The 144179-nt window shown below is 41.3% G+C and overlaps 1 long non-coding RNA gene, 2 other non-coding genes and 1 pseudogene across 3 annotated transcripts in view; 3 read left to right on the plus strand and 1 right to left on the minus strand.

The window, feature by feature from the left end:
• The first annotated feature begins 72117 nt into the window (after positions 1-72117).
• Positions 72118-108459, plus strand: LOC125097305 (myomegalin-like; annotated as a pseudogene).
• Positions 108460-114799: 6340 nt separating this feature from the next.
• Positions 114800-114963, plus strand: LOC125099334 (U1 spliceosomal RNA). The gene has a single exon (XR_007127112.1). It is a non-coding gene; the product is annotated as a U1 spliceosomal RNA (small nuclear RNA).
• A 16268-nt stretch (positions 114964-131231) lies between these two features.
• On the minus strand, positions 131232-131446 carry LOC125099377 (small nucleolar RNA U3). Its single transcript, XR_007127140.1, has one exon. It is a non-coding gene; the product is annotated as a small nucleolar RNA U3 (small nucleolar RNA).
• A 10251-nt stretch (positions 131447-141697) lies between these two features.
• The window catches only part of LOC125096883 (uncharacterized), a 28996-nt gene continuing 26514 nt past the window's right edge, over positions 141698-144179 (plus strand). Inside the window, exon 1 of the long non-coding RNA XR_007126423.1 lies at positions 141698-141836. This is a non-coding gene — a long non-coding RNA (uncharacterized LOC125096883). The remainder of the gene's footprint in view (positions 141837-144179) is intronic.

Here is a 144179-nt window from a genome sequence, read left to right on the forward strand (position 1 = left end):
TTCAGCTCAGTCATGATACCATGGGTCTCCCTGCTCCATGAGGAGACTTCTTCTCCCTGACTCTCTGCTTGCTGCTCTGCCTGCTTGTATTCTCTCCCTGTGTGTCAAATAAATACATAAAATCTTAAGAAAAAATAAATAGACCTTTGGTGTTACAGTATGAGTATGAGGAGAAGGGAAGCATTCTATACTCCTATGATTAAACCTCATGATATTTTAGTGAGTCTTTAGTTAATGGATGTCTCTTGTGAACTGAACTTCAGAAGCATTTCTCAGTTTTGTTTTGTTTGCTTTTTTCCTTTCCTTTAGGTGGTACAGGATGGCTAGAATGGTCTATACTTGGCTATTTCCCTTCTTTCCCATAGAAAATTAGACTGGTTGGACTTGGCTATTTTTCTTTCAGCAGGTGAGCTGGATCTCCTAACACCCCAGCAGATTAGACTGTGGTTAAATAGTTTCCCTTGAGGGCAGGCTTTGTTGAGGGAAAAGCAGGTTGCTCTGGTTAGTTCTATTTCTTTTTAATTTATTTAAGCTTTCTATCATTGTTTTTATTACTGTGGAAAATTTCAAACATTCACTAAAGTAGAAGAAATAGTATAATAAATTCCAAAATACCGAGCATTTCATCCTGAATATTTATCTACATTTACCAACTTCAAATTTTCCCCGGCCCTGCCCAAAACACAGGTGGGGGAGGTTTTTTCCATTACTTATTGAGGAAACCTGGTCAAGCTCCTGGAGGAGTATCTGGTGAGGGGCATTTTAGGTCTTTTCTCCTGAGGAGTTTTTTTTTTTTTTTAATCATTTTTTAAATTTATTTTCAGCATAATAGTATTCATTGTTTTTGTACCACACCCAGTGCTCCATGCAGTCCATGCCCTCCCTAATACCCACCACCTGGTTCCCCCAACCTCTCACCCCCCCCACCTCTTCAAACCCTTCAGATTGTTTTTCAGAGTCCATAGTCTCTCATGGTTCACCTCCCCTTCCAATTTCCCCCAACTGCCTTCTCCTAACTCCCCATGTCCTCCATGCTATTTGTTATGCTCCACAAATAAGTGAAACCATATGATTATTGACTCTCTCTGCTTGACTTATTTCACTCAGCATAATCTCTTCCAGTCCCGTCCATGTTGCTACAAAGGTTGGGTATTCATCCTTTCTGACGGAGGCATAATACTCCATAGTGTATATGGACCACATCTTCCTTATCCATTCGTCCGTTGAAGGGCACCTTGGTTCTTTCCACAGTTTGGCGACCGTGGCCATTGCTGCTATAAACATTGGGATACAGATGGCCCTTCTTTTCACTACACCTGTATCCTTGGAGTAAATACCCAGTAGTGCAATTGCAGGGTCATAGAGAAGCGCTATTTTTAATTTCTTGAGGAATCTCCATACTGTTCTCCAAAGAGGCTGCACCAACTTGCATTCCCACCAACAGTGGAAGAGGGTTCCCCTTTCTCCACATCCCCTCCAACACATGTTTCCTGTCTTGCTAATTTGGGCCATTCTAAGTGGTGTAAGGTGAATCTCAATGTGGTTTTAATTTGAATCTCCCTGATGGCTAGTGATGATGAACATTTTTTCATATGTCTGATAGCCATTTGTATGTCTTCATTGGAGAAGTGTCTGTTCATATCTTCTGCCCATTTTTTGATAGGATTATCTGTTTTGTGTGTGTTGAGTTTGAGGAGTTCTTTATAGATCCTGGATATCAATCTTTTGTCTGTACTGTCATTTGCAAATATCTTCTCCCATTCCGTGGGTTGCCTCTTTGTTTTCTTGACTGTTTCCTTTGCTGTGCAGAAGCTTTTGATTTTGATGAAGTCCCAAAAGTTTATTTTGGCTTTTGCTTCCTTTGCCTTTGGAGACATATCTTGAAAGAAGTTGCTGTGGCTGATATCGAAGAGATTACTGCCTATGTTCTCCTCTAGGATTCTGATGGATTCCTGTCTCATGTTGAGGGTTGTGTTGAGCTTGTAGGAAGGGAGTGACTACACTTTGGGGTTTCCTACCCTAGTTCTCCTTCAATGGTGATTTCTGCTAGAGTCTGTACTGCGGTAAGTCGTAACTCCCGTGTCTTCCTATGTTTGTCTCTCCAGTGTTGGAGGCAGTTGATTTTTTGCTCTGTGTCCTGTCTTCTCTTAGAGAGCCCTGAAGAGTTACTGCTTTTTCAGTCTAGTTAGTGTTTTCATTTGCTATAACTTAGCAAGAAATGCCATGTGGAACTGGGACTGGAAATTAGGTTTTTTTTAACTTAATAAGTTACATTTTAGAAAATATGAAGCAGAAACTGTGAATTTGATATATATCATTTTCCCCCACATAGAGTTTCCTTTAGTTTCCCATGTTAGTAATTTACTGCATTAGTGTGATATCTTTGTTAAAACTGAATCTTTATTGACGGATATGCTATCATTTCCTGAGGTACATAGTTTACGTTAGAGTTCACTCTTTGTGTTGTATATTCTGGAAGTTTTGAAAAATGCATAGCATCATGTATATAGTTCATTACAATGTGCTACAGAATATTTCACTGCCCTGTAATTTCCTGTGTTCTACTTATCTTTCACTCTTATCTCTAATCCCCAGCAACCACTTATCATTTTACTATCTCCATGTATTTGTCTTTTCAGAATGTCATTTAGTTGGAAGGATACTGTATGTAGTCTTTGTGGACAGTCTTCTCCATAGTAAATATTGAGGGTTTCTCCCTGTTTTTTCAAAACTTGATAGTTTGTTTCTTTTTATTGCTGAATAATTTTCTGTTCTTAGGATGTACCAATTTATCTGTTCACCTATTTTATGACATTTTCATTGTTTCCCATATTTTACAATAATGAAGGAAGTGATAGAAACTTTATGTGCAGCTTTTGTGTGAGCATAAGTTTTCAATTCATGTGAGTAAATATTTAGAAGAGTAACTGTTGGATCATGGGATAAGACTGTGACAAAAAAAAAAAAAATTCCAAACTATTCTACATGTAAGCGGTCAGACCATTCTCTTTCGTGCAAGCAATGAATGAGGATTTCTGTTGGTCCACATTCTCATCAGTATTTCGGTCTTGTCAGTGTTTTGGGTTTTAATCATTCTAGATGTGCATTGGTATCTTGTTCTTTTAATTTGCAATTCCCTAATGCCCTAAGACACTGAGTAGCTTCTTCTGGGCTTGCATTTGCCCTTTATTTTTTCTTCTCATCTTGTGTACCTTTTATGTACTTTTTTTTCTTACTATGTTAGTAAGGACTTCCAACACAATGCTTAGTAAGGGTAGTGAAAGGAGATAGCCTTGTCTTGTTGATTATCTTAGGGGCAAAGTATCTGGTTTCTCACCACTAAATAGGACATTAGTTTTAATTTAGATCAACTTGATTACTTTTCCCTCTATGTCTAGTTGGTAGTTTTGTTTTTTTAATCATTATTGGTATTGCATTTTTCAAGTAATTATTCTGTATCAATGCAATTTTTCATGTCTAACATGTTGTGATGGATTATAATAATTAATTTTAAAATGTTAATACAGCCTTATATATCTGGAATCCATTCCACTTGTTCAAGGTGTATAGTTGTTTTCATACAGGGTTGATTTTTATTCACTAATTACTTGTAGGTTTTATATCTGTTTTCGTGAAACATCTTGGTTTGTAATTTATTTATTTATTTATGTTTTTCATGTTGCCATCCAGTTTTGTTATTGGAGTAATACTGATCTTACAGAATGACTTAGGAGGAGTTTGCTTTTTATTTTGGGGGTAGATTGTAGAGAACTGGTATCATTATTGAAATGCTTCTGTCAGAATTCACTAGTGAAACGACCTGCAACAGGTAATTTCATTTAGGAAGGTTGTCAGTCACTGAAGTGGTGGTTTTAATAGAGGTGTATTCAGATTATACATCTTCTTGTGGTAGTTTCTTTAGATGATGACTTTGAGGGAATGTTCTATTTCAACAAGTTATCAAATTTGTGGGCATCGAGTTGTTAATAATATTTATTTACCAATTTTGCAATGTTTGTTCATGGGATCAGTAGTGATGGACACTTTCAAACTTCTGATATTTGTAATCTTTGTCTTCTCTTGTAATTTTTTTCCTTTGGTAACCTGACTAGAGGCTTATAAATTTTACTGTTAAGGAAAACAGAAAAAGTAGTGGTCCATAATTTGTTTTGGCAAAGTTAAAATGTGTAACCTTGGTTAAAGCAGGAGGTAGAAAATACACCTAGTGAAGTTGCTTTGGGAGAACAAGTTTGAGACAGAATGTTAATACTGTAAGTGAGAGGTTACTAATTTCATCTTATTAATGACTATAAAAAGTTGAATTCAAACAGGAGTGTAACTGTTGGCAATCAGGGACTCACTGAAAGAAACAGATTTTTCTAGAATAATCAGCATGAAATTTGGGACTGATTCTTTATAAAATTGTAACAGATTAGTTTGAGCAGGGCAATGAATAACATTTTGCTACTTACAGTGCTTTCTTGGGCAAAGAGAACATAAAAGGAAGCATGTTTTAAAATTCATTCCTAATATACATGCCTTAATTTTGTTCTTAGGGAATATTGTCATATGGACATCCTATTTTGTATTTCCTATAAACCGGTCAAATTAACAGAGCCTAGAAAAACTGAACCAACTATCTGAGCTACAACCATCCAGCTAACTTCACATAAAATGAAATAAAAATAAATGTTATTTTTATAATTCATGGAGAATGTGGTTGTTATCTATAGCAGAAAAATGTTGTGTAGTACAGGATGAGGGACAAAGAACCACTGAAACTATTATTTGTCTTCAGAAATTCTAACCTTTCCAATATTTTATGTATACTCTGCATTTTTTTGTCATTAAAAATACTATCACACTGGGCACAGCTGATCTTCATAATGTTGTGAGTTAGACCAAATTTCTTGACTCAAAATTTTAGAGTCTAGAAAACTTATAGAGGTAATTTTCTAGCTCCTAGGAAAGTTGAGGAAAGACCTAGGTCTTTTGATAATACAACTAGGATTTTCAATTACACTAACTTTTTTAAGATGTGTTATGAATTAATACGTAATTTTACCTGGTTTATACACATATTAGTCACTTAAATAGCAATACAAGAAATAAAAACGTTCTTCAAAGAAACACTGTTATTATTAACTTCTTCATTGGTTTGAGAAGACCATAAATCATTCAGTAACCAGACTATGGTCATAAAAAGCACAGAGATCACCTTGATTTTTAGAAAATATCACTGCATCTGGCTTCCTGATCTGTGTCATAAATGGCATTTAAGATAAAAAGGAAATACTAGTGTTTTCTTCTGCTCTGCACCACACATTCTGACATTTGATTTTATTTTCATTTGTTTCACCTCCAAGATTTACATATACTCTGATGTCCTTATATAGTTTAAGATCTTTTAGAAGACAAAAACTTTTTTTTTCTTTTAACACATTCACCATGACTTTAAGAACGAATGGTAGATGTGTAAAATTTTTAATTCATCAGGCGACCAAATAAATGTAACTTTCACTTTTCTTACCAAAATTTGTGTTTAATTTTTTTTAAATGGGACTAGTATATGCAGAGCCTAAACTTAAATTGTATCTATTTCTATGCATGAAAATTTTGCTTCTAATTAAGGAGTCCTAATTGAATACCCCTTCTTGTGTTCTATATTGACTTTCTTGGAGACTATCAATTACTATAATACGTATATATCTATCAGACAAAAACAAAAACACAGTTCTGAGGTCAAAATTCTTACATTATAAAATGATTTTAGTAAAAAGTGGGTATGTGGATAGTTGGTATTATTAATAAAAACTTTTAAAGGAAATTTATAAAATTCATTAATTCTCCAGAAAGGAAATACTTTCCCTCTGTTTTATATTCATGAAATTTAATTTCATGGTCATCAAAAGTTCAAACCTATTGGTGAAAAAATGTCTTCAACCTAATTAATGTCAAATTTTGGAAATGTAAAGTCTATGCTTTGAATACTGATATTTCTGGTAAAGAATAGTAAAAGTAAGACTTGGTAGAATTTAAGAGGCAATGTACTACCTTTTATTTATTTATTTTTTTTTTTTAAGATTTTATTTATTTATTTGACAGAGAGAAATCACAAGTAAGCAGAGAGGCAGGCAGAGAGAGAGGAGGAAGCAGGCTCCCTGCTGAGCAGAAAGCCCGATGTGGGGCTCGAACCCAGGACCTGGGATCATGACCTGAGCCGAAGGCAGCGGCTTAACCCACTGAGCCACCCAGGCGCCCCAACAATGTACTACCTTTTAGTTACAAAGAATATTGATCCATACTTGGAACTTTTATGTAAGTCTTCAGTGCTGCACCATTGCTACTTAAATCCATTTACAAGTTACTATAGCATTGCTCCATTCTAAGAAGAGGTAATTTGTCCCTGTTCCCTATAATCCAAAATGTAATAGTTCACCTGAAGATTGTTGAGAAATCCGAGGGTTGACTCCATGCAATCTCAAAATGATTTCGCTTTCAACAGCAGATGGACACATCTATATAGATATGCAAGTCAATTTTTCCCCAAATTTTTCTTCAGAATGCACAATGGATTTATGTGTATATAAATGGTTGTCCCATGAAAGTTTAACCTTATGTTTTAACTACTTAAATATTCCATAGTGCTGAACAAATTGTTTTTGTTTTGTTTTTGTTTTCTGTAATTGGCTACTACAGTGTTTTTCAGAGTTTTTTTTTTTTAACACTATCATGTCCAAATCCTCCTTGTGTATTGTCTTTTCTACTTGGTCCATGTTTTTACCTTTGATCCTACGAGTCGTGTTCTGCTCTCTCTAGGATTTAGGAATGCCTGCTTTATCCTTAAAATCCAACTTAATTAAATTCAAAACTCCTGTATTGAGTTAGGAGCTGTGTTCAGCTCTGAGGCCAAGTCAGAGAACAGTACTCTATGAATCTCCCTTGGACGTGGACAACAGAATAGGAAAGGAGGCAGGGAAACAAATACTTATGATAAGTTAGAGATGTAAGAGTTAGGAAAATATTTGCTTTATGTGATGAAAGGATGACAGTGCTACTACTCTAGGGAAGAAAGCTTTCAAGTTAATGTGCTACCAATAACCATCTTATTGTCTTATATAAAGCCATACTCTATAAATCTATATAATATCCCCGAACTTCATTTCATTAGGAGTTAATTACAGTTATTACAGCTTGAAATATATAATTTAATTTCTTAAAGGATTCCTAAGCATACAACATACTTTAATAAATGATTCAAAAACTACTTTTATGGTCCTCTTTGAAGCCAAGACTGTAAAATCACCTCTCTGCAGTGACTCTGAAAGTTCTGAGAAAGCATTACAGATGACTTAGAAACCCCACATATGTCCCATAGTTTCCTGATAGTAGAGATCACACTGAAAATGGATATCAGCTGCTTTACATTTTAATTTTGGAAAACCCCAGATAATATTGATACTGACAAGAGCTGGAGATATGTGTGTGTGTGTGTATGTATTTATCTATATATATGGAAAACATGAGAGTGAGAGCCTTAAATGATTATTCCTTATGTGGTTTATTGTGGTGGATGATTTTTGGTCTTCATAATATCTTATTTTCAAAATACCATTCTGGTTCTTATTTTCTTAGCTTTAAAATATTATTCTGAGGTACAATTTGACTTTAGGACTATTGACTTACTGACCTAGCTCTATGGTCTTGGATACACTGTTTTGAATTTCCCTGGTAAGACTGAAACATGTCTTGTTCCTCGTCATGTGTCAGGTGGTCTGTATGTCAGCATTAATTAGGGTATCAACCATAGCTTTTGGCTTCACTTTTGTTTTGGAGATTTGATTTAGGAGGTTGAGAAAATTTACTAGTATTCTTAATTTACTGAGCAATTTTATCATGAATGTATGTTGCATTTTCTCAAGTGCATTCACCACATCTTTTGCAGTTAGCATATAATATTTCTCCTTCAATTTTAATGGAATAAATTAAATATGTAGAAGTTTTTTTTTTTATGTTGACAACTTTGACTCTGGGATTATTTTGTTCAGCTAGCTTCTTTAAGATTTTTTGTTAATTAAGTCATCTCAATACCCAATATGGGGTTTGAACTCATGTCAGGAGTCACAGGCTCCACCCACTGAGCCAGCTCAGTGTCCCTCCACCAATGTGGAAGTTTATATCCTGGGATTGGACCCCTTTTTCTTTTTTCTTTATTGCATTTAATGCTATAAATCTAAGCTCTGAATAGCTTATGAGACAACTTTTAATAAGCTGTGTTTTCCTCAATTATTTTTTGAGGTTTTTTGTTATTTTCAGACCCATGATCCATTAGAAATAGATCGTATAATCTTCAAGCATGTGGAGATTTTCTATATGTATGCTACTCAGTGACTTAGAATTGGATACTACTGTAGTACAGAACAAATTCTCTACAAATTCTCTTCTAACAAAATGTGACCTGTTTTGTGGCTCATCATATGGCTTTTATCACTGAGTATTTCCAGAACGTTTGAGAGAAATGTGTATTTTACCAATATTCAGTGTGATGTTATATAATATCAGTTTAGTCAAAATAGGACCTCTCTTCCAATCTGCTATATATTGACTGACTTCCTTTGCCTAATTAAAGACTGGAGGAAGGATATTAATGAGGCCAACTACTGAATTATGAAGAGGTTTTTTAGTTTAGTTTTGTTTTTTTGAAATTGTTGTATTTACCATATATGTATTCTTCCAGGCATTGTTATCTATTCAGAATTAGTTTTCTATATGGCCTCTTTTCTCTTCAGTCTAAAGAAATTCTTTTAACTGACTTGATTTAGCAGGTCTGCTGGAGATAAATTCTTCCACATTTTCTCTGAAATGTATGTATTCTTTGATCTTTACCTACTATTTACAGTTCTCTTGAAAGCCCAAAAAATAAATATGCCTAATGTGATTTTTTTATCATAACATTTCCATTCAGTGCTTTTGAAAATTTCCATCTCTTTATTGAAAAGCATTATTTATTCCCTCATGATACTTACTTCTCTAAATTATTTAACATGTTAATTGTAATTACCTCAATCCATTTCTGATAATTCCAAAATCTGGATATTTCTGGGTCTGATATCATTTTTATGATAGTAATATGTTTTTACATTTCTTAATATTTCATTCAATGTGAGGGACTTTGTGTATAAAAAAACTGATAAAAATTGTTTCCCATAAAAATGAGACTGTTTCATCTGCCACATTACTACTCTGGGATTGAAGAATAGAGTGCCTGATGCCTTGTGTAAGTTTCAGCCACCTGTTAACTTTCTCCTGCTCCTATACATACGTCCTTACTCTACCAGGCCCCTTGCTGTCCCTTGACAACAAGTGACCCTTATTCTCATGCCTCAACTCCAGGGAGAGAAAGTCATTCACCATGTTTAAATTTCAGCTGCTTTCCTCTTAACAGAATTTAGGGAGGTTTTTTCCTCCTCTCACTTCTCTGTAAAAGGTTAAATCCACCATGGATCTCTCTAGCAGGGGACTTGTTACTTTTCTGTATTCACAGGGTTCATATTCCCATGTCTATATTCTAATGGCATAAAATAACTATGACTTTGAGTATTATTTGTCTTGAAATAATTATTCGGTCTCAAGTGGCATTCTTTAGTGATCCTTTACTAGCCTGGTACTATTTTAAAAATGGCACGTGGAGATTGGGTCTTAAATTAGATGTACTTGAAACTACTGTGAAAATGTGTATCAGTACTTGTGCTTAAATACCCACTGTGGGTATTTTACTCACCCCTAACTGTGTCCCCAAAACTTGTAGTTTGCTTGAGCAAACTGTTGGGAATAGAAAAAGGAAAAGACAATGTAACATGTATTCTGAGAAATACAGGTTTATGTTTTCTAAGGAATCAGGCCATAACGCTTCCCAACTGAGTCTAATAGATGCTGAAAAAAGTAGAGTTGATAACTTTGGGGCCACTCCATATAAACATTCATTCCGGCTATTAGAGTAAAAATGAGAATGAGCCATCTTATAGGAGGTCATTGAGTGGACAATTCTTATATCTTGCCAAATATATATTAATCAAAACACTCTGATTATATACTACACAAATCAAAAAAGATGATAATCACCAAAAAGTAACAACAAACATAAAAGACATTGGGGTGTATCTGCTTGACCAGTAAAAAGACCTGTCAATCTGAAAAGAGGGAACCAGGCCATACTTTAGAAAAGATAGTTGATTAATAATCAGAAGAAAACTTATTTTGGTGAAATCCCATTGTTTTATTTTAACTTTTGTTTCCCTTGCTCAGGAGACATATCTACAAAGAAGTTGCTATAGCCGACATCAGAGTTTACTTCCTGAGTTCTCCTATCATACTTCCATATTTTCCTATGGTTTTATGTCTCACATTTAGGTATTCAACCCATTTTGAATTAATTTTGGTGTATGGTATAAGAAAATGGTCCACTTTCATTCTTTTGCCTGTTGTTATCAAGTACTTTGTCAAATAAATCCTTCTGCACAGTGAAGGAAAAAACACACTAAAGGCAAATTACAGAATAGGATAAGATATTTTCAAGTGACAAATTTGATAAAGGGTTGGTATCCAAAATGTATAAAGAACTTAAACTCAAACCCCCAAAATGAATAATCGAATTTAAAAATGGGCAGAAGTTATGAATAACCCTTCTTCCAAAGACATACAAATGGTCAACAGGCACATGAAAAGATATTCAACATCACTGATGATTAGAGATATACAAAACTATAGTCAGCTCTCAAGACAAATGTGTCAGAATGACTAACCTCAAGAACAGATGAAATAACAGGTGTTGGCAAGGATGTGGAGAAAGGGAACCAATCTTGCATTGCTGGTGGGAGTGTAAAATGGTGAAGCCATTCTGGAAAAAAACATGGAGTTTGGACAAAAAGTTAAATTAAAACTACCATACAATTCAGCAATTTTACTACTAAGTACCCAAAGAATCCAAAAATACCAATTCAAAGGGATACATGGAGCATTATCTACAATAGCCAAATTACACCAAATTACAGAAACAGTCCAACCATCTGTCAACTGACGAATGGATGAAGGGGTGGAGCGTGTGTGTGTGTGTGTGTGTGTGTGTGTGTGTGTAATTTCATTATTTTTATGGCTGAGTAATATACAGTGGGATATTATTCAGCCATTAAAAAAATACTTGCCATTTGCAGTGACATGGATGGAGCTAGAATAAATAATGCTAAATGAAATAAGCCAGTCAGAGTAAGACAAATAGCATATGATTTCAGTCATGTGTAGAATTTAAAAATCAAGAGAGTTCAAGAAAAGGAGAGAGAGAAAGACCAAGAGACAGACTCTTAACTATAGTGAAAAATGGATGGTTATGAGTGGGGATGGGTGAAATAGGTTACGAGGATTAAGGAGGGCACTTGACGTGATGAGCACAGGGTATCTTAACAGAAGTGTTGAATCACTATATTGTATACCTGCAACTAATATTACACTGTATGTTAACTAGCCAGAATTTAAATAAAAACCTAAATTCATTTTAAATTACTTTTTTAAGTTCATAGTAGAACACAAATTCATGTAATTAAAATGTCTACACTGCCTAGGGCCATCTATACTTTTAATGCCATTCCAATAAAAATTCCACCGGTAATCTTCAAAGAGCTGGAGCAAATAATCCAAAAATTTGTATGGAACCAGAAGAGACCCCAAATCGCTAAGGAAATGTTGAAAAACAAAAATAAAACTGGGGCATCACGTTACCTGATTTCAAGCCTTACTACAAAGCTGTGATCACCAAGACAGCATGGTACTGGCATAAAAACAGACACATAGACCAGTGGAACAGAGTAGAGAGCCCAGATATGGACCCTCAACTCTATGGTCAATTAATCTTCGACAAAACAGGAAAAAATATACAGTGGAAAAAAGACAGTCTCTTCAATAAATGGTGCTGGGAAAACTGGGCAGCTATATGTAGAAGAATGAAACTCGACCATTCTCTCACACTATACACAAAGATAAACTCAAAATGGATAAAAGACCTCAACGTGAGACAGGAATCCATCAGAATCCTAGAGGAGAAGATCGGCAGTAATCTCTTCCATATCAGCCACAGCAACTTCTTTTAAGATATGTCTCCAAAGGCAAAGGAAGCAAAAGCCAAAATAAACTTTTGGGACTTCATCAAAATCAAAAGCTTCTGCACAGCAAAGGAAACAGTCAAGAAAACAAAGAGGCAACCCACGGAATGGGAGAAGATATTTGCAAATGACAGTACAGACAAAAGATTGATATCCAGGATCTATAAAGAACTCCTCAAACTCAACACACACAAAACAGATAATCATATCAAAAAATGGGCAGAAGATATGAACAGACACTTCTCCAATGAAGACATACAAATGGCTATCAGACACATGAAAAAATGTTCATCATCACTAGCCATCAGGGAGATTCAAATTAAAACCACATTGAGATATCACCTTACACCACTTAGAATGGCCAAAATTAGCAAGACAGGAAACATGTGTTGGAGGGGATGTGGAGAAAGGGGAACCCTCTTCCACTGTTGGTGGGAATGCAAGTTGGTGCAGCCACTTTGGAAAACAGTGTGGAGATTCCTCAAGAAATTAAAAATAGAACTTCCCTATGACCCTGCCATTGCACTACTGGGTATTTACCCCAAAGATACAGATGTAGTGAAAAGAAGGGCCATCTGTACCCCAATGTTTATAGCAGCAATGGCCATGGTCGCCAAACTGTGGAAAGAACCAAGGTGCCCTTCAACGGATGAATGGATAAGGAAGATGTGGTCCATACACACTATGGAGTATTATGCCTCCGTCCGAAAGGATGAATACCCAACTTTTGTAGCAACATGGATGGGACCGGAAGAGATTATGCTGCGTGAAATAAGTCAAGCAGAGAGAGTCAATAATCATATGGTTTCACTTATTTGTGGAGCATAACAAATAGCATGGAAGACATGGGGAGTTAGGAGAAGGCAGTTGGGGGAAATTGGAAGGGGAGGTGAACCATAAGAAACTATGGACTCTGAAAAACAATCTGAAGGGTTTGAAGAGGTGGGGAGGTGGGAGGTTGGGGGAACCAGGTGGTGGGTATTAGAGAGGGCATGGACTGCATGGAGCACGGGGTGTGGTGCAAAAACAATGAATACTGTTATGCTGAAAATAAATAAAAAATGATTAAAAAAATTAAAAAAACTCATAAGGGAAGAAAAGAATGTAAGAAAAAAGGAAGTGAGTGAATAATGCAGAATTCAAATTATTTAGCAATAAAATGATGTATTACATTGATATTGTAAATGAGGCAGAAATTGGGCTTTAAAAAAATCAAAAAGACACTCACCATTGAAAATAGTGAGGAAGAAAAACTTGGTTGTCAAGGTGGTCATATTTCCAGAATAAGGTTTTTCAACGATAGATGATAGAACAATTCAAACAGACAAATGTAAGCCATAATTCTGAGATGGATGTAATGTTTTAAGACCGTTTTTGATTTTTTGTAATAATAATCTTACTATATTTTACAAGATTTTAACAACTACAGAAAGAATAAAGTTTTTATCATGCAGAAATCATCATGGTTTTCAAGTACAAAATTTTATAAAATTGTCACCATATCAAATTTATATTTTCAAATAGAAATTACTCTAATTTTAAATCAGCATAATAAAGACTAATGTGTTCACTATTCAGAACCTAAAACAATAGCTTTGAAATAGTAGTTGTTACTAAAATTTATAAACAAATAGTTTTTGTTTAGAGGACTATCATTTCTAAAAGCAAAAAAGGAAAACACATCTGTAATCACACTGCAGCTACACTGTTAATTTTTTATCTAAAGCTTCCTAGACTTTTATCATAAATGTGTATGTATATTTAGAATCCTACTATATCTGCACTAAAATGCATATTTAATAGGATTTGAATATACTTCTCATTCCTTCCTAGCACAATATTTCAGAGATTCTCAAAGCCCAAGCTGGGTTGAAAGAGGGGATGTTTAGCTCCAAACTCTGCTGGAGTCCAAGTATTTGAGGAGCTAAACAAAAACCATTGACGGGGCTTCCCCATCTTCCTCTGATCTTGCGCACTCTTGAAAATGAAATCTGTTGTTTCACTAATATCAAATCTTTTTCCCCCTAAGGGCAAACATGAATATGGGTGTCCTCCAGCAACTCTGAGTTACATATAAAAATGTTTGTTTTCTAGTTCCAGCAGAGAGCGAGGTGAGAAAAGCAGCGCGCCCATGGATCCCAGAGACCTCCAGGCCCTGCAGCGTGAGGCCAGCGGGTGAAAGTCGGGGCCTGGGGACAGGTCGTGGGTTGTGACCTGCAGAGACCCAGCGCCCTCGCCGTGGCCGCCCACCGGCCAGGCCCAGACTGAAGCAGCTGTGAGCTTCTCTGCACCCCGACCCCACCTTGGCACGGATGGCGGTGGCCTCTAGGGGGCCCAGACCTCGCCTGCTGCCTACGCCTCCGGCGCAACTCTGCAGGGCCTCCGCAAATCCCCTGCCCAAGACCCCGTGCGTGCGGCGCCTTTGGACGTCGGGTGTAGAGGAGCAAGAAGAATGGCGGCCACGCGAATGCCGCCCACTGGGCCATCAAGGGTCTGAGAAGGTGGGTCTGTGGGGACGCTAGCTCTGCCACCTTTGGGCCTTGCAGCCCCATAGTTCCGACCCTGGGAAGACCGCTCCGTCCCCACTAGACAAAACCTCACCTTCCATGGAGAACGGTGGACAGAGGCCCTATCGGGCCCAGAAGGACGGGTGGAATGGTTAACGGGCCACAGGCAGTTGGTCTTCATCCCACCAAACATTGATATTGGAAGATCGACATGGGAGAATTACCTACAGCATTTGGCCAATGGGAAGACCACCCTTCGGGAAGATTTACTGGCCGTTTTTAGAAGGCTTGTGTACATAATATGAAAAAGCTGCTCTCAGCTCCCCACCGCCCAACCTTTCAAAGGAAAACTTTTGCCACATCTAGGCCTTCTAGATGTAAAGAGGTTGCCGACATATGATAAAGCAGAGTTAGAAAAATCACACGTCTTGTAAATGCTTATTTTTTTTAAATCATAGAAAAGAACTGTCTTTTGAAAATGACTTTGAAATGGAATTGCTAGACCACCTCTTGAAGGGACATCAGGAGCGACACACATCCACATTTGTTTAGTGGTTAAGAGGACATGAGGTAGACAACCTTGAGGAGGAAGAAAAGAAGGTTCTGTGCCAGACTGCTCATATTTAGAAGATATTTTCATATTACAACCATTGTTTTGTGTCTGCATTTTATACCTCAACTATTGTATATATAGATGACAATGCTAAGTACATTTTTGAAATATCTACTCTTTCCAGATACTCTGAAGTGCCTGATAGGTGTTGAAAATAGAGGTAGTAAAAAGACATTCTAATAAATATCTTTTTGTTAACATTCATATGGAATGCTCTTTAATTTGGGGGGAATGGCCAAAACACCTCTTTGAATAGTACACATTGTGTTTGTGCACTGGTTCAAAGGAGGAGGGAGGAGAGCTCTGCCAGTGTGTTTATAGTGAGGGAAGATTAACCATTGTCCTTTATGTTCCAGCATTTTGGTTTACTTATGTTCCAGCATTTTGGTTTACTTTACTTATATATAGTGTATATACTAGACAAATGAGTCCTAATTTTCATCATCTAGTCTTTCTAGATCTTAAAGAGGTTGGCAGTGTACGACAAATTAGTAAAATTAGTACATGCTGTATGCATTTCATTGAAATTCAAAGGAAAGCATTTCTTCTATAAATGACTTGGCTATGAATTTGTTTAACCACCTTTAAACATTACAATTGCCTGTACTTGTCTACTGGATTTGTGGTGGAGAGAAGAAAGCGAGGGAGAGAATAATTTAGTCCAAAATAATAGTCATATTTAGAAGATACCCCCGATTATATCCATTGTTAGGTGTGTGCAAATTTATTTAACAGTGCTGTTGTGTACATAGTGGACAAGTACCTATATGAAATATCTAGTCTTTCTAGTTATTTAGAAATAATTGATGGGGGCGCCTGGGTGGCTCAGTGGGTTAAGCCACTGCCTTCGGCTCGGGTCATGGTCTTGGGGTCCTGGGATTGAGCCCCGCATCGGGCTCTCTGCTCGGCAGGGAGCCTGCTTCCTCCTCTCTCTCTGCCTGCCTCTCTGCCTGCTTGTGATCTCTCTCTGTCAAATAAATAAATAAAATCTTTAAAAAAAAAAAAAGAAATACTTGATGTATTTAAAAGTAGGGTAATGCTTCCTATAAATAGCTTTTAAAAACTGATGGGAAATATATCTTTGGAAGTGGAATTTCTAAACCACCTCTCTAAACAGTATACTTGTTCCTTGGTTTGAGGGAAGTGGGAGGGAAGAAATTGCATAAGATGCTTGGCTAGTGTGTATTAGGAAATTTCAGCTTATCCATTGCCCTATATGTCATGTGCATTTAACTTGGCTGTACAATTTCGATATATTCTAGACAAGTAGGTCCTAATTTTATAATATCTAGTCTCTAGATATGAAAGAGGTAGCCAATGTATGACAAAAGTAGAGTTAGTAAACTAACACATTTTGCACGCTTTGTTTTCAAATTCATTGAAAGGCTGCCTTCTGAAAAGGACTTGAAGAGATGACATTGTAATCACATCTAAGTGGCATGTGCCTATTTGCACTCACCCGCTGGGTTGGCAGTAGAGAGAAGTTGAGAAATGAAGTGTTCTAGAATAGAATGTTCCCATGCAGAAGGTTTGCTTTCTATTTAGCCCATCTGGTGTCATAAGAAAACTCACTTTTGGGTCTTCTGGATGGCTCAGTGGGTTAAGCCTCTGCCTTCGGCTCAGGTCATGATCTTAGGGTCCTGAGATTGAGCCCCGCATCAAACTCGGTGCTCAGCAGAGCGTCTGCTAACATTATTAATTTCATAATTAAAATTTCAAGAACAGATATGTATACAGTATATTGATTTGTTTTTTCATATTTAATATACAACAATGGGTATATACATGGCACAAAATAGTGAGGGATCATAATTGAAAGCCGGAGTCCTAGCCCAGTCCCATACTACTTCACACAAATCTGTTACCTCCTTATCACTGAGTAACATGATCTGTGTTCTTTATTTATCTTTAGAAATTTTCTCATGACTTACAGCTAGGATGGCTAAGAGTGCAGATCAAATTCACCATCCTGTCACTACTCGTATCATTTAAAATTTTTTACTTCTGGTATATTTAAAAGATATGTTGCAACTTCTATTTTTTTTCCTAACTGGTTAACATGCTGCCTCTTGATTTGCCTCTCAGATGAAGACAATTCCTCCATCTACAATTCTTTCTCCTTCCCATTAATCCTTTTCTGGCAGTTATAATCTTTATTTTCATGTTGCCTAGGTTGACTAAAATTTACGCTGCTGAATATTGACATTTCCAGCCAAGATGAAAAACAATAAATGTTAAAATTCTATGACTTAGAACCATGGTACTTTCATAGGCAGCAGTGTCCTGATCTGTGGGTCAGTGTCCTAGCTCTGAGCTACTCAAGAATGGAACTCACATGTTCTTGAAGTGGGTTATCTCTTCTTACTCATCATCAAGGTCTCAAAGGTGTGATTTGTTACAGTTAGTTTATATTCAAATCAGGTTTGTATTTTTCCAGATTTTCTATTTCACCTTTATGCTGTCCTTATTGACTGAAGTAAAGAGGCTTTCTTTAGCGTGAACTATTTGTTCCATACATACTTTTTGGTATCTAATTGGTTCCTTTTCTTCAAGACTATTTTTCCTTTAGATGTCACACAACTTATGTTCTTATTTTTAATGTTGTATTTCAGGGTCTCCTTAGTGCACATACCAAGTTACCATTTCCATTTTGCTGGAACTCTAGTTGAACTTCACTGTCGTGGGTGTAGCCTTCCTTTATTTTACCTTTCATTTATATTGTTCTTATTAATATGTTCAGACAACATACTTAAAAAGAAACGAGTATGAGGAGTTCTTTATAGATCCTGGATATCAACCTTTTGTCTGTACCGTCATTTGCAAATATCTTCTCCCATTCTGTGGGTTGCCTCTTTGTTTTCTTGACTGTTTCCTTTGCTGTGCAGAAGCTTTTGATCTTGCTGAAGTCCCAAAAGTTCATTTTCTTTTTTTTTTTTTAAGATTTTATTTATTTGACAGAAAGAAATCACAAGTAGGCAGAGAGGCAGACAGAGAGAGAGGAGGAAGCAGGCTCCCTGCTGAGCAGAAAGCCCGATGTGGGGCTCGAACCCAGGACCTGGGATCATGACCTGAGCTGAAGGCAGCGGCTTAACCCACTGAGCCACCCAGGTGCTCCCCAAAAAGTTCATTTTCACTTTTGTTTCCTTTGCCTTTGGAGACCTATCTTAAAAGAAGTTGCTGTGGCTGATATCGAAGAGGTTACTCCCTATATTCTCCTCTAGGATTCTGATGGATTCCTGTCTCATGTTCAGGTCTATTATTCATTTTGAGTTTATTTTTGTGTATGATGTAAGAGAATGGTTGAGTTTCATTCTTCTACATATAGCTACCCAGTTTTCCTAGCACCATTTATTGAATTGACTGTCTTTTTTCACTGTATATTTTTTTCCTGTTTTGTCGAAGATTATTTGCCCATAGAGTTGAGGGCCCATATCTGGGCTCTCTACTCTGTTCCACTGGTCTATGTGTCTGTTTTTATGCCAGTACCATGCTGTCTTGGTGATCACAGCTTTGTAGTAAAGCTTGAAATCAGGTAACGTGATGCCCCAGTTTTATTTTTGTTTTTCAACATTTCCTTAGCGATTTGGGGTCTTTTCTGATTCCATACAAATTTTTGGATTATTTGCTCTAGCTCTTTGAAAAATACCGGTGGAATTTTGATCGGAATGGCATTAAAAGTATAGATTGCTCTAGGCAGTATAGACATTCTAACAATGTTTATTCTTCCGATCCATGAGCATGGAATGGACTTCCATCTTTTTGTGTCTTCTTCAATTTCTTTCATGAGTGTTCTGTAGTTCCTCGAGGACAGATCCTTTACCTCTTTGGCTAGGTTTATTCCCAGGTATCTTATGGTTCTTGGTACTATAGTAAATGGAATCGATTCTCTAATTTCCCTTTCTGTATTTTCATTGTTAGTGAATAAAAAAGCCACTGATACACTGATAGTCTCTGGACTCTGAAAAACAATCTGAAGTGTTCGAAGAGGTTGGGGGGGTGGGAGGTCGGGGGAACCAAGTGGTGGGTATTAGAGAGGGCATGGATTGCATGGAGCACTGGGTGTGGTACAAATACAATGAATACTGTTATGCTGAAAATAAATTTAAAAAAATGATATATATATATCATTTTTTATAATATATATATATATATATATATATATATATATATATATATATATATATGTCAGACGCTTACCAATGGAGCCACCCAGGCATCCCTCTTTGGTGTATTTGTTTTAAAAAAATTAAAAATTATTTGCTCTCCCTTGCACACCAAAAAAGAGAGCAAGGACCAGCCAGCCCTTTTAAAAAACATTTCTGTAAGTGTGGGAAGACAGCTTAACCATCAATTTATTGGATAACTTTACATAAGTCATGTGCCTTTTTTGTATCTATTTTCCCTTTCTTTCTAATGGAAATGATAACATATGTCTTACCCACTGCACAATGTTAATGTTAGGTAACCTTTGTTAAGAGGCTCTGATTAATATAAAGTATTATGAAAAAAAAAAGAAAGCCACTGATATCTGTACATTGACTTTGTATCCTGCCACATTGCTGAATTGTTGTATGAGTTCTAGTAGCTTGGGAGTGGAGTCTTTTGGGTTTTCCATATAAAGAATCATGTCATCTGCGAAGAGAGAGAGTTTGACTTCTTCATGGTCAATTTGGATACCTTTTGTTTCTCTTTGTTGTCTGATTGCTGTTGCTAGGACTTCTAATACTATGTTGAACAAGAGTGGTGAGAGTGGGCATCCTTGTCGTGTTCCTGATCTCAACGGGAAGGCTGCAAGCTTTTTCTCATTGAGGATGATATTTGCTGTGGGTCTTTCATAGATAGATTTGATGAAGTTCAGGAATGTTCACTCTATCCCTATAATTTGAAACGTTTTAATCAGGAATGGATGCTGGATTTTGTCAAATGCTTTTTCTGCATCAATTGAGAGGACCATGTGGTTCTTCTGTCTTTTCTTATTAATTAGTTCTATCACATTGATTGATTTGCGAATGTTGAAACATCCTTGTAGCCCAAGAATGGATCCCACCTGGTCATGTTGATAATCTTTTTAATGTGCTGTTGGATCCTGTTTGCTAGGATCTTAGCATCCATATTCATCAGTGATATTGGTCTGAAATTCTCCTTTCTGGTAGTGTCTTTGCCTGGTTTGGGGATCAGGGTAATGCCGGCTTCATAGAAAGAGACTGGAAATTTTCTTTCCAGTTCAATTTTTGGAAGCAGATTCAGGAGAATAGGTGTTATTTGTCCTTTGAAAGTTTGGTAGAATTCCCCAGGGAATCCATCAGGTCCTGGGCTCTTGTTTTTTGGGAGGTTTTTGATCACGGCTTCAATCTCCTTACTAGATATCGGTCTATTCATGTTGTCAATTTCTTCCTGGTTCAATTTTGGGAGTTTATGGTTTTCGAGGAATGCATCCATTCCATCTAGGTTGCTTAGCTTATTGGCATATAACTGTTGATAAACTTCTGATGGTTGTTTCTATTTCCTTGGTGTTAGTTGTGATCTCTCCCTTTTCATTCAGAATTTTATGAATTTGGGCTTTCTCCCTTTCCTTTGGATTAGTGTGGCCAATGGTTTATCCATCTTATTGATTCTTTAAAAAAACCAGCTTCTAGTTTCATTGATACATCCTACTGTATATCTGGTTTCTACCTCATTGATCTCAGCTCTAATCTTGATTATTTCCCTTCTTATGTGTGGAGTTGGTTTGATTTGTTGCTGATTCTCCAGTTCTTGAAGGTGTAGAGACAGCTGCTGTGTTCTGGATTTTTTTATTTTTTTGAGGGAGGCTTGGATGGCTATGTCTTTCCCCCTTAGGACCACCTTTGCTGTATCCCATAGGTTTTGGACCGCAGTGTCTTCATTCTCATTGGTTTCCATGAATTGTTTCAGTTCTTCTTTGATCTCCTGGTTGATCCAAGCATTCTTAAGCAAGGTGGCCTTTAGCTTCCAGGTGTTTGACTTCCTTTGGATCTTTTCCTTGTGATTGAACTCCAGTTTGATCTGAGAATGTGCAGGGAATAATCTCAGTCTTGTGGTATCGGTTGAGTCCTGATTTGTGACCCAGTATCTAGTCTATTCTTGAGAAGGGTCCATGTGCACTTGAGAAGAATGTGTATTCTGTTGTTTTAAGGTGGAATGTTCTGTTTATATCTATGAGGTCCATCTGGTCCAATGTGTCATTCAATACTCTTGTTTCTTTATTGATTTTCTGCTTCGATGATCTATTTCTGAGAGAGGCGTCTTAAGATCTCCTACTATTAATGTATTCATATCAATATGACTCTTTATCTTGATTAATAGTTTTCTTATGTAGTTGGCTGCTCGCATATTGGGGCATAGATATTTACAATTGTTAGATAATCTTGGTGGATAGTCCCTTTTAGAATGATGTAGTGTCCTTCTGTATCTCTGACTACAGTCTTTAGTTTAAATTCTAATTTTTTGATATGAGAATCACTACCCCCGCCTTCTTTTGAGGCCCATTGGCATGAAAGATGCTTCTCCATCCCTTCACTTTCAGTCTGGGTGTATCTTTAGGTTCAAAACGGGTCTCTTGTAGACAACATATGGATGGGTCCTTTTGTTTTATCCAATCTGCAACCCTCTGTCGTTTTATGGGCGCATTTAACCATTCACATTGAGAGTGATTATTGATGGATACGTTTTTATTGACATCGTGTTATCTTTGAAGTCTTTCTTTCTGTAGATTGTCTCTATATTTCTGTTCAATGCTATTCTTAGGATTTTTCCTCTTGTATAGAACCCCCCTTAATATTTCCTGCAGTGTTGGATTGGTGGTTGCATAGTCTTTTAAGCCTTGCCGGTCTTGGGAACTCTTTATCTCTCCATCTGTTTTGAATGTCAGTCTTGTTGGATAAAGTACTCTTGGCTGCATGTTCTTCTAATTTAGTGCCCTGAATATATCTTGCCAGCCCTTTCTGGCTTGTCAGGTCTCTGTGGACAGGTATGACGTTATTCTGATGAACTTTCCTCTGTAAGTAAGGAGCCTCTTTGTCCTAGCAGTTTCAAGAGATTATATCTGTAATTATGATTCCTCAATTTGAGTAGCAGGTGCCTTGATGTTTTTCTGGAATCTATAATCTTGGGTGGAGACCATTTGGCCTCTAGTACATGATCGCTGGTTCCATTTTCGAGATTGGGAAAATTTTCATGAAGAACTTCTTCCACTATATCTTCTAGACTTCTTTCTTTCTCCTCCCCTTCAGGGATTCCAATAATTTTTAAAAAAGATTTTATTTATTTATTTGATAGAGAGAGATCACAAGTAGATAGAGAGGCAGGCAGAGAGAGAGAGAGAGAGAGGGAAGCAGGCTCCCTGCTGAGCAGAGAGCCCGATGCGGGACTTGATCCCAGGACCCTGAGATCATGACCTGAGCCAAAGGCAGCGGCTTAACCCACTGAGCCACCCAGGCGCCCCAAGGGATTCCAATAATTTTGATGTTGGAACGTTTCATGGCATTAATTTATTTCCCTGATTCTGTTTTCGTGGCTTCTAAGCTGTTTGTTCCAGGCTTCCTCTTTTTTTTTTTCTTTAAATACATTTTTTTTTTATTTGACAGAGAGAAATCACAAGTAGGCAGAGAGGCAGGCAGAGAGAGAGGAGGAAGCAGGCTCCCCACTGAGCAGATAGCCCAATGTGGGGCTTGAACCCAGGACCTGGGATCATGACCTGAGCCTAAGGCAGCGGCTTAACCCACTGAGCCACCCAGGCGCCCCTCCAGGCTTCCTCTTGATCCTTTCTATCTGTTTGTCCTCCACATCACTAATTCTATATTCTGTAAATTACCCTAGTTTTTAGAGAATTTAGATTAGATTGGAACTCATTGAGAGCTTTGTGAACCTCATCCCTGGTAGCTTTCAGCTCTGCCCTAACATTGTGAGCATCATCACTGGTCACTTTCAGTTCAGCCCTAATCAATTCCGTTTGGTCATCCATGGTTTTCTCCAACCTAGCTATTGCCTGGATAATTGTTAGCTTGAATTCTCTTTCCGACATATTGTCTATGTTGATAGCCATTAACTCTGTTGCAGAAGGCCCATCCTCTGTATTTTTCTTCTGTTGGGCATTCCTCCTTGCTGCGGCCAGTGCAACAAATCGACCAGGGAACGTGAGGGTAAGAGGATGGTGAAAAGAAATTAAGAGACAAAGAGATGGTGGTAGGAGGGTCACTGAAGAGGACATCCAACTGTGCTGATTTTATTCCACATCTTACAATCATTTATAAGGCAGACCACAAAAGAAGGAGTAATACATCAGTACCTAGTCAGATGACTGCAAGTTTCTATAACAACTTTACATTAACTGCAAGCAAACCTCGTGATGCCAGGTAGTTTCGGCTAAATCCATTAGCAAGACAATCAACCAGGAGTGGGTTATGGGAGGTACAGAACAACAAGGACCAACTAAGAATTCATGACACTGACCACATTGTTCCCTTCTGTAGGGAGAGCGTGTGGGAAGTAACATAGGCGAGCGCACAACACATAGCACAGACCCTTTCTCAGTGTTACTCAACTTTCCCATCCTTAACCTTGTCAAGGTATCCAGACTTTGAAGGAGACACAAGTCAGGGTCTGGTTTGATCCTCGACTCCAACCATGCCATAGCCTCCAACACTCCTCCTAGTCATTTTGGAGAGAGATGGCTGATCGGATGTAGCTGGATGTATCGACCATGATGCAGTCAAGGTGCACCCTGGAACGCTTCTGAGCAATCAGGATTCCCCACCCAAATGAGAGAAAAAATAAAAGAAAAAGAAAAAAAGAGAGAGAGAGAGAGAGAGACGGGAAAGAAAGGGAAGATAAAAGAGAAGGTTCAGCCCAAATGGGCCCCAAGGTAAGATTGATGAAGTATACAAACAAAAACAGACAAACAAAAAGACTGATAAAAGTATATGACAAGAGAAAAAAAAATATATATATGCAAATAAAGGAAGAACCTCATCCAAAAAAAAAAAAAAAAAAAACCCAGTATAAGATTTATATACTATCAAGACAAACACAAAAACACAGAAACACTGGTAGAAGAAAAAGATGGGAGAATGGTTATAAATTCTCAGTGTGGGTGAGGAAGGTTGTTTTGATTCTTCCTGGATGTATCTTGATATCTTTGTTAAAGGACTCAACTTTCCTAAGATAAAGGGGGATTAACCCCCCTATAGGGGTAGCATTGATTGGGGAAAGGGGATTACCTTGAAGTTTAACCCTATATGAACATTAGAAAATAAAAGTAAAAAAGGAATAAACTAGACTAAACTAAACTAAAATTAAAAAAAAGAAAGAAATTTAAAAAATAGAAATGCAAAAGAAAAACACAGGTGTATGTATCAAAAAGTTCAGGTTAGAAGGTTATTTTGGAATTTGATGTACTGGACATCTCACTGTGATGGTAAATTTTTATCTATATAGAAAGAGTCTGGGAGTTTTCCTTCTGCTTCAATTTTTTGAAACAGCCTCAGGAGAATAGGTGTTATTTCTTCTTTGAAAGTTTGGTAGAGTTCCCCAGGGAATCCGTCAGGCCCAGGGCTCTTGTGTTTTGGGAGGTTTTTGATCACTGCTTCAATCTCGTTACTAGATATCAGTCTATTTAGGTTGCCGATTTCTTCCTGGTTCAAATTTGGGAGTTTATAGTTTTCCAGGAATGCACCCATTTCATCTAGGTTGCTTATCTTTTTGGTATATAACTGTTGATAATAACTTCTGATGATTGTTTCTACTTCCTTGGTGTTAGTTGTGATCTCTCCCTTTTCATTCAAAAAATTGAAGCAAACTTCAAGACTCTTTCTATGAAGCCAGCATTACCCTGATCCCCAAACCAGGCAAAGACCTTACCAAAAAGGAGAATTTCAGACCAATATCACTGATGAATATGGATGCTAAGATTCTCAACAAGATCCTAGCAAACAGCATCCAACAGCACATTAAAAAGATTATCATCATGACCAGGTGGGATTCATTCTTGGGCTACAAGGATGTTTCAACATTTGCAAATAAATCAATGTGATAGAACAAATTAATAAGAAAAGACAGAAGAACCACATGGTCCTCTCAATTGATGCTGAAAAAACATTTGACAAAATCCAGCATCCGTTCCTGATTAAAATGCTTCAAAGTATAGGGATAGAGGGAACATTCCTGAACTTCATCAAATCTATCTATAAAAAACCCAAGCAAATATCATCCTCAATGGGAAAAAGCTTGCAGCCTTCCCGTTGAGATCAGGAACATGACAAGGGTGCCCACTCTCACCACTCTTGTTCAACATAGTATTAGAAGTCCTAGCAACAGCATTCAGACAACAAAGAGATACAAAAGGTATCCAAATTGACCATGAAGAAGTCAAACTCTCTCTCTTCACAGATGACATGATTCTTTATATGGAAAACCCAAAAGACTCCACGCCCAAACTTCTAGAACTCATACAGCAATTCAGTAATGTGGCAGGATACAAAGTCGATGTACAGAAATCAGTGGCTTTCATATACACTAACAATGAAAATACAGAAAGGGAAATTAGAGAATCGATTCCATTTACTATAGCACCAAGAACCATAAGATACCTGGAAATAAACCTAGCCAAAGAGGTAAAGGATCTGTCCTCGAGGAACTACAGAACACTCATGAAAGAAATTGAAGAAGACACAAAAAGATGGAAGACCATTCTATGTTCTTGGATTGGAAGAAAAAAAATTGTTAGAATGTCTATACTGCCTAGAGCAATCTATACTTTTAATGCCATTCCGATCAAAATTCCACTGGTATTCTTCAAAGAGCTAGAGCAAATAATCCAAAAATTTGAATGGAACCAGAAGAGACCCCAAATCGCTAAGGAAATGTTGAAAAACAAAAATAAAACTGGGGGCATCACGTTACCTGATTTCAAGCTTTACTACAAAGCTGTGATCACCAAGACAGCATGGTACTGGCATAAAAACAGACACATAGACCAGTGAAACAGAGTAGAGAGCCCAGATATGGACCCTCAACTCTATGGTCAATTAATCTTCGACAAAACAGGAAAAAATATACAGTGGAAAAAAGACAGTCTCTTCAATAAATGGTGCTGGGAAACCTGGGTAGCTATATGTAGAAGAATGAAACTTGACCATTCTCTTACACCATACACAAAGATAAACTCAAAATGGATAAAAGACCTCAACGTGAGACAGGAATCCATCAGAATCCTAGAGGAGAAGATCGGCAATAATCTCTTCGATATCAGCCACAGCAACTTCTTTCAAGATATGTCTCCAAAGGCAAAGGAAACAAAAGCCAAAATAAACTTTTGGGACTTCATCAAAATCAAAAGCTTCTGCACAGCAAAGGAAACAAGTCAACAAAACAAAGAGGCAACCCATGGTATGAGAGAAGATATTTGCAAATGACAGTACAGACAAAAGATTGATATCCAGGATCTATAAAGAACTCCTCAAACTCAACACACACAAAACAGATAATCCTATCAAAAAATGGGCAGAAGATATGAACAGACACTTCTCCAATGAAGACATACAAATGGCTATCAGACACATGAAAAAATGTTCATCATCACTAGCCATCAGGGAGATTCAAATTAAAACCACATTGAGATATCACCTTACACCACTTAGAATGGCCAAAATTAGCAAGACAGGAAACAACATGTGTTGGAGGGAATGTGGAGAAAGGGGAACCCTCTTCCACTGTTGGTGGGAATGCAAGTTGGTGCAGCCACTTTGGAAAACAGTGTGGAGATTCCTCAAGAAATTAAAAATAGAGCTTCCCTATGACCCTGCCATTGCACTACTGGGTATTTACCCCAAAGATACAGATGTAGTGAAAAGAAGGGCCATCTGTACCCCAATGTTTATAGCAGCAATGGCCACGGTAGCCAAACTATGGAAAGAACCAAGATGCCTTTCAACGGATGAATGGATAAGGAAGATGTGGTCCATATACACTAAGGAGTATTATGCCTCCATCAGAAAGGATGAATACCCAACTTTTGTAGCAACATATAGCGGACTGGAAGGGATTATGCTGAGTGAAATAAGTCAAGCAGAGAGAGTCAATTATGATATGGTTTCACTTATTTTTGGTGCCTAACAAATAGCATGGAGGACAAGGGGAGTTAGAGAGGAGAAGGGAGTTGAGGGAAATTGGAAGGGGAGTTGAACAATGAGAGACTATGGACTCTGAAAAACAATCTGAAGGGTTTGAAGAGGTGGGGGGGGTGGGAGGTTGGGGGAACCAGGTGGTGGGTATTGGAGAGGGTGCATGGAGCACGGGGTGTGGTACAAAAACAATGAATACTGTTATGCAGAAAATAATTTAAAAAATGATTAAAAAATATAATAAAAAATAAATAAATTTAAAAAAAGAAAAAAAAAAGAATAGGTTACAAATAGAATTTTCTGTTTCCCCACACATAAAGATTTTTGTTCTAGATTTGGCTTTTTTTTTAAATGGCTAGATTGCAATTACTTCAGGTTTTGTCCTATATCTATTCTGTAGTTATATCATGAAAGCAGCCATAAATAATACACAAGATAACTGATTTAGGCTGTATTTTAATAAACCTTCATTTATAAAATCAGCGAATGGGCTGGATTTTTCCCATATGTCATATTTTGCTGACTTCTGGCTAAGTGAAATTTTTATTCTGATTCTCTAAACAGAAATCAGGAATATATGGTTCTTTATAAGAACAAATGAATTTACAAGAGTTTTTTTATTAATGTGTACAAGTCCAAATATATGCAAATGGGTATAATAGTGTCTGTGCGTGAGTATATGGATATGGGTAAGAGTGTGTTGGATGGGATTATGTACATGCGCCAGTGACTTTTTTTCTTCAGATTCTCTCTGTTCCTTTCCTCTTGCCCCTCCCCCCTCGAACTTCCCCTCCCTCTCCTTAAAACAAGTGAACCTTAAAAAATACATATTTATACACGTGTATATATGGTTATCTATGTGTATGTGTGTGTGTGTGTGTGTGTGTGTATATATATATATATATAAAATCAATTAGTAAATGCAACTGACCCATGTGGACAAAGACTAAACAATCACCTGCTAATGATGATGTAGTTTTATTTATAAAGGGAAAGAACCACTATTGACTAATATTAATCCCTCATAAATTTCTTCCATTTTAGACAGCTGTGAAACATATTTATTTTCTTTCTTTTTTTATTGTGTTATGTTATTCACCATTAAATACATGATTAGTTTTTGATACAGTGTTCCAAGATTCATTGTTTAAATATAACACCCAGTGCTCTATGCAGTCTGCCCTCCTTAATACCCACCACCAGGCTTACCCCTCTCCCACCCCTCTCCCCTCTGAAACCTCTGGTTTGTTTCTCAGAGTACACAGTCTCTCGTGTTTCATCTCCCTCCCTCAATTTACCCCAACTGACTTTACCTTTCCTTCTGCTAATGTCCTCCATTTTATTCCTTATGTTCCACAAGTAAGTGAAACTATATGATAATTGACTTTCTCTGCTTGACTTATTTCACTCAGCATAATCTCCTTCAGTTTCATCCATGTTGATGCAGAAGTTGGGTATTCATCCTTTCTGATTGCTAAGCCATTTCTTTCTTTCTTTCTTTTTTCCAAAATTTATTATTTATTTGACAGACAGAGATCACAAGTAGGCAGAGACTGATGGGGGCAGGGGAAGCAGGCTCCCCACTGAGCAGAGAGCCCAATGTGAGGCTCCATCCCAGGACCCTAGGATCATGACCTGAGCTGAAGGCAGAAGCTTTAACCCACTGACCCACCCAGGCACCCCCATTTTTTTCTTTCTATGCACTGTCACCAAGCCAATGTTGTCTGATCACCAGCTTCAAATTTATATACCTCAAATAAGGATTCCATATTTATGTTTTCTTTTTAAAGCTGGAGGTATTTTTCTATTTACATAAATTAGAAAACCTGTCATATAGCCATTTAAGGGTCCAGATTGAAGCCATGCTTTAAGCAGTGCGTCTGGGAGGGAAGGCTCAAAGGAAATAAAAGTCTTGAAAAAAATGGAAATGTTTAACCACAATCCCCCATCCTGTTCTTCTGTTCACCTACTAACTAATTCATCCTGATAAATGTTTATTTATTACTTATGCAATGCAAGACTCTATTCCAGAAGTAAAGATTAATAAAGGGAACAGAATAGACAAAAATTTCTACCATTTTGGAGCTTATATTCTAGTGGAAGAACTCAAACAAGGAAGTCCTACAGAACATGCACAATACAGTCCTATGGTCATGAATGCTGGGGAACAATACAAATCAGGAAGGAGGATAAGGACTTTGTGTGGGGAGGGACAGGGGAGACAGGAGAACTCTATGGGTATTAGAACAAAGGCAGTGAAGAATGTTATGGGTTTGGGTTTCTTTGTGCTAACCTACAGAAAGAGGACTAAGGAGCACAACAAAATTGGGCCTGATGGTCTCAAGGCTAATAATCATGTCCAAGACATAAGGAACCCCTTTTTGTGAACAGTTGCTTGTCTGTTTATTCTCTTATCTTTTCCAGTAACTTGTGAGAGCTCATTTTTTTCTTCTGTTCAATCCTTCTTTAGTAGAATTTTCATGTCAATTCTTGGCCAGTAGAGGCCCCGTTGTACTACTTATTGGGAGCAATACTTTCTTTTCTTGAACTTTTCTGTATAATACACTGCTATGAAGATTGCAGAAAGGGGTGAGATTTTACACTAGACACTAACAACTTAGCCTGCCATAATTTTATAGATGGTGGAAGAACATACAAGACTCCTGGGCCAGAGACAAAAAACTGTATTACTCCGCATAGCAGGAAATACAACATGGGTAGGATAGGAGAGTGGCAAACCTGCTTTACCTCTTCCTCAAAAGGAGACATTATCTTGAATAACCTAGCAGAGAAATGTATCTGCCTCTACCCTGGAAAGAGACACTGTCTCTTTCTCCAAAGGCTGTTTTCTATATGAAACTTGGAAAAGATAATTGAGAACAAAAGCTATCAACAGCTCTTCACAAGGTGTGTAGAATCACAAAAGTCCTGTGGAGAATTGTTCCCCCACCAGCTTCTTACCTGATTGGCAACATTCCAAGTGACAAGACTTGCATACTATGCTAGAGATCTGTCATCCTTGGCTATCTTGTCTTCATCTCTGACCACTTCCTTGATTCTGTGGGCCTTCCAAATCCAGGATTCTGTACCTGTTACTTTATAAAATGTAATTACAATTATATTAAAATACAACCAACCTGCATCTTAGAGAAATTTGATGAAGCAGAAGTTTGGTTTAAAACGAAGCTTCTCCTATAATATTTTGGGGTAGAATATGTTTTTATCTATTTTCATGCCATAAGGAAGGGTTGTGAAAAGTAATTTATTTTTGTGTGTTAATAATCGATAATGGATTGAATTAATTACCCCTGCCAGGACATTTGTGTTTTAAAAAGTCTATAGTCAGGCGCCTGGGTGGCTCAGTGGGTTAAGCCGCTGCCTTCGGCTCAGGTCATGATCTCAGCGTCCTGAGATCGAGGCCCGCATCGGGCTCTCTGCTCAGCAGGGAGCCTGCTTCCCTCTCTCTCTCTCTCTGCCTGCCTCTCCGTCTACTTGTGATCTCTCTCTGTCAAATAAATAAATAAAATCTTAAAAAAAAAAGTCTATAGTCATAACTGAAGGAACGGTCATTATCTGTACTAGCAATAAAGGTTAATGGAAAAGTTGTTATCTTTTCCAAAAGATAGATAAGATGGATAGATAGATAGATGGATGGATCAGATGGATAGATAGATAGATGGATCAGAAAGAGCCTTTGGGACTCAATCTATGGGACTCCATCTAATTTAGAAAAGGACATTAACATGTGAGTAGAGTGCATGACCTTAGCTGCCAAAAGCAGGTGAAACAGACCTGCTTTATCCAGAGAAGCTCTGCTTTCTTTGTTGTGTGGTGGGTCCTCACTACAGGTTTCTTTGAATTAAGAGCTTTCCAGCTCAAGAAAGGACAACAGCAGCAGCGGCAGCAACAAAAATCACGAGAAGGTGACTCGTCTAATTTGTTAATGATTTGGAGCTGTCCATACTTGAGTTCTTGCCTCCTCTTGTGAGGAGGCAGTATTTGGAACAGATTATTTCTACCTTTGTTTCCTATTAACCACAGGACTAAGTTTTTAAATCCAAACCTATCACATTAATAACTGGAAAAAATAACTAGTTTATGGTAATGCAGTAGCTCTATATTCTAGAGAACAAATGTTTGATGGAATGTGTAAAAACACTTAAAAATATTTAGATCACCGGTCTTTCAATTTACTTAAGGGGCATTTACTGCTAATTTCTACTATCCAGGTTCATAGAAGACACAATTTCTTTCTGTTATATTTGGTGGGACAGAATGCAGTGTCCATGAATACTGGAAACTTGCTATGATCTAAGAATGTGACATTGGAGTTGTAGAGTCAAGCCAAGTAGGAAGTGCATAATTGGTGGAAATTTGCATTATGACTTTCCAGAAAAATTAGTTCTTCCTCCTATGATTGTATTCCCAGGATATCCAATTATTTCAGCTCAACAAGGTATACCAAAGAACTCTGTTCCGGTGAGCAATCATTAAAACTCCGACAGAAAGATAGTTGATTATAAGATCCAGTAGAATTACTATTTCTCAGATTTTTTTTGTTTGTTTTTAGGTTTTTTTAATTTTTTTATTTTTTCAGCATAACAGTATTCATTATTTTTGCACCACACCCAGTGTTCCATGCAATCCGTGCCCTCTACAATACTCACCACCTGGTGCCCCCAACCTCCCACCCCCACCCCTTCAAAATTCTCAGATCATTTTTCAGAGTCCATAGTCTCTCATGGTTCACCTCCCCTTCCAATTTCCCTCAACTCCCTTCTCCTCTCCATCTCCCCTTGTCCTCCATGCTATTTGTTATGCTCCACAAATAAGTGAAACCATATGATAATTGACTCTCTCTGCTTGACTTATTTCACTCAGCATAATCTCTTCCAGTCCCGTCCATGTTGCTACAAAACTTGGGTATTCATCCTTCTTTTTTCTTTTCTTTTTTTTTTTTTTTTACAGCTTTATAAACATATATTTTTATCCCCAGGGGTACAGGTCTACAAATCGCCAGGTTTACACACTTCGCAGCACTCACCATAGCACATACCCTCCCCAATATCCATAACCCCACCCCCCTCTCCCAACCCCCTCCCCCCATCAACCCTCAGTTTGTTTTGTGAGATTAAGAGTCACTTATGGTTTGTCTCCCTCCCAATCCCATCTTGTTTCATTTACTCTTCTCCTACCCCCTCAACCCCCCATGTTGCATCTCCTCTCCCTCATATCAGGGAGATCATATGATAGTTGTCTTTCTCCGATTGACTTATTTCGCTAAGCATGATACCCTCTAGTTCCATCCACGTCGTCGCAAATGGCAAGATTTCATTTCTTTTGATGGCTGCATAGTATTCCATTGTGTATATATACCACATCTTCTTTATCCATTTGTCTGTTGATGGACATCTAGGTTCTTTCCATAGTTTGGCTATTGTAGACATTGCTGCTATAAACATTCCGGTGCATGTGCCCCTTTGGATTACTACGTTTGTATCTTTAGGGTAAATACCCAGCAGTGCAATTGCAGGGTCATAGGGTAGCTCTATTTTCAACATTTTGAGGAACCTCTATGCTGTTTTCCAGAGTGGTTGCACCAGCCTGCATTCCCACCAACAGTGTAGGAGGGTTCCCCTTTCTCCGCATCCTCGCCAGCATCTGTCATTTCCTAACTTGTTAATTTTAGCCATTCTGACTGGTGTGAGGTGATATCTCATGGTGGTTTTGATTTGTATTTCCCTGATGCCGAGTGATATGGAGCACTTTTTCATGTGTCTGTTGGCCATCTGGATGTCTTCTTTGCAGAAATGTCTGTTCATGTCCTCTGCCCATTTCTTGATTGGATTATTTGTTCTTTGGGTGTTGAGTTTGCTAAGTTCTTTATAGATTTTGGACACTAGCCCTCTATCTGATATGTCATTTGCAAATATCTTCTCCCATTCTGTCAGTTATCTTTTGGTTTTGTTCACTGTTTCCTTTTCTGTGCAAAAGCTTTTGATCTTGATAAAATCCCAAAAGTTCATTTTTGCCCTTGCTTCCCTTGCCTTTGGCGATGTTCGTAGGAAGATGTTGCTGCGGCTGAGGTCGAAGAGGTTGCTGCCTGTGTTCTCCTTGAGGATTTTGATGGATTCCTTTCTCACATTGAGATCCTTCATCCATTTTGAGTCTATTTTCGTGTGTGGTGTAAGGAAATGATCCAATTTCATTTTTCTGCATGTGGCTGTCCAATTTTCCCAACACCATTTATTGAAGAGGCTGTCTTTGTTCCATTGGACATTCTTTCTTGCTTTGTCGAAGATGAGTTGACCATAGAGTTGAGGGTCCATTTCTGGGCTCTCTATTCTGTTCCATTGATCTATGTGTCTGTTTTTGTGCCAGTACCATGCTGTCTTGATGATGACAGCTTTGTAATAGAGCTTGAAGTCCGGAATTGTGAGGCCACCAACTTTGGCTTTCTTTTTCAATATTCCTTTGGCTATTCGAGGTCTTTTCTGGTTCCATATAAATTTTAGGATTCTTTGTTCCATTTCTTTGAAAAAAATGGATGGTACTTTGATAGGAATTGCATTAAATGTGTAGATTGCTTTAGGTAGCATAGACATTTTCACAATATTTGTTCTTCCAATCCAGGAGCATGGAACATTTTTCCATTTCTTTGTGTCTTCCTCAATTTCTTTCATGAGTACTTTATAGTTTTCTGAGTATAGATTCTTAGTTTCTTTGGTTAGGTTTATTCCTAGGTATCTTATAGTTTTGGGTGCAATTGTAAATGGGATGGACTCCTTAATATGTCTTTCTTCTGTCTTGTTGTTGGTGTAGAGAAATGCAACTGATTTCTGTGCATTGATTTTATATCCTGACACTTGACTGAATTCCTGTACAAGTTCTAGCAGTTTTGGAGTGGAGTCTTTTGGGTTTTTCACATATAGTATCATATCATCTGCGAAGAGTGATAGTTTGACTTCTTCTTTGCTGATATGGAAGCCTTTAATTTCCTTTTGTTGTCTGATTGCTGAGGCTAGGACTTCTAGTACCATGTTGAATAGCAGTGGTGATAACGGACATCCCTGACGTGTTCCTGACCTTTGCGGAAAAGCTTTCAGTTTTTCTCCATTGAGAATGATATTTGCAGTGGGTTTTTCATAGATGGCTTTGATAATATTGAGGTATGTGCCGTCTATCCCTACACTTTGAAGAGTTTTGATCAGGAAGGGATGCTGTACTTTGTCAAATGCTTTTTCCCCATCTATGGAGAGTATCATATGATTCTTGTTTTTTCTTTTATTAATGTGTTGTATCACATTGATTGATTTGCAGATGTTGAACCAACCTTGCAGCCCTGGAATAAATCCCACTTGGTCGTGGTGAATAATCCTTTTAATGTACTGTTGAATACTATTGGCTAGTATTTTGGCGAGAATTTTTGCATCTGTGTTCATCAAGGATATTGGTCTGTAGTTCTCTTTTTTGATGGGATCCTTGTCTGGTTTTGGGATCAAGGTGATGCTGGCCTCATCAAATGAGTTTGGAAGTTTTCCTTCCATTTCTATGTTTTGGAACAGTTTCAGGAGAATAGGAATTAGTTCTTCTTTAAATGTTTGGTAGAATTCCCCCGGGAAGCCATCTGGCCCTGGGCTTTTGTTTGTTTGGAGATTTTTGATGACTGTTTCAATCTCCTTACTGGTTATGGGTCTGTTGAGGCTTTCTATTTCTTCCTGGTTCAGTTGTGGTAATTTATATGTCTCTAGGAATGCATCCATTTCTTCCAGATTGTCCAATTTGTTGGCGTAGAGTTGCTCATAGTATGTTCTTATAATTGTCTGTATTTTTTGGTGTTCGTTGTGATCTCTCCTCTTTCATTCATGATTTTATTTATTTGGGTCCTTTCTCTTTTCTTTTTGATAAGTCTGGCCAGGGGTTTATCAATCTTATTAATTCTTTCAAAGAACTAGCTCCTAGTTTCGTTGATTTGTTCTATTGTTTTTTTGGTTTCTCTTTCATTGATTTCGGCTCTGATCTTTATGATTTCTCTTCTCCTGCTGGGTTTAGGGTTTCTTTCTTGTTCTTTCTCCAGCTCCTTTAGGTGTAGGGTTAGGTTGTGTACCTGAGACCTTTCTTGTTTCTTGAGAAAGGCTTGTACCGCTATATATTTTCCTCTCAGGACTGCCTTTGTTGTGTCCCACAGATTCTGAACCGTTGTGTTTTCATTATCATTTGTTTCCATAAATTTTTTCAATTCTTCTTTGATTTCCTGGTTGACCCATTCATTCTTTAGAAGGATGCTGTTTAGTCTCCATGTATTTGGGTTCTTTCCAAATTTCCTCTTGTGATTGAGTTCTAGCTTTAGAGCATTGTGGTCTGAAAATATGCAGGGAATGATCCCAATCTTGTGATACCGGTTGAGACTTGATTTAGGACCAAGAATGTGATCTATTCTGGAGAATGTTCCATGTGCACTAGAGAAGAATGTGTATTCTGTTGCTTTAGGATGAAATGTTCTGAATATATCCATGATGTCCATCTGGCCCAGGGTGTCATTTAAGGCCTTGATTTCCTTGTTGATCTTTTGCTTGGATGATCTGTCCATTTCAGTGAGGGGAGTGTTAAAATCCCCTACTATTATTGTATTCTTGTCGATGTGTTTCTTTGATTTTGTTATTAATTGGTTTATATAATTGGCTGCTCCCACGTTAGGGGCATAGATATTTAAAATTGTTAGATCTTCTTGTTGGACAGTTCCTTTGAGTATGATATAGTGTCCTTCCTCATCTCTTATTATAGTCTTTGGCTTAAAATCTAATTGATCTGATAGAAGGATTGCCACTCCTGCTTTCTTCTGATGTCCATTAGCGTGGTAAATTCATTTCCACCCCCTCACTTTAAACCTGGAGGTGTATTCGGGTTTAAGATGAGTTTCTTGTAGGCAACATATAGATGGGTTTTGTTTTTTTATCCATTCTGATACCCTGTGTCTTTTGTTTGGGGCATTTAGCCCATTAACATTCAGGGTAAATATTGAGAGATATGAATTTAGTGCCATTGTATTGCCTGTAAGGTGACTGTTATTGTATATTGTCTCTGTTCCTTTCTGATCTACTACTTTTAGGGTCTCTCTTTGCTTAGAGGACCGCTTTCAATATTTCCTGTAGAGCTGGTTTGGTGTTTGCAAATTCTTTCAGTTTTTGTTTGTCCTGCAAGCTTTTAATCTCGCCTTCTATTTTCAATGATAGCCTAGCTGGATATAGTATTCTTGGCTGCATGTTTTTCTCATTTAGTACTCTGAATATATCATGCCAGCTCTTTCTGGCCTGCCAGGTCTCTGTGGATAAGTCTGCTGCCAATCTAATATTTTTACCATTGTACGTTACAGACTTCTTTTCCCGGGCTGCTTTCAGGATCTTTGTCACTAAGACTTGTAAATTTTACTATTAGGTGACGGGGTGTGGACCTATTCTTATTGATTTTGAGGGGGGTTCTCTGAACCTCCTGGATTTTGTTGCTTGTTCCCTTTGCCATATTGGGGAAATTCTCTCCAATAATTCTCTCCAATATACCTTCTGCTCCCCTCTCTGTTTCCTCTTCTTCTGGAATCCCAATTATTCTAATGTTGTTTCGTCTTATGGTGTCACTTATCTCTCGAATTCTCCCCTCGTGGTCCAGTAGCTGTTTGTCCCTCTTTTGCTCAGCTTCTTTATTCTCTGTCATTTGGTCTTCTATATCGCTCATTCTTTCTTCTGCCTCATTTATCCTAGCAGTGAGAGCCTCCATTTTTGATTGCACCTCATTAATAGCTTTTTTGATTTCAACTTGGTTAGATTTTAGTTCTTTTATTTCTCCAGAAAGGGCTTTTATATCTCCCGAGAGGGTTGCTTTAATATCTTCCATGCCTTTTTCAAGCCCGGCTAGAACCTTGAGAATCGTCATTCTGAACTCTAGATCTGACATATTACCAATGTCTGTATTGATTAGGTCATAGCCTTTGGTACTGCCTCTTATTCTTTTTTTTGTTGTGAATTTTTCCGCCTTGCCATTTTGTCCAGATAAGAGTTTATGAAGGAGTAAGTAAAATACTAAAAGGGTGGCAACAACCCCAGGAAAATATGCTTTAGCCAAATCAGAAGAGATCCCAAATTGTGAGGGGGGAGAAAGGGAATAAAAAGGGGTTCAAAAAAAAAAAAAGAAACTATTTAAAAAAAGAAAGCCAATAAAGAAAAAATATAAAAAGAGGAAAAAATATATATATATATTAGATAAACTATTTAAAAAACGTTAAAAAAGAAAACGGTAAAAGTTAAAAAAATTTAGCAGAAGAAGAGAAAAAGAAAAAAAAATTGAAAAAGAAAAAAAATTAAATTAACTGCAAGGCTAAAAAATCATGGGGAGAAAGCCATGAGTTCTGTGCTTTGCTTTCTTCTCCTCTGGAATTCCGCCACTCTCCTTGGTATTGAAACTGCACTCCTTGGTCGTGATCTTGGTCCTGGCTGGGTTTCCCGTTGATCTTCTGGGGGAGGGGCCTGTTGTAGTGATTCTCAAGCGTCTTGCCCCAGGCGGAGTTGCACAGCCCTTACCCGGGGCCGCGCTGAGTAATCCGCTCGGGTTTGCTTTCGGGAGCTTTTGTTCCCTGAGCGCTTTCCGTAGAGTTCTGGAAGATGGGAATGAAGATGGCGGCCTCCCGGTCTCCGGCCCGGAGGAGCCGAGAGCCCGGGGCCCCACTCCTCAGTGTGCCCTCAGAGAACAGCGTCCAACGACTCCCGTCACCCTGGCCTCTGGCCGCGCTCCGAGCTGACCGAGCCTGCGACCGGTTCAAGGCAACCCCGAGCTGAGAGTCACTCCTCGGCTCTGTCTCTGTAGCCGGCTTCCCCGCTCTAATACCAGTAAGCTCTGCGACACTCAGACATCCCCGATCCTTCTGCGACCCTGCGGGACCTGAGGCCGCGCTGACCCCGCGCAGGCTTCACCCCAGTTAAGCCTCTGGAGCGATGTCCCTCAGCGGAACAGACTTTTAAAAGTCCTGATTTTGCTCTGTTGCTCCGTCGCTCGCCAGGAGCCGGCCCCTCCCCCCGCGGTCTATCTTCCCATCGCTTTGGATTCACTTTTCCGCCAGTCCTACCTTGCAGATAGTGGTTGATTTTCTGTTTCTAGAATTGCTGTTCTTCTTCTCTTCAATCTCCCGTTGGATTTGTAGGTGTTTGCAATCTTTAGATAAGCTATTTAGCTGATCTCCCTCTACCCGAAGTAGTCTCAGCCTGCTACTTCTCCGCCATCTTGACTCCTCCCCCTCTCAGATTTTTTAAAAAAAAATTCCATTTTCTCCTTGGGTTTTGTTTTTCTTGTGGGGAAAAAAAAATTAAAAAGCAGAGGCTTTCCTTTTATTCTCCCCTCCCTCAAGTAATCATTTTTAAAGTTTAAAGCTAATTTTAATTTCAATTTGGTTATTACCCTTAAGGATAAAGGAAGTTTTAATAATTCCTTAAATAGCATTCATATTTCTAATGTCTGTAGAAACAGAAGCAAAGATTCCTAGTCTATAGTAAATTCTTCCTGGTCAGGCTCACTCCTCTGCCCCTCACCTTTCAGGCATGTTTGCCGTTAGTCTGCATGATCATTTGCTAAACATGGAGTGATCAACTGTCTACTTTGGTTGACAGCATTGAGTCCTGTCTAGGGCTAGGCTGCCTCCCTCCAGGAGTTACATAAATAAATTCCTGTCACTTCTTCTACTGCCCATTAAACCTAGGTAATCAATATGCTTCTCTGTGCATGTGGGCTCCCAAGAAGACGTCTCCTGCAAATTGTCAAATACTGCTTGATAACTGAACCAGTTCCAGTTTTAAGCATGTGAACTTGCTGTTCTGGAACACACCATAAGTACAGAATGTTACTACAGTTTTAATGTGGATATTAAAAAAATAAAAAAAAAAACTACATACTCACAGGAATTCTTATAGATGAGCTCCATTCTCCAAAAAGTAAATAGCATTTTGCTTTTGTCTCATTGAGTTTTCTGACCATTTATTCTGCATATCTCTATGATTGCTCTTCAAACAGTTGCAGTGAATTTATTTTAATTTTTTATTTCCTCTTATTGTCTATGTTTTAGCCTTATATAATATTGAAGTAATCAACTTTGCAACTCTTCAGTCAGTTTTGGCATTTGTATCTATCTAAAACTGTCTTTCAAAACATCTCTACTTTCAAATTTACTAGTTTAAAATTTATATATAAAAATATGTTCATTAAAAAATTTACTTCTCAATTTATAATGTTGTTCATTTGGGTTTCGTATTTTTTATCAGCACTTTGCCAAAGAATACTTTTTTCTTTTTTAAAAATAGACACTATGGTTGATTGCTTTTTCCTAGTTTATATGTTTCTGGGTTTTTTTTTTTTTTTTGCACTAAATAATTAATTAAAAAAACTTTGAAATAATACAGATTTGGAAAAAAAATTTGTAGCTTTAAATTCATATGTTAGAAAAAAAAAGAAAACTGAACTAATTTAGACATCTATTTTATAGAGAGAGAAAGCAAGCTGAAAAATTAAAATTAAAGATAAAGATGGCAGTTAATGATATTGAAAACAACAAAAAAGAACACACAAGTCAATTAGAAAGTAATTTTTCAAAAAGACTAACAAAATTAAGAAACACAAAAGTAAAAATCACTATTTAAAAGATATGTTACTATAAGGGCCTACTTAGGCAGAGGGAGCCATTTTGTTGTTTATGCAGTAAACTCAGTAAACTTAGTTTGACCCTATGCCATAGACTTAGATTGACCATGCCCCTCCCAGAGGAACTTACTTGCAAAGCCCAGATACAAGGGCAGGTCAGGCCAGGTGGAGACATCCAATCAGTGGAGCACGCATACTGTCTCCCTAGCTACCAGGGAGAGTGGGCCCTGCCTTTTGGACCCCAATTCTGACCAAGGTGATAGGCTAGTTCAAATATCTACTAGGGTAAATTGTAATCTCACTGGCCACCTACGTCTAGCCAGGCTCAACCACATGGCCTTTGCTCTATAAAAGTTAGTCTGTGAGGCGGGGAAGGGTTTCCTCTTTGTAAGAGATGGCCATGACCGGTCAGTTTGGTTCTCGATTCTTGGCACAAAATAAATCTTTGCTTGACCCTTGCTTTGTATCAGTCTCATTCCTTTGACCATGGACCCAACAGTTACTATCTGTCACACATACTTAAAAAATGGGAAAATATTATAAATAATTTCCTGCTGGTAATTAAAAAAAATGGGCCATGTACTGACAATTTCTAGGAAAATAGAGCTTATCAAAACTACAGAAGAAAATTTGAAATCTAATATTCCTGTAACTATGAAAGAAACATCCATAATTTCAAACTCGCCCTCAAAGGAAACTCTGGATTAAGGCAACTATTCTGAATAAGTAAATGAGTAAGTAATACCAATGTTTCATAGACTATTTCAGAGAATAAAACTTTAAGACAAACTTTTCAGGTCAACACAAACCTGCAAACTAAATACAATTCAGTACTAGAAAGATGTAAATACTCCCCAAGTTACTCTATATATTCAATGTGACAACAGCATTCCAAACTGTATTACAGTCTTATGGTAGAACTTGACAAGTGATTTTAACTTTATGTGAAACTTTGAAGGCCAAGGATAGACATGGGGAAATAGAAGATAAGGAAGATATGCTTTACTGTGCATCCAAAGTTTTGAGAAAGTAGGATTTGGGGTCCTAAAAACGAGAAAGAAACTAGTGGAACTCAAAAGAGTTTAGATGAAGCTCAGGACATGATTTAAAGGGAAAAAAATAAATGGTATTACGAAACATTGGGAAAAAATTGTTCTTTTCAGTAAAGGGTGCTAGACCAATTGCATAACCCTGTGGAAGAAAATAAAACTTGGTGTTCACCTTGCATCACATACAAAATTCAATCACAACAGAAATCAATAGGTAAAATGCTAAATAATTAAATTCCAGAAGATAATAAAGGCAGATATCTATCCAGTGGTCTGGTGATAGGCCAGATTTAATCAACAGGACATTCAAAAATAAGCACTAAACATAAAGGTAAACATAAAGGTAAAACCTGAGAAATGGTTCTATGTGTCAGAGATATATACCAAACCATTTAGAACTGCATTGTTTATTAATCAAAAAGTAGAAACAACCCAAATTCCCCTTAGCATCAGGGTGCATACATAAACTGTGTTTTATTAATAGAATGGAATTCAATGCATCATTAAAAATCAACAAACCACAACTCCCTACAACAGAAATGGATCTCACAGATAAAAAATTTGAATGCAAGAAGCCAGACCCCCATGTATACATCTTATATGATATCATTTACATAAAACAAAATGAAAAACTAAACAGTGATGTTAAGGAACTTAAAGCTCTAAATAAGTGCAAAGGAATAAGTGTCGAAATATAGGTAACATTACATGAGAGGTTGAGAGGGATGATGGTACACAGGCTACATTCAGCCTCTTGACCTTAGTGTCTCAGTCAACTGCGCATTTACTTTGATATATGTCATTAAGCTGTAGAATTTCTGTGTTCTTCATACATCTTATTACATGCAACTCGTAATGAACTTAAAAAAAAAAAGAGAGAGCAGGAACAATGAGGAGAGAGAGGACAGAGAGAGAAGAGGGGAGAGTCTCCATGTTTCCTCAAGGTATCAGATAGTATTTCTGAAAAACTTCTCTGAAATACATATGGTGTATTAATTTTGGTATATTTGAATTTGGGTTTCCAGGTCCTAACTAATTCTAGTTCATCTTTACCAGTATTCAGAAAAATCTAAAATATGGATTACTAGTGTTATCTGTTAACAACTGAAGTCACAAAAAGGACACAGGTCATCAACATCAAACATGATATTTGGAGTTTTGTCTGGCTAGTAGCCTTTTTCACTTCAGAGAAGTCCACATTCCCTTGTTTGTTTTCCAAGGAACTCTTTTCAAAAGAGTCCTGGAGATATGAATTAAAATGTTACCAAGAAGCTCCCTGTGTACAAGAAGCACACTGTGACATCAAAGGAAAATTCTGTCCAATCTGTCCCTGTCTCTAGACACAAATGAAATCAATTGATGACTACTTGATAGTATTTTAAGTGTTAATGTTTGACTTCATTATAGTATTACATTATAGAATCCACAATAATTACCTGAGATTTGATGCTTAATGACTATTAATATATTATTCTATTTATTTTAAAGCCCATTTTATTTTTTTATTTATTATTTTTTTAAATTTTTTTTTAAATATTTTTTTTAAGATTTTATTTATTTATTTGAGAGAGAGGCAGTGAGAGAGAGCATGAGCAAGGAGAAGGTCAGAGGGAGAAGCAGACTCCCCGTGGAGCTGGGAGCCCTATGCGGGACTCGATCCCGGAACTCCGGGATCATGACCTGAGCCGAAGGCAGTCGTCCAACCAACTGAGCCACCCAGGCGTCCCTTAAAGCCCATTTTAGATGAAAATCCTTCCTCAAAGGAAGTAACACTGAAATGGAAGTCTGTTATATAAATGCATAAAAATTATGCTATTCTGGCATTCATGTTGGAGGGCAAGGGCAATAGTCAAAATCTCGAGCTTGCCGTGCAGGATATGGAACACATTCTGACAATTCTATTTGTGTGTTCCCGTATGATAGTAGAAATTCCAGTATTTAAATAAAAATCTATATAATAGGGTCAATATAGGTAATAATTCCCTTGGAAATAAAAACTTACACATTTTCATACCCAATCAGTTTTCTGGTTGTGGTAAATGACTGCTTCGGCTTCACGTTTGTCAGGTGACCCTTATGGCTTTTGAAGCGATTTTTAAGAAGGCCAAGTTAGCAGCTTCATTCAAGTAGAAAAAGTGACCTTTAAAATTGGAAAACCTGAGCTTTCTAAAAATCTAATAACAAGAGAAAAGATCTTCCCTGGAAGGGGAAGTTTAATAGTTATTTGACTAAGGTGTGTCCCAGAGTAGCAAAATATACTCATTTGTATTCAATTCTCATGTTACCACAGTAAACAGAATCTGGCGGAGAGTTTCTAAGATCATAAAAATCTTGCATTGCATTGAAAATTATTTTTTGTCTAGATTTTTAAAAGCTGTCTTCGCTCTTATTATTTGTGTTTTCTTTCTGCACTTCAGTGGCACGAGGTGTTCTGTACTACACAAAGTTTGGTCAACATTCTGGGCAGGCTACTGATGAAGATTTCCAGAACCTTTACTATGTTACTATTTCCATTCTCCCAACCCTGCTCTCCCACTTGATTTAGAACAATACTTTCTCTAGCACCAGTGAAAAATGTTGAAAGGTCAAGGAAAGCATGTGAAACCTAACTGTAATTTCACACTAGCATTTTGCGACATATTTAGAGATGCTTGAAAATAGCTCACCTCTTCTTTCTATATGGTGATCACAGTCTTGTCTCTTCTGACCTAATGAAACGAATTTGGCAGAAACAAGGGAGCTGGTTGATACTTTTTGTGTTCATACTGATTGAAGAGTAAACAGAGGCTGGATTTTCCTCAGAATTTCTTCATTTTTCCAACTGTGGAGGAAGAAGAAAAGAAGATGACTGTATTATTATATGAATTTGTATTAATCTCTTTAATCCAAATACACAGATCAATGACCGTGAATATGTTTGTCTTTGAGAGCACATGATCATTCTGCTAATCAGCTTGTCGATTGTTCTACTAGTTAATTATAATACTTATAATTAATTTTACTAAGTAGTAATAGACTAATAGACTTATTCTACTAATTCTCCTAACCTATTAGATTGTTCTACTAATCAGCTTGCACCATTTGTGCAACATGCATGTTCCAGTGACAGGTATTAGTTTCTATATCCCATCAATTCCATCTTCATATACTGCCTTTCACAGTCTCATAAGAATCTTCAGGAAATTTTCAAAAAAGAAATTCAGAAAGGCCTATCATCAAGTACCTTACTTTTTCCAACTTGGTAATGTACTGAAAACAGTTGTACCGGGGCACCTGGGTGGCTCAGTGGGTTAAGCCTCTGCCTTCAGCTCAGGTCATGATCTCAGGGTCCTGGGATCGAGCCCCACATCGGGCTCTCTGCTCAGCAGTGAGCCTGCTTCTCCCTCTCAATAAAAAAGAAAAAAAAAAAAAAAACAGTTGTACCATGCTCAATAACTGTGAGTACTTAGTACCATTAGTTATTTTTTGAAGCTTTATTTTTCCTGCTCTTAAAGCTCAAACAAGGGAAAGCCCACTCTGTGGCATATCAAATATATTATAAAGATATAAAGATGTATTTATTCCAAAGTAATAGTTTTCTTCTTTTTCTTATAATTCTATTTCAATATTAGTTTTTTTTTATTTTTATTTTTTTAATTAGTTTTCAGTATACTAGAATTCATTATTTATGCACCACACCCAGTGCTCCATGTAATACATGCCCTCCACAATACCCACCACCAGGCTGGCACAACTCCCCACCCCCTGCCCCTTCAAAACCCTCAGATTGTTTTTCAGAGTCCATAGTCTCTCAGGGTTCATCTCCCTCTCCAATTTCCATCAACTCCCTTCTCCTCTCCATCTCCCCATGTCCTCCATGTTATTTCTTATGCTCCACAAATAAGCGAAACCATATGATAAGTGATTCTCTCTGCTTGACTTATTTCACTCAGCATAATCTCTTCCAGTCCCGTCCATGTTGATACAAAGTTAGGTATTCATCCTTTCTGATGGAGGCATAATACTCTATAGTGTATAAGGACCACATTTTCCTGATCCATTCATCCATTGAAGGGCATCTTGGTTCTTTCTACAGTTTGGCGGCTGTGGCCATTGCTGCTATAAACATTGGGGTACAGATGGACCTTCTTTTCACTATACCTGTATCTTTGGGGTAAATACCCAGTGGTGCAATTGCAGGGTCATCGGGAAGCTCTATTTTTAATTTCCTAAGGAATCTCCACACTGTTCTCCAAAGTGGCTGCACCAACCTGCATTCCCACCAACAGTGGAAGAGGGTTCCCCTTTCTCCACATCCTCTCCAAAACACATTGTTTCCTGTCTTGTTGATTTTGGTCACTCTAACTGGTGTAAGGTGGTATCTCAATGTGGTTTTAATTTGAATCTCCCTGATGGCTAGTGATGATGAACATTTTTTCATGTGTCTGAGAGCCATTTGTATGTCTTCATTGGAGAAGTGTCTGTTCATGTCTTCTGTCCATTTATTTTTTTTTATTTTTTTAAAGATTTTTATTTATTTGACAGACAGAGATCACAAGTAGGCAAAGAGGCAGGCAGAGAGAGAGAGAGAGAGAGGAGGAAGCAGGCTCCCTGCTGAGCAGAGAGCCCGATGTGGGGCTCGATCCCAGGGTCCTGGGATCATGACCTGAGCCGAAAGCAGAGGCTTTAACCTACTGAGCCACCCAGGCGCCCCTTCTGCCCATTTTTTGACATGATTTTCTGTTTTGTGTGTGTCGAGTTTGAGAAGTTCTTTATAGATCCTGGATATCAGCCTTTTGCCTGTACTGTCATTTGTATATATCTTCTCCCATTTCGTGGGTTTTGTTTTGTTGACTGTTTCCTTTGCTGTGACGAAGCTTGTGATCTTGATGAACTCCCAAAAGTTTATTTTCATTTTTAATTCCTTTGCCTTTGGAGACATATATTGAAAGAAGTTGCTGTGACTGATATCGAAGAGGTTGTTCTCTCTGTTCTCCTCTATGATTATGAAGGATTCCTGTCTCATGTTGAGGTCTTTTATCCATTTGAGTTTACCTTTGTGTATGGTGTAAGAGAACGGTCGAGTTTCATTCTTCTACATATAGCTGCCCAGTTTTCCCAGCACCATTTATTGAAGAGACTGTCTTTTTTCCACTGCATATTTTTCCTGCTTTGTTGACGATTATTTGACCATAGAGTTGAGGGTCCATATCTGGGCTCTCCACTCTGTTCCACTGGTCTATGTGTCTATTTTGATGCCAGTACTATGATGTCTTGGTGACCACAGCTTTGTAGGAAAGCTTGAAATCAGGCAACGTGATGCCACCGGTTTTGTTTTTCTTTTTCTATATTTTCTTAGCAATTTTGGGGTCTCTTCTGATTCCATACAAATTTTAGGATTGCTTGCTTCAGCTCTTTGAAAAATGCCTGTGGAATTTTGATTGGAATGGCATTAGAAGTATAGATTGCTCTAGGCAGTATAGACATTTTAACAATGTTTATTCTTCCGATCCATGAGCATGGAAGGGTCTTCCATCTTTTTGTGTCCTCTTCGATTTCTTTCATGAGTATTCTGTATTTCCTCGAGTATAGATCCTTTACCTCTTTGGTTAGGTTTATTCCCAGGTATCTTATGGTTCTTGGTGCTATAATATTTGCAATCGATTCTCTAATTTCCCATTCTGTATTTTCATTCTTAGCATATAAGAAAGCAACTGATTTCTGCACATTGAATTTGTATCCTGCCACATTACTGAATTGCTGTATGAATTCTAGTAGTTTGGGGGTGGAGACTTTTCGGTTTTCCATATAAAGTATCATGTCATCTGCGAAGAGAGAGAATTTGACTTCTTCTTGCCAATTTGAATACCTTTTATTTCTCTTTGTTGTTTGATTGCTGTTGCTAGGACTTCTAATACTATGTTGAACAAGATTGGTGAGAGTGGGCATCCTTGTCGTGTACCTGACCTCAACGTGAAGGTTGTGAGCTTTTTCCCATTGAGGATGATATTTTCTGTGGGCTTTTCATAGATAGATTTTATGAAGTTGAGGAATGGTCCCTCTATCCCTATACTTTGAAGCGTTTTAATCAGAAATGGATGCTGGATTTTGTTAAATGCTTTTTTTTTTTTTTTGCATCAATTAAGAAGACCATGTGGTTCTTCTCTCTTCTCTTATTGATTTGTTCTATCACACTGATTGATTTATGAATGTTGTACCATCCTTGCAACCTAGGGATGAATCCCACCTGGTTATGGTGGATAACCTTTTTAATGTGCTGTTGGATCCTATTTTCTAGGATCTTGTTGAGAATCTTGGCATCCATATTCATCAGGGATATTGGTCTGAAATTCTCCTTTTTGGTGGGGTCTTTGCCTGGTTTGGGGATCAAGGTAATGCTGGTTTCATAAAAAGAGTCTGGAAGTTTGCCTTCTGCTTCAATTTTTTGAACCAGTTTCAGGAGAATAGGTGTTATTTCTTCCTTGAAAGTGTGGTACAATTCCCCAGGGAAATCATCAGGTCCTGGGCTCTTGTTTTTTGGGAGGTTTTTGATCACTGCTTGAATCTCATTACTAGACATTGGTCTATTCGGGTTGTTGATTTCTTCCTGGTTCAATGTTGGAAGTTTACAGTTTTTCAGGAACGCATCCATTTCATCTAGGTTGCTTGAATTACTGGCATATAACTGTTGATAATAACTTCTGATGATTGTTTCTACTTCCTTGGTGTTAATTGTTACCTCTCCCTTTTTATTCATAATTTTATTAATTTGTGCCTTCTCTCTTTTCTTTTGGATTAGTTTGGCCAATGGTTTATTGATCTTATTGATTCTTTCAAAAAACCAGCTTCTAATTTCATTGATGCGTTCTACTCTATCTCTAATATGTATCTCATGGATCTCTGCTCTAATATTGATTAATTCCCTTCTTATATGTGGAGTTGGCTTAATTTGTTGTTAATTCTCCAGTACTTTAAGGTGTAGAGACAGCTGATTGTATCCTGGATTTTTCCTTTTTTTTTTTTTTTTTTTTTTTTTTTGTGAGGGAGGCTTGGATGGGTATGCATTTCCCCCATAGGACCACCTTTGCTGTATCCCATAGATTTTGGACTGAAGTGTCTTCATTCTCATTGGTTTCCATGAATTGTTTAAGTTCTTCTTTGCTCTCCTGGTTGTTCTGAGCATTCTTTTTTTTTTTTTTAAGATTTTATCTATTTATTTGACAGACAGATATCACAAGTAAGCAGAGAGGCAGGCAGAGAGAGAGAGAAGGGGAAGCAGGCTCCCTGCTGTCCAGAGAGCCCGACGTGGGGCTCGATCCCAGGACCCTGGGATCATGACCTGAGTTGAAGGCAGAGGCTTTAACCCACTGAGCCACCCAGGCGCCCCTGTTCTGAGCATTCTTAAGCAAGGTGGTTTTTAGCTTCCAGGTGTTTGAATTCCTTCCAAACTTTTCCTTGTGCTTGAGCTTCAGTTTCAAAGCATTGCAATCTGAGAATATGCAGGGAATAATCTCAATCTTTAGGTATCGGTTGAGCCCTGATTTGTGACCCAGTTTGTGGTCTATTCTGGAGAAGGTTCCATGTGGACTCGAGAAGAATGAATATTCTGTTGTTTTAGGGTGGAATGTTCTGTATATATCTACGAGGTCCATCTGGTCCAACGTGTCATTCAATGCTCTTGTTTCTTTTTTGATTTTCTGCTTGGATGATCTATTACTGAGAGTGGCATGCTAAGATCTCCTACTACTAATGTATTCATATTAATATGACTCTTTATCTCAATTAACAGTTTTCTTATGTAGTTGGCTGCTCCCATATTGGGGTCATAAATGTTTACAATTGTTAGATCTTCTTGGTGGATCTTCCCTTTAAGAATGATGTAGTGTCCTTCTGTATCTTTGACTACAGTCTTTAGTTTAAAACCTCATTTATGTGATATGAGAATCACTACCCTAGCCTTCTTTTGAGGCCCATTGGCATGAAAGATGCTTGTCCATCCCTTAGCTTTCAGTCTGGCTGTATTCTTAGGTTCAAAATGGGTCTCTTGTAGACAACATATGGATGGGTCCTGTCGTTTTATCCAATCTGCAACCCTGTGTCATTTTATGGGCACATTTAGGCCATTCACATTGAGAGTGATTATTGAGAGATACGTTTTTATTGACATGGTGTTACCTGTGCAATTGTTGTTTCTATAGATTGTCTCCATATATTTCTGTTCAATGATATTCTTAGGTTTTTCCTCTTTTAAAAAATGTCCCTTAATATTTCTTGCAGTACTGGCTTGGTGGTCACATACTCTTTTAAACCTTGCCAGTCTTGGAAGCTCTTTATCTCTCCATCCATTTTGAATGTCAGTCTTGCTGGATAAAGTATTCTTGGCTGCATGTTCTTCTCATTTAGTGTCCTGAATATGTCTTGCCAGCCCTTTCTGGCTTGCCAGGTTTCTGTGGACAGGTCTAACATTATTCTGATGGGCTTTCCTCTGTATGTAAGGAATTTCTTCACCCTAGCTGCTTTCAAGAGCTCCTGTCTACAATTATCGTTCATCATTTTCAAAATCAGGTGTCTCGAGGTCTTTCTAGATTCTGTGATCTTGGAGGCAGACCTTTCTTCCTCTAGTACACAAACACTGGTTCCATTCCCTAGATTGGGAAAACTTTCATGGAGAATTTGTTCAACTATATCTTCTAGTCTTCTTTCTTTCTCCTCACCCTCAGGGATTCCAATAATTCTGACATGGGAATGTCTCATGGCATCATTTATTTCCCTAATTCTGTTTTCGTGGCTCCAAAGCTCGTTGTTCCAGGCTTCCTCCTGACCCCTTTTCTCTGTTTGTCCTCCAGATCTCTAATTCTATATTCTGCCTCAGTTACCCGAGCTTTCAGAGAATTTAGATTAGATTGGAACTCACTGAGAACATTTTGAACATCATCCCTGGTGGCTTTCACTTCTGCCCTAATCAATTCTATTTTGTCATCAAAGGCTTTCTCCAACCTAGCTATTGCTTGGATAATTATAGCCTGGATTCCCATTCTGACATACTGTTTACGTCCTGGATAATTGCTAGACAGTATCTCAGAAAGGGAATTCAGGCTATGTCCATATCCAATAGCTCTGATGGAGACGGCCCAGTCTCTGAATTCTTCTTCTGTTGGGCATTCCTCCTCCTAGTTACTTTGGTGAGAGATGGCTGAACGAATGTGTAGCTGAATGTATCAACCATAGTGCAGGCAAAGGTGCACCCTAGAATCCCTCTGAGCAATTAAAAAAAAAAAAACAGAGATAAAATGGAAGGCCCAGCCCAAATGGGATTCAAGGAAAGATATATGAAGTATACAAACAAAAACAGACAAATAAAGAGACCAACCAAAGTAGATGCCAAGAGATAAATCAATCAATCAATAAATAGAACCTCATCAAAAAGAACCCCATGTATAAGATTTGTATACTACCAGGACAAAAATAAATACACAGAAACACTGACAGAAGAAAAAGATGGGAGAGTGGTTATAAATTCTCAGTGTGGACGAGGAAGGTTTTTAATTCTTCCTGGATACACTTGTTATCTTTGTTAAAGGACTTAACTTTCCTAAGATAAAGGGGGATTAAAACTGGTTTACCTATAGGGGTAGCATTGATTGGGGAAAGAGGATTACCTTGAAGCTTATCTCTATATGAATATTAAAAAATAATAATAAATTGAATCTTCCTGATGGCTAGTGATGATGAACATAACAATGTGAGGGGGAACAATGAAAGGGAAACCCTCTTCCACTGTTGGTGGGAATGCAAGTTGGTGTGGCCACTTTGGAGTACAGTGTGGAGATTCCTCAAGAAATTAAAAATAGAGCTTCCCTATGACCCTGCAATTGCAGTACTGGGTATTTACCCCAAAGATACAGATGTAGTGAAAAGAATGGCCATCTGTACCCCAATGTTTATAGCAGCAATGGACATGGTCGCCAAACTGGAAAGAATCAAGATGCCCTTCAACGGATGAATGGATAAGGAAGATGTGGTCCATATACACTATGGAGTATTATGGCTCCATCAGAAAGGATGAAAACCCAACTTTTGTAGCAACATGGACGGGACTGGAAGAGATTATGCTGAGTGAAATAAGTCAAGCAGAGAAAGTCAATTATCATATGGTTTCCACTTATTTGTGGAGCATAACATATAGCATGGAGGACATGGGGAGATGGAGAGGAGAAGGCAGTTGAGGGAAATTGGAAGGGGAGATGAACCATGAGAGTCTATGGACTCTGAAAAACAATCTGAGGGGTTTGAAGTGGCGGGGGGTGGGAGGTTGGGAGAACGAGGTGGTGGGTATTGGAGAGGGCACAGATTGCATGGAGCACTGGGTGTGGTGCAAAAACAATGAATACTGTTATGCTGAAAATTTAAAAAAAGGAAGGGAAGGGAAGAAAAGAAAATAAAAAAGAGAAGAAAAGAAAAATCAAGTAAGTCAAGCAGAGAAAGTCAATTATATACTTTCACTTACTTGTGGAGGATAAGGAATAACACAGAGGACATTAGGTGAAGGAGAGGAGACAGGAGTTGGGGGAAAACAGAGGGGGATACAAACCATGAACCATGAGAGGCTGTGGACTCTGAGAAACAATCTGAGAGGTTTTGGAGGGGAGGAGGATGGAGGAGATTATTGAGCCTGGTGGTGGGTATTAAGGAGGGCACGAGTTGCATGGAACACTGGGTGTGGTGCATAAACAACAAATCTTGGAACCCTGAAAAAATAAAATAAAATAAAATAAAATAAAATAAAATAAAATAAAATAAAATAAAAAAGAAAATCTATAAATATGAAATAAAGATTGATTCATTAGAGCAAAAATAAAATAAAATAAAATAAAATAAAATTAAAAAATACAAAAGCAAAAGAAAATCACAGGTATATGTATCAAAAAGTTGAGGTTAAAAGGTTATTATGGAATCTGATGTACTGAACATCTCCTTGTGATGGTAAATAGGTTAAAAAGTTACATATAAAAAAATGAAAAGAACCAGAATAGTGGGAATGAATTAAAAATAGAAGTTGTATCTATGAAGTGGTGGTGGTTGTCCTCTTGTCTTATTTATTTTTTTGGGGGGGGGGGCTGGCACATGGTTTTCAGTGAGTGTTACTAGAGTTAAGTCCTCCTGCCCCCATCAAGGGGCTGGACTCTGAGGAAACTGGTTTTTCAGGCTTTTGTTCTCTGGAGGTTTTGTTTGTTTGTTTGTTTGTTTGTTTTCTCTCAACCTTGGTGGCTTTTGGCGGTTTCTGGAGGTTTAGAGGAAAGCAAACTGCATCCAGACCTCCCTCTCAGAGAGAAGTCTCAGTCTCTTCCTCTCTGGGTGCTCCAGAGCACAGAAATTCCCCTTCTGCTGCAGGCAGAGCCCATTCCCAGTCATGGCCTCTGGGGTCACAGGAACTCCCGCTTGTACCCCAAACCATGAGAAATGCTAGCCTTGGCTGCCTGGGCAGCTCCAGACTGACAGAGAGGTTCCAACCAGAGCAAGCGCGCTGAGATTTTCCTGCTGGCCAGGGCTGGGAGTGCTCAGACTCTCCGGGACTGGCACCTGCAGGCACCTCTCTCAGCAGCTCAGATTCTGGTTGTGTAGCGTGCGCACCCCAGGGCACCCCTGCAAGGTGCAAAAGGTTGTGGTTCTGCTGTCTGGCAAGGCTCCCTCCCCCATCACCAGTGCTGCCACCCAGACACTCTCAGGGGCTCCAGTGGCTCAGGGACCAAGACCAGGTTTCATCGCTGCACTATCTATGGCTTAGCGCCAGGGGTGGCTGTTCTGAATCAATGGGCTTAAGCCCCTGTCCCTAACCACCCTGATGCCCACAATTTCCCCACAATCCTTTGCTCTTTTTGAGTGCTTTCAACCAGACTCCAAGTTAATGCTGGTCTCCAATCACAGGGCACTCTCGTATTGGGGTATTACTTTGCAATGGGTCACTTCTGGTGGCTCCCTCACACTTTCGTTTATCTTCTGATATCTGTCCGATGTTCCCACTCCACTTTACCTGCCCACTAGTGTCTTCTGCCCCCGTAGAGATCCAGAAGTGTATAATTCTAATCTCAGGCTGATTTCATGGGTGATCAGAGTTCTTTGGTAGGTAATCAGCTCACTTAAGGGGATAGGTTGAAATGGCACCTCCTCCTACTTCTCCACCATCTTGTCTCCCCCACTATTTAGGATTTATTTATTTTTTTTATGAGTGTTTCATAGATTCAAGTCTTAGGTTCAAGTTCTCAACCACATTTGAGATGATTTTTGTATATGGTATAAGAGAGTATGATTTGTTTCGTGTGTGTGTGTGTGTGTGTGTGTGTTGTTTTGCGGTTTTTGTTGTTTTGTTTTGTTTTGCATATTGCTGTCTAGTTTTCCAAATGTCATGTATTCAAGAGACTATCATGTCTCCATTTTATATTCTGGTCTTCTTTAACATAAGTTCTCATACATATTTGACTGTATTTCTCTTTATTCTGTTCCATTGATATATGTGTTGGTTTTCTTGTTAACACTGTACTATTTTTATTTAATTTATTTTCAGCATAACAGTATTCATTGTTTTTTCACCACACCAAGTGCTCCATGCAACCTGTGCCCTCTAAATACCCATCACCTGGTTCCCCCAACCTCCCACCTCCCGCCCCTTCAAAACACTCAGATTGTTTTTCAGAGTCCATAGTCTCCATGGTTCACCTCCCCTTCCAATTTCCCTCAACTCCCTTCTCTCCATCTCCCCTTGTCCTCCATGCTATTTGTTATGCTCCACAAATAAGTGAAACCACATGATAATTGACTCTCTCTGCTTGACTTATTTCACTTAGCATAATCTCTTCCAGTCCCGTCCACGTTGCTACAAAAGTTGGGTTTTCATCCTTTCTGATGGAGCCATAATACTCCATAGTGTATATGGACCACATCTTCCTTATCCATTCATCCGTTGAAGGGCATCTTGATTCTTTCCAGTTTGACCGTGTTCATTGCTGCTATAAACATTGGGGTACAGATGGCCCTTCTTTTCACTACATCTGTATCTTTGGGGTAAATACCCAGTACTGCAATGGCAGGGTCATAGGGAAGCTCTATTTTTAATTTCTTACGGAATCTCCACACTGTTCTCCAAAGTGGCTGCACCAACTTGCATTCCCACCAACAGTGGAAGAGGGTTCCCCTTTCTCCACATCCCCTTCAACACATGTTGTTTCCTGTCTTGCTAAAACCCTGCGTCCCCAGGGACCACGACTTGGAATACTACTATTTTGATTACTGTAGGTTGGTAATATAGTTTGAAATCAGGCAGTATGATGCCTCCAGCTTTGTTCCTTCTTAAGATTGCTTTGGCTATTTAGGATCTTTGTTGTTTCAGAACAATTTTAACATTGTTTGTCCTATTTTGGTTTAAAAATGCTACTTGGTACTTGATAGGGATTTCACCTAATCTATAGATGGCTTAAGGTAATATATACCTTTAAAAAATCTTAATTATTTCAATCTATGAACACAGAGTATCTTTCAATTTATTTCTAATTTCTTTTTTTTTAATTTTTATTTACTTTTTAACTTTATTTTCAGTGTCCCAGAATTCATTTTTTATGCACCACACCCAGTGCTCCATATTTCTAATTTTTTAATCAACTGTATACACATTTTAGGAGACAGATCTTTCACTTCCTTGGCTAAATTTAGTCCTAGATATTTTATTCCTTTGATGCAATTGTAAAAGGAATTATTTTCTAATTCCTTTGGTAGTTTGCATATAATGGAGAGAAACAAAACAGATTTTTGTGTATTGATTTTGTACTCCGATATTTTACTGAATTTGTTTATAAGTTCTCACTTTTTTGGTAAATCTTTAGGTTTTTCCAAATAATGAATCACAGGTTATGTTCCAAAAAGATCACTCTGCTGGTTACTAGAGAAGAATGGGCTCTGTACAGCGGAAGACAGGGAGAGCCTAACCCTAAGCCCTAACCCTAACCCCACCCTAAATCTAATCAAACATCATGCCCAATTTTGAGGACTGACAGCTGTACTCTGAAATCACAAAAAAGTCCATCATTTTGCCTTTCACTCCTTGCTCAGTATTGTACTGAAATTTCTACCCAGAACAATGAGGCAAGAAATAAGGAATCCACATGTGAAAGGAAACAGTAGACCTAGATCTATTTAGAGACCAGAGATGGCATCATCTCATATAAAGAACTTCCTAAAGAATCAACAAAAAATGATTACAGCCAGTTTCCTAATTCTGCAAATGGACAGGACAAAATATCAATACACACAAATCTCTCTTATTTGTATACATTAGCAATGAATCATCCAAAAAGGAATTTAAGAAAACAATTCCATTTTAGGGAATATCAACATTGACAAAAATATTTAGGAATAGATGTAATCAAGGTATATGTCTTGTACAACAAAAATTACAAAACACTGCTGAAAGAAAGTAAGGGAAACCTAAATAAATCTGAGGATACCCCATGGTGATGAAAAGACATACTACTGATAAGATGGCAACAGTACAGAAACAATGTGAAAATTCAGTGTCTTCCAAAGAAATTGCACAAAGGCCTTTGGGAAGAAATGCACATATGGAATTTTAAGGGACCACAAGATAACCAAAACCATTTTGAAATAGAAAATCAATGGTGAAAGGTCATATTTCCAACGTTCAAACCTTAATACAAAGCAACAGTAAATAAAACATTATGATACTGTCGTAAAGGTATGCATACACCCTGAAACAAATAATACATTGTATGTTAATTAGCTGAATTTAAATTAAAAAAATAATAAGTAAAATATTTTTTTAAAGTATGCATACAGATCAGTGGGATTTAACTGAGAGCCCAGAAATAAACCCCTTCATATATGGTCCACTGAATTTTGACAAGGGTAGACAACATTACACTAGGGGGACAGAATGATCTTTTCAACAAAGAGTGCTAGATAATTGGTTATCCATGTACAGAGGAATGGAACTGGAACCTTACCTCACACCACATATAAACATTAACTCAAATTAAGTTAAAGGATTAAATGTAAGATGGAAAATTATAAGCTTTAGAAGAAAAAATGGGGATAAATCTTCATAACTATGGATTTAGCAATGTTTTTAGACCTGACACCAAAACATAAGAAGGGAAAGAAAATAATACATAAAATAATATCCTTAAAATTAAAAATCCGTCCCAGGCACTTGGGTGGCTCCGTTGGTTAACCATCTGATTCTTAATATTGGCTTACATCATGAACTCAGAGGCATGATAGAGCCCCATGTCATGCTCCACACTGAATGTGGGGCCTGCTTAAGATTATCTTTCTTTCTCCCTCTGCCCCTGTCCATTTGTACACTCTCTCTCACTCACTCTTTAAAAAAATGTAAAAAAAAATTAAAATATTTGTACATAAGAAGATACTATCCAGAAAGTGAAAAGACAGCCTCCAGAATGGAAGGAAATAGTTGTACATTATTTATCTAATAAGAGTCTGTTGCCCAGAATATGTAAAGAGCTTTTGCAACTCAACAAAAAGACAATGCCAGAGGAATCATACAAATGGTGAAGAGCACATGAATAGATGTTAAACATTATTAGTCTTTATGGAAATGAAGATTTAAACCAGTTAGATGTCCTTTTACACAAGTAGAATCACTATGATTGAGAAAACTAAAAATAACAAAAGGATATTGAGAAACTGAAACCCTTATACCTTGCTTGTAAAAAATAGTGCAGTCTATGTATAAAATAGTTTGACATTTACTCAAATAGACCAAAGCAGAATTAACATATGGTTCAACAATTGCATTCCTAGATATATATCCCCCAAATTGAAAACACTGGTTTAAAGAAACAAACAAAAATGTGCAGGAATATTCATAGGAGCAGTGCTCACAAAAGGCAAAAGCCAGACACTGTGCAAATATCCATCCATGGGGAAAGGGATCAACAAAATGAGGTCGATCCATAAATGGCTATTTTGTTCTGCCCTAGGAAGGAATGAAGTAAAATGGCTCATCTGTGTGGGAAAAAATATGGTGGTTCCTTAAAATATTAAGGAATATTAAGGAATATATAAGGAATAACAATTCCACTGCAGCCTATATGCCCCCCAAAACTGAAAGCAGAAGCACCCTTATTCAGAACATCATTTCTCACAACAGCCAACAGGCGGAAGCCACCCAAGTGTCCACTGACAGATGAATGGATAAACAAGATGTGGTTTATACACCATGGAACATGACTCAGCCTTAAAAACGAAGGGAGTTCTGACACAGGCTATAACACAGATTGACCCTGGAAGTCATTATGCTGAGTGAAATCAGCCAGGCATGGAAGGAGAGATACTGTATGATTCCACTTGGAAGAGGTGTCTGGGACACAAAGCTGGATGTGGTGCAGGGGGCTGAAGGGAAAGGACAATGGAGAGTTGGTGTTTCATGAATACAGATTCCCTTGGGAGAATGTGAAAGTTCTGGAAAATGATGTCCAACTATGGGAACTCAGCTAAGGTCAGAGAACTGTGTACTTGAAATGTTTTAAGGGGTCGATGTTCTTATGTTTAGTCACTGTGAAAAAGTGAACGAAGGATTGATGCATGTCACAACGTGGATGGACACTGAAAAGAGCCCCAGTGACATAAGCCATATAGAAATCCCATTCACTTGGGAGCTGTCTGTGCTCCTTACATCTGTCAAGGTTATCCAAATAAGGAAAAGTCCTGAAGAAGTTCCAGAAGAAGAAAACTGTATCTGAATGGAGAAGACATTTCACACCGTTGGGCAGGTGGTGACAGCTGGAGTGGGCCTGTGGTCTGGGTTCAAGTGTGGGAACCATCATGGTTTCCTCACTTGGGGTTATGTGGTGGTTCTGCAGGACAGTGTCCCTGTTTGTGGTAAAATGCACTGAAGTAGTCCATGTGAAGTGGCAGACATGGTAGAGAAACAACAGCTGGGGAGTCTGAGTGTGGAGATAAAGCTCATTTGTGCTGCTGTGACACATAACTGCAGATGTGACATCACCGCAGAGGAAATGACTCTTCTGAACACCCACATCAGCACCACATCACAGAAGCAGAGAGGACATCAGACTTCGGGGTGGAGGCCAAGCCTCCCCCCAGATACAGGTCACCCACAGTGGAGAAGCCACTCACCCTTGCAGTAGGCCACATGTTTGCAAGAGACTCATGGGGGCATTGAATCAGGCGCTGCCAAGTCTTGGGTGCAGTAGAAGCAGTGAGGTTTGAAATTCCAATTCTCCATAACGCTCCCCCACAACCTGCTTAGAACTGTGAAAAGGCAGGAAGGAAGCCTCAGTAGAGTGGACTGGGGACACCAGAAGGGGAGGCTGGAAGGGGGAGCCTGGTGCTGCATTACAATGGATCCCATTACAGACCCTACAGTAGTAACCCCCACAGGATAGGCTCCTCTGTTCCAGGCCCACAGGGGAAGCTGGAGGGTTCATCTTCTACAGGAAATCAGCATCCCTGCAGCTGAGCCAGTGAGAACCCTCTTCACACACATCCCCCTCCCCGAACCCCTGCCTTTCTCTAGGGGACTTTCCTTCCAAGCAGCTCTCCCAACTGCTTCCTTGCTCTCCATGAAATACTGTTCCTCTCCTTTGTTTCTTGCACTTGCCTGTGATGGGACTGGAGCTTGCTCAGTCCAGATCGCCATTCTCTGCTCTTCCCAAATAAACCCATGTTGCTGGTCAAATAAATGGCCATTTGAGTTTAAGGTGAAGGGAACTAATATACTTAAGAAATTCGCAAGGAGCAAAATCAATATACACAAATCAATTGCATTTTTACGTGCTCAGAAGGAACCATCGGAAAAATTCCACAGAGAACAATATCATTTACTACTGCGTTCAAAAGAACAAGATACCTAGGAATCTCCTGAACCCAGGAGGGGACAGACCTGTCCTCTGACAGTCATGCAACACTGAGGACAGACAGGGAGGGATATACATGGATGCGGGGAGAAACTCTGTGCTCAGGAAGGAACCGACACCAGGAAAACACCTGCTCTCCCCAAAGCTTTCTACGGATTCCATGCTGTCATTCCCAAACTTCCAAACTCAGGACCAGCCCTGGAGTCAGTGTGGATGCAGGAAGGACCCTGCAGGGCTGCGGTGGGGGGAGTATGAGTCCCAAGCGGGGTGGCCGCTCCCTGATGCAGACGATCTGAGGAGTCCCAGGAACTGAATCCACGTGTGTACGAGTACAGCTGCAGAACATGGGGAGAATCTGAGCCCAGAAAGGGAGACCCCATAGCCCCACGCACAGCATGGTGAGAGGCCACATCACGACACACAAAACCACGGAAGCCAAGTGTCTACAGAGTGTGCCCTTCTGCTGTGGGGTCCTGACACCACTCACCCCCTCGGCAGTCCCCACTCAGGTGGCTTCTCACCTTCTCCTCCAGCAGCCAGTCATGAGGAGGCTGGACTGCTATCAGTGTGGACACAGCCCACATCCTCCACAATGGGCCCTGTCAGGTTAGACATGGCCCCACGTCCTCCACAGCTAGTTCTACTTGTACTACTCCTTCTTCTATCATCCTCCAAGAGTAGGAATTTCCCTTGGTATCTTGAACTGTTACTAAGTGTTAGAAATATTAAGGTGGCTGGATGAATATTGAGGAACCCAACTATTGAAAAATGACAAAATAGATTAGTGGGAAAAAGTAAGTGAATTCTGATCCTGATTTGGATCCTGAAGAGACAGACTAACTTGTGCTACAGTTACTCAACCTTAATATTGGTCCTTGGGAAACATTTTAGATAATTAAGTGATTTTTGTGGCAAAGGATAAACTATGAAGTTGATCCTGATACTGTAGATGTGACTAAAATCTACTGCTAACATCCTAGAATGAGGCTTGCCAACAGTGCTTACCTGGAGAAAGTTTGCTAGTCTAAAAATTTTATGTGATGATTTGGCATCTTGTTAGAGAACTCCACTCTGATGAATTCTCTTCTGTAACCCACATATAGATAATGCTGTCATTGGCCACATCATTCATGGAATTCTACTTAGCATGATACAGTATGATTCTGTTCTCTCTCCAGGAGCACAGACCCTTTCTCTTACTGGATTATTCTACCTCCATCAGGCATTTTTCAGCCTTACATTAATTTTAGATAAAGCATCATGGTCTTGTAGAACCTTGTGCTTGAATTAAAAAAAGAAAATCATCTTGAGAAAAATCCATATTGATAGATTTGTTTTTACTTATATTTCCTTTTTGAATCATGGCAAATATCCAAAGCAATGGTTGTGAAAGTCAGGGGAGATGAAGTCTATATTTCTTAGAGCTGTAGAGTTGAAAAGGACCTCCAGGAGGATTTATTTAAAGAGTGAAATGGAAGTCCTTTTGATCAACATTTCCCTTAAATGCTTTTCTGTTGCAGAAGTCTGACAATTAGTAAAAGTCAATGTTTTTCTGTTGTTTTCTTATAAGCTATTTAGCCAAGTTATTATTTTGGAAAGGAACTACTGGGCTATTTTAATACTGTCAGCCTTTTGCTTTGGTAGGTGTACTCTTATCCTGAATCTCACCCACACCTGCTTCTCCATTCACTGTGGACAGCAGCATATTTTTCCTTTCTCATATTTTAAAAAGACTTGTCAGTATCATTTTATATACAGTAAGAGAGCTATAAAGATTAAGAAAATTGTGACCTATACAGGATATTAGATTCTTGCCACAAAAAGTTTCCTGGAGGGCTCTTTAGTATATTCTCCTTGCACAGTTTATATCTATATTCTCCTTGCGTGGTTTATACCTAAGTGACCTCTGGGACAGATATACCTAAAAGACCTTTCACTTTGATGCTTATTTATGCTAATTTGGTGTGTGGGTCTGGGAAGTTTGGTTCACAGATTCAAAACAGTTCAAGAAAATTGATGTTAGTTCTGTCTCTGTTCCAGTTTGATCTAGGATTCTCTGATCAGGGGAAGGAGAAACAGATTAGACTATACCAAAAATTGCTCTTTTCATTGAGAAATTAAAGTGCATTACCTATGGTCACCTCTCTTTAGACTATAAACCTTAAAGGGACAATACTTCAGTTCCTTTGCTTTCCTTAGGCAGCTGGTATTAGCAAACTCTAGTTCCTGTTTGTTAGGATAAGGTTATTGTTTTCTGGTTTCATGGTCTTTTATTTTTTTTTTTTTAAGATCTTTATTTTTATTTATTTGAGAGAGAGCACGAGTCAGGGGGATGGGGGAGGGAGAAGCAGATTCCCCACTGATCAGGGAGCCTGACTCGACTTGGGGTTTGATTTCAGGACTCTGGGATCATGACCTGAGCTGAAGGCAGACACCCAACTGACTGAGCTGTCCAGGCGCCCCTCATGGTCTTTTAATATAAAAAATATAAATTTGATGTCCCTGAAAAACTCAAGTGGCCTCTTCAACTAGGTCCTCAGTAATAATCCTACAGGTCTTCAGCCAATGCCCTGCAGGGAAATGTGGCAATTGGTCCCATGAAGCTAAGAAGACATGGTAGTAACCATGCCCTGACTGTCCCCTTTCCATCTTGCTTGTAGAAATGGTACTAGAAGTAGATTAAACAAAATTGGCTTTCTTTTTCAGAAACTAACATCATGTGAGACCTGAACATATAGAATATTTTCTCTCTTTTAAGGTTAAAATTTAGAGAGCTTTTCTTCTCCGTTTGGTCATGAAGAACCATTGGTACTATAAGAAAAGTAGCTAGGAATACAGAGCTTATATGAACCAACCTGGTAATAAAACTTAGAAGGAATGAGGGAATGGGACAATATATTAGAGTGATTTATGTAGGTCAATTGTTTTTATGTCTTACAACATTTTGGAATATGGATTTAAGACATCTTCTCATTAGATATTTAGAGTAATAACTTTGTTAAACAACTTTATTATAATTAGAAGACAGGCGTGTTGCTTTTAAGTAGTTTGAGTATTGACAAAAGGTAAGTCCTCAACTTCCTTATATGTAATCCCATGAGCCAGGCCAAGTTTCCCAAATAAAAAAAAAATTGCACAATAAGTTGCTTCCAGTAGAGGATGAAAAGTGGAAGGGAAACAACATGTGAAACTGACAATATAAATTTTACCAGATTTCAAGAAAGAATGATTAAACTTAAAAAAGGATGTACTGATTCTTTTTGCATTACTTTCCCTTTATGTTGTTTAATGTCAAATTCCAGAAATAAACGTTTTTTATCATACTGTTTCCTTTTGCCAAAGCTCAAGGGTATAACTGGAAGTTTGGCAAGAAAATCTTAGATAGAAAATTATACGAAGAACAGGGGTCTTAAGTAGATGAGCTAAATCAGCTTCTTTGTTCCCTTTAAAAACTCATAATTGTCTAGTGCATGCATGTAGCTTTGCTTTTAGTATATAACATACGTCTGTAGTGCTTCCTTTTGCAATTATCAAAATTGTTACTCTAAAATACCAGCCTCTCAGTCTGTAAACTCTAGAGGCATGTGTGTGTACAAGAATGTCCTAAAAGTCATGAATTTCTGTTTCCATGAAGTATTCAGTTTGATAATAAAGGCAGTTTTACTTCTATCACTTAAAATTTTGATCGTAGGGCTGTAGAGAAAAAGTGAAGTGATTTCATAACAATTTAAATGAAGAAGGAAGTGACATGTTAAATCTCCAATAACTTGGCATTAGATTTTTTATAGGACTATTTTCCCACCCAGATAAGCTGTATATTTTCTTCTGGAAATTCATTTCTCTCAATGTTAAACTGTGTTAACATTTGTGCTGAAGTGGAGAGTGTTCTTTTAAACACATTAGTGTTAGAATTTCAGCTACTTCAGTTGAGACACAGAAAATTGTTACTGATCCGACAAACGTATCAAAGGCCAAACAGTAACCATTTGGTTTCATTCTTGCAAAGATGGATGAGAAGAGAAGTAGAGAAAACTCATGTCTTTTTTGTTTGTTTCCTTATAGGAGAATCAGTACTAAAAATCCAAGTCAAATTTAAGGCTCTGGAATGAGTGGATGCTTTTGTGATTTATTTAACTAGAGGAGGGAAATGGAAGAAACCTAGATTGTTCTTCTCTCAAGGAAGTGAAACTAAAGAAACAGCATTACTCTTCCTCCCCAAAATGTGAAATGAACTCCCTTACCTTAAAAACTCTTTCTTGTTCTCCTTGCTGAAGGAGAGCAGTAGTAAGCAGGATGGAGGTGTGAGGAGTCAACTGTTTTTTTTAATTTAAATTTTATTATTTTTTTTAAACATATAATATATTTTTATCCCCAGGGGTACAGGTCTGTGAATCGCCAGGTTTACACATTTCACAGCACTCACCATAGCACATACCCTCCTCAATGTCCATAACCCCACCCCCCTCTCCCAACCCTCCTCCCCCCATCAAACCTCAGTTTGTTTTGTGAGATTAAGAGTCACTTATGGTTTGTCTCCCTCCCAATCCCATCTTGTTTCATTTACTCTTCTCCTACCCCCTCAACCCCCCATGTTGCATCTCCTCTCCCTCATATCAGGGAGATCATATGATAGTTGTCTTTCTCCGATTGACTTATTTCGCTAAGCATGATACCCTCTAGTTCCATCCACGTCGTCGCAAATGGCAAGATTTCATTTCTTTTGATGGCTGCATAGTATTCCATTGTGTATATATACCACATCTTCTTTATCCATTCATCTGTTGATGGACATCTAGGTTCTTTCCACAGTTTGGCTATTGTAGACATTGCTGCTATAAACATTCGGGTGCACGTGCCCCTTCGAATCACTACGTTTTTATCTTTAGGATAAATACCCAGCAGTGCAATTGCTGGGTCATAGGGTAGCTCTATTTTCAACATTTTGAGGAACCTCTATGCTGTTTTCCAGAGTGGTTGCACCAGCCTGCATTCCCACCAACAGTGTAGGAGGGTTCCCCTTTCTCCGCATCCTCGCCAGCATCTGTCATTTCCTAACTTGTTAATTTTAGCCATTCTGACTGGTGTGAGGTGATATCTCATTGTGGTTTTGATTTGTATTTCCCTGATGCCGAATGATATGGAGCACTTTTTCATGTGTCTGTTGGCCATCTGGATGTCTTCTTTGCAGAAATGTCTGTTCATGTCCTCTGCCCATTTCTTGATTGGATTATTTGTTCTTTGGGTGTTGAGTTTGCTAAGTTCTTTATAGATTTTGGACACTAGCCCTCTATCTGATATGTCATTTGCAAATATCTTCTCCCATTCTGTCAGTTGTCTTTTGGTTTTGTTCATTGTTTCCTTTGCTGTGCAAAAGCTTTTGATCTTGATGAAATCCCAATAGTTCATTTTTGCCCTTGCTTCCCTTGCCTTTGGCGATGTTCCTAGGAAGATGTTGCTGCGGCTGAGGTCGAAGAGGTTGCTGCCTGTGTTCTCCTCGAGGATTTTGATGGATTCCTTTCTCACATTGAGGTCCTTCATCCACTTTGAGTCTATTTTCATGTGTGGTGTAAGGAAATGGTCCAATTTCATTTTTCTGCATGTGGCTGTCCAATTTTCCCAACACCATTTATTGAAGAGGCTGTCTTTGTTCCATTGGACATTCTTTCCTGCTTTGTCAAAGATGAGTTGACCATAGAGTTGGGGTCTATTTCTGGGCTCTCTATTCTGTTCCATTGATCTATGTGTCTGTTTTTGTGCCAATACCATGCTGTCTTGATGATGACAGCTTTGTAATAGAGCTTGAAGTCCGGAATTGTGATGCCACCAACTTTGGCTTTCTTTTTCAATATTTCTTTGGCTATTCGAGGTCTTTTCTGGTTCCATATAAATTTTAGGATTCTTTGTTCCATTTCTTTGAAAAAAATGGATGGTACTTTGATAGGAATTGCATTAAATGTGTAGATTGCTTTAGGTAGCATAGACATTTTCACAATATTTGTTCTTCCAATCCAGGAGCATGGAACATTTTTCCATTTCTTTGTGTCTTCCTCAATTTCTTTCATGAGTACTTTATGGTTTTCTGTGTATAGATTCTTAGTCTCTTTGGTTAGGTTTATTCCTAGGTATCTTATAGTTTTGGGTGCAATTGTAAATGGGATGGACTCCTTAATATGTCTTTCTTCTGTCTTGTTGTTGGTGTAGAGAAATGCAACTGATTTCTGTGCATTGATTTTATATCCTGACACTTGACTGAATTCCTGTACAAGTTCTAGCAGTTTTGGAGTGGAGTCTTTTGGGTTTTTCACATATAGTATCATATCATCTGCGAAGAGTGATAGTTTGACTTCTTCTTTGCTGATATGGAAGCCTTTAATTTCCTTTTGTTGTCTGATTGCTGAGGCTAGGACTTCTAGTACTATGTTGAATAGCAGTGGTGATAACGGACATCCCTGACGTGTTCCTGACCTTTGCGGAAAAGCTTTCAGTTTTTCTCCATTGAGAATGATATTTGCAGTGGGTTTTTCATAGATGGCTTTGATAATATTGAGGTATGTGCCCTCTATCCCTACACTGTGAAGAGTTTTGATCAGGAAGGGATGCTGTACTTTGTCAAATGCTTTTTCAGCATCTATGGAGAGTATCATATGGTTCTTGTTCTTTCTTTTATTAATGTGTTGTATCACATTGATTGATTTGCGGATGTTGAACCAACCTTGCAGCCCTGGAATAAATCCCACTTGGTCGTGGTGAATAATCCTTTTAATGTACTGTTGAATCCTATTAGCTAGTATTTTGGCGAGAATTTTTGCATCTGTGTTCATCAAGGATATTGGTCTGTAGTTCTCTTTTTTGATGGGATCCTTGTCTGGTTTTGGGATCAAGGTGATGCTGGCCTCATCAAATGAGTTTGGAAGTTTTCCTTCCATTTCTATGTTTTGGAACAGTTTCAGGAGAATAGGAATTAGTTCTTCTTTAAATGTGTGGTCGAATTCCCTCGGGAAGCCGTCTGGCCCTGGGCTTTTGTTTGTTTGGAGATTTTTGATGACTGTTTCAATCTCCTTACTGGTTATGGGTCTGTTCAGGTTTTCTATTTCTTCCTGGTTCAGTTGTGGTAGTTTATATGTCTCTAGGAATGCAACCATTTCTTCCAGATTGTCCAGTTTGTTGGTGTAGAGTTGCTCATAGTATGTTCTTATAATTGTCTGTATTTTTTGGTGTTAGTTGTGATCTCTCCTCTTTCATTCATGATTTTATTTATTTGGGTCCTTTCTCTTTTCTTTTTGATAAGTCTGGCCAGGGGTTTATCAATCTTATTAATTCTTTCAAAGAGCCAGCTCCTAGTTTCGTTGATTTGTTCTATTTTTGTTTGTTTGTTTGTTTCTCTTTCATTGATTTCTGCTCTGATCTTTATGATTTCTCTTCTCCTGCTGGGTTTAGGGTTTCTTTCTTGTTCTTTCTCCAGCTCCTTTAGGTGTAGGGTTAGGTTGTGTACCTGAGACCTTTCTTGTTTCTTGAGAAAGGCTTGTACCGCTATATATTTTCCTCTCAGGACTGCCTTTGTTGTGTCCCACAGATTCTGAACCGTTGTGTTTTCATTATCATTTGTTTCCATAATTTTTTTCAATTTTTCTTGAATTTCCTGGTTGACCCATTCATTCATTAGAAGGATGCTGTTTAGTCTCCATGTATTTGGGTTCTTTCCAAATTTCCTCTTGTGATTGAGTTCTAGCTTCAGAGCATTGTGGTCTGAAAATATGCAGGGAATGATCCCAGTCTTGTGATACCAGTTGAGACTTGATTTAGGACCACGAATGTGATCTATTCTGGAGAATGTTCCATGTGCACTAGAGAAGAATGTGTATTCTGTTGCTTTGGGATGAAATGTTCTGAATATATCTGTGATGTCCATCTGGCCCAGGGTGTCATTTAAGGCCTTGATTTCCTTGTTGATCTTTTGCTTGGATGATCTGTCCATTTCAGTGAGGGGAGTGTTAAATTCCCCTACTATTATTGTATTCTTGTCGATGTGTTTCTTTGATTTTGTTATTAATTGGTTTATATAGTTGGCTGCTCCCACGTTAGGGGCATAGATATTTAAAATTGTTAGATCTTCTTGTTGGACAGTTCCTTTGAGTATGATATAGTGTCCTTCCTCATCTCTTATTATAGTCTTTGGCTTAAAATCTAATTGATCTGATAGAAGGATTGCCACTCCTGCTTTCTTCTGATGTCCATTAGCATGATAAATTCTTTTCCACCCCCTCACTTTAAACCTGGAGGTGTCTTTGGGTTTAAGATGAGTTTCTTGTAGGAAACATATAGATGGTTTTTGTTTTTTTATCCATTCTGATACCGTGTGTCTTTTGATTGGGGCATTTAGCCCATTAACATTCAGGGTAAGTATTGAGAGATATGAATTTAGTGCCATTGTATTGCCTGTAAGGTGACTGTTATTGTATATTGTCTCTGTTCCTTTCTGATCTACTACTTTTAGGGTCTCTCTTTGCTTAGAGGACCGCTTTCAATATTTCCTGTAGAGCTGGTTTGGTGTTTGCAAATTCTTTCAGTTTTTGTTTGTCCTGGAAGCTTTTAATCTCTCCTTCTATTTTCAATGATAGCCTAGCTGGATATAGTATTCTTGGCTGCATGTTTTTCTCATTTAGTACTCTGAATATATCATGCCAGCTCTTTCTGGCCTGCCAGGTCTCTGTGGATAAGTCTGCTGCCAATCTAATATTTTTACCATTGTATGTTACAGACTTCTTTTCCCGGCTGCTTTCAGGATTTTCTCTTTGTCACTAAGACTTGTAAATTTTACTATTAGGTGACGGGGTGTGGACCTTTTCTTATTGATCTTGAGGGGGGTTCTCTGAACTTCCTGGATTTTGATGCTTGTTCCCTTTGCCATATTGGGGAAATTCTCTCCAATAATTCTCTCCAATAAACCTTCTGCTCCCCTCTCTGTTTCCTCTTCTTCTGGAATCCCAATCATTCTAATGTTGTTTCGTCTTATGGTGTCACTTATCTCTCGAATTCTCCCCTCATGGTTCAGTAGCTGTTTGTCCCTCTTTTGCTCAGCTTCTTTATTCTCTGTCATTTGGTCTTCTATATCTCTAATTCTTTCTTCTGCCTCATTTATCCTAGCAGTGAGAGCCTCCATTTTTTATTGCACCTCATTAATAGCTTTTTTGACTTCCACTTGGTTAGTGGATTTTAGTTCTTTTATTTCTCCAGAAAGGGCTTTTATATCTCCCGAAAGGGTTTCTCTAATATCTTCCATGCCTTTTTCGAGTCCGGCTAGAACCTTAGAATCGTCATTCTGAACTCTGGATCTGACATATTACCAATGTCTGTATTGATTAGGTCCCTAGCTTTTGGTACTGCCTCTTGTTCTTTTTTTTTTGTGGTGAATTTTTCTGCCTTGTCATTTTGTCCAGATAAGAGTATATGAAGGAGCGAGTAAAATACTAGAAGGATGGCAACAACCCCAGGAAAATATGCTTTAACCAAATCAGAAGAGATCCCAAATCATGAAGGGGGAGAAAGGGGATTATAAAGAGGTTCAAAAAGACAAAAAAAAAAAAAAAGAAACAATTAAAAGAAGAAAATGAATAAAGAAAAAATATAAAAAGGAAAAAATATATTAGATAAACTAGTTAAAAAAACGTTAAAAAAGAAAAGGGTAAAAGTTTACAAAAATTTAGCAGAAGAAGAGGAAAAAAATTGAAAAAAAAATTAACTGCAAGGCTAAAGAATCATGTCGAGAAAGCCATGAGCTCCGGCTTTGCTTTCTCCTCCTCTGGAATTCTGCTGCTCTCCTTGGTATTAAAACTGCACTCCTTCATAGGTGTACTTGGTCCTGGCTGGATTTCTTGTTGCTCTTCTGGGGGAGGGGCCTGTTGTAGTGATTCTCAAGCGTCTTTGCCCCAGGCGGAGTTGCACTGCCCTTACCCAGGGCCGGGCTGAGTAATCCGCTCGGGTTCGCTTTCGGGAACTTTTGTTCCCTGAGCGCTTTCCGTAGAGTTCCGGAGGACGGGAATGAAGATGTCGGCCTCCCAGTCTCAGGCCTGGAGGAGCCGAGAGCCTGGGGCCTCACTCCTCAGTGCGCCCTCAGAGAACAGCGCCCAATTACTCCCGTCTCCCTGGCCTCTGGCCGCGCTCCGAGCTGACCAAGCCTGTGACCGGTTCAAGGTAACTACGAGCTTAGAGCTTACTCCTCGGCTCTCTCTCTGTAGCCAGCTTCCCCGGTCTAATACCTGTAAGCTCTGCAACCCTCAGACACCCCTGATCCTTCTGTGACCCTGCGGGACCTGAGGCCACACTGACCCCGCGCGGGCTTCACCCCAGTTAAGCCTCTGGAGCGATGTCCCTCAGCGGAACAGACTTTTAAAAGTCCTGATTTTGTGCTCTGTTGCTCCGCCGCTTGCTGGGAGCCGCCCCCCCCCCCCCCCCGCGGTCTATCTTCCCGTCACTTTGGATTCACTTCTCTGCCAGTCCTACCTTTCAGAAAGTGGTTGATTTTCTGTTTCTAGAATTGCTGTTCTTCTCTTCAATCTCCTGTTGGATTTGTAGGTGTTTGCAATCTTTAGATAAGCTCTCTAGCTGATCTCCCGCTACCTGAAGTAGTCTCAGACTGCTACTTCTCCGCCATCTTGACTCCTCTCCAGGAGTCAACTTTTAATGGTGGGTGGTGCTCTCCCCTAAATGTTCTTGGAAAGGCCTGCTGCTTGTGTTCTTTGAGGAAAAAAAAAAGAGGTCATGAGCAGGAAGAATTCCTTGACATTACAGAATTATAAGTCCCCTGGAAAACTGCTTTCTGAATAAAGTACAAGCTAGAAAGCTGCTTGAGAGGTGTTGCCATTTATATACCAAGCTACACCATAAAGGGGCTCAGCAGACAGCAGGGGCTTGGCTGCAGACACCAGTTTTCTTTCCTAGCTACTTCTGTCCCAAGAGTAGAATCTGTCTAGTGGAAGACTTCTACTTCTCAGCAGAAGCTTATGGAGGACTATATGAAACCTTAAAGTTCTTTTTTGGTCCTGAAGAGAATGGATGCTGAGTTTGACAGGAGACCTTTTCTGTTCGATTCTGTCATACAACACCATCACACTTAAGTCAGGGACAATTAGTTGGTCCATGACATGAACATGCGAGAGTTCTCTCTCTCTCTCTCTTTTTTTTAAATTTCTTTTCAGTGTAACAGTATTCATTGGTTTTGCACCACACCCAGTGCTCCATGCAATCCGTGCCCTCTAATACCCACCACTGATTCCCCCAACCTCCCACCCCCCACCCTTTCAAAACCCTCAGATTGTTTTTCAGAGTCCATAGGCTCTCATGGTTCACCTCTCCTTCCAATTTCCCTCAAAAATAATGAGCACAGGGCAGGTTCCTAAGAGTGAAGGTGAGATGGCCCAGAGCATCTGGTATGAGAGCTTAGTTCTCAGGGGAAGACCAGCCAGGGGCTTGGCACCGCATGCTTACTCATGCTGTACAATTTTTGTTCTTTGAATCCCCTTTCAAAATTAATCAAATAGGATTTCTGCTATGTCCTGAGTAACTATGTGGGAAATACCATTCTTTCCTGTTGGTTGAATAAAAATAGCTTAAAGGGGAAACAATAATGACTGTAGAGTAGAATTTAGAGAAAATGGTCTTGTCAAAACCTAATTTGGGCACATTACTGAAGAATTAACAGTCTATGATTTTTCCTCTAAGGCTTATTCACACATGATGGAGTTTTAAGATAGTTATAATGTAATAATGATGAAACCTATTTGTAAAACACGCGTCCAAAAGAATTCATCCTACTTTACTGACAACTCTATTTTTTCAACTGTTCTGTGAAGCAGAGAGACCAAAAAGTGTTACTTCAAGCCTCCCGTTGGGGGAAACGGAAATTCATAAGTAAGGAAGTGCAGATAAGTGCAATCAAGATCATCCAGTTATAACATTAAGTATAAAATTTATCTCTGCAGATTACACTTAGGTTCTGTGGCCACCTTTTTTCAGCCCACAGACCATGTCAGTTTACTAATGATAATAATGCTGAAAGGTAATATTTAATGCATACACACTGTATGTCAAACACTACTCTAAGCACTTCAAACACAACAAATCCTTTGAAGTTCACTAGTGAACAACTCTATGGAGTGGATATCAGTGTTTCCCCTACATAGTAAGTAATGAAACTGAGTTACAGAAAGGTTGTGGCTTGCCTAAAGTCACAGAACTAATGACAGAAGCAGAAACCAAACCCAGACAGTTGGGCTCCAGGGTCCATATTCTTAATAATTAATGCCATCCTCAATTTTAAAATCTCCACAAAACTATCCATTTCTGTTTCAATGATTAAAAGAATACATGTGCATGACACTTACATTTTCACAGAAGGTTTTACAGTATTTTATTTCTGTGCACTTTATCAAGTAAGGTCGTGAAGGATAATTTTCTAAATCTAAAAGGGAGTTTGGATCTGAATGTAGAAATTTTCAAGAACCACAATTTGGGAACCACCATCAAAGCCTTAAAAAAAAAAAGTTAAATTTGAAGTGACAGACTCTTACTTTTCAGAGTATCTAAAATAATAAGCAGTAGGTGCACCAATATAAAGTATAGTAGATTTAAATCAGAAATTTAGAACATCACCAGTTAGTTTGGAAGATAGCATTTTGTTGCCTTGTAAAAGCTTAGAAAAGGGTATTCCCTCAAAAAAGAGAAATTACTGTCATTGATTTTAAAAAATGGTAACAAAGGTGTCTAGTGCAAACCTACAGGGCTTTATGTGGAATAACTTACTCATTTCAATTTTTTCTATAAAACTTTTTCAACTTTATTTTAGCTCCCTCCCCCCCACAGCTGTAAGCATTCTAATTCAAATTGGTAAAAAGCTGAGCAACTGTTGAAGTTTCCCTAAAGGAACTACACCAGACTAAACTAGCTAAAAACAAATGAGGAAAGCAAAACTCCTATGTAGTAGAACGTTGGGATGAAATGGGCATGCTTACTTTGTCTCCATTTAACTCCAGATGAAGTTAAAACCATGGTTTGGGGCTCTGAGTCAACTGCAGAGAGAACATTTTCTAAAAATGTATGCATGGCATCAGAAAGGCCAAAAGGTAAGTAGAGGGCAGAACATGTGAGATGAAAGCCTTCAAGACCAGTGACAGTCACTTTTTCTAATCGTCCCTTAACCTTACTCCTGGAACCTAGCTCAGGAATCCCCCTGGGAGGTAGGGCAGCATGGCCACACAAGCCCTCAAGATTAATAATGGAGATGAGTTCAACTCATCCAGCTGAGCTTTCTTCAACCACAGGAACATTCTCTAGCCTGAAGCTCAGAGGAGAAACAATGTGAGAACCATGTTTTCTTAATCTGTCATTGAGTGGGACATTCATTTCCTTTACAAGGAAAAAATAAAAGATTCTGATCTGTACTGTTGTACAGGGAATGATTTTCCAAAATAAGCATAGTAAGAAATGGATGTCCACAAGTGAATTAGCATCCTGGATTTCAGTGAGTTGCCAAAGCTTAGGGAGTCTGTTCATCCATCTCTCTGAAGCTACTATTGTGAATGAGATGGTTCTGGGGCTAGTTTGAAAGAGTAAGTATTGGAAATCCCTCTTGTACAATGTCTGCCAAGGAATCCCTAATGATCTGAGTGGTGGAGTTACCTTTTGTAGGTAGGACATTATTGAACAGGGCACAGGAACTTGGTCCAATGTTAATACAACAATCATGGGATGAGTCATAAGATTAGGTTGTTAGGGCAACATACTTAATACCTTTTAGTATTTTAATAAGATTGGCCTGGGTCATTGCAAATACTGTGGCATGAACTTGCATATGACAAGAGATGGAATGAAGGTGTGAGATGGACGTGTTCACCTTATCTGCAGAGAGGATAGTGGATGCTCACTATTTATCCATGGATGTCTGAGCTCAGAAGCAGGTTCTTTGGTCTTGGAGGAGGAAACAAAGATAAAGATCTGATTTGTCACCAGAAGGAGCAGTGAGTTGCCTCTGTCTGAAAGCCCAGAGACCTGACTTCTTGGCACAGCTTGTCAGGACTATCTGTGTAACCATGGACAAACCATTTAATCTCTTTCAGGCACAGGTTACTCAGTGGCCAGAAGAGGAGTGTTAATAGGTTGGTTGCTGAGGCCAGAATCCGAATGAGATCTCAGGTTTCTCTAACTTAGGCAGTTTCTTTAAGACCTGTTCTGTAGACACGGGGATTGTCATGATAGATTTTCTTTGGTGTTAAAATGAATTAACCATCATAAATTCCCCCAACTTCAGAAGAAATCAGTAATGTGGGCCATAGGTCTTAATCTAAAATTGGGTGGACAGTCTTTTATTATAACGATATGGAGAGGAAGAAATGCCCCAGCTCTGTTCTGTCCAATATGGTGGCCATGAGCCCTGTGTGCCTAGCTGAATTTAAATTAGAATTAAATTAAAAAAGAAATAGTTCCTCAATCACCTTAGTCCATTTTGAGTGCTCAGTAACCACGTGTGTCTACTGTATTGGGCAGCATATGCATAGAATTACAAAAAGTTCTATTAGTCAACAGTGTCTCAGATCTTTGCCCAGACTGCAAACTGCAGCTATTGTTCCTTCCTTAGTGCAAGATGCAGACGTTTGTGTCCTCAGATGACTGTGTCCATCTTTAAGAAACAAAAGAATGTATAAAAACTCACTTGGAAGTATAGGAACTATAAGAAACCCTTCAGGCAAAAGATGCTGGGGGCATTGAGCAAGAGTTTGAGAGAGAAGGGGAGGATAAAAGAAGGAATTAGGAAACACCAAAACCATTCTGTGCCTTGAGTTTTGACTAGTCCTGAGCTTCTGTAGAATACACAGCCTCTAGAGGGGTGTTCCTCAAAGATATGGCCACCCCATGACCTCAGAGATGGAAAAGGATGAGAAAAGCAGGTCTCCCTTAATCAGGGACCCTCTCAGTACTCAATGGTGGAGAAAAGGTTAGTCATGTTGGGCCCATGTTTCAAAAGACAAAATTGTTATGTAGCCAGGCTGGCAGGACAGGAAATAGTTCAGGCTTTCTGGAAATAGGTGAGGGGGTAACCACTCTATCCAACAGCCAGCTCCTTAGGTACAGGTCTGTGCAGTCAAAGCCAGTGAATGTTTTAAGGCTTAAGCTTAAATATTAGAAAGCATCAGTGATATAAGCCTTTTCTGCCCTGCTGGCTAGGGGGCCATGCATATGGGGAAAGGAAGAAATCAGAGGCAGATGGCAAAAAGTGTAATTTTAGCTGCTGTCTGAAAGCCATCTGTTATGGGAATCACCTTTCCCTTCTGGACTCACTTCCAGATGCAGCTTCAGGGGACAATACTGAAGACGCTAGCACCGAGTTCACAGACAGCATTGAGGAGGAAGCTGAACACAGTAGCCAGCAAGTAAGTCCAAGTCAGGTTCTGGGTTCCCAGGGTGGCAGGCTCATAGCCCTTTGGGGTCTGGTAGTCTTCTGCAGCCCTTGTAAGCCTAGAGTAAGAAGGTATCTTTTTATAAAAACCACTTCCCAGTCTTCTTTCTGCCCTCTCTGAGCTTCCCAGCCACGTTGCCAGCCAACCCCTATCCTCACTCCACTTTTGTTTCTGATCCACCTTTTCTCCCCCTCTCCTTCTATCTCTTGATCCTCCTTCCCACCTTTGCTCCTATGTACCACCTATAGCTCTAGCTTCAGAAGAATGTTTACTTACAACAAGACCATGGACATTTCCCCTCTTGGATTTTTGTATCCAAAACACACCACAGAAGACAGGAATTCATCGGAGAGCTGCTGGGGGAGGTGGGAGGCCTAAGATCCACTTCAGGAAAGTGCTGAGAACCTCCAAGGGGATTGGAAATGCTTCCAAAGCAGGGACCTGTCTTGGTGAAATCTAGTTACACAAAAGAGAAGTCTGTTGGACAACCTGACAGACCACCCAGGTTGGGACACATCAGTGACCAGCAGGTGACACTTCAAGAGCAAGTTCCTATCAAACCTCAGAACTTGGTACCCAGGGCTGAAATACTGTTCATACCAGCTGTCACTGAAGGTACAACCAGCAGTTCACAAGCTCAAGAGTTGAATGCCTTGGACCTCAGAGATTAAGTCACTGACAGTGATCCCAGTGCACTCACTGGCATTCCTCTGTGTCTCCACCTTGCCCAGTGACACTTAGCAATCACACCTCCTACATGGACTGTGCCTGTGAGTCTCTGAGTTATTAAGGAGAAAACAGATCATTTGGTATCTGTCCTTCTGTAGAAGTAGCTGGGCTTTCCCAGTTTTAGCTTCCTTGGAGCTATTAGAGAAACTGCTGGAAAATGAGGTGCTCTGGGTCTGCCTCTATACCTCCTGTATAAGAAAAAGAGGAGACCAACAAAAAGAATGTACATGAGCATTCCTCAAATCTCACTGGACATGGCATAGTCTTTGGCTCTTGAGGACATGAGTAGTTGGCTGTCTGGGATACCTCACATCCTTAACACCATTTCTTCCCCTTCTCCCAAGATCCCGTTTTTGTTGTTCTAGCCGTACCTGACCCATACTTCTCCCTTAAATTCTTGCATGAATTCCACTTCTCCTTTTGCTTGAACAGCTTCTTCTAACTTCTCCTAACCAATGCTTGTGACTTTAATTATGTATAGTATTGCCTCTCCAGATAGATCCCTCTGCCTCCCACTCCTTAAAGTCACTGGGGGGCTCTGGGGAGAAGAGAGGGATCTGCAAGATAAGCAAATGTCCATTCTAAGATTTAGATTGGGGTATCAGCCGGTCATGTGGTTATTGCTGTTGTGGACAGGATTAGCTCCAGAAAAAGTGAACAAGAGACACAGATGTGAAGACAGCCAGATTCTGATTGACACGATCTTAACTATGAGTAGTCATGTGAGCCCTTCGCTCTAGTTCTCAGTTGTAGGCAAACTGGTTTGTAAAGTTATTCCTTCCTTAACCTTCTTTCCTATAGCCTAGCATGGGGCAAATAACCAGATAACATTTTGAAAAGGTCAGTTCAACCCTGGACTAAACCTTTTGCATTAGGGCAAGTGTATTTCCCTTGCAATGGCTGCCCTATTACTTGGCAGAGATACTTAATAAATTATTTGTTAGCCTTTGGATAGGGCTCATGATAGACAAGTTTATATACCTGCTGGATGGAGAATATCTTTGGTAAGTGTAATTTTCTTTCCATCACCTTTCCTTGAAAATCAATGTCTAGTTTTGGGTAGGAGGAACCTTGTGTATGAAATCATTGTAAATTCACTTCAGCTTTCCTGGAGTTTGAGGGCATGACTGTCTGGCTGCCAAATAAATAAAGCTTGTTTTGCCATAACTGTTGTGTCCAGATTCTCAAAACTGTGTTTGCTGGTTTCTGGTGAAATAGTCTCTTACAGTTAGGCTCTGAGTTCCTCTTTGCCACATCCTTGGAAGGTAAACTTTATTCAACACCAAGCTACCTTCCTACCTCAGGTATACACAGATTTCCCCTAACAAACACATCCCGCATTGTGTTCCTTCCAAGGCAAGAGCTATCTTTTGGCCAAAACAAGTTGCTTCATCATTATTTTTAGACTCGTTCACATCTGGAAGTCTCAGGTCTGGCTATGTTGGTAATTTTCCCCAGGTATCTCCCACAAAATCCCATTCTCAAGCAAATGGAAGTTCTCTAATAAATAACTAGGAAATGCCTGTGAAATGAATCAAGCATTGACTTTCTTCATTTGAATGTGTGCAACAGAAAAAAGTTATCAAGTATCAAATGCAATGAAGGAGAAAAAAGTCAGTAGACATCATGTGAAGAACTTGAAAAAAATCATTAATGCCTTTCACATGTGTGACAACTGATTTACATTGTGAAACATATGTCATAGGGTAAAAACAAAACAATGCAATTCAAACAGGAGATCAGACTTCCATATGAATTTCTGTAGGGTAAAAGGAAACCCAGCACACACAAAAGAGGTTTAATTATACCATGGAAGTAATAGAACAAATGAATTAGGAACTGGCCAGTGGGGAGGATCCTGTATGAGATATAATTAACAATAGACCTAAAGGATTCATACTAACACCTCACATACTGAACGCCCTGGGGTTTTATTTGGGAAAACATATAGAAATGTCAACTTTCCATAGATGAGCAAGAAAAACTGATTAAAAAGCTAGATTCTGAGTCATTTTTCATGCATTTACATTTCAATTTTAAAGATAAGTTAGCCTAAAGTAAGCTTCCTCTGACACAGAACCCAAATTAGCTGGGAAACAAATCATAGCTCTATTTTCTAATTTTAAAGTGGGAAATTAGACTAGGTGTACCTTCAGGTCCTTTCAGGTATTGACATTCCTTGGTTCTTTATTTTTTATTTTTAAAGAAAGTAGGTGTATTTAAATCAGTGAAAGATAACATGCATTTGGAAGGCAGTTTAAAATACATAGGTATAGATGGGGCACCTGGGTGGCTCAGCTCAGTTAGTTGGACATCCAGGTCTTGATCTCAGCTGAGGTCTTATTCTCCAGGTCATGAGTTCAGGCCCCATATTGTGCTCCTCCCTGGGTATGGAGCCCACTTAAAAAAAAAAGATATCATTAAAATGAGATTTTTAAAAAAGATTTATTTATTTGAGAGAGAGAACATGAGCAGGGGGTAGGGGTAGAGGGACAATCAGACTCCCTGCTGAGCAGGAAGCCCAACGAGGAGCTCGATCCCAGGACTCTAGGATCATGAACTGAGCCAAAGGCAGACACTTGATTGACTGAAACACCCAGAAGCCCCAAAGTGAGTTGTTATTTTTAAAGAGAAACAACACTTAGGTTTTGGTGAAGAATAAAGTGCCCATATTCAAAGCTGATGGTAATGTTTATTTATTTATTTTTTAAAGGTTTTATTTATTTATTTGAGAGAGAGAGCACAAGCAGGGACGGGGCTGAGGGGGATGCAGACTCCCCACTGAGCAGGAAGCCCAATGTGGGACTCAGTCCCAGGACACTGAGATCAAGACCTGAAGCTGAAGGCAGATGCTTAACTGACAGCTACCCAGGTGCCCTGCCAATGTTTATTTTAGTTAAGTTCGTTGAAAAGGGTTTATATAGAAAGGTAACATCTCATAGTTTAAATGAGGGGTTGAGGTCCTAAATTTTCAAAAGTGGTTTTATCCAGTCCCCCTTTATTTTGTCCCAAGTGCTTGGTGGCACATGTGGAGATAGGCCAACCTAACTGAGCCTGGTAGGAGAACGAGAGAGGCAAAAGTCAGGCTCAGAACCCGAGGAAAGCCTGGGAAATGAGCATCTGTGTCTATGCATCTTTCTTCATCCTTTTTTTTGCAACCTCAATGGCTGTGCTACTGGCAAATTCATGCTGTGAATCAACTCCACCCATGCAGCCTAGGTCTTACTGAGCTCCATTACGAGCAGAAGTCTGTGGCTTTGTGCCAGGCCAAGCAGCTCTGTCAGTCATTGTTCCATTTAAGTGGCTCTAGGCCCTGTTCTGTTCTATATATTTGTGACCTGAATGAAGATATAAAGCATGTAATTAATTCTACAAATCATGCCCAATCGAGTGGCTACAACTTGATTTATGAAGATGCAAATAAAATATTTTGAAGACTTTGATCATTGAGAAATGATTCTGGGTAGCCAGAATGAATTTACCAGTGACAAGCACAAGCCACACTGTTAATACAGATAAAAGATACAGCATGAGCCCAAAAGAGCTCTAGAACAGAGGTGGGAAATTGGGAGGTCAACATATACCCGAAGCTAATTAGAACCCCAAAGTGCAGTCGCCGAGAAGAGAAAGAAGCAACATAGCATTGGGATGTATTAAGATTAATATTGGATGGATGGACAAGAAACCCTTGCACAAAAATACTTAGTCATACACGGAGTGGGTTCTCATACTCAGGTTTTGGTTTCTATACTTTTAAAAGACCTCAACATGAGACAGGAATCCATCAGAATCCTAGAGGAGAACATAGGCAGTAATCTCTTCGATATCAGCCACAGCAACTTCTTTCAAGATATGTCTCCAAAGGCAAAGGAAGCAAAAGCCAAAATAAACTTTTGGGACTTCATCAAAATCAAAACCTTCTGCACAGCAAAGGAAACAGTCAAGAAAACCAAGAGGTAACCCATGGAATGGGAGAAGATATTTGCAAATGACAGTACAGACAAAAGATTGATATCCAGGATCTATAAAGAACTCCTCAAACTCAACACACACAAAACAGATAATCCTATCAAAAAATGGGCAGAAGATATGAACAGACACTTCTCCAATGAAGACATACAAATGGCTATCAGACACATGAAAAAATGTTCATCATCACTAGCCATCAGGGAGATTCAAATTAAAACCACATTGAGATATCACCTTACACCACTTAGAATGGCCAAAATTAGTAAGACAGGAAACAACATGTATTGGAGGGGATGTGGAGAAAGGGGAACCCTCTTCCACTGTTGGTGGGAATGCAAGTTGGTGCAGCCTCTTTGGAGAACAGTATGGAGATTCCTCAAGAAATTAAAAATAGCGCTTCTCTATGACCCTGCAATTGCACTACTGGGTATTTACTCCAAGGATACAGGTGTAGTGAAAAGAAGGGCCATCTGTATCCCAATGTTTATAGCAGCAATGGCCACGGTCGCCAAACTGTGGAAAGAACCAAGGTGCCCTTCAACGGACGAATGGATAAGGAAGATGTGGTCCATACACACTATGGAGTATTATGCCTCTGTCCGAAAGGATGAATACCCAACTTTTGTAGCAACATGGATGGGACTAGAAGAGATTATGCTGAGTGAAATGAGTCAAGCAGAGAGAGTCAGTTATCATATGGTTTCACTTATTTGTGGAGCATAACAAAAAGCATGGAGTACATAGGGAGTTAGGAAAAGGGAGTTGGGGGAAATTGGAAGGGGAGGTGAGCAATGAGAGACTATGGACTCTGAAAAACAATCTGAAGGATTTGAAGAGGTGGGGAGGTGGGAGGTTGAGGGAATCAGGTGGTGGGTATTAGGGCAAAGACTGCATGGAGCACTGGGTGTGGTACAAAAACAATGAATACTGTTATGCTGAAAATAAATTTAAAACATGATTAAAAAAAAGAGTGTGGGGGAAACTGGAGAGGTACCCAAAATGAACAATAAGAAAGTCTTTAAAAAATTCTCGTTACAGGAAAATCTACATGATCTGCTTGAGGTGACACACTGAAGAGTAACTTTAGGAGTATCCATGGAACATAGAAAGGTGTTGGGAAGTTGTTTCCACCTTGTTTTCTCCTCAGGTGCTTAGATTTGTAGACAGAGTTTGCCTGTCAGCATCAGCGCAAGAGTGATAAGCAACAAGTGGGCAGGTGACCTCACTTTAACTTCTCCGTAGTTATGGGGTGTGATTCTCCTGCTGCCAGTGAAATTAAGCTGCTGTTTTACCTGTGGCTGAGTGCCTCCTGTCTCAGTCTTCCTTTTTAGGGCATGAGATGCAGGCTTGGCCTTAGGCTCTGAGAGCTGGTGTCTCAAGCTGAGATCTTTATAGTCAAGGACTTGGATATTGTGGCATCAAGGAAGTTTCCTGTCTTGTAAGAAGCCTCTCAAGAGATTCAGTTCCCCAGGGATAGAAGAAATCAGCATCCACACTCTGGTCCTGTGTAAACCTCAATTGTTTGCATTGGGTTTTTATTTATGATGGGCTTGTGTTTTTTCTCACCCACATCTGGATACGGCTCTTCCTGCCCATGGTGGCAGTTCCGAACACTGGCTCTCTCGTGTCCTCCCCATCCAGACCAGTCTTGAGGGCCCTTATGGCTAAGGAAGTCCTTAGGGCGAGCTCATTTTAGGGTTTTTTTGTTCCCATTAATGGCTGCCTTTGCAATCTGATGTTCCTCTTGGATCGTCTCTCATGACCTAACTTCTTTAAATTATGATTTTCTTTCAGCTCATCAATGTGGCCTTGGAGAAAAGCCTGGCAGCTGTGGAGACCTAGAATGTATGTTTTCCCCCTCCTTCCTCAGCAGGAGGGGCCAATAACAGAGGAAATGCTCCACCTGAGGGCTGAGATCCACCAACACTTAGAGGAGAAGAGGTGAGCTGAGGGGGAACTGAAAGAGCTAAAGGCTCAAACTGAGGAAGCAGGATTCTCCTCTGTGGCCCACAACAGGTAGGACACTGCCCAGAGCAGGAGAGCCTGCCCATCAGGAGGTCACCATAGGCAAGGGAGTTCGCCTCGCTGCAACGAAGACATTTGTGTTGCTTTAGGACTTCCTGGTCCACATCCCAAGCTCTGTGCATTAATGGTTCAAATTCTTAAGAGAAAACTCAATAATATTGGATAATGATGATCATTCAAATTATTTAAATCTGGTCTTAATTCCATGTAATAATGCCCATTATTAGCCATAGAGTCACAAGTGAAAATCTCCTGGTGTATGACAGGTATTGCTCTTTTGCATTGACTGGAACGTTTGAAGAATGTCCTACTACCCATGAAGTTTCACTGCTGCGTGTGGAACCAGAAGAGTCCCTGAGGGAAGATGATGTATACTGGGTCCCTTTGCTTCCACTCAGCTCTCTCTTAGCGGCATGAATCACTAAATCATGGAATAGCACTTTTAACAATCTCTGCTGTTTTGTTAACTTTACAGAAGTGGTATATAGCTGATTCATTGGTTAGACTGACCACCGTGGTTTTTTTTTTTTTTAATATTTCATTTATTTATTTGAGAGAGACAGAGATAGTGAGAGAGAGCACGGGTGGGGAGGAGAGGGAGAAGCAGACTCCCCGCTGAGCAGGGAGCCTGATACGGGGCTTGAACTCAGCATCCTGGGATCATGACCTTAGCCTAAGGCAGACGCTTTGCTGACTGAGCCACCCAGGTGCCCCTGGCCACTCTGTTTTTCATGGCATTTTTCAAAAGATGCTTGGGGAGCAGACTGATAAGGTAGGACTAATCCATTCATTCGTTCATCCCTGAGGGTCATAATCATCATGGGGCCTGTTGTTTAGAACACAGCAGTGCGACTGTACAATTTCTAGTTCATGTCCTATAGTTTCCCTGCCCATTATGTGCCACTTAAACATCCCCAAGTCATAGAATAATATTAGTGCTGAAGAGGACCTTGGCATCTAGCCTAATCCTTATTTCATAGTCAAGGAAACTCTAGTCTAAAACGATCTAGCAGCTTGCTCAAAGTTGCATATTAGTCCATGGCTAGACCCCTGCCTCTGAATTTTTAATATCTAAGCCTTTTATTCTATGCTATACACTTTTTAGTACAGTCTTGGAAATATTCTTGTGATCATCATTCATGCTGGTTCTTTTACTCTGAATTGTGATATTCCTTCCTTTTTTTTTTTAAAGATTTTTATTTATTTATTTGATAGAGATATACAGAGAAAGCACAAGTAGATTGAGCAGTAGGCAGAGAGGGAGGGAGAGCAGGCTCTCTGTTGAGCAGGGAGCCCAATGCAGGGCTTCATCTGAGGACCCTGGGATCATGACCTGAGCCGAAGGCAGACACTTAAGGGACTGAGCCACCCATGCACCCCTTTCTCTCTCTCTCTTTCTTTTTTTAGAGAGAAAGAGAGAGTGTGAGATTGTTTGCACAAGGAGTTGGAGGGTTGGAAGGAGAAGAGAGAGAGAATCTTGAACAGCCTCCATGCCTGGTGCAGAGCCTAATGTGGGGCTCAGTCTTGCAGCCCTGAGATCATGACCTGAGCTGAAATCAAGAGTTGGATGTTTAACTGACCGAGTCACCCAGGTTCCCCCATGATATTTCTTTCTACTGATGTGAAATTCTACTTAAGTGAAAACATAAGTTGTTGTTGTTTAAGTAATCTCTCTGCTCACTGTGGGGCTTGAACTCACAACCTCAAGATCAAGAGTCACATGCTCTTCTTTTTTTTTAAGATTTTTTATTTATTTGTCAGAGAGAGAGGGAGAGAGAGCAAGCACAGGCAGACAGAATGGCAGGCAGAGGCAGAGGGAGAAGTAGGCTCCCCACCAAGCAAGGAGCCTGATGTGGGACTCGATCCCAGGACGCTGGGATCATGACCTGAGCCGAAGGCAGCTGCTTAACCAACTGAGCCACCCAGGCATCCCGTCACATGCTCTTCTGACTGAGCCAGCCAGTTCAGGATTCTAAGAAACTCAATCTAGGGGGAGAGCCAACTGCTAATTCTTCAGGTGTTAATTACTAGTTTCCTGTGCCTTTTCTAGCCAGCAGTTCTCAATATAGTGTGCTTATGGATCACCTGCAGGACTTAGGTAAAATGTAGATCCATAGGCCTTAGCTGTAAATTTGTGGGTTTTTGTTGTTGTTATTGTTGTTTTGTTTTGTTTTGTTTTACAAGTACCTCATAGAATTCTAATGTTAATACTTTTCAAGTCTGCAGCTGGTATAGCAGAATAAAATGACTCCTCTGTTGTAGATCCTGAATTGACTAGACCATATATGCAATTCCATTTAAGCAACCAGTAGCTCTACTAGGTATGAGTTATCCTTATTTTATATAAAAGGAGACTGAGGCTGAAAGAGGTTAAGCAAACTGCCTATTAAATGAATTGCCTTGTTAAAGCAATCTTGTTGTTGTTGTTGTTTTTAACACTTCCATCCAACCCTGGTAAAGGGTTCAGTGTGAAGAAAGGATAGAGTCTAGAACGTCTTGGTGAAAATTAGTTGTTTATCCATTTTATGTCTTCTACAAGTATGCATGTTTTATGTGGCAGGCACTGTGGAGGCCTGCCAGGGTGAACAGGATAGGAAGAGTCCCTGACCTCATGAAGACCATCTATCGAAAGAGCCAGACGTAAAGCAAATAATTACAGAAGTACATTTGATGGTAGTTCTGATTGGTATTATTTATTTCTTGTTTTCCTAGGTCCCAATTTCTCATCCAGTGGTTGAAAACTGACCAATGATAATTAATAGAATTATAGAACCCATTATAAATTTGTCCAGGAAAGGTCTTTCTTATTCTTTTTTTTTTTTTCTTAACACTGTAAGTACCTTTGTTTATTCCAGAGACCAGTGAAAAGTAGAACCTGAAGCTGAGTGGGCGCCTGGGTAGCTCAGTCAGCTCAGCATCTGCTTTTGACTTGGGCCATGATCCCAGGTTCTGGGATCAAGTCCCGCATCCAGCTCCCTGCTCAGCAGGGAGCCTGTTTCTCCCTCTTCCTCTCCTTCTGCCTCTGCCACTACTTACTACTTACGCTCTCATTCTCTATCTCAAATAAATAAAATCTTTAAAAGAATGAACATGAAGCTTGATGACCAGAGTAAACACAACTAGACCACGTGTGTTGAGTCCAAGATTTTTAGGGATTGTGTTGCCACCAAGTAGCTGTGGTAATGCGGGAGTCTCTCCTCCTGAGTCTATCCAATAAGGGAGCCCTTGTCCATCTCTGAGGTGGCTTCCTGCTTTGGGGTGTCTCTGAGTCTCTGCTGGGCTGAGATGGGGGCTACAGGAACTGAGGCTGAGAGAGGAGCCACCCCCTCATGGTGTGTGTGTGTTTCCTGCAGGAATACCATGCTGAGCCTTTGCCTTGAGAATGCAGAGCTGAAAGAGCAGATGGGAGAAGCAATGTCTGAAGGATGGGAGATTGAGGAAGACAAGGAGATGGGTGAGGTGGCAATGGAAACTGTGGTAGCCAGAGGGAGTCTGAATGAGAATATCCTTCAGGCTGAATTCAGAAAGCTCCAGGGAAAACTGAAGAATGCCCACAACATCATCAGCCTCCTCAAAGAACAACTCGTGCTGAGCAGCAAGGACAGGAATAGTAATCTTAGCCCAGAGCTCCTTGCACGCCTGGCTGGGAGATCGACAGAATGAACACCGAGCTGGTCTGTTCTCCTGAGAAGCCCCAATGCCAGGAGGAGGAGCACGTGACCATAAGGCCCTGCCCCAGACCCCAGAGTCTTGACCTTGGGGCTGACTCGCCGTGGATGGCCGCCAAGTAAGTGTGGGTTTAGATGGAAATAGAGACCTGTGGAGAAGGCCTGGAGGTAACAGTTTTTACCTAAAATAGTTCTGCTCTATGGGTCAGAAGGACTGAGTGAAGGGCTTCTTTGCCCCACAAGCAGCGGTAATAATATTCCTCACACATTCAGCCTTTGGAAAAGCTTTTATAACATTGTCTCACAAACATTACTTGGGTAATTAATTTTTCATAAATAGTGTTTCATTTTCCAGATGGCACACTAGGTATTGGGCAGCAGGCAGAAAGACCTGGTCTCTGCCCATAAGTCTGCAGTGTGGTGGGGAAAGATGGCATAAAACAGGTCATTTCAATAGGATGCCATATAAGGATGCTTGGGACTTAAGGAAACCCCAACAAGTGGTGTGTAATGACATCTCTGTATCACTGCCATTTTCATCACAGCCTATCCTAGGTGTCTATTCATGGGCCACAGGATTGGGCTGTTGGGATCCTCCTAAGGGGAGGTGCTTTGCTGACTATTGAGTAAATGGAGATTAGAGAGGATTCGAGGTGGGGGAGTGGAGGACAAGGCTGCGATAGGAGCATGAGGATAGATGAGGAGAGGTTTCTACCTCTCCTCTCTTTAACCGCTGAACCAATCTTTACTGAGAGACTCTCAGTGGATTCTAGTGGCACTGTACTGTGTGCTGAAAATACAGAGATGAATAAAACATTATCCTAGCTCTGCAGGAGCTTGGAGCTGGAAAGCAAGACACTACCAAAGGGCTTGAGGAATGCTGGAACATGAATATAGTCCACAAACCCATGAATATAGTCCACAGGGGGTCAGAAAAGGATGGGGCCGGGACTGACCAGGACTGTTACTGCCTGGTCCCTATGCTGGCTCTTTTCACAGGTGGATAACTGGCCCCAGGCCCGAGACCCTGGGATTCCATCAGAATTTAGCCTTCCTGGATCCACCAAGCACCTGCGCTCACATCTGGCCCAGTGCAGACAGTGCTACCAGGACCTCCAGGAGAAGCTGCTGATATCAGAAGCCACGGTCTTTGCCTACGCCAACCAGCTGGAGAAATATAGAGTCATGCTTAGTAAGACATCTGTCTACGTGCTTCTTATAGACTTCCCTTTTCTTCCCCAGCCTCAAAACAAATTTAATCCGACCAGGGTCCTAGAATTGTGGAAATGGTTATTTAACTTCAGTTTTCACACCTGAAGAATAAAAAACAAAGCAAGTTTGCAGTGAGCATATAGGAAAGAAATGGGCTAACATCTAGGTTTGCTGATTTCTGCTATAGTCAGCAAAGTGCTTTACACATCTCAACATATACTGATAGTTTCTCTCCTCCTCTTGGTACCAAATCACATTCTTCAAAAATATACTATTACCGTTGGTTTAGAATCCATGCTTTCTCCTAGAACTTCCTACGGTGATTGAAATGCTTATGGAGCACATGAGATGTGTCTAGTTCAGCTTTGGAATTTTGTTTACTTTTAATTAATTTTTTAAATTTGTTTTCAGTGTAACAGTATGAATTGTTTTTGCACCACACCCAGTGCTTCATGCAATCCGTGCCCTCCCCAATACCCACCACCTGGTTCCCCCAACCTCCCACCCCCAACCTCTTAAAAACCCTCAGGTTGTTTTTCAGGGTCCATAGTCTCTCATGGTTCACCTCCCCTTCCAATTTCCCTCAGCTTAATTCTCCTCTCCATCTCCCCATGTCCTCCATGTTTTTTGTTATGCTCCACAAATAAGTGAAACCATATGATAATTGACTCTCTCTGCTTGACTCATTTCACTCAGCATAATCTCTTCCAGTCCTGTCCATGTTGCTACAAAAGTTGGGTATTCATCCTTTCTGATGGAGGCATAATACTCCATAGTGTATATGGAACCACGTCTTCCTTATCCATTCGTCTGTTGAAGGGCATCTTGGTTCTTTCCGCAGTCTGGCGACCGTGGCTATTGCTGCTATAAACATTGGGGAACAGATGGCCCTTCTTTTCACTACATCTGTATCTTTGGGGTAAATACCCAGTAGTGCAATTTCAGGGTCATAGGGAAGCTCTATTTTTAATTTCTTAAAGGAATCTCCTCAAACTCAACACACACAAAACAGAGAATCATATCAAAAAATGGGCAGAAGGTATGAACAGACACTTCTCCAATGAAGACATACAAATGGCTAAGAGACACATGAAAAAATGTTCATCCTCACTAGCCATCAGGGAGATTCAAATTAAAACCACATTGAGATACCACCTTACACCAGTCAGAATGGCCAAAATTAGCAAGACAGGAAACAATGTGTGTTGGAGAGGATGTGGAGAAAGGGGAACCCTCTTCCACTGTTGGTGGGAATGCAAGTTGGTGCAGCCACTTTGGAGAACAGTGTGGAGATTCCTTAAGAAATTAAAAGTAGAGCTTCCCTATGACACTGCCCACTTTTAATTAATTTAATATGAAGTAGTCATGTGTGGCTAGTAGCAATCTCTTTTATATTTTTATTTATTTTTATTTATTTTTTTTTAAATTTCTTCTCAGTGTACCAGAATTCATTGTTTATGTACCATACCCAGTGTTCCAGGCAACACATGACCTCCATAATACCTACCACCAGGCTCACCCAACTTCCCATCGCCTGCCCCTTCTAAACCCTCAGATTGTTCTTCAGAGTCCATAGTCTCTCATGGTTTGTCTTCCCCTCCAATTTCCCCCAACTCCCTTCTACTTTCCATCTCCCCATGTCCTCTATGTTTTCCTTATGCTCCACAAATAAGTGAAACCATATGATAATTGACTCTCTCTGCTTACACTTATTTCACTCAGCATAATCTCTTCCAGTCCCATCCATGTTGATACAAAAATTAGGCATTCTTCCTTTCTGATGGAGGTATAATACTCCATAGTGTATATTGACCACATCTTCCTTATCCATTCATCTGTTGAAGGACATGCTGGTTCTTTCCACAGTTTGGCGACCGTGGCCATTGCCGCTATGAACATTGGGGTACAGATGGCCCTTCTTTTCACTACATCTGTATCTCTGGAGTAAATATCCAGTAGTTCAATTGCAGGGTCATAGGGAAGCTCTATTTTTAATTTCTTAAGGAATCTCCACACTGTTTTCCAACGTGGCTGCACCAACTTGCATTCCCACCAACAGTGGAAGAGGGTTCCCCTTTCTCCACATCCTCTCCAACACACATTATTTACTGTCTTGTTAATTTTGGCCATTCTGACTGGTGTAAGGTGGTATCTCAATGTGGTTTTAATTTGAATCTCCCTGATGGCTAGTGATGATGAACATTTTTTCATGTGTCTCTTAGCCATTTGTATGTCTTCATTGGAGAACTGTCTGTTCACGTCTTCTGCCCAATTTTTTTGATATGATTGTCTGTTTTGTGTGTATTGAGTTTGAGAAGTTCTTTATAGATCCTGGATATCAGCCTTTTGTCTGTACTGTCATTTGTGAGTATCTTCTCCCATTCCGTGGGTTGCCTCTTTGTTTTGTTGACTGTTTTCTTTGCAGTGCAGAAGCTTTTGATGTTGATGAAGTCCCAAAAATTCATTTTCACTTTTATTTCCTTTGCTTTGGAGACATATATTGAAAGAAGTTGCTGTGGCTGATATAGAAGAGGTTACTGCCTAGGTTCTCCTCTATGATTATGATGGGTTCCTGCCTCACATTGAGGTCTTTTATCCATCTTGAGTTTACCTTTGTGTACGGTGTATGAGAATGGTCTAGTTTCACTCTTCTACATATAGCTGCCCAGTTTTCCCGGCAGGATTTATTGAAAAGACTGTCTTTTTTCCACTGTATATTTTTTCCTGCTTTGTCAAAGATTATTTGCCCATAGAGTTGAGGGTCCATATCTGGGCTCTCTACTCTGTTCCACTGGTCTATGTGTCTGTTTTTATGCCAGGACCATGCTGTCCTGGTGATCACAGCTTTGTAGTAAAGCTTGAAATCAGGCAATGTGATGCCCCGGTTTTGTTTTTCTTTTTCAACATTTCTTTAGCAATTCGTGGTCTCTTCTGATTCCATACAAATTTTAGGATTGTTTGCTCCAGCTCTTTGAAAAATGCTGGTGGAATTTTAATTGGAATGGCATTGAAAGTATAGATTGCTCTGGGCAGTATAGACAATTTTGCAATGTTTATTTTTCTGATCCATGAGCATGGAATAGTCTTCCATCTTTTTGTGTCTTCTTCAATTTCTTTCATGAGTGTTCTGTAGTTCCTTGAGTACACATCCTTTATCTCTTTGGTTAGGTTTATTCCCAGATATCTTATGGTTCTTGGTGCTATCGTAGATGGAATCAATTCTCTAATTTCCCTTTCTCTATTTTCATTGTTAGCATATAAGAAAGCAACTGATTTCTGCACATTGACTTTGTATCCTGTCATATGACTGAACTGCTATATTAGTTCTAGTAGTTTGGGGATGGAGTCTTTTGGGTTTTCCATATAAAGTATCATGTCATCTGCGAGGAGAGAGAGTTTGACTTCTTCCTTGCCAATTTGAATACCTTTTATTTCTCTTTGTTGTCTGATTGCTGTTGCTAGGACTTCTAATGTTATGTTGAACAGGAGTGGTGAGAGTGGGCATCCTTGTCATGTTCCTGATCTCAACGGTAAGGCTGTGAGCCCCATTGAGGATGATATTTGCTGTGGGCTAGTAGCTATCTTATAGAACTGTATTGATCTCGATGTTTTAGGACTCTAAATTAGTTCAGCCCCATTCACATATTTACTGAGCCTCTGTGGATAAAGCACTTGCTAGTTTCATGGGGGCTTCTAGGGATGTTAATATATATAATACCTACCATAAAGATATCTGGTCCCCACAAAGCCTCAGTTGTTGTTGGTGAGATCACCAGTGGCACACAGAACTCATCCTGGTGGAAGGAAGTCCTGCCTGGAGTGAGTGGTCTCTTCTCCCACTTGGGTCCAAAGAAGCATCCATTCCACTTTGGCTGTAAACTCCCTGCCCCCTGAGGGCTAAGGCACATGCCCCTGAGGTTGAGGGTGTATGTGGGACATTCCGAGAGCCTCTGTGACACCCTCTGTCTCTTTCTGAGCAGGTGAATCCTTGGTGAAGCAGGACAGCAAGCAGGTGCAGGTGGACCTCCAGGATCTGGGCTATGAGACCCGTGGCCGAAGTGAGAATGAATCTGAGCAGGAGGAGAGCACCAGTCCCGGTAGGAACACAAGGGCAGGGCTCACCTGACCTCCCTGGAGTCGGCCTTCCCATCCGGGAGCTACTAGCCAGTCCCACACATAATGAGGAGTAGGGCCCAGGGGTATGGTAAATGGAAGGGGACCAAGGACCAGTGAGGCACAGGAAGTTTGGCAGAGAGCTCTTGTCCAACACGAGGCTGAGTGTGAGTGGGAATGTCTCTAATTAGTTTCCAACATATTGCTGTTGATTAAAAGAAGGAAAGTTCTGTCCAACTGGTGATCATCTAAGTCTTACTTTTTAATGAAGAGACCAGATGAGCTTGTGGAGACATGTAAACCCTAGCTAAAAAATCTGTTTTTCCATCCTAGAAGGACTTTGACTGTAGGTACACCCACCAAACTGAAATTGAGAATAGAAAAAACACTCAGGGCAGTGGAAGGTGACTGTGCCTGGTTCCTGACCTGCAGGGCTGTTGAATGGGTGGAGGTACCATGTCTGAATGCTGGTAAAGCATGGAGCTGAATAAAGTACTGCCTTAACTTTCACTCTAGCGATTCCTATCCCCGGCACCAGAGCTGCCTCCAAGCCTCAGCAGTATGTGTAGCTTTATTTAGGAAGATGTCTTTGTCTTTTCTCAGAGTGTGAGGAACACGACAGCCTCAGGGAAACAGCCCTGATGGAGGGGTGCCTGGGCTTCTCAGTGGCTAGCCACCCAGGGAAAAAGCCCTTGGAGAGCTCTCAAGGGAAGCAGGAGGAATTCCGTGCATACGGAAAGTTGGAAGACATCTCTCTCCTGCAGAAGGACATCAGAGAACTGAAGGCCCAGCTGCTGAATGCCAACAAGATCATCCAGAACCTCAAGAGCCAGGTCCGGTCTCTCTCGGTTACAAGTGATTATTCATCTAGTCTGGAAAGACCACTAAAGCTGAAGGCTGTTGACACCCTTGAGGGATCTTCACCTCACAGTGTCACTGATGAGGATGACGGGTGGCTGTCTGATGGCACTGGGGCTTTCTACTCCCTGGGGCTTCAGGCTAAAAAGGATCTGGAGAGTCTGATCCAGAGAGTGTCCCAGCTAGAGGCCCAGCTCCCAAAAACTGGAGTAGAAGGGAAGCTGGCAGAGGAACTGAGATCAGCCTCCTGGCCTGGGTAAGGGGGACAATATTTGGACCCTGATAGGATTGAAAATGTCTAAGTTTGTGTTGGAGGTGGGCTAGCCCAGGCAGGTAGAAGAGAGAACCCATTAAGGTGATCAGAAGAGGGGCGCCTGGGTGGCTCAGTGGATTAAAGCCTCTGCCTTCGGCTCAGGTCATGATCCCAGAGTCCTGGAATCGAGCCCTGCATCAGGCTCTCTGCTCGGCAGGGAGCCTGCTTCCTCCTCTCTCTCTCCCTCTGCCTGCCTCTCTGCCTACTTGTGATCTCTATCTGTCAAGTAAAATAAAATAAAATCTTAAAAAAAAAAAGGTGATCAGAAGAGTGCCTACTTCAATGCTAGGCCTAGATCCAAAGAACGGTCAGTAGGCCCTGCTTGGGAGACACCAGGTCTCTGGGATTTCCTCTCAGGAATCTATTAGTAAAGCGACTGGATATGTGGTGTAGTAGGAAGGCTGGAGTCAGATCGCCTGGGTCTGAATCCTAGCTCTGGCACTTTCTAGCTGTTCAACTTACTTAGACTTTCTGGGGTCTTTCCTTACCTATTAAATGAGGAGAGTAAGAGAACCTATCTCAACAGGTGGTTACTGGGTTTAAATGAATTAGTACAAGTGATCAAAATTGCCTTACATATATTAAGCTCTCAGTATGACTTTGTGTTGGAATACAATACTCTGTGTTGGAAGACACTGGGTATCTGTCATTGTTATCTGCACTGAGTATCAAACCATGCAAAAGCTTAGTGGCCTCAAACAATAATTTATGTGAATTTACAGGGCTCAGCAAGGTGGCTGTTGCTTGGGGGTCTCTCCTGGGGCAGCCATGCAATGGCTTCACGTGTATGGTGATATGATGCTCCTTGCCTTCTCTCTTTCCCCCCTTGGCTCCTTGTCTTCCAGGGTCTTTCTCCTTGGGGTGGGCCTCTCAAGTGGTCTTAGGTTGTTCCACTTCTGCATGGTGGCTGGCTTCCAACGGAGCGGAAGTAGAAGTTGCCAGGACATTTCAGAGCTACTCCTGGACTTATTACCTCAGTCACAGTGCTCACAGAGCTTGCCCAGATTTAAGGAGGTGGAGAACAGCCTCTACCTGCCAATGAGAGAAGGCGCAAAGGCACATTGGCAAAACAACATGTGGAACAGGAATGTAATGACCATCTTGGCAAAACAGTCTGCCGTAATAGAGATGAATTTCCATGATCATCATGAAGGCATGAAAGATCTTATCTAGACTTAGAATTAAGTGATTCCTTCCCCCCCCCAAGTTTATGTATTTATTTATTTATTTTACATAACGTCTCCGCTCAACATGGGGCTTGAACTCCTGACCCCGTCATCAAGAGTCATGAGCTCTTCTTACTGAGCCAGCCAGCCAGGTATCCCAGAATTAAGTGATTCTAGTCACTGAACTTATTTTTATTTATTGTGTCTATTGAATATCTACTCAAAAAACACATTTAGTGTTTCTTGAGTATCAGCTGTGAATCTACACTCTACTAGTCCCATGAGAAATGTAAAATTGGGCACCATATTTACCTCCACAGGACCTACGATTCTCCTGGACATAAGGCTAACGTGCACAAAACATTGTAAGAACCACTAAATTGCTAAACTGACATCATGTATCATAGTGGGATTTACTCTTATATACTTCGGTTTTTGTGCCAGAATTCGGCCTGGGGAGCTCCTTTGAAATGTTCTCACAGAAATCTCTACTGAAGGCCCATAATTTCACATTCACTCCTTTTCATTCTTACTTTTTCCTCTTCTCTCCTGTATTAGGAAATGTGATTCCCTGATTCAGAATCAGGCCCAAGAGCTGTCGTACCTACGCCAGAAAATACGAGAAGGGAGAGACATCTTTTACCTTCTTACCCAGCATGCGAAAGATACAGTAAAATCTTTTGAGGACCTTCTTAGGAGCAATGACATTGACTACTACCTGGGGCAGAGCTTCCGAGAGCAACTTGCCCAGGGAAGCCAGCTGACAGAGAGGCTTACCAGCAAACTCAGCACCAGTAGGTTGGCCACAGGGCTTTGGCACACACTCGGACACTCCCATAGCAAGAGGCCCAAGTGGCCACCACTCCTCCACCACAGTCTTTTAACACAGGTCCTGTTCCATTTCATTTCCTGGGTCCATTACAGGATCAAGACTGGCTGGTGGGGAACACTGAGGAGAAACACAGGATTTGGAGGTCATGATTGCAATGGCAGAAACTGGAGCACTCATGGCAAGTGACCTTTAGGGAAGCAGGCTGTGTCCATCCAGTGCTAAGGGGGAGAAAAGGAGAAGAGATTGGAGGATGTCATCATAGTGAAAAGAGCCTGACCTGAGAATTGCAAGACCCCAGTGGTGGCCTGGATGCTGCCATTAATTTGCTTTGGGCAATGGTTTAGCCTTTCAATGTCTCTTTGTTTATCACATGGTGTCATACATGAATATAATTCCAGTATACTTAAAGCATGCTTCCCTTTGGATGTGGTTTGGTCACTGAATGTCATAGTGCAAGAGTTAGGAATATGGGTTATTATTGGAGTTCTTTACTTAGAAGACATTTTCTGAGAGTACCGAGAGATAGCAGGGTCAGTCTTGGGGGCCAACCATCCCACACACTGGTGGCAGGTGCAGAGGTGGGACAGGATAGAGCAAGAGTGGGCTCTCCACGAATGCTGTGATGGGACACAGAGCGTGCATCTGGGAGTGAGTCTGTGGCAGGCTTAGAAGGTGGAATATTCCAGAGAGAAGCTGAGCAACTGCACTTCAAACTTCTTTGCATTGATTTAGGGTAGAGGAAGTCCTGAGGCTGATCACGAGGTCAGGGGAGGTCTGTCTGGTGAGTTCAAGAGAGCCCACAGGTCTCCCCTCTGAGGATACAATCTGCAACCTTCCCAAGTAATTCTCCTACATGACTTGGACATACACAGAGGAATCACCATTCTGTACCCAAAGATGCTCTTGTATTTATAAAGTAGGAAGTGGGATCTATTTAATTTCTTACCATGTCTTTCTGAGTTTGGCTTTCAGAGGATCATAAAAGTGAGAAAGATCAAGCTGGACTTGAACCGCTGGCCCTCAGGTAACTTGAAATAGGATCTGGTAAAGGAATCAGGAACAAAGCCCAAGGGGTCCAGGGTGACTGTAAGTTTACAAATCGGGGCAGGGAAATGCTGATTATAACATGATCATTTATTCATGAGACATGTTAGCCTCTTTTTTGCTATAATTCTGTTGATTTCTATTGTGTAATTATGCTCCAGGCTTGGTAACCTAGACTCAGTCTGACCCAATAGTAAACTAACCAGGTTCCAGGGGTCCTTGGCACCCCCAAGGCTCTCCTCTGCTTTCTTCCTGGGTGTTTAAAGATGAGGCTGTGCTGCTGAGTTGACTTATGCTAAGCCACATTGGCAGCTCATTTGGTAGTAGTCCAGTTCCTCTGGGGGGAAAAAAGAATTGAAGAACCATAATGTAGTTCCTCGGGGAGGTGGGGAAAAGGCCTGGTGTTGCACACTCCTGGGAGCCTACAGTCTCTCAGAAACCAGTTTTCAATGAGTCACTGTAGAGAATCTTACCATGTACAGTAAAATATGGGCTCAAAATCCATAACTGTAGCCTCTAGTCCAAGCCCCTCTCTGTCAGAAGCCTGGTTTAGACCATGTGGTGCTGCTCCAAGTCCCTGCGGCAAAGAGCAAAGCATTTTGGTTTTGTTTTCATTGCTAATCCATCCTGGACACATAGCTGTGCTGTACCTCAATCATCCACATGATTCCACGCATCCTGTTCTCGGTTGTCAAGGGCGATGCCAGACTGCTATGTGTTTGTCACTGCTTACCTTCAGTTACTTGGAGACTGGTAACCAGCAGTTCTTGGGGCCGCACTTGGAGCAGCTGTGCCTTACAGGGCTGGCTGAGTGTCTGCTAGTTTCCGGCATCTCCTGTGGCCAGTGCCCTGGGTGGTGATTGCCCTCTTTCTCCCACTGCACCCCACCTACTCTCCACCCCCTAATCAGTGATAGGTTATTTTGATGGTTCTTCACAGGAATGGTTCCCTTGACTTAGGTGTTTTCTCCCATGTGCCTTGGTCAGGACAAGTTGGGTCGGTGCCCTTGGCTTCACCTATTGTCTCCTTCCACCCCACTAGGCTCAGCAGAGAACTGCAGGAGAAGGAAAAAGTGATCAATGTCCTGCAGGCCAAGCTGGATGCCCGGTCCCTCACTCCCTCCAGCAGCCTCGCCTTATCGGACTCCCAGTGCTCTCCCAGCAGCTCCTCCTTCCTGTCTGATGAGCTAGAAGCCTACTCTGACATGGATGTAGCCAGTGAGTACACACACTATGAAGAGAAGAAGGCACTGCCTGGTCACTCAGGTAACCTGTTTCTAGAGCCAGGCCTTATAGATCCTCCCTGGTGTGTGTCAGGCTAAACGTGGCCCTGGGACCAAGCACCAAGTACAGGCCCCAGTGCCTCAGGATCTTTGCTCTGCTCCTGCCTCCGGGGGGTGTTGTGGGGTCTCCACTGGATTTGCAAGCTGGTAGACCCAAGGGGAAACACAGTGGGAAGAGCGAGAACATCCAGGCAGGCTCTTCCCCATTGTCTCATGAGCACAGACTGTCTGTCTGACTTCCTTCTTCAAATGGGACATCATCTCCCTCCTGCAGAGGTCTTGCTCACTGCATGTCCTGAGCTAGTGTCCCCTGGGTATCTGTCAGAAATCATGGATGCTGTTGCTCCCATCTGGTACTTTTGGAAATGCCATTTTCACAGTTTCTTGGTCTGGGCCCCCTCTCACCTCTCAGGTTGTTTGCCTCCCTCAAGAAGCTAACTGCAAACAAGGAAATGAACATGACTCACAGTGTTTGTGCTTGGTGCTTTCCCAGAAAGCCAGGCCCTGCCCTGGTACCCCTGTCTCAATAGATGGCCAGATTCCAGTTCTTTGTCAACCACCGAACATTTTCTTTCATTCATGGGTTTTGTAGATTCCACCATCATTCAAGTCATTCCGCTGTACTGTCTTCTAAGCCATCAGCAACCAGTGAGCCTCAGGGGGTTAAAGCCAAACCCAGCAGCAACCCCATCAGCTTGCCAGCTCCCCAGACCCTCTCCCCCCACAAGAGGCCAGCCAGACCCATCCAGGTATGCGACAGCCAACACAGCAGGAACACTGTCTCCTTTCCTTCAGCAGCCTGTTTGACTTTTCTTCAGGGATGAATGTTTCCACTGTCAGAGGCTTCTAGGTATCAGATCCTAGATGAAATCAAGAGGCCTTCCTTGTCCACCAATTGTGTCTGCATTTTCTTGGTTCTAAATATTTTAGGCAAATCAGAGATCTGCAGTAGACTTTGATCAGAATACCAATTTTGACCAGTAGTCAGCAAATCGTTTTAAAGTAAACATTTTCATTTCTTTCTTTCATTTCACTCTGGGGAATAAAGAGGCAAAATGTCTATCCCATGATTATAGTCACCACAGAACAAAAAGAAAGTCACTTCATGGCTTGCCTGGAAGCATTACCCATTTTCTCTTCAGGGCGAGCCTCTGCAACAACTCGGGATGCTTCAGGATCCTGCAAGATTCTGTTCACATTACGTGGTCATTCATTCATGGATTTATGAACAGCTGGGCACCCCTTGATATGTACATTCTGCCTGTCCTGCAGCCAGTTGGAGGGGTACATTTCATTTAGCTGCCCCAACTTAATTGCCAGGAGTGTGCTGTTCAGTTAGAGCCCCACACCAGTGATGGCAAGAAGGCAAGCCTTGTCCCTGCCTCTTACCTCTTGCCACAACCGGCTGGCTGCCCTCAGTGTGGTGTGTCGTAAGGTGCCCACAGAAGGCACATGCTGTCCTTCTGTAGCTCCCATTTCTCCTGAGAGCCCATCAGCCAAAATCTTAAGAAGGGGATGTGTCTGACCCTTTCTGAGCTGGGGCTCGAAGTTTCTGGGCCAGAGTAGGCAGCAGCTGGCCCAGGAAGTCATGGGAAATCTGTTTGCCTAGCGCTGTAGACATCTGTGCAAATGCTCTGGGGTCAAATGGAGCAGAAGGCCAGGGGTTTTAAAATTGGAACGCCTGCCTGAAGGATGCCTAACCTGTGTCACTGGGCAACGTGGGTATCCTCACAGTGTTTCTCTGACAGTGAATCAGCATCCCAGGGGGAGGGATGTGATTAGAGTGTACTCATTGTTTTCCACGGAGGCATTCTCCACAGATCATTCTTGGTTTCTGCTCCCTCTGTGGGCTTCCTGCCATATAATTGTTTTTAGGAAAGAGGAGATAGATTCAGACATCAGAATGTCCCAGGGTCCCTAAAGACTTATCCATAGATGGGCTACATCATGGTCATCTGTGGAGATCTATTTTAAATGCAAATTTGCAAGCCCTCCTCCCAAAGTTTATGACTTAGTAGCGCAGAGCCTGAAGCAACTGCACACATTAAGAATTTTTCCTAAGTGATTTGAATGCCTGGACCGGCATGCAAGCTATTGTGTCTGAGTCACTTTACCAAGACCTTGGTTTTTCTTTTGGTGAATGAGTGCGTTGGTTTGAGATTCTCAGGTTTGTCTGCATGAGACTCGAATAACATGCATGAGGAATGCACATTTCCCCACGTCCTAGCCCGCTTCTGCCCTCCTCAGGGTGAGCCCTCATATTCTCAGAGGAGTTCCAGGTGTAGGGAGTCTTGTCACAGAGGCAAGGACCGACTTATGCCCAGGGGTGATTGGAAGCATTAATGTGCGGACGTCCTGACCCCTCTGTGCCTGGGACAGCTGGGAGAGGCTCTCATAGCCACATGGGATACAGCTATGCTACCTTGCCTACTTTAGCTGGTTGTTTCCAAGATGAGCATAGAATATGTATGCCGGATATCCCCAGTGAGGGAGAAGGAGAAGGGGTCCACTAGGCCTGGCTTTTGGGTGGCAACCCTGGCCCTTTGCCTTGTTAGCCCACACCATGCTGAATGATAGCCTCCCCTCAAGGAGATATCGGGACAAGAAATAGTTTCATCTTCTTCATCTTTCCCCCATTCCTTTCTTTCTAATGACATGTCTCCTTTCTTCCCAACTCTGTGTTTCTAGGCCTTCACTTTCCCCCCATATCCCACTGATTAGCCTTCCCAAGGCACCACTGCCCTCTGTAGCACCCAGCTTCCTGCTTTTCAGCCCCACTGGCCCTCCCATCCTTGGCTGCTGTGAGACCCCTGTGGTCTCCTTGGAAGAGGCTCAGCAGGAGCTTCAGATGCTGCAGAATCAACTGGGAGAAAGTGAGCACTTCCTGTGGCCTTCATGTGCTTGGGCCAGGCTGCCCTGCCCCATGTGGCCCTGCATGGCTTTGGCTTGGTGGCAGAGTTTTGAAAAATGACCTAGGGTGTGCACGTCGCCAGCAGGGGACTGGCAGGTGGCCCTGCTTGTTTTTTTTGGGAAATACCTTTACTGTTGTCTTTCTGGTGTGTGTGTGTGTGTGTGTGTGTGTGTGTGTGTGTGTGTGTGTATGTGTGTGTGTGTGTGTGTGTATGTGTGTGTGTGTGTGTGATCGTTTCGTCAGGCCCTAGACCTGCTCCTGTCCTGCTGCTGCCAGTGTGGGGTACCACCAAGTCTGCTGATAGCCTGACACACTGGTGATGTGCCTGCAGGCAGGGCATGGGTGAGAGCTTTTGTGCCTTGCCTATGCAAGACAAAGTGGCCATTTCTGGGGAGTCCTTTCCATGCCTCCTACAGTCTCCTGCTGTGAAATATGCTCTTCATCAATTTCGGCTCCTGTCATCATTAGGTTGAGGGTGTGAAGGGTAGTAGCAGTAGAGGTATTCAGAAGAGGTGACAAAGCCCCCCCTTCCTAGGGCACACGGGTCATTTCTACCCTGGGACAGGTTACAGATTGGTGGCTCGGACCGGAAGCACAGGCTGTGATACCTGATTGTAAATTCTGTCCTCTGACTCCCAGAGATCATTGATCATATTGATCGTAACCGTTACAGGCTATGTATGGTCATCTTTTTGGAAAGGCTTTGATATATGTCTGGGCTGGATGACTCATTGTCAAAATTGTTGGTGTGGGGTTATTTATAGCTTAGAAAAAAAGAAGAAAAACCCTCAAATGAGGAATTTGCTCTCTAATAATGCTTTAAAAAAAACCCACTTAGAAATCAGTTTGATGTTACCTTAAAACCACATTCTGTGCCTTAAAAAATAAAAAAAAAATAAAATAAAGGCTCAGATGATCCAGAGATTGATGGTAAGGGAGACCAGGCACAGTGTCCAGTGACCTAGGACCACAGCTGAGAATTCATATACCTGAAGCCCCCATCGTTATTTAGCCCAACTTATTTCTTATGTCAATCCTGAAAGTGAATACACTCTCTAGTCTACTCTGTCCCAGTTTGATTCTCAGAACCAATTAGAGAAGACCCTTTATAGGAGAGTTTGTACAGCTCCCCTTTTTGCAGGCAGAAACATCTAGAAGACTGCCTCCTGCTTATCACAGCTTTATCCAAGTGTAGCAATCCAGGCTAACCCAGCAACACAAACCTGGTCTTCCTGAGCCTCGTACCACTTGCATGATAGGTAGAGCCTGGGCAGGGAACTAAGGCTCAGGGGAGTAGAGCTACTTGTTTAAGGTTACTAGTAAGTGGGAGAGATGGGCTTGAGTCCAGGTCTTCTGCTCCCAGTCCTGTGTTTCCATGATACCTTTTCTGTCTAGGATGGTTTTGTTACCATCCTGCTCAGAGCTAAGCTCAACAAATTCTGGAAGCCCCTTGAAACAGTCTTTTCTCTATCTCTTTAGAGATCAGTAGACAGTTCATCAGAACCTCTGATCTAGAATTTGATATTTGATGGATAACAAATTTGTCCCATATCAAAATGGCAAGAGTGATCTCTAGCGACTTTTCTTTTCCTTTACCTTTCCACATTTGTCAGTTTGTCTTTGTCCAAAAGGAGAGATAGGAGACATCTGTGCATGAAAAGGGGTCTGTTGATATGGGATCAAGTCATACTTAGTCTGAGCCATTGACCAGAGTTTGGATGGTCCCAGCTTTGGTGAGCAAGATTACAGCCCTGTCTTTTCTGTCCTCAAGCACAGGCCTCTCTGAGGGATGGCAGCTTACCAGTGTTCCTTGTTTGTTTTGAAACAAGCTTCCACGTGGACAGTGGTGCATGGCAGCTTCTTGGGGGCAGCGTGGGGCAACGATCTCCTTGTGTTAGAGTCTGTCTGGTTTTTGCATGGTTTAGGGCATGTGCTCTCTGTTGTGTGGCCTGGGCAACCAGGAATATGAGAATGCTGATCGCTGTTACTGATAGACTTGGAACGGAACCTTCTACAGCCTTGGTTAAAATGTAAGCTGTCAACAACCCCTGATTTACTCCTTTGCCTTGTGTTGGGCTGGGGAGGAAGGGGGTGTGAAAGAGGTAGGAAATCACATCTTTACAAATCCCAACTAAAATCTAGATGTTGAGGGTCACGTGGGTAGCTCAGTGACTCTCAGTGAGTTAGGCATCTGACTCTAGACCTCAGCTCAGGTCTTGATCTCAGGGTGATGAGTTCAAGCCCCACATTGGCCTCCATGCTGGGCATGGAGCCTACTTTAAAAAAAAAAGATTCAGATACTGACATTTTTCATCCCCCAGTGATGCCAATGAACATCTATTATTTTGCATATTGAGGAAGGAGAGACCCATGATGGGTACTTCTCAAACTTTGCTGCCAATGAGAATCACCTGGGATGGTTTTAAAACATCCAGTGCCCAAGCTGTATTCCCAGTTAAGGCAAAATCTCTGGGAGGTCCAGGCATCAGTATGTGTTTGTTTACATTTTGCAAGGTGACTGTAGTGTGTGGATAAGTTTGAGAACCAGTTACAAATGGAGATGAAATTTGACAAGTAGCCAATTGCATTATCCCCTCAGAGGAGTTTGGCTTGGTTGGAGGGAATGAGGACCTCTTCCTCTTTGCTTAGGTCAAGCTATCTGCTTACTATGCTGCCCATGCTGATAATCCCTGAAGGAAAGCAGTCTTCTGAATAGGAATATCCTAAACTACAGCCCTGCCCATCTCTGTCTGTCTTTCCCACAGCTGGACTTCTTTTCACAAAGAAGCAGAGATGATTTGGCTCAGAGGAAGGCCCATGATTTCCTAAGATCTATGAAAGCATCAGCCTATGTTAAATGAAAGTTCTCACATCCCTCCATAGATGCTAGCATTGAGCACATCTATGAATAGGAATGTGCTATATCCTCCAACTTTGGGACTGAGTTCTCCTTCCAGAACATTCCTGGACTGTATCATGAGGAATTTTAGTAGAAGCCAGGAGTGCAGCCTCTGGACTTTTCCTTTATGTTCACTGGTGACTTCCAAATACTTTGTCCATCCTCCGCCTTTTGGTGTCTCATGCCAGCAAACACATGAGGTGAAAGTTATAGCTTTTAGGTTATGGTCTTCATCTAACTGGTATTCCGCAATGGACTGGGATTTCTGACACCGCACATGTGCCCTTTGCTGTCTACTCTTAGCAATCCCACACTTCCTTGCTGGAAGGACCAGCAATTCCAATCCTCTCTTACTCACTCTGGTTTCTTTCTGCCCATCACCATCCATCCTGCTTCCCAGGTGGCACTGCCAAGCAACCGTTTAGAAGCCAGCTCTTTTCACTCTATCAACCCCGCCCAGCCCCACTCTCCTCTGAGGGGCAGCCCAGAACTGGGAAGAATCCTGGAGCCTGGCTACCTGGGCAGAGGCAGCCAGTGAGATGTGATGAGGTCTCAGAAAGGGAGTGTATCAGGCGACCTGTCCTCAGGATCCTCTGTGTGTCAGCTTAACTCCAAACCCACAGGTAAAACATAAAGCCAAACAAGTTGGTCTGCAAAATGAAATCTCATTTAGAGTCTCCTAGCTGGGCAGGGACATTTTTCACTTCTCTAGTCCCTGGCTTACAGAGTGGGGGTAAAATGACATGTCCTATCTGTGCTGGACCTTTCAAAGTGCCCCGCTTCTGCCTCCCTGCCCAGGGCCTCAATGCTGTTCGGGGAATTGGGAAAGTCAGAGACACACTTTGTGCTCTCACGTTCATGTCATTAACCACATAGGAGAAGTTTATATCCACGGACTTCTACCTTATGCCTCCTCTCTGAGGCTGGAGGAAGGGCTTGATGCCTCGTTAAAGAATATTCCATCAAGTATCCATAAGAATAATGATATCAGGCTAGAGTGAAGTCTTCCCTAACACACTCAGGAGAAAGTCACACTCAGCTCACCACACGTTTCCCGATACTTCAGTTATTTTTCTAAACCATGTGGAACTCCCTCACCCTCACCAGTTATACTAGTTACTGTACACGTACATTTAAAACCCCCTCATACCTCATACTTTGGGGTGCCTGGGTGGCGCAGCTGGTTAAATGTCTGCCTTCAGCTCAGGTCATGATCTCAGGGTCCTGAGATTGAGTCCCGCATTGAGGGCTCCCTGCTCAGTGGAAAATCTGCTTCTCCCTCTCCTTGTGCCCCCCCACCTGCTCATGCACTCTCTCTGTGTGTGTCTCTCTCTCTCAAATAAATAGTCTTGAAACTCCCTCACACGTAACTGTGTGTAGGAGGCAGCCCCTGGGGCATGCTTCATGTAGTCTGTCCTGGGTTTGACAGCCTGTTTCCTCTTTAAGCAATGTTGCTGTGTTCCTGAGGGCCCATGTGAGAGAATGTAGTTGGTGGAAGTGTGGGGGTGTTTAGGGATCCTGCTGAGGAGCCACTGGCCTTGCCCCACTTCTACCTGGGCCCCCTGGTGACCAGGATTCCTCATCTCCCACCTCTCCCCCGTCCTGATGGGATGGCTGCAAGGGCTGACCTGCTGGGGGAACATCTCAGAGAGATCCGGAACCTGCACCAGTGCCTGGAGGAGTCCATCTGCATCAACGACCAGCTGCGGGAGCAGCTTGAACACCAGCTCAGCTGTGCAGACTGTGGGAGTGGTAGGAGAGGCCCAGAGCCACCCACGCTGCCACGACCAGGGAGCCTCTGGAGGCTGGGCTTCACGCTTTCCACAGCATGTGCTGGGCTTTCCTCTACTTGCTCCTTCCAAACAGTCCAGCAAGGCAGGGGGGGCAGGTGCTCTTATCCTCACTTAGAGCTAAGAGAGAACTTTCCTCCTGGCAGAGCTAACGAGGCATGTCTGCAGGACATCTGACTTCCCAGCCCATCCTTAATCTGCTCGTATATGTGCCTGCTGACCTCTCTGCCTTGTCATGGGATTGTCACATGGTGGAGCCCGCTCAGTGGGTGCCCTCCCGCAGCCACTCACCAAGGCGGCCGTTCCTCCAACACTCTCCTCTCGGGCTGGGGTCCCTTGGAGGCCATTCCTTCTACATGCCTTGTCCTGCCCCCAGCCCCAAGGGGGCTCCTGCGGGGACAGGAGCCTCTGGAACAGCTGCAGCTAGGGCACATGGTGGGGCCTGCACAGAAACCAGACATTTGGCTCACCAGGCTTGGGGTCCAGGCCTTGGGGACCCAGGCACTCCTGCTGGGTTGGGACAGTATTTCTGGAAGGACAGAATGGGTAGTTTCTGGAAAGCATCTGTTACCCTAATGTGTAACGTGTCTGCTTACAATTTCTGGGACAGGATCTACCTCCAATTTCTACAGCCCCAGCCTGGAACCCACACCTCTTGCTCTACAATGAGAACAGAGTCCTTAAGGAAGAAAACCAGAGCCTTCAGGCTCAGCTGAGTCATGTTTCTAGAGGTGGGTGGTAAAAGCCACACACTGCGCTCCTTCTGGGTCTCTTTCCTCCTGGCCACACCAAACACCTTTTGAAGCCAAGAGAAGAAGGTGGAGATAACAGCTAACCTGATCCACCAATCCAAAGTCCCATGCGGTTCTCTGACTAGAAGGGGCTATTTCCTGAGAGGTCCCAACCGTGGGCCCTCATGTTCTGAGGTTCTAGGGACAAAGATAGCCCTAGCAAACCCACCACTTCTGTGCAACCCACAGATACCCAGATACTCAGCCATTAGTTATGAACTGGATACCAGTTAGGTGTCCGTTCTCCCTGTCCAGACTTTACTGCAGCCTCATGTATCTCTCCTGGTACTGAGCTGCCATCCCTGTCTCCTCACTGCTTCCCCTCCCTCACCCACTCTGGGCTCCTCTCTGCTCAGTAATCCTCAGGACTCTGCCTGGAAGCACCAGCCAGATGTCCTCCAGAGCATTCCCAACACTATTTGATGGGCATCCAAGGGAGGGGGGCATCTTTTCCTCTGTGACCTAGGGGCAGCTGACCTTAGTGCCAATTGACTTGATCAGATCAGTATGTGGTCAATAAAAATTATATTTATCTGCAAATATTTATTGAATAGCCATGAAAGACCAATACTTTCCTAAAAGATTAAGCCCAGAATGAAAGAATGTTGTGGAACGGGAAGAGACAACAAGTGATGTTTCTAAATCTGCCTCTTTGGAGCAGGAAGATGTGAGGGAGAGATGGGGGAGTCACAGAGAAGAGAGAAGACACAACTGCTAAACCACCATTGCATGCTGGGACAGGCTAGCACAGACCTCAGTGGGGAGAAGTCACTAAGATGTGGACAAGCATGGTGGGCCATGCCCAGGGACCTCCCCCTGGTAGACTGACAGCTCCTGCAGCCTGGTTCTCAGAGCCCCTGTCCTTAGTCTCTGGGAAATCATGCAGATTATTGAGATTCCACAAGCCCAGAAAAGGACAGATGTCCCCATTTTCAAATTGATGAATATAATATATTCAAAAAACTGTAGACAAGAAGTCTTGATGTTGCTCTTCGGCAAAATTAAAGAAGGGATTATCACACAGAGGGTGTGTGAACTTAGAAAATAGTGACCATTAGAAACCACAGTGTTTGGGGCACCTGGGTGGCTCAGTGGGTTAAGACCTCTGCCTTCGGCTCAGGTCATGATCCCCTGCTTTCTGCTTAGCGGGGAGCCTGCTTCCCCCTTTCTCTCTGCCTGCCTCTCTGCCTCCTTGTGATCTCTGTCTGTCAAATAAATAAATAGAATCTTTGGGGAAAAAAAAGAAAGAAAGAAAACACAGCTTTTGGGGCACCTGGGTGGCTCAGTTGGTTAAACACCTGCCTTTGGCTCAGATCATGATCCCAGGGTCCTGGGATTGGAGCCCCCTGCTCAGCTGGGAGAGAAGTCTGCTTCTCCCTCTCCCTCTGCTTCCTCCCTGCTGCTTCTGCTCTGTCTCTCTCTCTCAGATAAATAAATAAATTCTCAAAGAAAAGGGAGGAAGGAAGGAAGGGAAGAAGGAATGAAGGAAAGAAAGAAGGAACAAAAGAAGGAAAAAAAGAAACCACAGCATTTTCTCTAATAGCAGGGTAGACCTTATGAAAGCAGATGATCAGGGGCATTGCAAAGATGGAGGCTCCACATTCCCCAGGGCATGTGGATGTAGTGAGCTGACACCCTCTGCTTTTCTGAGCAGCTGCAGCATCAGCTTGCATTCCCGTTGCCTTAGTTCTGCGTGTCAGGATAGAGGAGCTTGGGCTCCTTGTCCAGCCAGCGTCTGCCCCCTCAGTGTAAGCTGTCCTGTATTCTGCTCCCCAGAGTGCTCCCAGGAGATGGAATGTCTGAGGGAGGCCCTGCTGTCCTCGAGATCCTGGCTTCAAGAGCTGGAGATGGAGCTGGAGTGCCAAAAGGGGGAACGGCAGCAGCTTCTGGAAGACTTGGAGAAGCAACAGGAGATCTTGCATTTACAGGAGGAATGCGTGTCCCTCCAGGAGAAAGACTCCAGGTAAGGGGGAGCCCAATAAGAAGGAAGGGGGCCCTGTTTTTAGATTTAATGGGGGTATTGACAAGATAGGTATTGGAGCCTTTTGGGGCCCTCAATTTCCCCTCTGCTATTCCTGATTTATGGATGAATTCAAGCAGAAGGAAGGACTTCTCTGAGAATGCCTTTTCACTCCACAGTTGGGAGAGTAAAACCCTATTTTAGAAGGTTCAGCATATCAGGGGCACCTGGGTGGCTCAGTCGGTTAAGTGTCCGGCTGTTGATTTTGGCTCAGGTCAAGATCTCTGGGTCATGAGAATGAACCCTGCGCTGGGTTTGGCGCTCAATTTGGAGTCTGCTTGGGGTTCTTTCCCTCCTCTTCTGCTCCTCTTACCGCTTTCAGGCAAGTGATCCCTGTCTCTCTCATCAACATTTAAAAAAAAAGGGAGCGGTCATCGTATCAGATCCTGGACAAAAAAATGTTCTCACCCTTCCCATTAGTTTAAGGATATTGGTCTCACTGTAATGTAGGAGGCATCCCCACCAGCCATCATGCACATCCCCGACACAAACCCTATGACTGCCTATCACCAGGAATAGAGGACCATAGGGGCAGGAAGAATACAGAGCTTGTGTTTCTGCTCCCAACTAACGTAGCTAATGGCATGACATTAAGCAAAGTTACTTCACCTCTCATAGCCTCTGTTTCCACATCTGTAAAGTAAAAGTAATGGTCTTCACGACCCCTGGTTGACATCTAAGGCTAAAGCCCTGTGATGTGATGGTTGGCTGACAGCAGGTACCCTGGAGGGGTCGAGGGGCACCAGGCACTCAGCAGGCCCTTGCCTCCCCCATGCAGGCTGCAGCACACGCTTGCCCTCCTGCAGCAGCAGTGTGAGGAGAAACAGCAGCTCTTCCAGTCCCTCCAGTCAGAGCTACAGATCTACGAGGCACTTTATGGCAATTCCAAGAAAGGGCTGAAAGGTATGTGTTTTCCCTCTCCCCTCCCCGGTGAGCTCCCTGCTCTTGCTTAGGATTCTGGTGTCCTTACCTTGGGAGTTGTAGAGCTCTGGAAAACTAGAGTTCTGCCTCAGCCAGGTCTGGGGGTCCCAGTAAGAACAAAGTGGTTCTCTCATGTGCAAAGCCCAGAGGTTGGTGACATGCGCAAGATCCAGCCGAGACATCCTTAAAAGTAGTCGGACAAGAGTCCAAATCTGCCTGCCTAGGTGGCCAAAGAAAAGTTGAACAAAATATAGGTTATACAGTGATTAAAAAAAAAAATTCAAAGAACTGTCCTGATGGCACCATAATGTGAGAAGCTCTTGAATATTGTGGGTAATACATATTGCCCCCATGCAGCCAGTACGGTGGGTGCCCTGCTCCTACCCTGACTCATTCCCCAGGGAGAAAGTTAAAAGATGCACATTTACAGAAATACCTCTGTTAGGATCTAAATTCCAAGCCTGAATTTAAATTTTAAACTGTTTTATTGAGGACATTTTGCCACCTGCTAAAATACTGATAATAATGTTGGAGAATCTTCTTCTATTTCCCCATTTTTGTTCAAATGGGGGAGGGTATTATAAACATTAAGTTTAAACATTAAGTTAAACATTGAGGCCTTCTGACCTGTGACAGAGAGACTGTTTCCCTTCCCCAGGGACAGTCCCTGCAAAGGGAACTTCTGGAACTGAGAACCAGACTGTCCAAACAGGAGAGTGTCCTGCAGAACACAGCAGAGTGTCTGAAGCCTGCCAATCAACAGAAGGAGAGCATGCAGCAGTTCATCTTTAATCAGTGTGGGTGCCCCTGAGGCAGGGCATGAGAGAGGAAAGTAGGGGTGAGAGGACTTCCAGGCTCCCCACTTGTGCTGCCGATGGACCCTGACCAGACAGACTGGGTGGGGTGGGGAGGAGGGCTGCAGACCAGTGTGATGTCCCCAAACATCCTGTGCCATGAGTAATTGGGGATGCAGAGGGAGGGGTGCATGGGGGCAGCAAGAGACCCTGATCTGAGTGAACCAGGGAGTGGACTGGCCCGTGAAGAGGGAGTGTGAGATCTGAGCACCTCATGTGCAGTGGCTCTGAGCATGGTAGTCTACTGCCCAAGGTGGTGGGATGAGGGGCTCACCTGGTGGCATGAGGGGCTCCTCAAGTCCACACCCCTTCCCCTGGGCTCATCCTTCTGACAGGCTCTTGCTGAGCTCCTGGCTCCACCCCCACTCTCAGTGATCCCTGCAGCTCAGGGAGCCACCAGCAGAACCTGATACTAGGTTCTCACCTTGTTGTATTTCTGTCTCCAGGTGAAGTCCCTAAGGGCACTGCCGTGCACCCCCGTCTTGTGACCCTTGCCTTCCAGGATCCATGGAAGAAAAGGATCCACCGGAGGTCCTTCAAGCAGCAGGAAGACTGGGCCTGCCCCCCTTTGGTGCAGATTCCAATCTGCTGAGGAGACCTGGAGCTCAGTCCTCCACACCTGACAGAGGGTCCCCTCCTCTTCCCAGTGGAGGAGGATGAAGGGCAGACAGCCTCTCCTGTGGCTGAGGAACACTACCCTCCAGGGGCTGCTCATCCCAGCACTGGTCTATAGAGGAGCTCCTGACAATGCTTCTGCGCAACTCACTGGCCTGGGAACCGGCCATAGGCAGTCCTCGCTCCAACGCCTGCCATCAGACGGTCAGCTCAGGGAACACAAGACCCTGCTTCCTACAGATGGGACCTCTGATCCCCACACAGGAGCTCCTCAGCCCGTTCCAAAGCCCACGAGTGACAGCAGTGCCCTGAGGGCCAGTGGGGCTCAGCCAGCATAAGTCCCAGATCCATGCTTCCCTGGGGCTGGCTTGCCCGGCTGCCATTCAGCTAGAGGACCATCTACATCACAGCTCCTGAGTGCTTCGAATGTCCCTGGTGAAAGCGGTGGCTTCCCATGTGCCATCTCCTGCTTAGCCTAGCACCTCCTAGTTCCCTACTTTTATGATCTCCAAAGTGTGGCCACCTCAGTCTGAATACACCGTTCCCTTTCATCACCCTAACTCCTCTCTGGGGAACTTGGGCTCAGGGTCAGCCAAAGCCCGTTGAAAGTCCTGTAAGACAAAACAGTGATCATTTTTAAGTGGCACCTGAGAAGCCCCAGTTGTGGGAGAGCCTAGTATGTGTCCTGACAGTGCTTTAGAAGGTGTGTACGTGTGTATAAATGTACGACAGATATTTATATATGTTGCTATAGTAGTTTGTCGAGGGCAACATAAGTGGCGGATAGGGTCTGTTAGAGGAAATGAAACACAGTCCTTTTGGCGGCTATGAAAGTAAAATGTGTACAAAGAAATAAAAGGTTTTTCCTCACCTGCTCTATTTCTGATTTCGGCACCAGTCTCTAGGCTGAGCATGTAAGAGTACGAAAGACACATTGTCCCTAAGAAGGTCATAGACTACTGTTGAAGTCTGAGTTTAAAAGGAGTTTTGCCTTCTCTGTCACTTGTTAAGAATCCCCAATCTAAAAATATTAGAGAGTGGTTCTTAGGTTTGGAGAGCCTTAGAATCAGCAGTGGAGATCATAGGAGCCACTTCCTGGGCTCCAATCCCAATTATTCTATTGGTGTGTGGCCCCAGAATCTGCATTTCTTACACAAATACCCCCAGGTGATTTTTTTTTTCTTTTGGGTTTCAGAGTTTTTGTGTGTGTGTGTGTGTTGTTGTTGTTTTTTTTTTAGCCTTTTTAAAATAAATTTCTTTTCAGTGTTCCAAATTCATTGTTTATGCACCACACCCAGTGCTCCATGCAATGCGTGACCTCCATAATAGCCACCACCAGGCTAACCCAGCCTTCTACCCCCCTCCCCTCCAAAACCCTCAGATTGTTTGAGTGACAGTCTCTCATGGTTCATCTCCCCCTCCAATTTCCCCCAACTCCCGTCTCCTCTCCAGTTCCCCAGTTCCCCAAGCCCTCCATGTTATTCCTTATGCTCCACAAATAAGTGAAACCATATGATAATTGACTCTGCTTGACTTATTTCACACAGCATAATCTCCTCCAGTCCTGTCCCAAGTCATCCTTCCTGATGGAGGCATAATACTCCATAGAGTATATGTACCACATCTTTCTTATCCATTCATCCGTTGAAGGGCATCTTGGTTCTTTCAAGTTTGGTGACTGTGGCCATTGCTGCTATGAACATTGGGGTACAGATGGCCCTTCTTTTCACTACATCTGTATCTTACCCTAGGTGATTCTGATGCAGACCACAGTTTAAAACTGTTGTTCTCCAACATTGACCCAAAATTAGAGTTGTTTCACTTTGATTGATAACCTTTAACTGAAAAGTATATAAGTCCTCCATAAATGTTGGCACAGAGATCTGCAAATATTCCTTGGGAAGAGTCCTTAGTTATGTTCTTTTACTTTCCAAGAATTACTATAAAGCTATCACTCCACAATTATCTCCTAGAGAGTCACAACCATGGACAACAACAAACAAAACCCTCATATAGAATCTCACAACCATCACCACCACTGCGACCAGTAACAGACCCAAGAAAAGACTCCCACCTGAGGTAGGGATGCCCCATATTTTATTAGTCGATGGAGTGACTCCACATCTGCTCTCCCACTCTGTTGTTCAAGTATTTCCATGGAGGCCTTTAGCTGTCAATACAGAGGAACTCGCTGGCCCAATCGGCTGAATGTCGGTAAGCTATTAAGGCAAAGAAACCAAGCGTGAGACCATGTCGCCCTGTACTTATTCCAGCATCCCGGCGATTCCTCCTCCATCCCTGTGCTACCAGTGCTTGCTGCACTCTGATGGGATAGTCAGTAATCAGTGAGGAATTCAGATACTACTTCTACAAAATTCATTTTAAGTACACAACATTTAGGAAAGCAACAGAGTATGATATCATATTAACCTCACTCCACTCAGGATCCAGTCACAGATCAGTTGCTTTTCACCCTTTGTGAAAGGCTGAAAAGTAGCTTCATGTCTTAAGAGAACTCATTGCAACAAAAATGTACCTTTGATAGGAACATTGTCCAATATTCATCTCTTTGTAAGTTATGTCCTAACCCTTCCTGTGAGAGTAACAGAGCCCACTCTTGAAATATCTTTCTGTGTGGCCGCCAATGGCTTCCACTTGGCATAATTCCCATAAGAACCTGGCTGAGCCCATGCAGGGAACAGACTGTGAATCCCACAGAAAAGAATGGAAAGAAAAAAGATGGCAGGTGATGAGGAGAGCAAATGCCAGTGAAATGTAAATAAAAGTAAAATTCCTTACAGTCTCTTATAACACCTAAAAATGCCTTTGGAAACATCTTTATCTCCACCCTCCACCCCCAACATACATTATAAGATCAATCACTCCTCAAAATCCCGGGGCACTTCTTCCTTTCCAGGAGTCCTGTCCCTGAACTTTAATAAAAACACGTTTTTTGCCTGAAGACGCCTCAAAAATTCTTTCTTGACCATTTGCTCCTGGCCCACATTATATCAGCAGGTACCTAAAAATAAGACAAAAACCCAAATAAAACTAGCTCTTGACCTGTGGACCTAAGACAGAAAACCTGCAGAGTTTGTACAGAATTTATCGGATTCCCCAAAACTCATTACCACTGAGGTGAATGAGCTAGATGCTTCTTACTGTGTTACCAAGTCACCATAAATGGAATGCATTAAAAGAACTCATATATTTTTTTTATCTTACAGTTCTGAGGGTGAAGAGTCCCAACAAGGATTTCACTGGACTAAGATCAAGATGTCCACAGGGTACCTTCCATTCTGGAGGCTCTAGGAGAGGGTGGAAATTAGTCAAGGGAAACCACAATAAAATGCAGTGTGGAGGTTTTAGCAAAGGAGCTCCTCTGCCCTCCTTATCTCCTTGGGCATTGCAGCCCCAAGGGAGGGACTAATCTGACCTTACTGGAACTTGACATTGCACAGGCATAGGCCTCTACTAACCAGGCCACAGTCAGGAATGCTAGCTTTGTTCCCCCAGGGAGACACCAGTGCTCTTCCAACTCACAGTTCACCACGATGGACTTTTAGAACAATCTTCCCAACTGACCCCTTTCCTTCAAAAGAAGAGTGGAAACAATCTGAGGGTTTTGAAGGGGCAGGGGGTGAGAGGTTGGGGGAACCAGGTGGTGTGTATTGGAGAGGGCATGGATTGCATGGAGCACTGGGTGTGGTGCAAAAACAAGGAATACTGTTATGCTGAAAAAAAAATTTAAAAAATAAGTAAAAAAACTAAGAGTTGCAAATAAAATAAAATAAAATAAAATAACCATTAAAAAAGCAAAAACAAAAGCAAAACAAAACAAACAAACAAACAAAAACAAAAAGAAGAGTGGCCCTCCCATTTGTTCTCTGGACTCGCCTATGGATTTGACAACGCTGCTTTATCCCAGATCGCCTTTCCCTTTTATTCCCGACAAACCCCATTTGTGCTGGTAAAATATCTGGCAGTTTCTATTTTTTTTAGGTGAAGCAGATAGTACGTCTCTTTGCCTGTTCCAGCTTTTAGAGGCCCCTCCTCCATGCTCAGTCCCAGCCCCAGCAGGCAGAGTCCTCCTCACGCAGCATCCTTCTGACCTCCTTCTCTGCCTCTTCCAGTTTTAAGACCCTCTTGTCATTCAGGGGGTTGCCTGGAGAATCCAGGATCATTTCACCGTCTCAAGGTCCTCAACATAAGCACCTCTGCAGGGTCCCTTTTGCTGCTGATGGGACACGTGCACAGGTTCCTGGTGATGGGTTTTTGGAATACAGGTGAGGTTTGGTGGAGTGAGGTTGGGAGCCAATGATAAAGAAAGAATTCTTGCAACATCTCTGGTGCAAAATGTTGGTTTTACTAAAGCATGGGGACAGGACCCTTGGGCAGAGGGAGCTGCTGCGTGGGGTTGGGAGCCAAGGTTCATTATACACTTGGGCATTAGGGGTTGGGAGAAAGGGAGGTTTTCAAAAGAATATGCTAAAGAGCAGCAATGGCCACGGTTGCCAAACTGTGGAAAGAACCAAGATGCCCTTCAACGGACGAATGGATAAAGAAGATGTGGTCCATATACACTATAGAGTATTATGCCTCCATCAGAAAGGATGAATACCCAACTTTTGTAGCAACATGGACAGGACTGGAAGAGATTATGCTGAGTGAAATAAGTCAAGCAGAGAGAGTCAATTATCATATGGTTTCACTTATTTGTGGAGCATAACAAATAGCATGGAGGACATGGGGAGTTAGGGGAAGGGAGTTGGGGGAAATTGGAAGGGAGGTGAACGATGAGAGACTATGGACTCTGAAAAACAATCTGAAGGGTTTGAAGAGGTGGGGGGGTGGGAAGAGGTTTGAAGAGGTTGGGGGAACCAGGTGGCGGGTATTGGAGAGGGCACGGATTGCATGGAGCACAGTGTGTGGTAAAAAACAATGAATACTGTTATGCTGAAAATAAATAATAAAAAAAAGGAAAAAAAAAGAATATGCTAAAGAGGACCTTCAAGATCCTGGATGCCTTTGCCATTGTCAGGTTAAGGTTGTTTTTCCCTATAGTTCAGCATTACCAATAAGATAGCTGGCAGCTTCCTGGAACTGTCCCAGAGATCTCACCAAGGAGTGGGAGGTCAGGGATTCAGGGAGTCAGCCTGTGCTTTCTCCTTTAGCTAGCTTTCTGCTTCCTCCTCACTGGCATTAGCATGGACACCTCCTAGGGATGGGGCATTATTCTGTCCCCCACCACACTATGAACTAGGTGACAACTAAAGTTGGACACCCTCTGTCCCCCAAACTTTTCAAATTTCAACAATCCGATAAAAGAAAAGCACTCCCTCAAGGCGCCATCAAGACGAAGGCAAATCAGGACCCTAGGACACTCCATCCAGGGCCATACAATTGCCCAAGTACTGGTCTCTTGGGAGTATTTGTTTTGCTTTGTCTCCCAGACTGGGCTTTTTTCCACCGACTTTGATGCAGAAATCTCATCCAAGGGGAAAAGCACCGTGGTGGAGGGAGGAGGGAAGGTGGTGGCAGAGCAGGATACCTGGAACCCTGCTAACCCCCTGCTGTGAACTCTGAGCCCAGTCTAAGGGAGCAGAAGGGATAGTTTCCTTTGGCCCTGTCCTCAACAGTGGGATCCTTGGTCGTTTTCTCCGAGGCAGCCACGAGGGAACTCTGCATCCCTGCCCTAGGAGCGAGCCCACCTGGTGAAGAAGCCGTCCCCTGCGGTGTTCTCAGGGCCTGGGATGTTGCCAGCAGGTGTCAGCCAGAGGGCCAGCCCAGAGGTTGCTGACTTTTGGTTCCTTGCCCCATCCCCCAGGGTGTCCAGGCCTGGGGAGTACGTGGGGGGACTGGCTAGGAGGCTGAGCTCCACAGGTGTAGCCAATGTCCTGTCTCCCCAAAGCAGATTTTAAGGAGAGGGAGAGAGGGAGAGATGGATCTGCGTTTCTGTGTCTGCTGAAAAGACCTCCCTCCTGTTCCCCTCAGGCTGGGGCAGCCTTCCCTATGTTGAGTGCTCTGTGTGCCTGCCTGTGTGTGGTGGCGAAGAGACCCCTGACGTCATGGATGGGGCATGTCTAATGTAAATCGGTTACCATTAGGCCACAGTTCTGGGCCAGAGAATTCTTGGGGCAGAGGATGTAGCAGTGCTGTAGCTTCCATTGCATTAGGAAGACTCTTGTGGAGGGTGAGGATGCTTGGGGCAGGAATGGCTGCTGAGGGTTTTGGGGTGTTGGTTGGCAAGTGAGCGTGTGTGCAGGGTGGACAGCAGGTGAGGCTAGTGTGGGGCAGAGGCGGAGGGGGAGAGGGTCATACTTACCCGGCAGGGGAGATACCATGATCAAGCAGGTCGTTTTCTCAGGATGAGGCTTGTCAATTGCACTGCAGACATGCTGACCCCTGTGATTTCCCCAAATGTGGGAAACTCAACTCCATAATTTATGGTACTGGGGGACTGCGTTTGCCCTTTCCCCGGGTAATATGTGTTCGATAACAGAATGCTCTGATTTTTAATTTTTTCTTACAGCTTTATCTTTTAAGAGAACGTTTGCAGGTGTTGCTAGATTAGCTGTACCACTTACTCAGTAAATGCGTGGTTTATAACCCACTTAACTACATTGCTCATTGATGGTCTTTCTCACTGGAGACACGCGGGAGTCCTCTATGCACAGTTTTCAGGAAAAGATTGGGCCTCTTGTTTTTATTGAGGTCTCTCCTGGAGCTGCGTGCCCGGTGTTCTTCAATATTTTGTGTGATTCTGCTTACGTTTTGGTGTCTTGCAGTCCCAGGATCTAGGCGAAGAAGGTGCTTTCTTTCACTCCCCAGGGAACACAAGCCAGAGTCTGTCCCCTCCGCTGCCCTCTGGCTCCCTTTTCCCACCAGCACACTACAAAGCCTCACGCAGACCCCAGACTCCCTATCCTTAATCAGGCCACTTCTCACCCTTGGCAGCCTTCCTCCAGAGGGCCCTTCAAAGAATATAGGCCTTGGAACTTGACATGCTGTTGTTTATTTATTTAAGTTTATTTAAGCAATCTCTATACCCAGCGGAGGTGAGGGGATCCCGAGCTCAGGACCCCTAGATCTAGACTCTGGTGTTCTCTGGACTGAGCCAGCCCAATGACCCTTGATAGGCTTCTAAAGAGCCATGTCTGCCTACTTGCAAAGGACCCATTCAGTTGGCACAATAGACCTTTCCCAGACAGCAGGTTAGCTCTTGGCCAAGGGACGGTGGGCCTTCTGCTTGCTCTCAGGCTCAAGGGAAAACTGTCCTCACAGCTGTGTTGCTTTGTAAATCCAAGCTTCAAAGGGTTTCTGGCTTTGTGCTTTCACTGGAGCTGGGGCTTTTTCCTGTGTAAAAGCCCCTATTCAGAATCTACATTGATGCTTTCCAACTTTTTTTTTACTTGGGGGGGGCACACCAATAGGGTCTCACAGGAAGTGGTTTACTCTTCTGGACCATTTAATAAATCATTAAAGATACACTGGAAATGTTTCCAAGTAATTTAAATGCATCACTAAACACTTTATATTACAGAAAACAAAACAAAAAAAAAAAATGCAGCAACCAACATGATAGCATTCACATTTTGTGGCATCCCATGCGATGGTTTGAGGTCTGCAGACAAGCAGGGGAAATGAACCCTCATGAGGAGACGGGTCACTCATCTGAAAATGACCCAGAGCTGACACCAAGGTGAGAATCACCAAAGGACAAGAAAGCGTTTGTTATAACTTCATCCCATCAGTTTAAAACACTCAGCAGATACATGGAAAATGTAAAACAAAACAAAACAAACCCCCAATCTCACATTAAGAGATGAAAACCACAACGTCTAGGGTGCCTGAGTGGCTCACTGGGTTAAAGCCTCTGCCTTCGGCTCAAGTCATGATCCCAGCGTCCAGCATCCTGGGATTGAGTCCCGCATTGGGCTCTCTGCTCAGCAGAGAGCCTGCTTTCTCCCCCTGCCTCTCTTTCTACTTGTAATTTCTGTCTGTCAAATAAATAAATAAAATATTTAAAAAAATAAGAAACCACAATGTCTGAGAGGAAATGTATTGCAAAGTGCTATAGAGAAGGCAGAAGAAAAAAGTTTGATAGGAATCCCACGGAATCTGCAGATCATGGTGTTGCCTTCTTAGCCACATGGTGTTGCCTTCTTAGCCACTTCAGTCCTTCCAATCGGTGAACATGGGATGTCTTTACACTTGTTTAGGTTTTCTTTAATCTCCTGCAGCAATGTTTTGTAGTTTTCAGTGTACAGGTTTTGTGACTCCTTGAATCAATTATTCCTAGATACTATTCTGGTGGGTGCTGTTATAAATGGAATTGTTTTCTTAATTTCCTTTTCCAATTGTTCATTGCTAGGGTTTAGAAACACTTGATTTTGTCTGTCTTATATTTTACAACTCTGCCTATTTAAGTTATAGACTCTAGTAGCTGGGGTGTTTGTGGATGTACTTAGTGTAACAGCCTTACAGTTAACAAAAACAGTTGATTAACACATATTTTATGTTGTTTGTATTACATACCTTATTCTTTCAATTCAGTGAGTTAGTGTAAAGAAAATGTCATTGAGAAAATCATGAGGAAGAGAATATATATTGACAATACCATACTATATTTTTAAGAAAAGAAATCACCCCTTAAGTGGACCTACATTGTTCAGTACAATTCAAACCCTTTTTGTTCCCCAGTCAGCTGTAGTTTTATTGCTTCTTTTTCAAATGTTTCCCCTCACCTTCAGGTTATTTTAAAACTTGATTTATAGTTGATACACCATGTGACATCAGTTTCACATGACAAGATAGTGATTGGACAACTCTATAAATTATGTTATATTCACTACAAGTGTAAGCTACCTTCTGTCACCACGCAGAGCTGTTATTGTATCACCAAGTATATAATCTGACATCTATCCTCTTAATATTTTTTTAAATCTTCACTGTGGACGACGTTTTGACAGAGTGTAGAATTCTATCCCTGCCTCTCCCTCCACCACTACCATGGGCCTCCTTTGACTCTGCCAGAGAGAAGCAGTGACACACAGTAAGTTCCCCACTTTAGGTCACTGCAGCACCTGATCTTGGATGAGGATGCTCAGCCCAGGCCAGGGAAATACAGATTAACAGGAAACCTTCACAATCCCAGCTCCAATTTGAAGGACAAGGGTACCCCTTCTAAGTCCCTGCAGAGATGGCTCAGCACCCAGAAGCTGGCCAAATATAGATGGCCAGAAATGGGCAGATTCCCCTAAACCAGCCCAAACTGTTCCATTTAGACTTAGAAGAATTTTAATAGCAACACGGGCTCTTTTCCCTATTCTGATGGGGGGAGGGGAGCCTCAGTGTCAGTGCAGGAAGAGCATCAATTATGTCATTATGTCTTTGGCTGTTAGCCTAAAAGTTGATGGGTAGAGCTTAAACAACAGACCAAACCTACTTCAGATCTATCCAGGGGCATCGGGGAGACTCAGTAGGTTAAACATCTGCCTTCAGCTCAGGTCATGATCCCAGAGTCCTGGGATGGAGCCCCCACAAGTCTCCCCAAACCTGCTTCTCCCTCTCCTTCTGCAGCATCCCCTGCTTGTTCTCTCTCTTTCTCTCTCTCTGTCAAATAAATAAATATATAAATAAATGTATAAATAAATCTTAAAAAAAATCTTTCCAGATCTTGCCAGCTGCTTTCATGTGCTCTACATCCCTCACTTCCTCCCCAAATCTCCAGGGAGCTGCTTCCCCCCTTCTTTGCCTCCTGCCCCTTGATCTACTTGTGCTACCTGGAGGTCTTCCCCCTTAAGTCACCTGACCCCTTGCGGAGTCCAGGGGAACTGAGGGGGCCAGAAGCTGAAGACACAGGCCCTGAATCCCTGACTCTGGCTGTGACCTCAGACACCAGGCTCTAAACCACCAACTGCTGGACCCAGGATGTGGCAACTCACCAGCCAGTGTTTGCATGGGGACCCCAGGACACACTGAGGTGGGACTGTCACCTTTCTTTTTTTTTAGGTGAAATTCACATACATTGTAGGGTGTCCCTACAATGACAGTGTTGTTCAGCTCGGACCGTAGTTTGTTTTAGAGGCTTCCTTCTCCTCCCCACACTTCCTCCAGCCCCTCTGCAGACAATTTTCACTCCCTCCTCCAGCCCCAAGCAATGCTGATCTGCTTTCTGTCTCTATACATGGCTCCTTTCTGGACATTGTACATAAATCGAATGAGACAGTATGTAGTCCTTGGCGACCGGCTTCTTTCACTTAGCATGATTTTCAGGGTCCTCCATGCTGTAGCTTCAATCAGATTTCTCTCCTGTTGTTGCTGAGTAGAATTCCATGGTACAGATGGGCCACCTTTTGTTCATTCACCAGTCAGTGGCCCTTTGTGTTGCTGTCAGGTTTTTCCTGTTGTGAGTAATGCTGCCCCAAAGGTTTCTGAACCAGGCTTGAGTGAACAAATATTCTTATTTCTCTCAGGTAGAAGTCTGGTTGTGGAATTGCTGGGTCTATGGGAAGCTTGTGCTGAACTCTTAAGAACTCTCAAAGTGGCTTCCAATGTGTCTCTTTCATCTTCGTTCCCCCTAGCAATCTATGAGGGTCCACTTTCTCCACGATCTCAGCAACACTTGGTATTGTCTTTTGATCAGAATCGCACTTGTTAGTATAAACTGGTCCCTGGTTTTACATGCACTGCTCTGCGGACTAGTAACATTGATGACCCTTGTCTGTGCTTATGAGCCATTCATGTGTCTTCTTTGGTAACATGTGTATCCGAGTCTTATACTGGCTTTTTATTAATAGTGTGTTCCTTCTGCCCATTCAGTGAGTTCAAATTACTTTTATGTCTTGTGAATGGGAGTTCTCATTTGGGTATTCAATCCACATTGAGAGTGATTATTGATAGATATGTTTTTATTGACATCGTGTTATCTTTGAAGTCTTTCTGTAGATTGTCTCTATATTTATGTTCAATGCTATTCTTAGGATTTTTCCTCTTTTATAGAACCCCCCTTAATATTTCCTGCAGTGTCGGCTTGGTGGTTGCATAGTCTTTTAAGCCTTGCCAGTCTTGGAAACTCTTTATCTCTCCATCCATTTTGAATGTCAGTCTTGCTGGATAAAGTATTCTTGGCTGCATGTTCTTCTCATTTAGTGCCCTGAATATATCTTGCCAGCCCTTTCTGGCTTGCCAAGTCTCTGTGGACAGGTCTGACATTATTCTGGTGGACTTTCCTCTCTAAGTAATAAGCCTCTTTGTCCTAGCGGCTTTCAAAAGATTATATCTACAATAATGATTTCACCCTCCTGTACCTATTAGTGAAGGGCTGAGTGCCTTTGGGGAGGGAGTTCAATGGGGCTGGTTGTCATATATGGCACTTACTCCTCATTCTCTGGGACTGTGTACAAAGTAGCTCCAGGAGCCCTGGGCAGTCCTAGTCAGAGGTGTCTTCAGGAGCACAAGCACACTGAGAGCCTGAGAGGATTATACAGAAACGATAAAAGAGATCCCATGGGATTTGGTGTGGTTTCCTACAGGGTCTTCCATCAGTGCGTGGGAAACAGGACTCCCACCCAGCAAGAACTCAAGAAACATGCCCAGAGGGAGGAGAGTAGATCGAAGGCAGTTCCCAGAGTTTGAACTCTTTTTGCCAACATGGAAATCATGATATGTGCCTAGATATCAAAGGTGCCTGAAGGGACACATGGCTGGCTCAGTCGGTAGAGTGTGCAACTCTGCATGTAAGGGGTCCCATGTTGGTGATGGAGACTAGCTAAAAAACAAAAACAAACAAACAAACAGAAAGCAATAAATAAAAAATAAACAGGTGCATGAGTCAGGAATCTGGAATTACTCCCCCTAAGGAAAGGATGGGGCAAGGGTGATGGGTGGCTCAGTTGGTTAAGCAGCTGCCTTCAGCTCAGGTCATGAATTCAGGGTCCTGGGATCAAGCCCCACAATGGGACCCTGCTTGGCAGAGAGCCTGCTTCTCTCTCTCTCCCTCTGCCTGCCACTCTGCTTACTTGTGCTCTCTATCTCTCTGTCAAATAAGTAAATAAAATCTTTTAAAAAAATAAAAGAAAGAAAGTATGGGGCAGCTTGGCCCTTGCAGATCAGGAGCCATTCTTAGCCCTGGAGAATCCTAATTGTTGCTATACATTTCCCAAGATAAACCAGAGACCCTACTTTTTTAGTAGTTGCTGGGTTTCCCATGTGTGGTCAGATGTCCACTGGCCGACTAAAGTTGGCACACTCAGAACAGAAGAAGACCAAGAAACAGAATATTCCCTGGATGTACCACATTATTGTCTCCCCTCACTGCAGTCTCACTGGAAATGGGAATGGGCAGTTTAAATACCTGGTAGTCAACACAGGCGAGGAAAAAATGGAAAGTTTGGATTAACAGGTCAAACTAAGTTGTTCTCAGATTAAATTTGAAGGCAAGTGGAGACTCTGTTGAACATTTTCTAGCTTCTGTAGTGGAAATGAGGGCTAACGGACAAAACAGTTCTACAAGTCAGAGTGACTTTGGTAACTTGGTATCTTCCCACTTGACACAGTTTCCTTTCAATCTTCTGATCCCATGGTCTCATGCTTGAGTCTAAACATACTTGCACAAGGAAGTTGATGTCATTACCACACCTCAAATCTGTACCACTGAATGTCACAGTGCTCATTCCTAATGGTACATTGGGCTTATTTCTAACTGCCTGTAGCTACCTTATGGTTGACTCTGAAGGCAGACCATTTTACTATGTGTGCTCTTCTCTCTGGTCCCACCTCCAGGTTAAGCAGTGCAACTGAGCTGTCTCCATCACTGGGGAAGGATGGAGGTCAGATGGGTAGTAAAGAGACATGGGTGTGGACTAGGGGGAAGCAAAAGAAAAATGGGGTTATAAGTGGGTTGATTCCAGAGAGGACCATTGCATTGTTTTTTTGTTGGTTTTGTTTTGTGTTTAATTTTTATTTATTTTTAAAATTTCTTTTTTTTAACTGATTTTTAATTTTTTAAATTCTTTTTTTATTTTTTATTTTTAATAAACATATAATATATTTTTATCCCCAGGGGTACAGGTCTGTGAGTCGCCAGGTTTACACACTTCACAGCACTCACCATAGCACATACCCTCCCCAATGTCCATAACCCGAACCCCCCTTCTCCCAACCCCCCTCCCCCCAGCAACCCTCTGTCTTGTGAGATTAAGAGTCACTTATGGTTTGTCTCCCTCCCGATCCCATCTTGTTTCATTTATTCTTCTCCTACCCCCTAAATCCCCCATGTTGCATCTCCACTTTCTCATATCAGGGAGATCATGTGATAGTTGTCTTTCTCCGATTGACTAACATCACTAAGCATGATACCCTCTAGTTCCATCCACGTCGTTGCAAATGGCAAGATTTCATTTCTTTTGATGGCTGCATAGTATTCCATTGCCACACCACTAAATTTTTTTTTTAATTTTTTTTTTAAAGATTTTATTTATTTATTTGACAGAGAGAAATCACAAGTAAGCAGAGAGGCAGGCAGAGAGAGAGGAGGAAGCAGGCTCCCTGCTGAGCAGAAAGCCCGATGTGGGGCTCGAACCCAGGACCTGGGATCATGACCTGAGCCGAAGGCAGCGGCTTAACCCACTGAGCCACCCAGGTGCCCCTAAATTTGATGGTACTATTTCCTAATGGTGCTCTAGGCTGGCTTATGACCACACATAGCCACATCATGGCTGACTCTGAATGCAGCCCCTTTCTAGGCATGTGTATACTTGTCCTTAGCCCCATCTGCAGGTTAAGCATCGCTCTGAGCTGGGTGCATCACTGGTGGAAGGATGTTGGTCAAATAGGTAATAAAGGGAAATGGGTGTATGGGGAGCCTACAAAAACAAAGCATGCTCATAAGTGGGTGGGGTCCGGAGATGACCATCCTATTTCTTCTAACAATATGCATAGCATTCTGTCAGAGATCCGGCACTGACAAAAGAGCAATGCTGGGAGAAACCAGTGTACCCTTTGTCAGGAAATGAACTTGAATTCCTGCTGATTTATAAGCTGTGCCTAAAAACTTCCCCTAGAGAATTTGGGAAATATAGAAGAAACTGTGTTCCTTTTAGGTGTTATGATTTCCCTTCACTGGGGCTGGCCAGGGAAACAAATGTGTTCTGGCAGAGTATCTGGGAGAAGATATTTGTAAATGACATATCAGATAAAGAGCTAGTATCCAAAATCTATAAAGAACTTGTCAAACTCAACACCCAAAGAACAAATGATCCCATCAAGAAATTGTCAGAGGACATGAATAGACATTTCTGCAAAGAGGACACCAAGATGACCAACAGACACATGAAAAAGTGCTCCACATCCTTCGGCATCAGAGAAATACAAATCAAAACCGGACTGAGATATCACCTCATGCCAGTCAGAATGGCTAAAATTAACAAGTCAGGAAATGACAGATGCTGGCGAGGATGCGGAGAAAGGGGAACCCTCCTACACTGTTGGCGGGAATGCAAGCTGGTACAGCCACGCTGAAAAACAGCATGGAGGTTCCTCAAAAAGTTGAAAATAGAGCTACCCTATGACCCAGCAATTGCACTGCTGGGTATTTACCCTAAAGATAAAAATGTAGTGATGCGAAGGGGCATGTGCACCGGAATATTTATAACAGAAATGTCCACAATAGCAAAACTATAGGAAGAACCTCAATGTCCATCAACAGATGAATGGACAAAGAAGAGATGGTGTGTGTGTATATATATATATGTATATACATATATATATATACACATACATACCTACACAATGGAATACTATGCAGCCATCAAAAGAAATGAAATCTTGCCATTTGCAATGACGTGGATGGAATTAGAGGGTATTATACTAATTGAAATAAGTCAATCAGAGAAAGAAAATTATCCTTTGATCTCCCTGATATGAGGAATTTGAGGTAATTCGAGGTGTTCGGGGGTAAGGAAGGAAAAAATGAAAGAAGATGGGATCAGGAGGGAGACAAACCATAAGAGACTCTTAATCTCACAAAACAAACTGAGGGTTGCCAGGGGAAGGGGGGTAGGGAGAGGGTGGTTGGGCTAATGGCATTGGGTAGGGTGTGTGCTATGGTGAGTGCTGTGAAGTGTGTAAACATGGCACATTGCAGACCTGTACCCCTGGGGCTAATAATACATTATATGCTAATAAAAAATAAAAAATTAAAAAATGAATAAAGGACCTGAATAGATATCTTTCCAAAGGATCATGGAAATGCAAGTCAAAACCACAATGAAGTATTCTTATGTCACAGTTAGAATTGCTAATATAAAAAAGAATAAAAGTAACAAGTGTTGGCAAGGTTGTGGGGAAAATGGAACCCTTATACGTGGTGGAAACATAAATTGACACAGCCATTTTTTTTTTTTCAAAATGAATGAAAGTAAAACTGCCATGTGATGCAGCAATCCCACTTTGGGGCATATATCCAAAGGAAATGAAAACAGGATCTCCAAGAGATATCTGCACCCCATGCTCATTTCAGCATTGTTCACAGTAGCCAAGACATTGAAACAACCTAAGTGTTGCATGGGTGAAGAAAATGTGGGTCATGGACATGAAAAGTCTAGCATAAAGAATATAGTCGGGGCGCCTGGGTGGCTCAGTGGGTTAAGCCTCTGCCTTCGGCTCAGGTCATGATCTCAGGGTCCTGGGATGGAGCCCCACGTTGGGGGGGGGGTCTCTGCTCAGCAGGGAGCCTGCTTCCCCCTCTCTCTCTGCCTGCCTCTCTGCCTACTTGTGATCTCCGTCTGTCAAATAAATAAATAAAATCTTTAAAAAAAGGAAACTGGTTTAAGTATATAGTCAATGATATTGCAATAACAGGGTATAGTGACAGATGGTGATTACACTTATTGTCTAATACTGAGTAGTGTATGTAATTGTCAAATTACTGTGTTGTACACCTGAAACTAATATAATATTGTATATCCATTATATTTTAATGATAAAGAAAACATGAATATTATTTGGTCATGAAAAAGAAGGAAATTCTGCTGTTTGTGTCAACATGGATGAAACTGGAGGACATTATATTAAGTGAAAAAACCCAGAAGGAGAAAGACAAATACTGTGTGTTATCATCTATATATGGGCTTTTAAAAAATAAAGAAATAAACTCACAGAAACAAATAGTAGGATTTTGGTTACCAGTGGCTGAGAGGTGGGGCATATGGGGAGATATTGGTCAAAGGGTAAGAATATTCAGTTATAAGATGAATAAGTTATGAGGAACTAATGTACAGCATCTTGACTGTAGTTGTAATACTGTATAATGCCCTTGAAACTTGCTAAGGTAATAGATCTTAAGCTTGCTTACCTAAAAATTTCAGGTGATTATGAGGTGATGTGTTTATTAATTTGATTGCAGTAATCATATTATAATGAATATGTACATTAAGTCATCAGGTTGTACACTTTAAATATATGTAATCTTATGTGCTCATTATACCTTAAAAAATCTTGGGAAAATGGTTGCAATGGTAAATATGTTACATCAATTTTACCACAATTAAAAGTAACTATTAATAAAAGTAATACTTATAGTTTAAACAAAAACAAAAACAAACCCATACATGCCCATTAGTTGGGGCCATTGATTGTTACCCTCTCCCTTCTGCACGCCCTCCAGGCCCACAGCTTGCCCCATCCATCCCACCCTCCTGGCCAATGGCCAGCCTGCAAACAGGCAGGAAGTGATGTTGACACCCCTGGGGGTTTAGGCCTCCTGTGGCTTCTGAGGCCTCCCTGGGATCACCCCCAAGAAAACTAGCTCTTGAAAATGAAACCTGTAGTAGTAGGCATAAGAACAACAGCCAAAAGACTCGTTGAATAATGCAAACAGTATATGTGGGAAATCAGAGCCAAAATTGTAGGAGAACAAACAGAGAAGACAGACCCAGAAGGTGTGTGTGGTAAGTCCAGGTATGAGGAAGGGGTTTTGTAGGGGGACAAGAGATGTGATGCAAGTGTCCCGCTCAGCAGGGGGAAGGTGTGGGGACCAGCATCCCACAGAGTCATGGGAAAAGGGAGGTAGGGAGGGGCCTGAATGGAGACCCCACAGAGCTGGCCAAGTCCTGGATGACTTGGTAGCCACAGGAGGCATGAACACTGGGAGCTCAGCCTTTGGCCCAGATTCCAGAGGAATGCAATGGGAGCAGCATACAGTTCAGTAGGGTGGGGTGGTGACTTCTTGATACTGACTGATCCCTGAGACAAAAGTAGCATTTCCTTCTAAAGCCTGTCATCTTGTCACCCACGCAAGATTCCCATTCTATGATGTCACATCACTGTCGTTTCCCTGACATGATTTTTGAGCTTAGTGTCTGCTGAGCTGACACACTTAGACAAGGAGGAAGAGTCCAGAGTGGCAGCTTCTGGCTAAAGACCACAGAGGGGAGGAGCACCTGCCTCTGGTTGCATCATCAGAGAGCTCACTCCTCTGTTAACGGAAGGGTTGAAGCTTCCTGCCCAGCTGGGAATACCAGGTGGTAACTGATCTGAGGCCTTATTAAGCTACACTGTGCTGCACATTCTCTCTTAGCTAGCTTCTTTCCTAACATATCCTCAGGGCTATTTTGTTTTTATTCTTTTTTTAATTTTTAAAAGATTTTATTTATTTACTTGAGACAGAGAGCAAGACTGAGGCCCAATGCAAGCCTGCAAGTGGTGGGAATAGGCCAAGGGTGAGGGAAAGGGAGGGAATCTGAAAAGGTTCCTTCAGTGGGCCCTGTGGGGACCCTGAGATCATGACCTGAGTGAAACCAAGAGTTGGAGACTTAACCAGCTCAGCCACCAAGCTGCTCCATATTTTTAAACATTTTGTTAAGATTTTGTTCTTTAAGTAATCACTGTACCCAATGTGTGGCTCAAACTCTCAACCCTGAGATCGAGAGCAGTCTCTGTTTAAACCAGAGGTGGGAAAATCTGCCTGAACACCAAGGTTCATGTTAGTTACTAAAGGGATTTTGTAGAGAGTCCTTTTTTTTTTTTTTTTTTTCCTTTTTAAGGATTAAATCAAGTTCTGGAGTTCCAGAGCCTGGGCATCACATAGACAATATCAGCTTTATTTCTGGTGCTGGGTTTTGACTTCTATTAATTGCTGGAAAGCTGGTATTCATTCCTCTATGTCGAATTTTCAGGAACACATTTCTCATAAACCATGCTGGCTTTTTTACTCCTTGCAGACAGAAAGAACACACTCCAAGGTCTCAGTAAGGACCTTTTCTAGGATTTGGACTTTGGTAGGTGATGTGGGGGAGCATGGAAAGAGGCGGATTTGTTCTCTACTGAACTCTATTAGCACTGCCAATTCTATGATTATAGTAAAGAAGTAATAGTCATTTCCTTATGAAGAGAGGATGATGTTTGTGCTGTAACCTTGTTTTCATCTGTCCTGAACAATATTGTCAGGAGGCCTTGTTTTGTCTCATTTTATCAAGGTCTCAAAACAGTATTGTCTGAGGTTGATATTCTGCTTGCATAATTATTTATTTCAAACATGAGAATATACAGTCAGGCTGGGAGTGTCAGTTGAGGGCATCAGAGGCTGGTATTGTTCATTCTCACTAGAAATCTCTAACACAGAAGAAGAAAATAGAGAGCTCTGATCTTACAGCTGTAGCTGGAAACCTGACTGGGAAAGTGTGACTTTGACTAATTGTCTTGAAATTCCTGTGTCTCAATTTCTCATTTCAAAATGGCTCAAAAGGACTTTTCCCTGCATGGGTTGTCCCAGGTGTGAAATTGATAGAGAAGGAAGGTTGATATGAGCCAGAGACCCATAGGAGGTACACAGTGCTTTCGTTGTTTCCCAACTCCTGGGCTATCAGATCAAGAACAGCAGGTGCAGAGCATGTGCTCTCCTTTCCAGCCTGGGTCCTACAATAACCTATGGCTTTATGATATTTACATGGTGGTTTCAGTGCCCCAGTGGGGACAGATGGGAATGACAGTTCAGGAAGAACTTTGTTAGGGCCCGAACTGCTCCTGCTGACCTGTAGGTTGAGTTCCTTAGATGATTGGAAACAATCTCGGTTGGGGACCACCTTAGCTATAACCCATAATCTGTGAGACAGGAAAAGAAGAGACACTCCTAACCCCCCAGCTGATGCCAACTTACTGCAGTTCACCCAGGATTGTAAACCAACTGAGTATAAACTGTAGGAGTGTAGAATTGTGACAAAAGCATATTCCAGGGAAAAGTCCTTCTTAACATTTTTGTTTTAACAGTGGGAATGTTGATTGACCAGTGTCCCCTGATATTCAGAAGTGGGTTTCTTGAGGGTGTGTGAGGAGCCTGGACAGGGAAGTGTGTAGCCAAAGCCTGTGTGGGGGATCTGCTGCTATCAGCTGGTGGGGGAAATTCACCTAATGTGTAAGATACAGTTGATATTCAAATTCTCCAAAGTCCCTTCCTGCTCAGTTTCTGCGAGTGCTTGAGGGACTAAGGTGCCTGTTACACAGCCCTGTAACAGGGACTGCAGCCGAGACCAGACTTGGTCCCTTCTCTGTGTCTCCCGCAGGAGACTGAGCTGAGTCCACACTGAAAGCAGAGAATGGAGAGAGGAGATGGAAGGGAGGATATCAGCAAGTTTGGAAGATGAGAATAACACAAAGAAGAACAAGGCAAAGGTGGAGCAGGTGGTTGCCAGAGGAGGGAAGAATAAACACAACTTGAGTCCAGAAAAATTAGGGTAAACCAAGGAATGCATACAGAAGCATCAAATTCTTCAGGGAGCAGCCTGAGCTGAGCAGGGAGGACTAGGAGAGTAACGTAGACCACAGTGAACCTGGGCCTCTGCCATGGAGACTCAGAGGAGAGATTGGGATTCATTTGTACTGCCGGGAAGCACCAGTTCCCAGCGGAGGAGAATGTGACCATGAGGCTGTGCCCCAGACCCCTAGATTCAACCTTGGAGCTGCCCTTATGGTGGATGTCTTCCAAGTAAGTGTGGGCTTAGGAGGGCCAATAATGTTTGGATAAGAGTCGGAGAGGTCCATTCTTACTGCAGAGTATTGTTGTAAGGTCAGAAATGACCACAGTAGGGACTCTTGCCTCTGAGACAGTGACACCAATAATATTCTTCTGAATTTATGGTTGTAAAGGGCTTTATGAGCAATGTAACTTTTCTATATGTTCAGTGTTCCATTTTCCTTAGTCTGTGTTAAGAACTTGGAATTCTGACATCAATAAGATTTCACTGAGGTCAAGCAGTGAGTGGGAGAATGCAAACAAAATCTTGTAGCATATGGGTATCTCAGTTCCTTGAGAGTCTGCCTTCAGCTCCCGTCATAATCCCACGTCCCAGGGATTAAGTCCCATGGTGAAAGGGAGGGGTAGGGGGGCTCCCTGCTCGATAAAAGGGTGTGGCGGCTAGGCCAAGTACATCGAATCCTAATGACAGGGTGAGCCATTGAGAAGAATCCAAGAGGACAGTCCCTTCTTCATCAGAACTCGCCAAAAGGGCATGTCATGGGACATCGAGAGTGTCATGAGGCTCCTCTTTAAGGAAGGGGATTTGTTGCCTCCTGGGAGAAAGCAGAGAGCATTCCTGCAGGACATTCGGCCCAGGACTGCAGTTGTGAGTGGAGATTTTTGACCACTTCTTTTGGACCAGGGAAGGAATGTCTCTGATAGCTTCCTCAGTGCTTGGCTTGGTCCTTGGAGCCATGAATACAGAGGTAAATACAGCATTCTCCCCAGTCTAACAGGGCTTTCAGTCTAGTAACCAGAAGTCATGAGAAGTGTGGGTATGGTGAGTTCCTCGGAGGAAGTGGCCAGTGCTGCTGGGGATGACATCAGTGGTTGTCCTGGTCTCATGGTGTTTTTGACCAACTTGGCCCTGGGACCCTAGACTGCAACCAGATTTCAGCTTCTCGGGACACTGCGAACACCTGGGTTCCACATTGGCCCAAAGCAGTCAATACTTCCAAGGTCTCCTGAGGAAACTGCTGGTATCTGTAGCTTCCCTCTCTGACTTGGCCAGCTGGAGAAATTGAGGCAAGTTCACAAAGTCTAATGGGGCATCCATGCCATAATGATCAGTGATGTTCTGCCTTTCTCTTTGAGAACTTAAATGCTTTCCAGACTTTAGTATTCTCTCTCCATATAAAAATAATGTAAATAGGGGTGCTGGGGTGGCTCAGTCTTTGAGCCTCTGCCTTCGGTTCAGGTCTTGATCCCAGCGTCCTGGGATGGAGCCCCACATTGGGCTCCCTGCTCAGTGGGGATCCTCCTTCTCCCTGGCCCACTCCCCCTGCTTGTGTTCCCTCTTTCACTGTCTCTCTCTCTGACAAATATATAATTAAAGTCCTAAAAAAATGTGAATGGTGGCCAGATTTTAGATCAAGTAACTGAAGTAAAAATGGAGGAAGGTAACTGCCATGCTGCACTGACAGTGTGCAGAAACTCTTACAACTGAAGATTAATAGAACAAATCACTTTTAATTTGCATAACATATTTCTATAGTAATTCTGGAATAGGCAATGTAAGTCTGCCACTCCATCTTTTCAACATTGTTTTCATACTTCAAGACCATTTGCATTTCCATATACATGTTTGGATCAGCTTATAAATGCTTACTAAGATATCTACTGGAATGTTGATTGGCATTGTGTGAGATCTGTTGATCATTGCGGGAAGAATTGATATCTAAATCATAATGAGTCTTCCGATCCACAACAGATATTATCTTTCTGTGTATTGAGTTCTTTAATTTCTCAAAGTAATGCTCTACAGTTTTCAGTGTAATGTTCTCACACGTTTTGTGTCTGATAAGACAATGCAATAGGAGAATTGTTGAAAAGACTGAAGAAGAAATACTTCACAAAAGAAGATATCTAAATGGCCAGAAGCACTTGTAAGATGCTCCACCCGAAACCACTTAAAGAATAGAGTTGAACAAAAATCAAAATGGCTTCACTAATGTCTCCAGGAGGCTCGATTTTAAACCAAGTGATCTTCTCTTCTCTTCTGCAAATCTCCCCTCCTTCCTTCTTTGCCTTCTGTTTCAGGAACTTGGTCCACCCTAAAACATGATGGGGGAGGCCAGAAACATACACACAATTTCTGTGGAAGCTGGCTAGATCCTGTATTTCCACATAAGCACCCTCCCTACCCCTTCCTCTGGGGGCAGGGCTTCCAGTTTTTGAGGACCTTAGCTTGCTGTAGCTTCCATTGCCCTGGAAAGCTATCATTCCAAATTATTGCAAACTCTGTCTTCGTCTTATATTTTGGCTCTGAAGCACAGAGGTCAGTTTTGGACAGCACGCTCAGACATCCAGAAGATCAATTAATACTGCAGTGAGTTACTGTTATACCTCCATCCCTGTGACTAAAATTACAAAAAACACATGTGGTGAGGATATAAAGGAACTGAACATTTCTTACACTTTTGGGAATCAAAAATGGCCCAACTCCTGAGAAAAGCTGAGCCACAGGTAAACATTTACCAGTCATGTGAACAGGCATTCCTCTCCTATGTGTTCAGACAGTATGTCCACACAACACCCTGCACTTGAATATTCATCACAGCTTTCTTCACAATGGCTACACCCTGGAAACTACATAGATGTCCATCAGTAGGTGAAGGTACACACAGAATATATCCAGTAGAGGAATACTACTTAGCAAGGAAAATGGAAGTTACATCTGTGAAAATGCATTTCATTGTACCGTTTAGCTTTTTTAATTTTTATTTTATTGGGAAAGCATTCAGACTACGTCTCTCTCTCACTTACTCCTCCAAAGGAGGAGAAGAACAGTCACTGATGGCAGTTGGCAGTTGTGGAAACTATGCCTAAAGCCAGTTTCACACTCTGGAGAGAACACTGGGCCTCCTCCTCAAGGTTTTGGGTACTGTACACTTTCAGAGGAACTTCTCTAGTAAGGAGCTATAGAAATGATTCCTGAAAGTTTAGTCTTAATTGTACAGTTTAAAGTGATGTTGTCTACTGTAGCTAAATTATACCTCCATAACACTCACGGAATAATCTACTCTATTTCTCCACACTACCAATGAGCATTAAGAAAACGACATTTTAAAAAAGGAAATGAAATTCAATAAAGAGAACAGAGATTCATGTCCACCATCTTTAAATGCATAAGAACACATATAACAAAGACCTCTGGAAACTATTGCTGGGATAAATTAAAGGCAATCTAAATAAATAGAACAAAATCTATCCCATTCATAGATTAGAAGACTCCACATTGCTGGAATGCCAAATCAGTTTTATTCTGACTCACATGGGAGAAGACACTTTGGGGGCAAATTTACAAGCTAATTTTAAAATCTATATGGAATTCAAGGTACTTAGAATAGCAAGACGACTTTGAAGACTTAAATTGGAGAAATGTACTAATTCAAAGCTCACCATAAATCTACTATAATTAAAGCACTACATTATGGTGTAAGTAAACACAATGTAATTATATGAATATGAGAGATTATTGAGTAAAAAAATTCCCCATACACATATACAATTTCTTTTTAAAGATTTTATTTACTTATTTGACAGAGAGAGATCACAAGTAGACGGAGAGGCAGGCAGAGAGAGAGAGAGAGAGGGAAGCAGGCTCCCTGCTGAGCAGAGAGCCCGATGCGGGCCTCGATCCCAGGACCCTGAGATCATGACCTGAGCTGAAGGCAGCGGCTTAACCCACTGAGCCACCCAGGCGCCCCACATATACAATTTTTAAACATTTTTTCCAATGATTTTTTTTAAATTTATTTTCAGCATAACAGAATTCATTGTTTATGCATCACACCCAGTGCTCCATACAATACGTGCCCTCCAAAGTAATCTCTACATCCAACATGGGGCTCAAACCCACAACTCTGAGATCAAATGTTGCTTGCTCCACCAATTGAGCCACCCAGGCACCCATCAATTATTTGATTTTTAAAATACAGTTACAGGTACACTTCACCCGAATAATGACTTTCCCTGAAAGTAACTGGAGTGAATGAACATCTACTTAAAAATAATTTAATACTAAAACCCACTTTGCACTATATATCGATATTAATTGGAGATGTGAAAGCAAATATTTTTTTAAGATTTTATATTTATTTATTTATTTATTTATTTATCAGATAAAGAGAAAGAGAGAGAGAGAGAGCAAGCACAGGCAGGGAGAGAGGCAGGCAGAGGGAGAAGCAGGCTTCCTGCTGAGCAGGGATCCCGATATGTGACTCGATCCCAGGACTCGATCATGACCCCAGCTGAAGGCAGATGCCCAATGAGCTGCATCACCCAGATGCCCAAATGTATTTTTATTAAGCATGGTGTCTCACATGAACAGCCAGCATTTATAACGTGATGCTCTTAGTGTGTTATGAAGAAATTTTTCAAATGAAAAAATTTAATCCTGCAGGTTTGGGGCAGAAATGAGGTCTAGGTAAAGGAAGCTCCTGCACGGAAAGCTCTAAGAGTGAATTTGAAAATGTGGGCATGGTGTTTGGCATAGAAGGGGACTCTCCCTGAGACCTGGCTCCAGCCCGTGTAGCAAGGCATCCTTGGGCCAGTCACAGGGGAACTGGGTCCTCTCTGTGCCTTAGTTTCTTCATCTGCAAACCAGGAAAAAGAGAAGCTTCCATTAACAAGTCAATTGTGAAGATGAAAAGTCTTAATATATATGAAATCATTAGTCTCAAGAACTGTAAGGGACATCCCTGATCTCAGGGAGTTTCCAAACTGACTAAACCCCTGACTTTCTATAAATTTTTTTTTAAAGATTTTATTTATTTATTTGACAGAGAGAGATCACAAGCAGGCAGAGAGGCAGGCAGAGAGAGAGGAGGAAGCAGGCTCCCTGCTGAGCAGAGAGCCCGATGCGGGGCTCGATCCCAGGATCCTGAGATGATGACCTGAGCCAAAGGCAGTGGCTTAACCCACTGAGCCACCCAGGCGCCCCATAAACCCCTGACTTTCATAAGTGGATTCCAGAGCCCACATAAGCCAGCTGAATCAGAATTGCTAGAAACCAGATCTAAGAGGTTGCATTTGTACTAACTCTCCCAGGTTGTTCTGACATAATGATCAATTTATGAGTAGGAAACACTGAGTTGTATAACTTTCATCTAAAACAGCAAAGTAGGAATAGCAGAATGAGGATATTTTCAACCCAGTCTCTTCAACAGAGGAGAAAAGGTGGAAGACTCTCAAATGGAAGGAGACCTGGCCCATATGACCCCACTTTAACTTCCTCCAGTTGACTGCAGAGACACAAAACTTTGGAGACATATGCCTCAGGCACCCGACAGTCCACTTTGAAAACTGTCAGAACCCAAATTTCCCATTCAACATTTCTCTGAAAGGAAGTGAAATTTACCTGTTTTTGCTCATTGCTGGGACTGATTGTCTTGCCTTACAAAAATGAATCCTCTGTCATATCGCTATTATTGGAAACTTCCAGTTTCACAGATAATAATAAGGAACCAGAAAGTTCCAACAAAATCCAAAGAAAACTGACAGAATGAGAGAAGATACTTGCAAATATCTTATCAGATAAAGGGCTAGTATCCAAAAGCCATAAAGATCTTACCAAAATGAACACCCAAAGAACAAATAATCCAATCAAGAAATGGGCAGAAGACGCAAACAGACATTTCTGTAAAGAAGACATCCAGATGGCCAAGACACACATGAAAAGATGTTCAACATCACTTGGCATCAAGAAAATACAAACCAAATCTTCAATGAGATACCACCTCGCACCAGCATTAAAGGTTAAAATTAACAAGTCAGGAAATAACAGTTGTTGGCAAGGATGTGGAGAAAGGGGAACCGTCTTACACTGTTAGTGGGAATGCAAGCTGGTGCCGCCACTCTGGAAAACAGTATGGAACAAAAGCTGAAAATTGGGCTACTGAATGACCCAGCAATTGCACTCCTGGGTATTTACCCGATAGATGCAAATGTAGTGATCCAAAGGGATACTTTCAGAGCAATGGTTATAGATGCAACTTCCAAAACAGCCAAACTATGGAAAGAGCCCAGATGTCCATCAATAGATGAATGGATAAAGAAGCTGTGATATATATATATATATATATATATATATATATATATATATATATATGATGGAATATTACACAGCCATTAAGAATGGAATCTTGCCATTTGCAACAATGTAGATGCTAAGCAATATAAGTCTGTCAGAGAAATACCATTATCATATGATCTCACAGATATGTGGAATTTCATAAACAAAATAGAGGATCATAGGGGAAGAGAGGAAAAAAAATAATGAAGGTGATGCCAGAGAGGGAAACAAACCATAACAGACTCTTCCTCATAAGAAACCAACTGAGGGTTGCTGGACAGAAGTGGGTAGGGGATGGGGTAAGTGGGTGATAGACATCAGGGAGGCTATGTGTTGTAATGAGCTCTGGGTATTATATAAGACTGATGAATCAGAGACCTGTACCCCTGAATCACATAATACATTGTATGTTAACTAATTGAACGTGAATTTTAAAAAAAGAATTAAAAGGGGAGGTGAACCATGAGAGACTATGGACGCTGAAAAACAATCTGAGGGGTTTGAAGTGGCGGGAGTGGGAGGTTGGGGGAACTAGGTGGTGGGTATTAGAGAGGGCACAGATTGCATGGAGCACTGGGTGTGGTGCAAAAACAATGAATACTGTTATGCTGAAAATATATTAAAAAAATAAATTGAAAAAAAGAAAGAGAGAACTTTTTGGTATTCGATGAAAAAAAAAAAATTAGAAGAAGCCAGAAAGTTCAGGATAGTACAGCCCAGTAGATCACAGTTGTGAGACTTTAGACAACCTAGTTAAAGAGAAATTATCCCTTCCTGGCATTTGATGTCATGCCAACTTCAGTGACGTGGGAAAGAAGCTACCAGTTCCAAGGGAAAGATGGGTCGTTCTTGCCTCCAGACCATCTCATGTCCTGATACCAAAAACCTTTACAGAGAGCCTCTGGAGGAGCCCAGCCATCACTAGAAATGGTTTAGTAGAATGAAGACGGGCTCTGCCAGCAAAGCAAGTCACATAGAGGTGGATTAGATGGGATGAACGCATGATAAAGACAAAACATGTTTCTCTTACTATTCCCAAAGAGAAAGCAATAACTTACTTGTACTTCTGTTTCATCTCATCTTGTCAATTTTTAATATGGCTGAGTAAATGATTTTAATGTTTCTCCTCAGGATTCCTATTCTTTGTTATACACAATAATATGACCTCACGTGATTATGATGAAATAAAATGCCATAACCTATGTACAGTGATTAGCAAAATGCTTAGCACAATATCCCTCAGTGAACTATTATTGTTATGATAATTTTTTTTTCTTTTGAGAGAGAGCAAGAGTGAGCATACAGGTGGGAGTGGGGGGAGAAGAGTGAAGGGGCTGATCAAAAGGGAGAGAGAAAACCTAAAGCAGGATCCACGTCTAGCACACAGCTGCAAAGGAACATGAGACTTGAGATCTTGAGGCTTGAGACCCTGAGATCCTGACTTGAGCCAAATTCAAGAGTTGGATGCTCAACTTACTAAGCCACGTGGGTGCCCCTCTTATAGGAACTTTTATTAGTGCTGCAAAACACTCATGTCTGTGTGACTTCATAAGTTATGTAACTTCTGTGAGCCTTCATTTTCATCACTTTTCAGGGGAAGAGATTTGACAGATTTTCCTTCCAGAGAAAGTCAGATACTACCAAAATGAGAAAATAGGCTTCTTTAAAGCTATTTCTTCCTGGCCTCCAGAGACTCATCTAGTAAGAAGAAGCTATGACCAAGGTGTTCTCCTCTAGGATCTTGATGGTTTCCTGTCTAACGTTTAGGTTTTTCATCCATTTTGAATTTATTTTTGTATATGGTGTTAAGAAGTGTTCCAGTTTCATTCTTTTGCATGTAGCTGTCCAGTTTTCCCAACAGCATTTATTGAAGAGACTCTTTTTTTCCACTGGATAGTCTTTCCTGCTTGGCCAAAGATTAGCTGACCAGGTAGTTGTGGGTCCATTTCTGGGGTCTCTATTCTGTTCCATTGATGTATGTGTTTGTTTTCATGTCTGTACCATACTGTCTTGATGACTGAAGCTTTGTATTGTAGCTTTAAGTGTGGAATCTGAAGCCTCCAGGTTTGCATTTCTTTTTCAGGATTGCTTTGGCTGTTCAGGGTTTTTTGTGGTTCCATCAAAATGTTAAGATTGTTTTTTCTATGGAGCACTGGGTGTGGTGCATAAACAATGAATTCTGGAACACTGAAAAGAAAAAAAAAAGGATTGTTTGTTCTAGGTCTGTGAAAAATACTGGTGGTATTTTAATAGAGATTGCATTAAATGTGTAGATTGTTTTGGGTCCTATAGACGTTTTCATGGTAGTTGTTTTTCCAGTCCATGAGCGTGGGATGTTTTTCCATTTCTTTTTGTCCTGCTCAGTTTCTTTCATAAGTGTTCTGTAGTCTTCAGAGTAGAGATGTTATACTTCTTTGATTAATTATATTCTAGGTGTCTTACGGCCTTTGGTACAATTGTAAATGGGATCCATTCCTCCATTTCTCTTTCTGGTGCTTCATAATTGGTGTATAGAAATGCAGCCAATTTCTGTACGTTGACTTTACATCCTGTGACATTACTGAATTCATGTATCCATCGTAGCAATGATGTGGGTGGAGCTAGAGTGTATGATGCTGAGAGAAATAAGTCATTCAGTGAAAGACAAATACCATAGTATTTCACTCACATAAGGAATTGAAGAAACAAAACAGATGAGCATGGGGAGGAAGAAAACAGAAAAGCCAGCCATATACCAGACTCTTAACTCTAGAGAATAAACTCATGGTTACTGGACAGGAGGTAGGCAAGAGGGTGGATTAAGTGGATGATGGGCATCAAGGAGGGCACTTGCTGGGATGAGCACTGGGTGTTGTATGGAAGTGATGAATCACTAAATTCTATTCCTGAAGCTAATATTATACTCTATTTTAACTAACTGGAATTTAAGTAAAAACCTGAAATAAAAAAAAAAAAGTCCTTGCTGAATCTCACAGAGTAATATCATTATGCAGTGTGCTTGGAGACTGGCATGGGGTGGGGGTGAAGATAAGCTTTCAGAAGTGGTTGCTCCAGTCCTCTTTCCTCTACTTTGAATGCTCAGTGCCACCTGGCCAAACCCATGCACCATCAACTCGAGCAATTCCAACCACTAAATTCAAGAGATTGATGCCGTCGACGCACAACGAAAAATCCTTTAGAATTTTTGGGGAAAAAAAAAGCACAGTTTTACTTGAGCTCAGATTAGGACAGCTGTGTAGGATAGGCAGTTCACAAGGAAGAGAGTGTTCTGACAAAGGAACTTTTGTGTTGGGGTATATCCATTTTTTACATAAAAAGTTGCAAATTGTTAAACAAAAGACATTGTAGAAAGACATTGTAGTTCCCGATGTTAAGCTTCTACTATATACAGGACTGTATGACTTTAATGTCATGGGAACCAGGGAAATATCTTCCTTTTTCTCCTCTTTTCCCAAATGCTCCTTTTGGGTTATTTTCTTATATCAAGCAAATGTACATTGTGAGCTCAGTGCAGAGAGAGAGCCTCTTCTTTGAGTTTCCGTGGACTCCTTTTGACTTTTGGTAAATGTGAAAGCATTACTTCTTTGGGGAGACCAGGAGCAGAACCCACAAACACTAAAAGTTGACAATTTCCTTTGTTGGTGCTACAGGAACCTCTTAAGTCTTTGGCTCATCAGATCTAGGAGGGATCCTGTGCTGAGAAAGTGAGGACATGCTTCAGGGCACCACTTTCCCATGCCTGCCTGTTTCTCTCTTCTCAGCCTCAGATTCTATGTCATTTAACACCACTGCACACATCCATGGTGGGTATCATCCATCACTGAGCCATGACCTTGAGCTTCCCGTGTTTGGTTAGAGGAATACAACCTCAGATGAATGGCATGAGGTCAAGTCAAAGGAACCTATCAAGCAGTGCTCCATCTTTGAAAAACTGTTTTACTTCTTTGAAACTTGAATTTCAGTATAGTTATCTTACAATGTTAACATAAGTTTCAGGGGTATAATGTGGTGATTGAATATTTCCATACATTGCCCAGTGTTCATTCGCACAAGTACACTTCTTAACCCCCATCACCTTCACCCATTCCGTGGCCCCCCTTCCCTATGGCTACCACCACTTTGTTCTCTATAGTTGAGTCTGTTTCTTGGTTTGTCTGTCACAGCCAGCACGACAACATGACCAGGGTCGAGAGGGTAAGAGGATGGTGAGACAAAGACAAGACGTAAAGAGATGGGACAGGAGGGACACAGTGGATGATGTCCAAGCAGTGCCAATTTTATTCAAGGCAGCAAGGCATTATATAGCTAACAGAAACAACTACAAAAAAGTATCTATTTTTAACTGATTATGAAAGAGTTTGCAACATGCACAGAAAACCCTTCAAGCTTTCCCATTATCTATTTCCCAAGCACCAATAGCAGACCTTCTGGCGCCAGATGTACTAACTTCAAGGCTACTCAAGACATAGTTTATGTAAGCACAGCACAATCTTACAATGGTGTAGTTTATAGCCCGTGCAAGGACAGCACAATCCCACAATGATTCAATGAGCAGGCTTGTTTTGCCCATTCCAGATAAGCACACGCAGGCAACCATGTCGGCGAGTCTTAAGGATCCATAGCTCAGACCCTTTCTTAAGTGCTGCTCAACTTTCCACTCACGGGGTTATTAACCCTTGGGCTTCCAGGAGGTGTTAGTCGGGGCCTGGTTTGGTCTCTTGACTCTAGCCCAGTCCACGGCTGCCTACATTTCCCTCTTCTTTGTTTTTAGATCAAGAAATTACATTTGGGCCCTCATATGGAATCTGTGTTGCCCTGCACAAATCTGTACAATGCACCATATTAAAACAAGAGCAAGTAATATAATGAGTCCAGTAAACAACCAGAATGAGTGTCTTAACAAATTACGTGGGTTAAATCCATGAAGACTATCTAGGATGTGTGCCACCACTTCAGCAGGGTTAACCATGTCCAGTCGAGACTGACTGATACTTGATATATCCTTTTGCAGATCCATTAAATCAAGGCTGACATTAGTATGATACCATACTCCTTGTAAGTGTCTTTTTACTCAGTCCCAGTTAACATTATCTGCTTCCAACGGGGTTACACAGATATGCTGAAACCCTCCATGGCAAACCAAAGATATCTGGGTTTTAAGAATGGACAGTTGGTTACCTAAATATTTTACAGTCTCCTCTAGGCCATCAAGATGACTGAGAATCTTTTGGTCAATATGTTCCTGTGTAGCTAAGGCATGTGAGACATTCTTAGCAAGATTATTCACATGCTTAGCAGTGTGAATACTTTGAGACAATGCCACTGAAGACACTGGTGGCTGTGGCTATGAGTGTTACTAGTGCTGCTATTCCTGCTATCAATAGACCCAGAAAACATTTGACTCATTTGAGTTGCAACTGCATTTCAAGAGCAAACTGATAACCATAATTAGCATACCAAGGTCCTTCTACTTCCACAGGCAATAACATATATGGAGGTTGCATAGTTATAAACACTATCATGGGACCTGTGCCTGACGAAGGCAGGGACACAGGTAGACAATTTGTTAACACACAATGGTCACAATGGATATTATACAATAGATGTTCTTGTTGAAAAGAGGTGAGAATTATTGATCCCAAGCCCACTACCAGCAAAAAAGTTCTAGGAACATAGGCCCGCAAAGTCAGATTGAAGTCTTTTGTGGCAGTGTAACCACTCCTGGCTATTTGCACTCTGATTGGTCCCAGGGCAGCTACCAGTTTCCAGAGTTCTGCATGAAACATCCCTCCGGCTGTAAGGGGGGGAGATGTCTTCTTCTTCATCTGTTTTGGCCGTTTAACATGAGACGAGCCATCCTCTGTTGGAGACGTGAGGATTTGGCACCACCTTTCTGGAAGCCAGTGCGGGGTATCCTCATCCTGAGGAAAAATGCAAATAAAACCACGTCCTCTGCGGAGGACAGGATCAGGACCCTTCCAAGTGCCCGTCGGGGGGGGAGGTGTCTTTCCACCTAGCATAAGGAAGAGGAGAAAAGTCTGGATGCCAAATGCGTTCAGCTGCTGTGCGACCTATATCATCGACATTCAAAAAATTTAAAACATAAAAAGTTAAATTTAAATGCATATGAGGAGAGTATTTCACTGTTCCCTGTAGTATCTCCCCCTCTTTTAATTTTTTGAGATATGATTTAAGGATTCCATTAGCCCTTTCGACAATGGCTTGTCCTTGAGAATTATAGGGGATGGCCACTGAATGTTTAATTTGAAAGGTTAGAGAAAATTCTTCGAAGGCTTTTGAACTGTATGCTGAGCCATTGTCTGTTTTAATGGCTTTAGGAGTTCCCATTTGAGAGAAGGCGGAAAAGAGGTGATTTTGTACATCTACAAAAGCTTCTCCTGAGTGTGCAGTAGCGTGTACAAATCCTGAAAAGGTGTCAATAGAGACATGTATATATTTTAAACAGCCAAAGGCAGGGAACAGCGTTACATCCATTTGCCATAAGTGATTAGGCATCAATCCTCTAGGTCTTACCGAATATGTAGGTAAGGAATAATGAATTGGACAGGCAGGACAGCTTTTGACTATTTGACGAGCCTCTTCTCTGGTTATATGAAACTGTCAGCGTAGGGCCGACACATTCCGATGAAATTTAGTGTGACTTCATATAGCCATTTGTTTATTAGTGACATCAATTACATATGCATGAGTGATCATATCTGCAATATCATTGCCTCTGGATAAAGGACCTGGTAATTTAGTATGGGCTCATATATGGGAAATAAAGATCAGAGCTTGTCTCGACCTCAGAAGTTGCTGAATGCTAGAAAACAAATGATAGAATTCTTCATCATTGGTAAGCACATAAGCCTGTGGCAGAGAAAGGACTGCTCATGCCACAAAATGGCTGTCTGTGTATAGATTGCATGGTTCAGAATACATCTGCAGGGCTAATTGAACAGCTTTTAACTCAGCTCTTTGTACTGACTTTGTAGGGTAATATAAGAAGCCTCTCTGTATGGAGATTCTTTATAAATTCCTATATGTCCAGTTTTAACAAACTCGGCCTAATTATTTACATAAGATCAGCAAGAACAGTGAGTGTGATCATATAGATCTTTTAGAATCTGCTTTGCTAGAACTTTTTATAAGGAATCTCTAGGTTGAACTTTTAGTAGTCTCTACGGGCCAGAAGTCAAGCCACGTACTTGCCATCAGGCATGTCTGCAATACCTGTCAATTTGGGCGAATTTTTCTTCTTGAGGTTCCCAAAGTATCCTGCAGGAAGTGACATTCTTTACTCACCTGGTGAGGTTGCTGGCAATTCTGTAAGCAAGGTATCAGGCCAACAGTTCCAAAGGACTTTACAGCTCCAGGTTTTATAAAGTCAACCTTAGTTCCTTTAGGCTGTCTGGTCATATCTGAGTCCTTCTCAAATATGACATTCTGGTCAAAGCCTTGGTAAAATAGCCCATGTTTCTAATGGTGTCCTGTTACAAGGAGAACAAATTCTTATTGAACTTACGCAAATGACTGATTGGCATGGAAGAAAGAATACTTACTGAGACCTTTTGGTTTCAGAGGGTTCAAATAGAGAGAAAAGTTGAATGCTCCAATTTGTTTACAAATAAATATTTTTCCATTTCTGTAAGTTACAGATATCTTAAGAAAAAAAAAAATCCCTAGTCTGGAAGAGTAAACACTAGAGAACCAGCAATGTTTAATAAGACAAAACATTAAGAGACACAACATTATAATCTTTTAGTTCATTTAGTTCCATATTACTAAATCTGGTGAATGCAGTTTTAGTTAGTTTTGGAAATTCTTACCCATTTCAGTTTTAGGATTTTCAAGTATATCAAATATCTGTATTTGTCCTGAAATCTCCCATATGAATTTCCTCTAAGACAGAATTTATCTTATAAGAGAATTAAAAACAATTACAAATGACAAAAACTCAGAATAGATATGGTTAAATTGCCAGGTGATGACCTTATGAAAACATTAAAACTTAGGAAATGTATAGAACTCTTAGAATAGTTACAGTAATTACCCAAATGCAACCCAAGGTTTATTATTGGTTTAGCAGTACTTACTGAGTAATTGAGTATACCAAGGAAAAGCCTTATGAGTCAAAGAGATCTCATTTATAATTTAAATCTTGTCGACAATTGCTTAAACCTTAGAAAGTTTTAAAACATATGCCTAAATATAATTAAGGATGTTAAACACCTGATAAAACAAAACATAGAAACTGGGTTTTCTGGGCAGGCAAAGAGAAAACCTTAACAGATCAATTAACCTAAGAAAACTTTGCCCCTTTAAGTAGAGAGAAAACCAGCTTTTCTATAACAGTGTCTTTTCTTTTTTATTATTATTAAGCATGCAGTCTTAAGATAGCGGGTTTACTGGGTTTCCCTCCCATTGTGAATGATGTCGCAGACAAAGGGAGGGGGATCTTTTAGATGCTGTCCTGCACCGTCCCTCGTGGGAATTTAGGAGGGTCTTAGCTAAGGTCTGTCCGTATAAACCCGGACCAGGCTTCTCCGTGGAGTAGATGACCGTTATGTCATATGACGCTCTTATTTGAGGACTCAGGGTGCAGCCCACTCAGACTCCGTAGTCGAGGTAGTGTAGCTATACAGACAGATTTACACAGTCAGGCACTCTTCAGATTCAGACAGGTTGGACACCACCACTCTGGGTATCCCTGGCTAATGGGAGGTGATCAGTCTCCCCTTTCATTCTTTATGAAAAAGAGTGAGTTTCTATGGTTACAGGCAATGGGGGATGGTAATGGGGTGTTTTCACAGTCCCTCAAATTCAGGCTGCTTTTCTAATCTCTCAAGGCCAAATGGTCCTTTCACTTGGAAGTATAATCTATGTGGAGGTATGTTAGGAGAGTGTTAAATCTCCTTGGGGCTGTTTTTCTTTGTTCTTTTATTTAAACAGGATCAGGCATCTGGTCTTTTCCTCCTTTCTGAGGTCTTCCTTTATAAACCTTCTACAACTTTCTTTTGCATTCAGATTTTGTCCCAAGCCATTTTCTTTTAAACAAACATCTTATTTAGGACAAAATTACCCTTTATCTTTAATAAAATGCATTTCCATTTCTTAAATATTTCTTACATATCATCTAGTTTTCCATAGAGTTGCTTTTTAAATTTTCATCAGTCTTAGTTACACTTAGCAGAATTTTGTACTCTTAGAAACACCTTAATCTCTAGTGAAGACTAAGTATTAACCAATTGTGAACTGTTACAACAGAATTCTTCAGATGGCAAATTTATGAATCAGTTAAGTGCAAAACATGTTTACCAACAGATTTAAATGTTCTTATTTTCTTTGCTGTAAAAAGTCAAAGTACAAGCCTATGTTTAGTAATTAATGACTTAGCATTTTATCCTGTTTGGTTAAGACCTAGATGTCCATAATTTAATTCCATCTGTTATTCAACCAAACTTTAAACTTTTAGGTTACTAAAGACTTTGAAAGCTACTTCGTTAATTACCCATTAAAACTTGAGACAATTAACCATCAGTTTAGTCATTTCCTTGCTAACAGATTTTAACCGATAACACGAGCTTATTTGACCTTCAGTAAACTT

This window comes from Lutra lutra, chromosome 4 (genome assembly GCF_902655055.1).
Source record: "Lutra lutra chromosome 4, mLutLut1.2, whole genome shotgun sequence".
NCBI classification, from domain to species: Eukaryota; Metazoa; Chordata; class Mammalia; order Carnivora; family Mustelidae; genus Lutra; species Lutra lutra.